Source organism: Dermacentor andersoni, chromosome 4 (assembly GCF_023375885.2).
Source record: "Dermacentor andersoni chromosome 4, qqDerAnde1_hic_scaffold, whole genome shotgun sequence".
Taxonomy (NCBI): domain Eukaryota; kingdom Metazoa; phylum Arthropoda; class Arachnida; order Ixodida; family Ixodidae; genus Dermacentor; species Dermacentor andersoni.
This window is the reverse complement of record NC_092817.1, coordinates 156,876,049-157,020,227: the sequence shown is the minus strand read 5'-3', so window position 1 is coordinate 157,020,227 and position 144,179 is coordinate 156,876,049. Positions and strand designations below refer to the sequence as shown.

The window sequence follows — 144,179 nt, the reverse complement described above, 5'->3', positions numbered from 1 at the left end:
TCCATCGGAGATTTTCGAAGTCCGCTTCCTGTTACTGCGCTTTCTGAAGGGTGTTGCGACTGGGGGTCCGAAGATGTGGAATGTACTTTGCTCGTGGAGGAGTAAGGGAACGTGGGGCTGGGCCCGATATTCAGGACGTTTTACAAACAAGTTTATATTTATATAATTACAAGCCAATTCAAAGTAATACAGAGACAGTTCATGAAGTCGTAGCAGCCGGTTGACTCCCGCGGTCCGTTGCTGTTTTTATGCCCTGCGTAGTCATTGTTCAGTCACCTCCCCCAATCCGGCGTCAGGAGACCAATGACATCAGGTCCCACCAATCCGGTGATTTGTTGTCCTTTCCCTCCGAAGGGAGCTTTCTCGGAAAACACGCATATCCCTGGGCCCAAACAGGGGAAGGGGGATCGTACACTGACTTTGGCGCGGACATGCCAATTTGTGCAGCTGACAGATGAAGGACCGTATCCTTGCTCATTGCAAAACCTCTCCTGACCGAGGTACTCCCGTGGTGGCCGTAAATCATCCGTTTTGAGAAGCATTTTGACGAGTTCGTGCGCCCCTTTCCCATAATCGCGCTAGCCATGACCGGAGGTTGTTGCGGGATGAACGGCCGATCACAACAAAGTCAACTAGTGTAGCAATGTGGGCTTGATATTATTGCATGACGAAGAAAGAGTAGCACTAAAAGTCACAAGGAGAGAATAACAAGGGAGACATACACGCAGGGACGCGTGTGTGTCTTGGCGGTGGATGTGGAACATCCTTTCTGCCGGAGGCGTCACGAGAAAGTGATCTTTTTGGGTGATATTTACCTGCGGCAAGTTGTTTCTTCATCAATTTATCATTAATTTATCTTTTCTTTATTTTAGCCATTAAGCACAAGTAATTTCCACTATGTCGTCCTTGGTGTCAGTGTTAGTTTCTTAGGATATGACTAATAAACACGGGCCCATCGGTTAACCCCCTTTCTTCTCGTTTATTACATAACCAGGGTCTCGAATCCGGCAACATGGTTGCCTTCAGGTATCATGTGTAGGTTTATTGACCGGTTGCCTTCACTCAAAAAGATCGTTTACGTGATGCTTGCGGCAGAAAGGATGTTCCACGTCCGCCACCAAGGTCTGTGAGTGGTGGCGCTGGCTAACACTGCCGGGGTTCTACTAGGAAAACATAAATACCCAAGAAAGTGGATGGGGAAACGGCACCATGGTAGCTCAATTGGTAGAGAATCGCACGTGAAATGCGAAGTTTGTGGGATCGTTCCCCCCCTGTGCGAGCTTGTTTTTTCATCCACTTTAATTTTCAGTAATTTTCATTTCATTATTTCATTTATTATTTATCATTCATTTATTAATTTCCCCTATGTTGTCCTTGGTGTCAGTGTTTGTTGGTTTCCTACGATTTGCCTTGGGCCTGTAACATAACCCTTAGTACCTTTGGAAACCTCTTTAAAGTGAAGTAATACACTGGGTGTTTGTCGAAATGGGTGTTTTGTCGAAATAGACACAACAGCTTAATTCTATAGCCATATAAGTTGTTCTATCACTACGCTAGTCTTCTGGATGTTCACAAAAGTGATCCCAGCGTGCTTTCCCATACGTTTCTCTCTAGAATTTATCTGTAATGTAGCACCAAGGTGAGAGAATTTAAACAAAGCTGGAAGTAAGATTTAACACGCAGGTGAAGAGAGAAGAGTTGCGACGGAGGTGCAGTAACTCCACAACAAATTCTGGGTCCTTATGTGTAGGAGGCGGCTCCGTACGTACATGAGAGTCTTTTCTGCAACCTATACTGCATGAAACTGTAGAAGGCTTACTGCACTATGCGCAGTAAGCGTTACGCCGCCGCCGAAGTTATACCAGAACGAACATGCGCTTGAAAAACTGATTCGCTGGCGCTTGGCCTCGTATCCGTAAAACAGCGTCATACTGCAAAAATTTAAGGGGGGACAGTGATAAAAAACGAAATGCAGAATAGGCAATAAAAGAAAAAAAGCTATGTCCTTGGGTCCTTCATCCCCACTTCACCACCGGGAATGCCAGCCACATGCAGTACCAGGGTGATATCCGCAGTCTCCTGTGACCATATGTCACGCTCGAACAATGACTTCTCGCTAATTACTGGAAAAGAAACCAATAGTGCTTTTCTTTTGTTTGAAATGTTGAAGTGCCAGAGTACCATTAAAGTTTGCAAGGTTCTTGTACCGCATTAACTCCATTTAAGCATCCTGAAAATAAAGTTAGTGTATTTGCTTACGAGTACATTCATCTCCAAATTTTAGGAAAGTTCAGCGTGGATAAAGGGTAATTAGATATCGAATCTGCCCTCAAGGGTGCTATTTTTCTGATTGTGATAGAATGTTCATAATTCGAATGCCTTAATATAAAGCAGAATGTCGTAAACATATTGGATCATTGGAAAAAGAGGTAATATGTCATTACCTAAACCTATCACGGGCAAGTTACAGAAGAGAGCTGCCTCAGGTACACTTGTGGTAGGGAATACGAATTGAGGAGATTAATTTTGAAAGGACTTGATAGGCATTTTGATTCATTTTGTTGCAAGTAACGCTATGTTTTCGCGAATTTTCGCATAAGCAAACGCGCTACCCTCTGAATTCTTTCTCTCAACGCCACTCCTTCGAGAGCACAGGACTATTGAACCGAGTAATGGTCACCTCACGAAGGGCTAGCCAACGAAGTTTTAAACCTGTCTGTTGCTAACTGGGGGCACTTTGAATGTCTTCGCCAACTGATCGCCCTACAACCACAGCTCGCCTGCTGCTGTAGGCTCGGATAGCTTGTGCAGCGGCCAGTCAATTTTCTTTAGGAGTTATACTTTTTGTATGATTGCCGGTGGTGTTCTTCAAGATCTAGTAGGGTTCACTACATACGTGTGCGACAGTCTGAAGCTGATAATTACTGTTTACACTAATTCAGTCAACAAAACCAGAGTGCCTAATGCCAGAGGCTTCCATATATACTGTGTGAAGCAGTATGCTGTTTAAACCTCTTATTGGCTAGCGTACAGGGTAAACGAATTTCGGCACGTTTCGTCCCTCAGACAGCTACTAGTAAATGAATTATAACTCGTACACCGTACGCGTAGTTTCGGCACTGGTTTTGCAAGCCGTTTCTAGTGCTAATACGGAAAGAGCTAGTGGCGATATTAACGTATAGCCATGGCATAGCACAAAGCGGGTATCGATATTTCAGCAATTATACCTGTTAAACAGACGCTGACGAAGTTGTAGACCAGATGCGTCAGAACACATGGGCGTGTTAGCAACACCAATATTTCGCCTGCATACCTTTTCCACATTATTACAGCTGCGTTGGGGGATTCTTCGAAAGCTAGGGTGTTTAATCGTTCCTTTCTCTCCTCTCTCAGTGAAGCCGCTCCCGTCTGGCTCGCTCCTCTGCACATTGAGCAGTGGTTTCAACAAAAGCACGTACGTGTTCCCACCGGACGGCCTCTGCGCCATCATCACGTTCAACTCGCTCATCACAGTTGAGAATGACACGTTGAAACCGCCCTACGATGAAGACTTCACCTACTTTCTGGAGACGGCAAAGAGTCATCAGACGACAGAGTATGGCATCGGCCTCGATCACAAGTGAGTCTACCGGTGGCGTTTGCCTTGTGTATACGTATAGCAAACATGGACCGCTGCTCACCTCGGGATCCACGGCTTACACACGTGAAATTCAGTTAAACTGAACTTCCTTCATGTAGGGGTGTGCGAATAATAGGTTTTGAGACCGAATCAAGTATGAATCGAATAGTGCCGGAAATGAATGGACTGGAATCGAATAACAAATATTTTTCTCGAATAATGTCTACCCTTTTAAACATTATATATCAAATTTTTCGCACCGTTGTATTCAAACCACTAAAGAGATGCTGTGATTACACGACACATTGACATAGGGCACATTTGACATATTCGTAAGCATTTTCTTCGGGTCACACAACATTTATAAGGGCAACCTTGCTTGCCATCTGGCGGTTGTCGACACGTTTTCCACCAAACCACGACTGTCTGTCGTCTTCGGTGATGGCGCAGCGTAAAAAAAAGCAACTTTTTCCTAGTTGGAAAAGTCGCGCCAGATCACCCCACTGTAGTATCAAGCATCTTGCAATAAATCGTGTTTAGATTTAATGCGACGAGAGGTCACAACAACTGCCTCTATAAATTATATCAAACTATATGTACTGCGGAGTGCTATGTTTACGAAAAGTTTTGTTACACTTGGTCGTGGTTTTGCAAGAAAAATGTGGTTCCGTTAGTGGCGCTGTTTGCAACAGTATGGTATGTTCACTAAGGATCGCATGAAAGTTACGATGTTTTCGCTTCTATTTATATTTTATCGTGAGCAGTCAAAGACTAGAAGTATTCGAAATCTATTCGACAAATTTACGGATTTTGAAATAATGACTATTCCATTGGAAGATCGAACCGACTACGACAATATTCGATTCCTGAATCGAAAGTTTAGAATATTCAAACACCCATACTTTGAAGTAAAGCCCTTGTTTATTTGTTGAAGAACTCCGTATGAAAACTAATTTTGCAACAAACGCACGGCACGGCATGGGCTCCTCTATACGTTTTTCTACAAGAAACGTAAGGAAACACATGGTATTTCTTCTTTAAACAATAACTCGCATAAAAGTGAAGAAATGCGGCGCATGCAGTCATAATAGCGTCGCTGCTAACTGTAAAATTACTTTTTCAAGCGCTAAAATTAGTAATAACCGTCATTTTCTTTCCTCAAGTTACGGTATGCTAAAGAGGTGCGCGCGAGATCAGCTGCTTAGGCGCATTAAGGGGCTAGCATGTCTCCCATGGGCACAGGGACCTTCGCCAAAAGGAGGACCGCCTTTGTTGCGTTTGACCCCAGATATGCGTCATGCGGCTAAAGAGGATGACATCACAGGTGAAAATGGGTCCCATGGGCATTCGCAGACGTCCGTTATCAAAAGGAAATGCTGCTGAGTGGATCTATAAGAATAATGTAATAATTTCGCTCTTTCGATTCTATTATTCTTTATCCACCACTCACGATTTACAGATTCCGGTGATTACGCAGGTGGTACGACCATCAGGACAGTGACGAAACGCAAATGGAAAGTACTTGGAATATATTAGCTATATTATCATAGTCCTACTGAGCACACATCAAAGATAAATATTCAAAAGAAAACCGCATGTAGCGCATGGAACATGGAGTATAAGAGATATCTATGAGGTCATGCACCATTGCTGGAGTGTAATTTCAGAAAGTGTGCTGTTATTTTTTGGCTGAGTTGTGCGTCAGAGAAGGCTTTCCCACTGACGCTTTTGTCATCCTGGCATGACTGACTAGCATATTTGATATGAGGCCATTTTTGTTAGGTTATAAATTGCCTGATTATTTCTTTAAACAACATCCTGTTAACTCACCTTGACCAACACCTCATGAAAGTCGAGCGGTCATAACTTTGACAGCTCGAGATGAAACGTTCCGTTAAAATATGTTTAGTTAAAGAAACTGCTTCAGGAAATAAAGGTTCCTACATGTTAGCAGATGTTGCCCATGACTAGGTACTTCATGGTAAATCGGCATATTCCTTAAATAACTTAGCAGTGCAGTGTTGATGAAACGCAAAAAAAAGCACAAGAATGCGGGTTCAATATTGAATCTGATAACGTAGTTCGTGAGCTTCTGCGCAGCAAGCAAAAGAACACCTAATTGAGAACAATTACGACTAGCGATGTCTGCGGTCATCGAATCTAATCTTGACCACTCATGTAGCTCTTTTACTTATAATATACTTGCGCGTCACCGTGCCTAGAAAGAGCAATGAATGGTGCAAATATCGATTCCAGAATCTATATACCACCAGTCATTAACGAGACGGGCAGTTTGATTGAAAGTGTCTTTTCGGCATCGGACAAAATAAACAAAGTCTAGGGTATTCAACGTGCCTCACATGAAAAGAATCAGGCGATAACAGGCGATAATATTGACAATGAAGAAGTAAAAGAAAGAGACGTCGTGCTCGGAATATAGGGGGTTGTTGCTGATTAGTAGCTGCGTTTGCTAAGTGGTAGGCTCTTACAGGCGGTATTTTTCTCTGAAACAATATAAAAGTGAGGTTTCGACAATAAAACGCACATAAGCGGTACTATAGATCAGCCTGAGCACAACAGTACCTCATATACGGTTATGACGGCTTTGGAAGAAGGTGAAGAAGGAGGAAAGACAGAGACAAGGTAGGCATGTTTACCAGAAATGCGTGTGCTTGTATACCCTACACTTCGAAGGAACAGCGAACAGGGGAAGAACAGCTTACAGAAAATTTTTTTCGGCAACAAAAAAAAAGAAATCTCATAGACTGTCGGTGTTAATGCGGTTAGCATTGAAATAATTTAGCGGCACAAGACATTCCCAATGCTGAAATGTGTGCCAGCCGCTTTGCTCTCTCACGCTTTCTACTCCACACGCTGCTCCATCTAGGGGAGGCACCATGAAGTCCACGCCTTGGCGCGGGTTTGATGCCTCCGAGCACCGGAGGATCTTTTTTTTTGTAGTTGAAGATCGGCACATACCGAGTTGCACAGATCAATTCGCAGATGCCCGTTGCTGCATATTAGCATGGAAGGGGGTACATTGAAAAGCGGCAAATACCCAGCGCCACATACCTTGTGACTGACATGATTCCAAGGTTGGCTTTGAACACTGTTTCATTAGTACAGCAGCCCGATGCGCTACTCATTAGACGAGTAGTCTCCAAACGCTTTGGCAAAAGGAGCGGACTGGCCACGAGTGGCGTTGTTGTTGGCGGGACAATAAAGAATAAATGAATATTAGTAAAAGGGAATTCCTAAATATGAAAAACGGTACAAGTGAGAAGCTTTCTTGCTGAGAAACCTTTGTAGCTGCGTGCTACATATGAGTGGATGCGAATTGTCCCTTTCACAAATGACATATATGCAATGACAACATGCGTGAGCGCTGAAACAGGGGAGGGAGCACAATGTGCATGAAATCGGAAAGAAAATTCAGCAGAAGCGCGGAGGATTGAAACTTTTGACTATGAACAATATCCCGGCCATCGCGACCGCATTTCAATCGCGGCGAAGTGCGAAAACAGCCATGTACATAGATTTATGTGCAAGTTAAAAAAACCTGGGTGATCAACATTTCCTGACATTCTGTAGAAAGTGTGCTTGAAAAGGCACGTAGTGCCCTAAATTGACCATTTCCATGGGATAAATCACTTTAGGTATGGAAAGTCTTCAGAGTCGGGTAACTTACAGAATTTGGTTACATCTTTCTGGGTACTTGTCTTTGAACATGTCTTTTGACTGCAGTTCAATTGTCTTGAATTAAAGGGCACTCTACAATGAATCATGCAGTGAAGAAAAAAAAAAACATTGGAATCCGTCAGCCTCATCGGCATTTCTTATTTGGCCTAGTAGTACTTTTTAACTCCGGACATGTCTTCCTCCCACCCCCTCTGCCCGCATTAACAGTGACATATCTTAGTTCCTACACTAGGTAGGTTATCTATTGTGTAATGGGTAGCGCATCGGTTTGCTGTGGCGAGTGATCAGGGTTTGAAAGCACACCTTGGACAAGGTCTAGGGTTTGTACTGCTGTTCAGGCAACATCTTTCACGCCAAACTCAGCCACTGGTTTCATTCCACTGTGGGCGGGACGCTCCTCCATGACGAAAAAAGATCCTTTAAAATTCATACAGTGCTCGGTGGAATCAAACTCGTGCTACGCGGTGCCGTCACTAGATGGCGCAGCGTTTGCAGTGGGTTGTGCGGGAGGAGAGGAGTTCGGCTGCAGGCACGCTCCGGCATTGGCAATGCGGTGTTTGGCTACATTGCTTCAGTGCTAATCACATTAATTTAGACATCCATCGTGAGATCAGCTCTGACATATTTTATTTTGCTGTGAGCTCTCTGTCACAAAAACCGAAAAAAAAGACGCCTAATAGCCAGTTTATTGGTTTTCGATCACGCGCTGTTATTGAATGAGGGAACATCGAAACTGGAACGAAAGACACACACCCTTTTCGCACTTTTCAGGCTGTGTTTCCATTTATTTTCAAAAGTTTCTGTTTACATAATAGTGTGTAATAAAAGAATGTGTAACAAACTAGCCTCATTTGCAGCCCAACAGCTTATTGCGGGGCACGCGAAAGACAGTAGTATCAGGTTGACCACTGAGCGGGCGCGTTTTATTTTTGCCTCTCCGCAGCCTTCATGTTGCTTTACTTTTTTAAATAACTAATCGCTAAGCGAGGTACAGCATGTACCGATCATCTTAAAGAGCTAGTTACTGTTGACACAAGGGAACTATGCACGCAAAGAATGTCCTTGCCTTAATGGGTACAGCATCGTATTTTTGTGCTTGGGTGAGTGGTTTTATCCATTCATCGTAAGCGTAATGTTATTTATTGAAGACGCCAGAAACGAGACGAAACAGGAACATCCCTGTTGAAAAGCACGTGATCTCATGTCTCGCTTCAAACATTTGCGCAGACTACACATCCCCTAATCCCCGCAAGTTTTGGAGCAATATGAATGGCAAAAAAAAAAAAAACGCATGTTCAGTTATTTCATCCTGCCATTAACAGCGCGAAATGTAGACAAGAGACGAGACAAGAAGACACCACAAGCGCTGTATTTCGCTAGAATAGAAGCTTGGGCTTGTTGGTTTTCCATGTGTGTTAATGGCAGGATGGAAAACCAACAAGCCCAAGCTGCTATTCTAGCGAAATACAGTTATTCAGTCCGGCACGCCGGTAGCTTTAAATAAGCGCTGCGCAGTGCTAAACTCTAAGTTTGCTATATATTCTCCGAATTATTCCCCCACTGTTATTCCGCTATATCCATGCTTTTCTTTCATACAAATGGACCCTATCGCGATCAACGCTGTTGGTGCTGACAGACTGATAGACAATTTGAAAGTTTTCTCATATGGAGGTCCTTATTACATTCAATAAAATGCTGAAGTACACAAAAATATATTTATCGCTGATTTTATTGATACATTTTCGACAGTCATTACAAATAGAAGTGCTGCCCACGGACTGGAAAGTAGGGAAGATGGTTGCCGTGCATAAGTCAGGTGATGCACATTCTCGAAAAAATTCTCTCCAATTTGGTTATGCCCATTATTAGAGCGGATAATAAACTGGCACCCTATAGATTTCCTTGACTATAATAGTTCTTTCAGTAATTCCCAACACGGGTACCCTCAAGACGTTTTCATGGGAAGCGCAATTGCTATTTTTCACTAACAGCCTCCTCATTACTGGAAACCTGAGATCTGAAATATATTGACACGTGTACTTATATTTAACGGGCGACCACGTTTCGCCACCTAAGAAATGTTATCGCACAGCGCGGGACGCGTCTGCATGTATCCGAAGTTTCTGGAAAGTTATAGATGCTTCTATCCGCTGTCTGTTGTCGCCGAACCTTGTGTTATCTGATTTCATCGCGTGACTCGAATGTTGTAGAACTTTGTGGAACGCATGCGGGTCCCAACGATTAGTCTGGAACTTTCGATGACTGCTGTATAAAAGCCGACGCACTTGACCCGCTGATCAGATTTTCGACGATCGCCGACCGTGTTAGCCGCTATCGTTGTGCTATAAGTGTAGCCTGTTTTTGTGGGCACAGGTTCGCCCAAGAAAAGTTAGTTTTGTTTTTCACAGTATTTGCTACTGTGTTCTTCAACATCACCACCACGTGACATCTGGTGGAGGTGCTTTTCGTTCATGTACCGGACGCCCCCGACAAGCCGTGATCCAAGCCCGGAGCGCAAAGAGAACACCAACGTAGTCCCGGAGCATCGAGCAAGCCGCCGTCTTCAACAGCTGCCCCCGGAGCACGGACTTCTACCTGAGAAGACCAAGAAGATTGTGGACAAGGCAACCCCAAAGGCAGCCCCAGTGTCCCTCATCGTGCTGCAGCAGCCCAGGGAACCTCCGACGTTCCGCGGATCAGCATTCGAGGACCCGGAAACCTGGCTCGAGACGTATGAGAGGGTCGCTACGTTTAACAGTTGGGACAGCGACGACAAGCTGCGGCATGTCTATTTCGCACTGGAAGACGCCGCCAGGGCCTGGTTCGAGAATCGAGAAGCCACCTTGACGACGTGGGACCTGTTCCGAAGCGGCTTCTTGCAAACGTTTACAAGCGTCGTGCGAAAAGAGCGAGCGCAAGCACTACTAGAAACCAGAGTACAGCTGCCAAACGAGACGATCGCGATCTTCACGGAGGAAATGGCCCGTCTTTTCCGGCACGCCGACGCGGAAATGTCAGAGGAGAAAAAAGTCCGCTTCCTGATGCGGGGCGTCAAGCAAGAACTTTTCGCAGGACTTATTCGTAACCCGCCGAAGACCGTAGCTGAGTTTTCTGCAGAGGCATCGATGATCGAGAAAACTCTGGAGATGCGCACCCGGCAATATAACCGCCAGGGGATCACGCAGCAGTACGCCATCCAAGGACTGGATTCCGGCGACCTTCACGAGACTATCAGGGCCATTGTGCGCGAAGAACTGCGCAAGGTCCTGCCTTCGTCGCAGCCCCAAGTGGCTTCGATCGCCGACATTGTGAGAGAAGAGGTGCACCGATCGCTTGGAGTTCCCGAGCTGCAACCACAATTACCGCAGCCCGAGCCAGAAGCGATGACATACGCCGCCGTCGCACGCCGTCAAGGTCCCCCTCCGCGACCACGCCAGGGCCCTGCAACGACGCAATTCCGTCGTCCGCCGCCGCCGCCGCCAGCACGCCCACCCGTCACCCAGCGCACCTACGCGAGGAAGACGGACATTTGGCGAGCCCCCGACCACCGCCTGCTCTGCTATCACTGCGGAGAAGCCGGCCATGTGTATCGCCGATGCCCATACCGGGAGATGGGACTGCGAGGTTTCGCCGTCAACGCTCCGCGCTCGCAGCAAGGTGAACGCCCTCGCGATATCGCCGACTACCTCGCCGCTACTCAGTGGAGCTCTCGACGACCGTCGCGATCGCCATCACCAGGCCGCTACCTCTCGCCACAGCGCCGACCATACACTGGCCCAGCCCGGGGCCGGTCAGCGAGCCCATATCCGGAAAACTAAAAGCAGCAACCGATGGAGGTGCGGTTGCTGTTCGTCGAACTGACGAAGATCCTCCGCCGCCGACGAAGACGACAAAGAAACCATCTCGACGACCTAATGACGGCACGCCGCCGTCGCGACGAAGTCAGGAAGCCAAGACTACACCGACGAAAGACTGCTTGACGACGCGACGTTCCAGCTTCAGTTCAATACGACGCAGTCGTGATCCGACGCCAAGACCCAACTACAACGCCAGACAAAGAACCACCGACCTAGACGTATTTTTCGATGGCCACGCAGTCACTGCCTTAGTCGACACAGGGGCCGATTACTCCGTAATGAGTGGGCAGATCGTCGCCCAGTTGAAGAAGGTTAAGACTGCATGGGAGGGCCCCCGAATTCGGACCGCTGGAGGACACCTCATTACGCCGACTGGAATCTGCACGGCAAGAATAACCGTTCATGACCGGACTTACCCTGCCACCTTCGTTATCCTCCAACAGTGTTCACGAGACGTCATTCTCGGCATGGACTTCCTGAACCATCACGGCGCAATCATAGACCGGAAGTCAAAATCGATAACGCTATCGGAAGATCAAGCGATACCGCCGGAGAGCTTTCGCAGTCACCACGCCTTGAGTGTTCTCGAAGATCAAGTGAGCATCCCGCCTCGCTCTAGCATTGTTGTTTCGGTCGGCACCGAAACACCTGCTTAGGTAGAAGGCGTCATCGAAGGCGACCAAGGTCTCCCGCTGGACGGTGAAATTTGCGTCGCAAGAAGGATCGCTGGACTGCATGGAGGGAAAACTGAAGTGTTGCTGACAAACTTCAGCCAAGAGTTCAAGCACATCAACAAGGGCACGACGATCGCGTACATCGAGGAAATTCTGGAAACCATTATAGCGTTTGTCCTCTCGGATTCCGCCGCATCTACCCGGACGACGATGGTTCCCGAACCAGACTACGACATTAATCCAAGTCTCCCCGTTATTAAGCAACAGCAGCTCAGAAGTCTGCTCCGATGATACAAAGGCTGCTTTTCGACGTCATCGAGGATTCGACAAACACCAGTTGCCAAGTATCGCATAATCACCGAGGAGTGCGCTCGACCACTACGCCAGAGCCCTTACCGAGTTTTGCCGCGAGAACGTGCAGCTATAAGAGAACAAGTCGTTGCGCAGCATTTCGTCGACATCATCCAGCCGTCGAAAAGCCCGTGGGCATCCCCTGTTGTCCTGGTAAAGAAAAAGACGGAACCCTACGTTTCTGCGTCGATTATCGTCGTCTGAACAAGATCACGAAGAAGGACGTATACCCCCTCTCACGAATAGACGACGCATTGGATCGGCTCTGCAACGCTAAATACTTCTCGTCGATGGACCTCAAGTCTGGCTATTGGCAAATAGAAGTCGACGAAAGAGATCGCGAAAAGACGGCCTTCATCACCCCAGACGGCCTCTACGAGTTCAAGGTTACGCCATTCGTACTGTGCTCGGCGCCTGCAACGTTCCAGCGCGTCATGGACACGGTGTTAGCAGGATTTAAGTGGCAGACCTGTCTCGTTTATTTGCATGACGTCGTCGTCTTCGCTGAAAATTTCGACGATCACCTCAGGTGGCTTGCGTTAGTACTAGAGGCCATCAAGTCATCAGGGCTTACTCTGAAGCCGGAAAAATGCCGCTTCGCTTACGATGAGCTTCTGTTCCTAGGCCACGTAATCAGCAAATCTGGTGTCCGTCTAGACCCGCAAAAGACAGCTGCCATCGCACAGTTCCCGCAACCCATCAACAAGAAGGCAGTGCGTAGATTCCTTGGCATGTGTGCCTACGACAGGCGCTTTGTCAAGAACTTTTCATGCATCGCCGAGCCTTTGACACGCCTAACTAAATGTGATGTTGACTTCAAGTGGGAAACGCCGCAGGCCGACGCATTTGAACAACTCAAACGACGCATGCAGTCGCCGCCGGTACTTGCGCACTTCGACGAGTACGCCGATACAGAAATCCATACTGACGCCAGTAGCCTAGGCCTCGGTGCCGTTCTAGTCCAGAGAAGAAATGGAGTCGAACAGGTGATAGCTTACGCTAGCCGGTCGCTGACAAAAGAGGAAGGCAACTATTCTACGACCGAAAAGGAATGCCTCGCCATCGTTTGGGCTACAGCTAAATTTCGCCCTTATCTTTATGGCAGGCCATTCAAAGTAGTCAGTGACCATCACGCGTTGTGTTGGCTAGCGAATATAAAGGATCCGTCAGGACGACTGGCGCGATGGTGCCTCAGACTACAAGAATACGACATCACTGTAACCTACAAGTCCGGACGAAAACACTCCGATGCCGATTGCCTATCACGCTCACCCATTGACGCGCCGCCGCAAGATGACGAGAATGACGACGCCTTCCTTCCAATTATAAGCGCGGAAGACTTCGCTGAACAGCAACGGGCAGACCCGGAGCTAAAAGGCCTCGTCGAATATTTGGAAGGGCACACCGACGTTGTCCCCAGAGCATTTAAGCGCGGATTAGCTTCCTTCACGCTTCAAAACAATCTACTCGTGAAGAAGAATTTCTCACCAGTCCGCGCCAATTACCTTCTTGTTGTCCCGTCAGGACTTCGTCCAGAAGTATTGCATGCCCTACATGACGATCCTACCGCTGGACACCTCGGATTTTCCCGGACACTATCGAGGATCCAAGAAAAGTATTATTGGCCGCGCCTGACCGCCGACGTCGCCCGTTATGTCAGAACATGCGGAGACTGTCATCGACGCAAGACACCGCCAAGGCCAGCCGGATTACTACAGCCAATCGAGCCTCCTTGCCGACCATTCCAGCAGATCGGGATGGACTTGCTGGGACCCTTTCCGACGTCAATAACCGGAAATAAGTGGATCGTCGGGGCGACGGACTACCTCACCCGCTTCGCTGAAACAAAAGCACTGCCGAAAGGTAGCGCAGCCGAAGTGGTGAAATTCTTTGTCGAAAACATCCTGCTGCGACATGGTGCCCCAGAAGTCCTCATCACCGACAGAGGAACGGCCTTTACAGCAGAGCTCACCCAAGCCATTCTGAAATACAGTCAGACAAGGCACAGGAGGACAACGGCCTACCACCCGCAGACGAATGGTCTTACGGAGTGGCTGAATAAGACCCTCGCCGACATGCTAGTGATGTACGTCGACGTCGAACACAAGACCTGGGATGCCGTCCTGCCGTACGTAACATTCGCTTACAACACGGCGGTGCAAGAAACAACACAGATCACGCCGTTCAAGCTGGTCTACGGCAGGAACCCGACGACGACGCTCGACGCCATGCTGCCGCACGTCACTGATGAGGAGAACCTCGACGTCGCTACCTACCTCCAGCGCGCCGAAGAAGCCCGACAGCTCGCCCGCCTGCGGATCAAGAACCAGCAGAGGACCGACAGCCGACACTACAACCTCCGACGACGCTTCGTTGAGTGCCAGCCCGGCGACCATGTTTTGGTGTGGACCCCGATACGCCGACGAGGACTCAGTGAAAAACTACTGCGACGATATTTCGGACCCTGCAAGGTCATCCGACGCATTGGCGCACTGGACTATGAGGTCGTGCCAGACGGCATTTCGCATTCACAGCGACGCCGCGCACGATCTGAAGTGGTCCACGTGGTGCGTCTTAAACCCTTTTACAGACGCTGACGAACTTCCTTATTTTGTTGTTTTCTTTGTTAGGAGTGCTTTTCTTTTATTACTTTCGTTTGTTTGCAGCATCGGGTCGATGCTTCTTAAGAGGGGGGTATTGACACGTGTACTTATATTTAACGGGCGACCACATTCGCCGGCTAACAAATGTTATCGCACAGCGCGGGACGCGTCTGCATGTATCCGAAGTTTCTGGAAAGTTATCGATGCTTCTATCCGCTGCCTGTTGTCGCCGAACCTTGTGTTATCTGATTTCATCGCGTGACTCGAATGTTGTAGAACTTTGTGGAAGGCATGCGGGTCCCAACGATTAGTCTGGAACCTTCGATGACTGCTGTATAAAAGCCGACGCACTTGACCCGCTGATCAGATTTTCGACGATCGCCGACCGTGTTAGCCGCTATCGTTGTGCTATAAGTGTAGCCTGTTTTTGTGGGCACAGGTTCGCCCAATAAAAGTTAGTGTTGTTTTTCACAGTATTTGCTACTGTGTTCTTCAACGTCACCACCACGTGACAATATTGTATATGCACTGATTTCACAAAGGCTTTTCATTCGGTTTCTCATGGTTTGCTCACCTTCAAACTTAGCTCAATATAGATCCCAATGTCTTAGCATCAATAAAATAATTTTTGTCTAGCCATACCCAGCATGTGACAGCTAACGTCTGCCTCTACTGCAGTAAAATTTGGCGTCCAGCAAGGTTCAGTTCTCGCTCCTTTGCTCTTTCAATTTACATTAGCTTCCTTCCTGTGTTTCAACTTCAACTACCAGCTTTTAGCAGATGGCTATGTAATCTTCCAAAAAATTACCAACGATGCAGATTCCCTTAAAATTCAATGTGGCCTCGACAGTGTTGTTGATTGGTGCACTAATTGCCTTATGACATTTTACACAACCAAATGTAAAAGAACGCGTATCTCTAGACGTTCTTCTACTCAAAGTATGCCTACTTACTTCCTTACCAATGTTTCTTTAACCCCCGCTGACTGTTACAAATATCTCGGCATTCGCATCCCGTCTCAAACCCGCGGTGTTGGTGTAGTGGCTATTGAGTGGCGCTGCTAAACCCGAAGTTGCAGGATTGAATCCCGGCAATGGTGGCCACATTTAGACGCAGGCTAAACGCAAAAACACTGGTGTACCGTGCACTGAGTGCACGTTTAAGAACACCAGGTGGTCAAAATCAACCCGGAGGTCTCCACTACGGCGTGCCTTATAACCATATATTGTGGTCTCGGCACGTAAAATCTCAGAATTTAATTTTACAGCGAAGCTGTATATGGCCACAGTCCCGAAAAGATTGCGCTCGTTGGTCGAGCCGGGTAGATAGAGAATTTCTCCTAATACGTGGGCAGATCCCGAAGGTAGTTCAATGACGGGCCCTCCCGTGGCGTAGGTGAAGCAAGCTTTAAAGGCTTCACCAACTTGTAGAAATGAGTTTATTATCTTGGGTCCAAATACAACCCGTATAAGATATAAAGCTGAGAAAAGGAGATCCTACACTTTGACTCATGTCGACCATCTCCACGTTCGCACCGCCCTCTCTTTGTCGGCATTCCAAGCACTTGCGTATCTCCTTTCCTTTCCTTCCTCTCTCTCGTGGTGGCGGTCACGTTAGTGTGCTGCCTGCCGGGACCCCGAGGTGGAAAGAAATGCAAACCGTTCATGTGGCCCCGATGCCGCAAACATGAAACACTTCATCGGAGCAATTGCCAGTCTTCAGAGGGAGTTTGTGGGGAACGAATTTTGGGTGACCTATGTTGTGTGTGACCGCTTGTTGTTTTCGTGTGACGTCACAACCATTACTGCACTGCGGGACGTGGACAAACGCACGATCGCCTTGTCTACGGTGAAGCAGTGTGTGCTCTCGGAGTGAGGTGAGGTGCATGTCTGTTCTTCGTCCACGGATTCGTTAGTAAAAGGCGTCGTGCTGCGTTTTGCAACAATACATGGGTATGTATACCCCCCCCCCCCCCCCCCCAGCGCCTTATCCTCCAAGGCTCACCGTCGTGGAGGAACTACTAGTCGCACCTCACCTTCCATTTATGGGCATGCGGCGTTTGATGCAGGGCAATGGGCAGTTCGCAATTAACGGGCCCACATACACAGCTTCGCTGGTCGTCTGCCTTCACAGACTGGAATGGCACTGAACATTTTTCTTCAGATCACGTCTAATCTCTATTCATAGCAATATTCATACTGAATATGTTGCTAGCAACGCGAAACGGATGCTTCGTTATTTGCGTCTAAAGTTTTCCACTGTACCATCTCCTTTAGTTGAATGCTTTAGAAAACCTTCGTTGGCTTAAAACGAGAGTACTGTGTGCATGAGCCATATGGGACCCCAGTCAAACCTCTCTTATCCTTGCCCTCGAAGCAGTTCACAATCGCGTGGCGCGTTTCATCTTGTCTAATTACTCCCGTCGTTCTAGCATCAGGTCCATGAAGAGAACATTAAACTCACTGGACCTTGCCTTCTGCCACAAATGCTTCAGCCTGAATTTTTTCATAAAATATACCCCGACAATCAAGTATTGAAAGACGATCTATTTTTCTACCCCCTTGCTACATTTCAGCTAGAACCGATCACTTTTCCAAAGGAAGCTTGCCATCGGGTTCCACAAACTTATGTCATTATTTTTTCGTCCCAAGAAAAAACACCGTATGAGACCAGCTTTCCACCTATATTGCTGTTATTACAGATGCAGAACGACTCATAATCGCCTTAGAAAATGCGTTGTAATGCTTTATCTGTTATTTCACTGCGTGCGTTTGTAACCAGCGGACTCCTTTCTATAGTGCCTTTGGGCCCTAAGATTATCTGTATTAAATAAATAAACAAGCAAATAAATAAATAAATAAACATGCATGTTAATAGCACAGCGTTACTCCATCTAAAACACAACCATTCTAATTTAAATGTTTAATCACTGTATCCTTTCTTGGTAAGAATTATTTTAGAGCGCAGCTCTTTGGCGTCCGTTCCTGGGTTTCGCGTCGTCGTCGGCGTTGTCGTCGGCCTCGTAACCAGCTCCGCCCCCCTTTCATCCCCCCAGCGCTAGCAGCGACCGACTGATACCGCTGGATGCCGCTGACGCCGCTAGAGAGTCAAGATAACGTGACTGCATAGAACACCGTCGCCGCCATGCAGAAAGAGGAGGAAAGGGTCCCCCCCCCCTGTTCTTGTGTGGCGGATAGGGTGCTCTTCAGTTGCCGACGCGCCGGTTATTTCACGTAGGCCCCGGCACGTCGACGAATACGTGACCACCTTCCCACGGCTAGACCTGGTTCTTAGCGCTGCGGAAGCGAGGGTATCTTATTGTTTGTGTCGGCATCGGCGGCGTTGTCCCTGAAACCAACTCCGCAGCTGGGGTTGACTCACTATCGGCGTCAGCGGCATCAGTCAGTCGCTGCTATCTCTTCCCTCCTCCCTTTATCGTGTTGTCCGCTTGCTGCGCGCGCTTCTGCCCCCATCGTTTGCCGCTGGGTGTACACGCCGCCCCCCTCCCCCCTCTTCCTGCGAGTCTCCGGTTGTCAAAGCGCCGGCTCGAACTTAATTCCTTTCTTCGCTCCTCCTCCAATGCAACCCCTGTGCGGTGGCAATCAGAGAGCCAGATCGGTGGCGGCGGATCTGTATATGTGCACCGCCCGAGCCGAAATTGCCGCTGCTGTTCGCCCTGTGCGGTGGCAATCAGAGAGCCAGATCGGTGGCGGCGGATCTGTATATGTGCACCGCCCGAGCCGAAATTGCCGCTGCCGTTCGCCACTGCGAAATTATCTGCCAGTTCTTTCTGAGCCATGAGCGAGACGACCGATGGGACTTTAATGTTGACATAAAGACAAACAGCAATTTCCTAACACTTATGCGGGAGAACATCCCGTTCCTCTCGCTCGTAACGCGTCCCACGGCTGTGACAACCTCGCGAGGCACTTGTATAGATCTCGTCTTTGAGAATCAAGCATTGGTGTACCAAGTCGAACATATATCAGTCTATTTCTCCGACCACAAAGCTTCCTTCATGACTGTCAAGAACTGTTAGTGGAGTCTTTGTTAAAGGAATACGTGTGAAAAATAAAAAAAAGATTCTGTGATAGCGCATACATGTGTTGCTCGATTTCTTTGCCTCAATCTCTCGAAAAGGTGAAACAGCTTATTTGCTGCGCTCAAATTTCGCATTAGGAAGTAACGTAATCGTCGGTAATTTTTTTGCAACAGTTTCTACAGAACAAGTGTGGGCAATTTTTAGCCACGTTAGTGTGGCTTAGTAATATAGACGCATGGCAGGTGGCACTGCACATCCTTAACGCAATAAACAGTTATCGTGGCGTTAGAGGCAGGTTCGTCCGAATGTTTTTGAATGTGCCCATTATCTTGGAGAAAGTTCTTTTGTGCATACTGGTGTACATGCATTCTCCACAAAAAATAGATGTACAATTACGCGTGTTACTATCTTTTACTAGTGTGTGCAGGAACTTGACAGCCATGGAAGCACTGGCAGCTGATAATAGCACCAAGACGGAATTGGACGCGCTGTGGGACCAGCGAATATATCACTATGGGCAAGTCAACACACCTCTGAGAGTCGCTGAAGGCGATGCGGAAACGTTTGCTAAAGATTCAGCTAGAGGCCTGCAGGTCTGTATCGCACAGTCCTCGTTATTCGCAGGCGTACTCTTGCATTTTACCTGCCGTCGTTGCCTGTGACTTAGGCGCTGCGCTGGTAAGCACGAGGTCGCGGGATGAAATCCGGGCCATGACCGCCGAATTTCAATCGAGGCGAAGTGAAAAAAACAACAACAACCGTGTACCGTCAATTTGGTGTATGCTTAAAAACCCCGGATGACTGAAATTAATTCGTTGACCCCGCTACGGCGTCCCTCAAAATTACATCTTGGGCTTGGCGCATGAAACCACAATAGTAATTAGGGAAATACTCTGGCATTTTGTGATTGCAAGACAAAAGTGCCCAAGAAAACTACAACCAGCACAGATGTGCTAAATAAGTGTGTGCTGCGTGATCATGATAACGTTAGCAAAAGGTGCACAGTGTCGCAGTTGGCTGAATCCATATGTGCAGTAAATGTGTCTGTGTTTGTGTGAAAAGAATTAAGTCTAGTTTTGTTAACCAAATGACTGAAACCTACACAAGATGAAATAGTTTCCAAGAACTTAGCCAACTGCATACCTAAAAAGGTGATACAAAAATTGAAAGCGATATTGACAAAGCGTGACCAATGCTTCAAAGTTGGAACATTCAAACATCCGGACTGGCAAGGAAACCTCAACCTACCTCAACGACTTTTGAACCTCACTAGAAAAGACAGTTTCCATCGTAGCAACGTGGTTCTGTGCTTGAATCTTTCCGTGATCTCGCTCTGATTACCCAGCACTGGGAGAAGACGCGTTAGACAGCTTTATCTGTGAAAGCATGAACGCAACAAAGCTAGGATGGCTATCAATCGTTATTTTGAGCATGCACTGGCGAGCGCGTTCAGGATGTGCCCTGCATTTTCACTCATTTAGTGATGCCCTAGTTATTATGTAAGAAAAACAAATTTAATATGCTCCAAAGTAAAGGCCAGCGGTTCTATGACCTTGTGCGTTTACGTGAAGTCAAGCTCTCTGCACAATTTCGAAATCGGAATTACCTCTCTTTGTTGATGCAGTGGCTTCAGAACCAGTTAGTGATAGTAAGGTGCATTGTGTAATGGCAGCATATTATCGCATACTGAAAGAATTAGTTACAGTCGAGAGCTAAGCCATGTACTCTTAGCAGTGACACGGAGAACACTGCAGTGAGAACTACCCGCATGGTGACTTAGTGACTGTGGGATTCTGTTGTTGAGCGTGATGTAGAAAGTTCTATTTCCGGATGCCAAATATGGAGTCACTTGCGCACCCAAAATACTACGGTAGAAGTTATACCAAAGACGCCTCTCCCCACTAACCCCACCACACACACGCACTTTAGCGTATATTTTTGTTAACAAATTTGCTCGCGAGGTAATTTTGTAGTGCTTTTAAACTTTGTGGGCTTTTTTCGTAGAATCACTGTCTGACACGTTTGTATTCATCTAATTGTATGTGGGACTAAATGCACCAGAACTTATATGTATTCTAGGCAATACTGAAAATGTGCATCAGATAACACTTTCGTCCAATCGAAGCATTTAATTCGTACAAAACTCAGTTCTTTTTATGACCCGGGGGACTTAGTTCATAAAACATTTGTTTCACGACTGCTGTGCTCTTGAAAGAAACAAAAATTAAAATTAGCTTTTAACATATGGTAGCGCACATTCGAAAGAGATTATTGTGTTTCCCGTTTTACGAAAAAGCGCAGGCTACATAAACAATGTACAGACTCAACTGACTTTCGCGTATAAGCTAATTTCTCGATGCCTTTCACATAAGCACTCGTTTCACAAATGTTGCCGTTTTGTTGATGTAACTTTTTCTTTTTACCCTAGGTATTTGCCAAACTGATGTACAACAAAAGAGATGAAGCAAATCGGCCTAGTTACCTAATACTTCACTTTCCAGTGTACTCCGGCCAATGGGCTGCAAGGATTGCTCATACGCTCACGTAAGACAACAGTTGACAAAATTATGCGCATGAGCGAACAAACGTCGTGGTAATGTTAGGCAAGAAATATTTTTCTTTTTATCTACAGCCTTATGGAGGATGTCGATGCGTGTGTTTTAAGATCGGCAGCGCCAAAGCATGTTTGGCGAGAAGCTAGAGAAGGCGCTGACGGCAAGCGTACGTGTGATAAGGAAACGAGATTCAAAGGCAAAGAGGTACACTATTTGCAAGAAAAACAACAGAGAATAGGCGCATACATAGGAAACAGACAACAGGAACTGAACGACATATAGACAAACACGAGAAAATGCAACAGGAGAACAAACGCATTCGGCCACATTGCCAAGTTGATATAACCAAGCGAAGGAGTTTATTTGTTCACTATGACAGCACCTGCAAAAAGTAAATTTTCCGGCAGTTTGTAGAACAGAGCATACGTCGGTAGTTGAGCGCTCGCGACTAACCCATGACCCAACTTATGTAATGTAATGTAATATGTAATACCTTAATTGGCATCCGAGATACACGATGCCGGAGGCCTACAGAAAAAGCTGTCGCACTGCAGCTTGACAAGGCCGCAGGTCCCCGCACTTATCCAGAAAAAGGCCCCAAATACTTTTAATATGATTCTAATTTTATCGAACTTCTCATAGTTCGCTGGGGCTGACTGCATATCCGTCTGTCCGTCCGTCCGTCCGTCCCATCCATCCATCCATCCATCCATCCATCCATCCATCCATCCATCCATCCATCCATCCATCCATCCATCCATCCATCCATCCGTCCGTCCGTCAGTCCGTCCGTCCGTCCGTCCGTCCGTCCGTCCGTCCGTCCGTCTGTCCGTCCGTCCGTCCGTCGAATGTCAAATAAGTTGGATCACTGGATAGTCCATGCCCGAATGGGCAACGCATGCGGCTGCTCTTAGTCAACTTGGTGCAAAACCAAATTCTGGGGAAACTTAGATCAATGGGTATGTGGCATTGTGTGCATATGGGCCGCTCTTCAACAAACCGCTTTGACGCGAACATGGGCCACTGGTGATACGGCATTGGGCACGTACCGCTCTTCAAATCTCTATTGCGTTCACTTGAACCACTGCGCAGGTGCTTCTCGGTTTGTGCCACTTTTCTAATGATTTCATTAGCTTTAACTAGAACCACTGCGTATGTACCGCTCGGTTTGTGCCGTTCTTCAAAAATTTCAGCCGTTGACTGGCGCCACTGCGCAGGTGCCGTTCTTCAATTAATCTCTGTGACATTGACTTGAACCACGGCCTAGGTATCCCATGGTCTGTGTGCTGCTCTTCAAATAATCTCTCTGTCGTTCACTTGGACCACTGCGTATGTGCCGCTCGGGTTGTGCCTCTCTTCAGGTAATCTTGTAGCACTCACCGACGCTGCAACGCGGGGATGGTAAGCGACTTGGGGCTGGCTCTGATAGACGAGGAACATAAAGATGGGCAGCGCGTGCTCGATGCGCCACACGGTACGGGCAGTTCTGTTCAAGACGCCTGCTGCTGGCACTCTTGATTTGCCTCTCTGCTGCGACCCTTCCGTTCCCGACAGTGGTGACTACCGGCTAAAAGATCGCCGACTCCAGCAACCCACCGCCCTCAGGCAACCTTGCGCCTGCCGCTACACCGCACTCACGGGACGTCGCAACTCTCAAGCTCCGCCTACCCACGTTCTGGCGCAAGAACCCAATAGTTCGGTTCACCCAGGTCGAAGCCATCTTAGATTTGCGCCACCTCCCTTCGGGGACTTTTCGGTTTCGCCACATAGTTTGCAACCTATATCCTGAGGTGGCTCAAGAGGTGGCGGACGTCATCGCTGCACCTTTGGGCGAGGCCGCGTATCAGCGTCTTAAGCACAGTATTTTAGATTGCACCCCAGCGGGTGTATGAGAGCACGCTTCTCCAGCGTCTGCTCAACTGCGAAGAGCTTGGAGAACGGCACAAGTACCAAATGCTAAACAACTTGTGGCAGCTCCTGGGCGCAAGCAATGTAGACTCGAATGACATGCTGTTGAGGGAGATCTTCCCGCAGGGCTTGCCACAAATCACCCTTCCTGTCTTAGCTGCTGCGGAGGACTTGATCCTCGACCGCCTCGCCCAGCTCGCTGATCGAGTTCACAACGCTACCTTTCCGTCGGTCGGCGCCCTCTCTGCAACACCAGAGTCCTCGTTAATATCCCGCTTAAGTCTGGGATCGACCAGCTCACCATTTGCATGGACGAACTACGGACGTCTTCTCTTAATCAGCGTGACTCCTCCGCATATTCGAGCCGCCATTTGTGTTCTCCTAGTGGTCCCCGCTCGCGCAGTCCACGAAGCTCACCTATTTCCTGGCATCGCATTCTTAAGCGCCCCACACTTCAGTGCAAGTCCCCATGCAACGGTGGCATGTGGCTTCGCCTTACAGCCCGGCCGCCTTTTCTTATTCATGGATCGTATTTTATGCCAGCGCTTTCTAGTAGACGCGTGTGCCGAGATCAGCGTACTGCCGTCCCCAAAGGGTGACCGTACTTCTGTATCACCTGGGCCTACACTACGCGCAGCGAATTCTACCTCCATCACCACCTGTGGTCTGCAGTCTGTCACTCTCGACCTTGGCCTGCGGCGCACGTTTTGCTGGGTCTTAATCGTCTTCAGTATAGCAGACGCCAATCACCCAATCCTCGGTTCCGACTTATTGAACCATGTCGACCTCGACGGCAGCGTGCGTCGCGATCGCCTGACCACCTCTCCATCCCTGGCGTTCTATCGGGCGTAGCTCGCACTGGCATCCGCAATCTGATTCCACCATGTCGGTATGCTGGAATCGTCGAAGGTATTTCTGAGATAAGGAGGCGCTGCCATTTAAATTCACAACCCAAGCACACCGTAACCCACCACATTGTCACGCTGGGTCCACCCATTGTAGCTCGCCTGCGCTACCCCTTTCATGAGCGTCTGGCTGTTGCTAAACGGGAATTCGATCACATGCTCCAGATGGACATTATTCGTCCTTCTACCAGCACTTGTGCCACACCATTCCATTTGGTGCCCAAGAAAGAACCGGGCGACTCGCACCCATGCGGTCACTGCCGGGCACTCAATGCTCACACGGTCTAAATTGCTATCCCTTTCACCACATCCAAGAAAGCACAGGCCACTTGGAAGAATGCAAGATTTTTAGTAAAGTGGTCCTTCTGGTGCCGTGTCACCATATCGCCCTTGAGCTTGCCGATATACCGAGGACGGTCATTGCTACACCGTTCGGTCTGTTTCAATATGCGCGCATGTCATTGGGCTAGGCAAAGCAGCTCAAACCTTCCAATGATTCATTGCCGATTGAGCGCATAGCCTGCCTGCTATATTTGCCTACATCGACGACATGGTTGTGGCGAGTTCCACTCCACAAGATCATGAGCGCCGCCTCTGGGAACTTCTTCAACGATTTGAACAATTTGTCATGGTTATCAAGCCCGGGAAATGGGTCTTCGGGTTTTGAGAGCTAAAGTTACTGGGCCGGCAAAATTCGGCCCTGGAAATTCGTCCGTTGCCGTGAGAAACATTGCAGCAGTCCCTAGCCTACGCCAGCTGCACGACGTCCCGGGCATAGTGAATTTCTCACGTCGCTTTATTGCGCCCTGCGCCGAGATTCTACAACAACTGACTCACCTTCTTCGCAAAATTATTAGCTCCTCAAACGCTATTTCCTGGTCTCTCATAGATCAAGCTACTTTCAGGGCCACGAAACAAGCCGTCGGTGATTTAATGTTTCTCATCCACCCGAGGACTAACGCGCCCTCTCGCGTAATGGTGGATGCTTGCAGCGTGGCAATCCACGCTGTTCTTCAACAGAAAATTGACTCTGACGGGCGCCCACTGGGTTTCTTCTCCCGGAATCTCCAGCCTGCCGAGACTCTCTACAGTGTTTTTGGGCGTTAGCTGCTCGCCATCTACTACACCATCCAGCACATCTGGCATTTCTTGGAGGGCCAGCCATTTGACGTTTTAACCCCCCCATCATAAGCCTCTCGTGTACGTCTTCCGTACGAACTCTTCCAAGTACGTCGCACGTGAACTTCGTCAAATGGTTTATATATTGGAGTTGACAACGGATATACGACACATCAAAGACACGGAAAACGAGACAGCTGACGCACTTTCACGCATCACCTCCCTCGGTACTTGTACACCTGCTGTGTATTGGGAACGTCTAACTCGGGCGCAGATGAAAAACCCTGAGTTGCAAGCGCTGCATGAACACCCCCGTTCCCTCCATCTGCAATCCGTTCTTCACCGATTTTTGCTTGGCTCGCTCTGGTGCGACATGTCAGCGGCTGCATTTCGCCCTTTTATTCCGGCCACATTTCGACCTTTCGTCATACGGTTTTCCAATACCTTAGTGACATCTCCCATCCCAGAATCGGAGCCCCGCCGCGCCTCGTTACAGAGTGGTACGTCTGGCCAAGCATTCACACCGCTGTTCGCCAGTGGGCCCGCTCGTGCCTCGCTTGCCTGACCGTCACAGTAACCGCCATACGTAGACGCACTGGGTAGACCCCATTCCTATGGTGCTTCTTGGCCTACGCGCCGCCCTTTGTCGCGGCCTTGGCTGTTCTGTGGCCAAGCTCGTCGACGGTGCACCATTGCTGCAAGCTGGTGACTTGTTGGCTCATTCGGTCCCATCGCCGGTTATTTTGTTTTGAACTCCTTCCACATGGAACGGTGCATCGCATGCCAAAGAAACGAGGGTGCATGACCCAGGTGAGCTGACAAGTTTGTCTTCATGGATGCGTAATGAGTTGTTTAGCCATTCCAAGCAATGATCTGGATCTTGGCTTTATTAATATAGAAACAAAGGATCTTTGATGTCGTTGACTGCCCCATATTCCGTCAAATATTTTATTGCGATAATCAAGTCGTCAGAGTGCGCTTGGAAGACGATGAAAGTAGCGAGGAAAGAAGAATCTTCTATGTTGACTGTTGCCGTATAGCATTCTGATCGCATCAGAAACTGGTCACCTGCACTCCGAAATTTAGACTTTATTATGGAAAAGTGTGCACCAGCGCCAACAAAAACTGACCCTTGCTGCCCTTTAATCAATCAAGTCCGCGCTCTCAATTTCATCGGGGATAAGGATTGTCGGCTTCATAGCGTCCTTCAGGGAGAGTAACGCGGGAATTTTATTATCCTGATGCTCGAAATCTTATTCAGAGAGATCGCCCCCTTTAGCCTCTGTGACGTGGACTAGGTGCGCTCCATCCTCTAAGGTAAGGGAAAGGGTGGTGTGTTAGTCGAGACGAAAGCGCAGTAGACGGAAAGTATGAGTGAAGGCCCAAGTCGGTCGGGTCATTTGGCAGGGTCTCTTCGTCATTGGCTCGGTGATTCTCTAACTGAGAGTGGGTTGCTGGAGCCGCTTGAAAAGCGTCGTGGCGTGCCAAGTAGTAGTCGTCGCGTCCGCTGTCAAACCATTGGCGAAGAGGGCGAAAGGGTGCATCGCAATATCCATAGCTGGAAATATAGCAGACACCAGCACAATTGAAGCAGAGGGACCGCCAATCTACAGTGCTCTACACGTCCGTTTTTTTTTAATTTGAACGCCTCAGGCTCTCTCTAGGGTGACCACAATGCCGCAGTGGAAGCTGGGGGTACGGTGTTATCGGAATAACTGGTGGTAGGCGACTGACAGTGGCGGTGTAGTTCTTGGGGCTCGTGCCCTTGGCTAAAGTTGGGATATGGAAAAGCTTCCCTAATTTCTTTACGTATGAATTCAGCGACAGATGTCACTGACGGTTCCACTGTGGGAGTCATGAGGTTTTTAATTTCATCGCGAACAAGCTTCCTAATAAGCTGACGCAGGAAGCTTATTAGGAAGTTCGGAAGCAGGACTGAAGCGTAAGCATGTGGAATTTCATGTGAAGGAAAGGTAGGCGTAACGGAAAAACGCCTTCTGCAAGTAATCAAGTGTATATCCGTCTGTGTGTTCGAATCTTCCCTAGTGTGAAGTATGAACCGGAGTCTACTACAGCTTCCGTCGTTGCAATATATATTGTCACGGGTATAAAACTATTTACAAGACGTATTTACAAGGCATATATAACAGCAGCCGAGAATCCCGAGAGGCTGTTGCCACTTCGTCATCTTTACCATCGACGACCTTGTCCTCTTTTCCACCGTAACACGACCCCAGCCGAAAAATCACCGTCCCGGTGCTTCAGACGGGACCGTCGGTAATGCACAGTACGGCTTAATTAAGCCGAGAGACGTGCACGACGTCAGGTGATGTGGAACCGCGTGGCCTGACGGGGTTCTCGAGGATTATCTCGTGACATTGGTCACTTGACGTAGGATACGGTAAGGGCCTTTATAGCACGGGAGGAGTTTCTCAGAGAGCCCCACTCGGCGGCAAGGGAACAAAAGTAGCACGAGAGAGCCTGGTGAAAAATATGTGTCACGATGGCGGCGATTGTAAGCGTGTCATTGAGATTCCTGCGATGCCAACAGACGAGTATGGGCAAGCTGGCGCGCATGGCCTGCGTGGGCGATGGCGTCGCGGGCATACTCGGCCCTCGGATCCTGTATCAAGGGGAGGAAAGCGTCCAATGGTAATACTGGGTCACGACCGAAGAGTAAGTAAAAGGGGGAATACCCAACAGTATTGTGGCGTGATGAATTATAGGCGAACGTGACGTAGGGCAGCGCCACATCGCAGTCCTTGTGGTCGGGTGAAACGTATTTCGATAGCATGTCAGTAATAGTCCGACTAAGTCGCTCAGTAAGACCGGTGGTCTGGGGATGATAGGAGGTGGTCAGTTCGCGCTTGGTAGAACATGAGCGTAGGATATCGGCGGTGACTTGGGAGAGGAAAGTGCGGCCGCGGTCACTAAGGAGCTGTCGCGGGGCGCCATGTACTAAAATGATATTCCGGAGTAGGAAATTTGTGACTTCGGTTGCGCAGCTCGTGGGAAGTGCCCGAGTGATGGCATAGCACGTCGCGTAATCAGTAGCGACAGCGACCCACCTGTTGCCGGAGCTGGACTCTGGGAAAAGGCCAAGGAATCCAAACCTACGCGAAAGAACAGCTCAGGTGGAATGTCGATCGGCTGTAAGTACCCGGCGGGAAGCGTTGGCTTTTGGCGATGTTGACAGGGCTTGCAAGCAGCTACATAGCGCCGTACGCAGCGTCCGAGGCCTGGCCAGTAGAAGCGGCGGCGCACGCGGTCATAAGTGCGAGCAAAGCCAAGGTGTCAGGCAGTTGGGGCGTCATGAAGCTCCTGAAGCATGGTTGAGCGGAGGTGTTAAGGAATGACAACGAGAAGGGGAGGACCGTCAGGATGAAAACTATGTCGATACAATATCCCGTCGTTGAGAACGAACCACCTTAACGATGGATAAGTAGGAGCAGATTCCATTTGGGCAATGAGGGTCCTCAATGTAGTGCCATGGCATTGCTCCTTGGCCATGTCCAAAAGCTGGGAAATGGAAAGAACACTTGCGGAAGCGTCCATGGCGGCGTCGGCGGGCGTGTGTACAGGGTAACGGGACAAACAGTTGACGTTTTTTTGTAGGCGACCAGACATATACAACACCAAATAGGAATACTCTTGAAGCCACAAAGCCGATCGGCCAAGCCTCCCTGTGGGATCTTTAAAGGACGAAAGCCAACAGAGGGCCTGGTGATCCGTTACAACAGAAAAGGGCCTGCCGTATAAATAGGGGCGAAATTTCGCCACTGCCCACACAACGGCCAAACATTCGCACTCGGTAATGGAGTAGTTCCGCTCACAGGAAGCGTCGACGGCAAACGTGCCAACGCAACTAACTTCTAAAGCACTGATTGTAGCCAGGGTGGTATCCTTATGCAGAATTTGCTTAGCGAGCCCGAAATTCACCACAGCGGGCGATCGTTTGTGACCCTCTGTATTGTATGTGGGACAGTAACGCTGTGGGTGAGAACGATGGCAGTTATGGGAGCCATCGGGAACTGGCACAGAAGGCGACATTTCGATGTATGTCAAGACCTGTGGTGGAACATGAACAAAATCACTCGGTCTTACGTGAATTTCGCGTAGTGTCGGAGGAACGTCCAGTAGAGGCCGGTCAAGACGCACAGTACTTGAGGAACAATCGATGAGCGCTGAATGGGCGGAGAGGAAGTCTAGGCCTAGAATGAGGTCATGGGGGCATTGCTCAAGCACAGTGAAAAGGACGACAATATGGCGGCCGGAAAGGCTCATACGGGCAGTACACATTCCGACAACGGTCACCGTGCTACCGTCGGCGATTCGTACGAACCGAGTTACGGCAGGCGTAACAATTTCCTTGAAATGGCGGCGTAGGCGGCTGTTCATAATCGATATGTGTGCTCTAGTATCTATGACGGCTGTGACAGGTGTGCCACCAACTTGGACGTCAAGGAGGTTATTTCTAATAAACAGCATCAAAGGAGGATTCTGCGGTGAATGCGACATTGTAGCACCACCTCGAGGTGCCGCATTGTCTAGTTTTCCTGCTGGGACGGTCCTGGGTAGGTCGGCGACAGCGAGCGGTGAAGCTGGAGCGGACGTGGCTGGCGACGTTGAGGCGAGCGCGAGCGAGCATAGCGGCGAGTCGAGGTAGTGGCGTCGGAATCGTCGTAGAAGCGACGGGGTGAGGAACTTCGGGGCGAACTTGAATTCCGGAAGGAGCTTTAGGAGGGGACCGCCAACGGCTCCGGCAGTGATGGGAAACGTGACCGATTTGACCGCAGCAGAAACAGATTGGCCTGTGGCCAGGTGTAAGCCAGTCCGACAGATTCCTGGTAGTGTAGGAATAACGGACGCTGGGAAGTGGACTGCGATAGGACCGAGCCATATGAACAGGGCGGGTGTCAGGCCGACTCAAGGAGCAGGCGCTGCGAAGACTCAGATTAGCGATTTCCTGGCGAAACATAGAATGGATGAGCGATATCGTCTCAGCAGTGTTGTTCCACGACGTCTGTTGAGGCGAGGCAAGAAACGCTGCTTCGAGTTCGCAGCGTATAATTCGGGTCACGTTTTTGCTTGGTGCTGGAGAGCTAGATTGATCGGTGGGGTCGGTACAGGAAGAGGTGGGTGCAGTATTTGGAAGCCGTGTAAACTGATTGTATATACGGCGACTGTTCGCCTGCTCGAAGCGGCGGCATTCCTTCATGATGACATCGACGGCCGACACGTTTCTAAAGACCAGAAGGTTAAATGTATCGTCCGTGATGCCTTTCAAAATGTGCCCAACCTTGTCCACCTCTGGTATGGACGTGTCGCTTTTATGACAGAGGGCTAGGACATCCTCAATGTAGGAGACATACGTCTCGGTAGCAGTTTGGGCACGCGTGGCGAGTTGTAGCTTGGCGGCTATTTGTCGACCGGTTAGATTGCTAAAAACGTCGGACAGCTTTTCTTTGAACAAGTTCCAGCTGGTTAGCTCTTCCTCGTGTGTGTAAAACCATGTTCGCGGTGTTCCGTCCAGGTAGAACACGACATTGGCCAGCATTATGGTCGGATCACACCTCCTCACCTTGCTGACGCACTCATACATCTTCAACAATTCTTCAACGTCAACAGCATCGAAGCCAATGAACTTGCCGGGGTCTTGCGGCTGAGGCTGAGCAACGTACTAGGTATGCGTAGTCGCCATTGTAACTGCAGATGCGTTGCCTTTCACTGGAAGCACAATCCAAGGCTGGATGAGACGTCCGCTGCGAAGCTCTGTGGCGAAGACGCGTACCTCGCACGTGCACCAAATGTCACGGGTATAAAACTATTTACAAGATGTATTTACAAGGCATATATAACAGCAGCCGAGAATCCTGAGAGGCTGTTGTTGTTGTTGTTGTCCTGGGTGTCCGTGACACATGCACGCCGTGGGGGATTGGCCAAGGATCGGGTGGTTCAATTAGGTGAATAATAATAATAATAATAATAATAATAATAATAATAATGATAATAATAATAATAATAATAATAATAGTAATAATAATGATGATAATAATACCACATAATAAATAAGAAATAAAAGAAAGCTATGGTTGGGAGAGAGAACGATCACTCTAACATGGAAATCGATTGGTTTCAATGAGGTAATTTCGGATTGCCAAGCAAACATTTCTGTGGCTGAACCCAATAATGGAGGCAAAAGTAATAAAGGTAGACCAATAGAGCGAAGCGGGATTTCGAGTATTCGTTTTCTCATTATAGAAAAACGTCTGCAAGACAACCAGAAATGGTCTATTGTCTCCGCTTCGCCACAGAATGAGCATAATGGTGAATGGACCAGACCAAACCTGTGAAGGTGAAGTTTATTGCAGGTTTACGGCAGCGCAGCCTCGTGATGGACACTTCAATTTTCCGTGTTCGGCAGAAATCTCTTTGCCAAAGGTGTAGGAGATGTGGCTGTTGCCACTTCGTCGTCTTTACCATCGACGACCTTGTCCTCTTTTCCACCGTAACAATATATATATATTGCAACGAAGAAGAGTAGCCGCCTGCGCCACAGCACCATCGCCACCGGCATGAGCTCGTGCTTGCTGTCTTTCGCCGAACGCTTGTGACAGCTACCCGTTCGCGCCCGTTGCTAATCTCTTAGCAAGTGGTGGACGTGCTGGGTTTCGACCACCCTGGAACTTCGGAGTCGAACTCTACCCCCCATCATGCCCGACGACGCACGCACTCCTCCAGCTCCTCCAACGGCGCCGGCCACCTTGGTTTGTGCCGGTGCCTTGCGTCAGCGAGATCCCCCTATCTTCTCCGGCACAGATGACAAAGACGTTGAAGATTGGATCTCGTTTTATGAGCAAGTGAGTGCCCATAACCAGTGGGACGACGTTACCAAGTTGAGAAACGTCGCATTTTATCTTACGGACGTTGCGAAACTATGGTTTCTTAACCATGAAGCCGACCTCACTTCGTGGTTGGTCTTCAAGACCAACTTTACCCAAGTTTTCAGTCGGCCTGCAGTAAGAAAGCTTCGTGCAGAACAACGTTTGCGCACACGATCCCAAGAGGCCGGAGAAAACTTCACAAGCTACATTGAGGACATTGTCGACCTTTGCAAACGGGTGAATGCGTCGATGTCAGAGGAGGAGAAGATCAAACATATAATGAAGGGTATTCAGGACGACGCATTTCAAATGTTATTATCGAAGAGTCCTCACACTGTCGCTGAAGTGATAGAATTGTGCCAGAGTTACGACGAGTTGAGCAGGCAACGGCTTCACACCCGACGTCCCACCCCACCCGCCGACTCTCTATCAAGCCTTGGAGTCGACGACAACCATGCTGCTCTCTTCGCAAAAATCCCGGAATTCGTTCGCGCAGAGGTCGCCTGCCAGCTATCTTTGATATCTTCTGTCCAGGAACCACCCCCTGCTTTGCATCCTACGATCCGCGACTTCATTCAAGAACAAATCTCTCAAGCCGTTCCTCCAGCCGTTGAGCAGACACCAGTCACGGCTCCTCTCACTTACGCTGAAGCAGTTTCCCGCTCTCGTCCACAAACGCCCCTGCCGCCCTCTATGCATCGACCACCGACATTTTTGCCGCCATCTATGCCGCTTCACGACCGCCGGCATTTTCCTCCTATCCCGCTGCCCGACCAACAGCATTTTCCGAATCCTCAACCGCGACTCGGACCTTACCCCCACCAGTGGCGCACCTTCGATGACCGCCCAATATGTTTTGCTTGCGGTGGTGCTGGTCACGTGGCGCGCCATTGTCGTCGTGGCATGCTTCCTCTTTAGAACATCCGGCGAGCGCCACCTTTCCCCGCTCCGTTTTCCTCTTCGCCTTCCAGCCTTCCTAACTCTTCCTTTTCCCCTGACCGTCCAACCGCCTCTACTCGCCGCTCACCCTCTCCCCGTCGTGGCTCGCTTTCTCCGATGCGGCGTCGTCCCGTGTCCACCGAGCAGGAAAACTGATGGCCGCAGTTCCCGAGGCACGAACTGCGTCCACGTCGCAATGCCCAAGTCCTCGTCCCTCTCCAGCCAACGTCATTGAAGTCTCTGTCGAAGGAATCGCCATCCTGGCACTTGTAGATACAGGAGCCGCCGTATCCGTAATTTCCGCCGAACTCTGCGGCACACTACGAAAGGTTTTGACGCCTCTCTCCGACTTCTCCCTTCGAACCGCGAACGCTCAAAATATAACGCCTCTCGCTGCCTGTACTGCTCGCGTCTTCATTCAAGGTCTACTGTATACCGTCGAATTCGCCGTGCTGCCCACTTGTTCCCATGACATCATATTAGGCTGGGACTTCCTTGCAAATAATAACGCCGTTATTGACTGTTGTCACGCCGAACTCGAACTTTCTGCACTTCCCGACGTCGAGCCTATCGAAAACGACCCTTCCAGTGTTAAACTGTTTGTTTCCGAAGACAATTCCGTCCCTCCACGCTCTTCCCTGCTTGTGCCTGTGTCGTGCGCCGCTATTTCTGATGCCACTGTTCTCTTTACGCCCTCTGAGCTGTTCATTCGCCGCCGATGTTCTCCGCTGCCCTTTGCTCTCCTTACTCTTCGCAATGGCGTCACGAAAATGGTCGATAATCCCACAGCCTGCCCTTTAGCTTTATCTCATGGTGAATGCCTAGGCCTTGTTCAACCGGTCGACACCTTTTGCATCTTTGACACTCCTGCCGTTTCTACTTCTGCGGGCCTTGGCGCACTTACTTGTGACTCTGCGATTGATCAGTCACTCCTTGACGCTTTTCACTGCTCCATCGACGATGGCACGTCATCTTCAGAACGAAGCCAGCTTATTGCTCTCCTGCAGAGGTTCAGCGCTTCTTTCGACAGCCATGCTTCCGGTTTGGGCCGCACATCGACCGTTTTTCACCAGATAGATACCGGCAGTCATGCACCTTTACGGCAGCGCCCTTACCGAGTTTCCGCCTCTGAGCGCCGTGTCATTGACCACCAGGTTGCTGACATGCTCAAGCGTGGCGTTGTGCAGCCTTCCAACAGTCCCTGGGCATCACTGGTCGTCCTCGTTAAGAAAAAGGATGGCTCTATTAGATTCTGCGTCGACTACCGACGTCTGAACAAGATAACGCGCAAGGACGTTTACCCGTTACCGCGCATCGACGACGCCCTCGACTGTTTGCAGGGAGCTGAGTTTTCTTCGCTGGATTTACGTTCCGGATACTGGCAAGTCCCCTTGGCACCATCTGATCGACCTAAAACAGCATTTGTAACACCTGATGGATTGTACGAATTCATCGTAATGCCTTTCGGCCTGTGCAACGCTCCAGCCACTTTTGAGAGAATGATGGATAATATTTTACGCGGCCTCAAATGGAACACATGTTTATGCTACCTGGATGACGTAGTTGTCTTTTCCGCTGATTTCCGAACCCATCTCAGCCGTCTCGAGCAAGTTCTCAAATGCCTTACTGACGCGGGACTTCAACTTAACTTAAAAAAATGTCGTTTCGGCGCCCGAAAGCTCACTATTCTTGTCCATGTTGTATCACGCGACGGCGTCCTTCCGGATCCAGCCAAGCTCCGCGCTGTCACCGACTTTCCACAACCAAAGAAGTTAAAGGAGCTTCAAAGTTTCCTTGGTTTATGCTCATACTTCCGACGTTTCATTCGAAATTTCGCTTCCATAAGTGCACCCCTGACAGCCCTTCTAAGTGGCGACAAAGAACTTTCCGCTTGGTCACCCGCCTGTGATGACGCCTTCACGAAATTACGCCGCCTGCTAACCTCGCCACCTATCCTCCGCCACTTCGATCCTGCAGCGCCCACAGAGGTCCACACCGATGCCAGCGGCGTCGGACTTGGCGCCGTACTCGCACAACGAAAAGCGGGGTTTGATGAATATGTCGTTGCCTACGCGAGCCGAACTCTGACAAAGGCCGAGGCTAATTACTCGGTTACAGAGAAAGAGTGTTTAGCCATTATTTGGGCCCTTGGAAAATTCCGTCCTTATTTGTATGGCCACGCTTTCGATGTCGTCACTGACCATCACGCCCTTTGTTGGCTGTCTACCCTTAAAGACCCATCTGGCCGACTTGCTCGCTGGGCCCTTAAGCTACACGAGTACGACATCCGCGCCCTCTACCGTTCCGGGCGCAAACACACGGACGCTGACGCCCTTTCTCGCTCACCGGTCTCCGCTGACTGCGCTTGCCTATCCGCCCTTGAGCCCACAGTTCCATCTCATGCACTGCGCAACATGCCGTCGGAGCAGCGCAAGGATCCCTGGATCAGTGCTCTCATCAGCATCCTTTCTGATCCATCCACCTCTTCACCATCTCGCGCTCTTCGCCGCCAGGCTACCCACTTCTGCATTCGCGATGGCCTTCTTTATCGTCGTAATTACCTCTCTGACGGTTGCAAGTGGCTTCTCGTGATACCCCGCCATCTCCGTGACCTTATCTGCGACGCTTTCCACGCAGACCCACAGTGCGCACATGCCGGACTCTTCAAGACTTATGCTCGACTACGCATCCGATTTTATTGGCGCGGCATGTATAACTACGTCAGAAAGTTCATTCGCTCCTGTGCTCAGTGCCAACGCCGAAAATTACCTCCCGGACAAGTCTACCCGTTACAACCCCTTCGCTGCCCTCGTCGGCCTTTTGATCGTGTTGGTATAGACATCTACGGACCGCTACGCTCCACTCCAGCAGGCAACCGCTGGATTATTGTTGCAGTGGATCACTTGACCCGCTATGCTGAAACAGCTGCTCTGCCGACTGCCACCGCCCGCGACGTTGCATCGTTTCTGTTACGACATTTAGTTCTTCGCCACGGTGCCCCTCGCGAACTTCTGAGCGATAGAGGCCGCGCCTTTCTTTCTGATGCTTTGAAGGCACTACTCGACGAATGCCGAATCGTTCACCGCACCAGTACAGCGTACCATCCGCAAACTAACGGCATGACCGAGGGCTTCAACCGTACTCTCGGTGATATGCTCTCCATGTACGTCGCCTCTGATCATTCAAACTGGGACCAAGTTCTCCCTTTCGTGACGTATGCGTACAATACTGCGACCCAAGCAACTACTGGTTTTTCCCCTTTCTTTCTCCTATACGGACGAGAACCTTCTACTACTCTCGATACCATTCTGTCATATACACCTGACGCGTCCGAAAGTACTCCGCTATCTGAAGCTGCTCGTCATGCCGAGGAATGCCGCCAGCTTGCCCGCTCTTTTTCCACAGAGGACCAGTGGCAGCAGCAATCCCGTCAACCTGCCGGCCGTTCTGCACCAATTTTTTTGCCTGGCTCTCTCGTATGGCTTCGGGTACCCGCTACTACACGCGGCCTCTCCTCAAAACTTGTCGCAAAGTACCTAGGACCCTACCGCGTTCTCGAGCAAACGTCCTCCGTCAATTACATCGTAGAGCCCCTCACGCCATCGACGGACCTACGCCATCGCGGCCGCGAGCTTGTCCACGTCTCTCGCATTAAGCCGTACTACGACCCAATAGTAGTCTCTTCGCCTTAAGCCGCCAGAATGGCGCCTTTTTCTGCGGAGGGCGGTTGTAACGAAGAAGAGTAGCCGCCTGCGCCACAGCACCATCGCCACCGGCATGAGCTCGTGGTTGCTGTCTTTCGCCGAACGCTTGTGACAGCTACCCGTTCGCACCCGTTGCTAATAAATCTCTTAGCAATATATATATATATATATATATATATATATATATATATATATATATGCTTATTTTGTTGATTTTGTAGGATCGCATCGCTTAAGTTCTACATATATATTATGTGACACGAAGGTGAGACCCCGGTCGAAACGTTGGAAATCATCGTTTCTTTCGGACGTGCGTCGTCAACCTACATGTGCCTGTTCTACTACTGAATCCCGGCAGACTCTCAGTTTATATATATTGTTGCGTCCAATTGCGTAAAAAAGACGCGGGGATCAACAAGAGAAGGAAAGAGGAGAACGAAGACTGTGCAGCGGCCTTTCCTGCTGTTCGTAACCTGCTGTTCCTGCTCTCGCACGCCTAAGTAAACCCCTTTAGCCGTGCTTGTAACGACTTGGTGGACGGTGCGGGGTACACCTCGTAACCACGGAGCCTACGCTGCTACAACTTCGCCGAAGCCGTCGTCTTGTCGGACTTCCGCCACCCTCACCTGACATGCCTGAATACGCGTGCCAGATTCTCGACGGATCTGACGCGGCTTGAAGGCCAGCACCTGGTGTTCCGTGGCAATACTACTGGGTGCCACTCACGTTCGGAGAAAAAGCCGGAGACTTTGACGAGTGGCTGACGAACTACCAAAAGGTGAGCCGGTCTAACAGTTGGAACTCGCCCGCACAGTTGTCCAATGTTGTGTTTTCCCTTACCGACACAGCGCTCGTCTGGTATGAGAACCATTAAGACACGCTCACTTCATGGGAGCTTTTCGTCGAGGAGCTCAGAGCGTGTTTTGGAGGCTTGAGTGCAAAAATGAAACACGCTGAACAGATGCTTTCGCAAAGAGCTCAGATTCCTGGCCAGAAATGCACGACTTATATTGAAGAAGCGCTGAAACTGTGTAAAATAGTGAACTCTCAAATGTCTGAAGATGGTAAAGTTGGACATTTGTTGAAAGGAGTAGCCGAAGACGTCTACAATTTTTTGATCGGAAATGAGAGCTTGGATTCCGTGTCTGACGTCATTTGCCACTCCACGACCTTTGAGACGCTGAAGAAGCGACGGATAATACCGAAGTTTGGTCGCCTGGATAATGTCACAGCGGTTCAAGTGTAGATCCGAGCTCGTGTCTTGACCTTCCATCAACAATATGGCAGATTGTTCGCGAAGAGTTGCTCCATCGGGACGAGATGTACCGTCGCACATCCGGCATCACTGGTGCGTACTCACCACACGAGATGAGAAACACCGCCGTGTCGACTGCATGGCAGCCGACGGTTCACTCAGCGACCGTTGAGTATAGGTCTGACCCACAAACGAGAGGGGACATCAGCTATCAAGATCATGACTACGACCAACGACCTCGCCGCACGGACGCCTCCCGGCGGCCGATGCCTAGGCATTATGAATGTGATCCACCTGCTGGCTATGCAGTCGACAGCAACATGCGCGACTACATTGAGGAACATCAAAATTTACGGCACCTGCCGGTGTGTTTCCAATGCGGTGTCGCGGGCCGCATAGCGAGATTTTGCAATCGGCGCCCAACAACGTGGAATGGTGGATCCGGGTCTTCAACAAGGACCACACTTCCTATGAGAACAACTCAATAGCCGTACACCACCTCTTGGTGAGCTGGCGTCCCTCCCGGCAACGCTTACTGGCAGAGTTTTCGAAGCCGCTCGCCGGCATCTGACAGGAGTTTGAGGCCACCGACATCTTCTCGTGCACCGTGTTTACGTCAATCTCCATCGCCAGTGCGCCGCTCCGCCTCGCCTTCCCAACCGGAAAACTAGCTAGCGCAGCCGATGGGGGTGAGGTCGCTTGAACCGTACTATCGACAGAAATGCCCCCTGCAGTTGCTATGATTAAGAACAAAGTGCATGTACTTGTTGATGGTGTTTCTACAATGGCTTTAGTGGATACCGGAGCGACTGTATACGTAATGAGTCTCGGTTTTAAAGGTCGGTTGGGGCGCACAGTTGTATTTCGGTGAGACCAGGCTGCAACATATTGTGGACTGAGCGGTGAGTCGTTGCGCCCTTTTGTGTGTGCATTGCAGAAGTATCCCTGGGTGGTGGAGTTTTCGCGCCGGAATTTGTAGTTATTCCCCGATCGACGCACGAAGTGGTTTAGGGCATCGACTTTTTGCGACAGTGTGGCGCGACCGTCGATTGTAGCATGGGGGAAGTTTGCGTCGATGGCCATGTTTCGTCCGGGCTCTTAGGCGAGACTTGTAGTCAAGGCGAACTTTGTGTGTCTGCAGATACTGTTGTGCCTGCGTCCACCTCTGTGTTCGTGCCGGTTGTATGTCGCGGTGAAGTTCCAGACAGTTTCGATGCCTCCGTAGAGCAAACGCATCCAAATTGTGTGAAGAAGAACGTTTTTTTCCCTCATTGTGTGGTATGCATCGGCAATGGGCATGCTAGCTTGTGGACGGCCAACTGCTCGGCAGAACCCGTCCTGCATCCAGGCGGCTTGAAACTCTAATACTTTACAGAATACACGTCTTCGTCGGTAGCCCTACTAACAGACCCGGCGTGTAAACCTGGTGACCTTCGCCACGTCTCAGACAAAAAGCTTCTGTCTATGATAAACAAGTCACTCAGCACAAGGGAAAGCCATACCTTGGTGGATACGCTTTCTAAGCATCTGTAAGTGTTTGACTTTGCGCAGCCGGACAAAGCGTTCTCGATTCCCGAGTCACAAACGAACCATACTATGGATACGGGATCTGCGCGCCCGATCAGGCAAAAGCCTTATCGCGTTTCGCCTAACGAGCGCAAGTTAATCGGGGAACAAGTGAGTGACATGATGAAAAATGGGATAATACAAGAGTTCTCGTGTCCTTGGGCAGCTCCGGTCATACTTGTCAGACAGAAAGACGGTAACTGGAGACCTTGCGTCGATTATCGAAGATTAAACGCCGTGACTAAGAAGGATGTCTATCCGCTGCCCCGGATTGATGATGCAATTGATTGCCTTCATTCGGCCTCTTATGTTTCTTCAGTGAACCTAGGCTCAGGATATTGGCAAATCCCGATACACGTGGCAGACAAAGAGAAAACAGCCTTCATAACCCCGGATGAATTATTCGAATTCAATGTGATGCCATTTGGGTTGTGCAACGCTCCAGCAACCTTTGAAAAGTTCATGGACACCATTCTGCGTGGGTTAAATTGGAACATCTGTATGTGCTACCTTGACGACGTTGTTATTTTCGGGCGCACATTCAATGAGCACAATACGCGCCTGGACATTGTCCTCGACTGCATCAAAAACGCTGGCCTGTTCTGGACTCCAAGAAATGTAACATTGGTGACCGTCAAACCCTTGTGCTGTGTTATCCTGTTGATAAAAGCGGTATCCGGCCTGATCGCCTCAAGACGGCAGCTGTTGAGGCATTCAGTGCGCCGCAGTCAGTGAAGCAACTTCGTAGTTTTCTGGGTCCTTGCACTTACTTTCGCCAATTTATTCCTGGTTTTGCTGGCGTAACTTATCCTCTGGCAAATCTACTACATAAAGACACACGGTCTGAGTGGACACCCGAGTGTGATTCTGCATTTTGTCAGTCGAAGTTCCTGCTGACTTCCCGACCTACCCTTCGGCACTTCAATCCTACTGCGCCGACAGAAATCCACACAGATGCCAGTGGCATTGGTGTGGGTGCCACCTTGGTCCAACGCTATGACGACCGTCAGCACGTGATTGCTTATGCAAGCCGCTCATTAAGCAAACCTGAACGCAATTGCACGCTGACAGAGCAAGAATTCCTCGCTGTAATCTTTGTGGGTAAGCGATTTCGCTCGTACTTGTACGGACGCCCAATCCTAGTCGTCACCTGGCTCGTGAACCTTCGCGACCCTTGTGGTCGCCTTGCGCCCTGAGCTTTGAGGCTGCAGGAATATAACTTCACTGTTTCCTTCAAGAGTGGCTGAAAACATGCTTACGCCGACTGCCTTTTCCGTATGCCGCTTATCACGTCGAACTGCGACGCAGGCGATTTTGACAATCTCGGCGCTTCTCTGACATCCGTTTTTACAGATATCAATGCGTTCAAAGCAGAACAACGGATAGACACCAAATTGGAGTCACTCTTCACTTCTGCCCATTCAAGTGCAACAAGGAGCTACTGTGTACATTACGGGCTCCAGTACAACAGGAACTACTCAAGCACGGGTGCACGCTTTCTTCTAGTGGTGCCGGAGCGTCTCCGGCCAACAATTCCTCAGGCTATGCACGATGACCCCACCTCTGGTCACTTAGGCACTGTGCGCATCCTTTATCGCATTTAAGAACGCTTTTAGTTCCCGGATGCGACATTCGGTTGAGTTGTTTTTCTCCAGCTGCATACAGTGCCGACGTCGGAAACACCCAACCACTGCCCCATCTGGTCTCCTTCAACCTGGGCCGCCTCCCAGCTCACCCTTTCGGCAAGTTGGAATTGATCTGTTAGGCCCTTTTCCTCAGCCACCTAAGGGGAACCGCTGGATAATTGCCTGCGCCGACGATTTCACACGATATTGCGAGACGGCGGCTATACCATCAGTCACTGCCACCGAAGTGTCCCTCTTCTTACTTCACGTTATTGTTCTGCGACATGGACCGCCTCGTGTTATTATAAGCGACCGCGGACGTCAATTCAAGGCGGATATCGTGGAAGAGCTTGTGCATTTATGTAACTCGCACCTCAGGCACTGACGCCGTATCATCCGCAAACGAACGGCCTCCCTGAGCGCACTAATCGAACAATCACCAATATGCTTTGCATGTACGTCGCGTCCGATCATAAGAATTAGGATGAAGTTGTACCCTTCATTATTTACGCCTACAGCCTCGCCAAGCACGAGACAACCTGCTACAGCCCTTCTTCCTTCTATATGCTCGGCTTTCCCGGTATACGCTCGACACTGTCCTCCCTTTTTACCACCACGACAATCCTACGGTCGCCGATTCGCTATGCCTCGCTGAGGAGGCTCGGAGACTTGCGCGTCTGCGGACTTTGGCATCGCAAAAAAAAACTCCAAAGCCCGCTACGACGCACGACATCGGCTGGTTACATATCACCCTGGTGATCTCGTTTGGCTTCGGCCTCCTACAAGGAAACGTGGTTTGTGCCAAAGATACTGGCAAACTACGATGGACCGTATGTTATCATCGACAAAGTTAGCGAAGGGAAGTATACTCTGGCACACCTCACGAATACTGGTAGACGTACTGCTATCATCCACGCCACGACAAGCTGGTTGACTCGCCCAGCGGGCTTTGTCTGCTAGGAGAGATATGTTGCGTCCGAGCGCGTAAAAGGGACGCGGGGATTAAGAAGAGAAGGGAAGAGGAGAAGGAAGACTGTGCAGCGGCTATTCCTGCTGTTCGTAGCCTGCTGTTCCTGCTCTCGCACTCCTAAATAAACCCCTTTTCCCCGTGCTTGTCACAATATATAGAAAGATAAGAAGCACAATTTCGCGGTTATCTTTTTCTCTTTACCCAACAGTTTCGGTTGGTGGACCGATCTGCTTTTTCAAAAAAGGTCAGTCCACTGGTCGAAACTGTCTGTTGGCTAAATAAACCAAAGATAAGCGCCAATTGGGCTTGTCATCTTTCTAAATATGTTTATCCCCAATACAGGTCTAGTTTATTCATATATATAATAGCCTTAAGGAGGGAGGCGTGTAATGATACATATAGTAAATTCGGACAACGTATTAAAAACTTGAACCTGTCGCCTGATGCAGCAGTTCCCTAGTGCGGCTTTCTCTTTCACGGTGCAGGGACTATTCGATAGATGTGTTTGTGGCAATTGGGCACCACGCTGACACCGACAGCTTATATACACGGTGCACTATGGTGCCCCCAACGATACTGCAAGAAGGATTACTCAAGCATAATCTCCTTCTATCGGAATACCCGGTGCGCCTGGTAAGTAGCTTCACCAACACTAGTACATTGCTTTGTAACTGGACCTTTAATATCTTCGAATATAAGAAGGTTACGAATAAAAATAATAAGTTTTTATAATATACAGTTTTTATAATGTGATTATCGAATATATTTTAGCTGTGAAATACAGAGCCTTAAAAAGAAACTGGCTGTTCACTTTTGTAACAGAAAATACTCGAATGATCCACCATCCTGCTTTTTTAACGAAGGAAGAATAGTGGAGGATGAATTCCTGAAGTCTGCCAAAGTTCAGCGTATTTTGCATCGCAGTACATTTTCCAAATGTGGAAAAAATTATAATTATATTGAGCACCATATTTCGTCGCCACAGAAATATATGGTAGAACTAGTTTATAATCTCGCGTATATTCATGTAAGCTCCTAAGCGTACATGTTCCTCCATTCATCTAGTTTTGACGTTTGCGCTTGAAAGGATGTTTCACATCTGCCACCATGGCCTTGAATGGCGCTGTTCATGAGAGACCTTGTACACACTCACAAACCTCCGAGAAACTTGACGAGCAGAGAGTCGGTGTTCTAGGTCGGTGTAGCTCAATGCGACAGATGCGATTTAAGCTCGTTTTTTAATGTCTTAGCTGTTTACACGATTTACAATTGTCTTTTTATTTAAACGTTGAGTCTTCTACTTAGTACTTTCACTTGTTCAAGGTTAAAGTCGACATCAAGCCTCCATGCTTTCTTGGTAATATGAAGTCGCCTAGCAGGCACTTATCGTTTGGTTCAGGAAGTAGTTTATAATATCTCACGAGAACCATTACAAAACCCTTCGGGAACGTTCATCAAGCCTTTTAGTATAACACGTTGTCCTATTCTACCAACGTGCTTTTCCAATAAAATATTACAAAGCTTCGTCTTCAACTGAAAGCGAGTGCACCACAAAAAATATGCTTTATTGAATTTTAGCTGCGAAAATTCGAATGGGGCAAAAAGCTCCTTCTGCGTGAGGACACTTACCATGATTGAATTCTTTCTTTCTACAATGAGACAAGTAAAAAAAAAAGCACTTTCGCCATATAAAATTTTGTATGACCCCAGCATTTCTGACAAGAAGCTTGAAGTGGCCATTCTACATGGTTATCAGCAAACGGTCTATTTCATACCCCCTTTCCTGCACCTTAATTTTTCATTTCCAGGCGACGACGTTAGAGAGCCTGGCATTAAAAGCCAGTCTATGGCCTTCGACGAGTTCGTTCGCCGTGACTTTGGGTATGGAGGGTCGATGGTACAGGCCAGAGTTTCCGGATACTATAACCCATATGCCAGGCAACTACTCTCTGGGCAAGCATTGCGCTAAGACAACTCCACCGTCAGGGCAACTGGGTAGTATTTCCGAGGTAAGATTGCAAGTGATGACATACTTGTGTCAGTTTTAAAACACTACGGTGTAAGAAATGTTGATTGTGCAGTTTTGCATTGCCACTGCTAAATTCTCAGTGCTCATAGGTACCGTTAGTTTTTCTGAAAAAAAGATATCCTTAAGTACTTCACTATGGAGTCGATACATTTGCCGAACTTGTAATGCGTCCTTACGCCTAAATTTAGTTGCCAGGAAAGCTGTTATTACCGCCACCGGTCTCACCAATTCCTCATGGCTTCGTGAAACCATTCGTTCTCCTTCATGAGGTAGTCAAAGAAGGAAGATACAGGACCACTTGCAAAATTGCACGATCCTTTGTCTGAGCTGTTGATATTTTGCCTTTTCATGCCGGAGAGGCAAGGAATTCATCTACGCCAGCATGTGTTGCAACGAAGGCATCCTGCTTCAGAATCTAAGGCATGAACTGAAGTCAGCTGAGATTGCTTAGCTGCATATTTTTAGTAGACGCCAACAATAGGACTGTAGCATCACTATGAGGACCGTGCAATACATAAGCATCAATAATCCTGTGAACTTTCTTCGGGATTCGGCTCCAGATCTCGTGGCTTCTTTGAATTCATAGGTCACTTGATACAGCTAGAAAGGAAGATGAATAAATTCTGGCGTTTGCCTTGCCAAAACCACGTTTTGATTCCGAGGCGCGCCGCAGAGGGGGACTCCGAACTAATTTTTAGCCTAAAGAGGAAAGGAATTTCGCACGACAAATCATAGAGAAAGACTACAAAAGAAAAAAGAAAGGTTGACTATTTACTGACTCTCCAGCAGGAACCTTCTTCTCTCACAAATATGAACATGTAATAAGATGCACTCCGTCTATGGCCATCAGTGCGGCTTATGCTACGGGTATTCCAGTGGATACTGTCTGCCATGCAAGCTACCCGAGAAAGCGTTTGTTGCTATTAACAAAAACGCGTCACGTGTTTTAGGAAGAACAGCCGTATATCATATTCATCTTGAGGTTAGTACAGAGCTGTGTGCTCAAGACCGAAGAGATCAAAATGATCGATGGCCGATGATTGCTACCTCTATTGGTCATGCATTGGAAGTAAAACTCACGAAGCGCTACCCGCTGGTAGCGCTTCGTGAGTTCTTGCCTCATTCTGTAAAAGGTTTAGACGCTGCTATCGTGTTACCAGCTACGATGAGAAGGATGCGCTTCAAACCTAGTGTGCATTTGCGAAAGCTTTCGTTACCTAGGTAATGATTTCCTAAATGGACGCGTACTGAGCCAGCTGTAACTGAACGGAGACAAGGCAAGCCATTTTCAAGGTGATACCTATGTAACAGGCATAAATGATACCTCACTTTGACTGGTTTTTATATTATGATGAAGCAGTGCTGAAAACATTAGTGCTACAACCCTCAATCGCTGGCACGGACATCCGACGAGTGCGCGTTTGTCTTACAAAGAGTTGCTTTCAAACAGGAGAGAAGTTTACAGAAACACAGAGGCTTGCGTAATAAGCAATAGTCAAAGAAGGCATGCCGATGGAGGAAAAAAGTTTTATGAAGGGATTTATTTTACACACAGGTCTAAAGGAGCGACATGATCACGTAGGCGTCACTGATAGAGCGCGACCTTTACGATGAGCTGCTTGTGAAAATGAAAAGTGCGTGGCCAATGCCGAATGAGCCTGTGCATGATGTTCTAAACACTGAGCACAATCACAAAAGTGGCGATAGCGCCATGCAACTGTAGGCTGTCCCGCGGCTAGATGCGCAACGAAGGCTCGCCCACGTATAATAATCATACTATCTGCCGTAAGAACACCACTGAAATGACAGGTATTGTGGCAACTGCATTTTTAATTCACAAAAAAATAATTGCTAAGCATTATAATGAAGGCTAAAGAATGTAACACACAATAGCGTCACATATAGAATGCTATTGCGCTGATATCAACAAGCCGTTGTAGAAATTGAGATTGTAAGATTGTGGCGCTGCGTCTTCACCAGCTTGCGTACCACTTGCGACCAATGCTTTCTTTTTTTATATGATTCTCCTGCTTAACTTCACTGGAGCGCTCTCAGTTCGGCGAAGCCCGCTATTCTGTTAAGCTGCGCTGTGATGTGCCTGTCAGAAGCTTACCACATTGTGCTCAAGTCCTACTTTAAGAACTTCATTTGCAGGATGAAATCTAAAGCGCGAAGCTTTTCTGACGCGATCAGTTGAGAGTAGTGTGCGTGTTTCTTCAAGGGCGACCACTCAAGTCACAAGGAAAAAAACAGTGATAGACCTTTCTTCGGCACCGGTTTCTTTCATTGCTTTAAATTTCAGCCGCCGCCAGTCACTGGTGTACAACACGGATATCGTGTGTTACGTGTCCACGTGCTCACTTTTATAGGGTGGGTGTTAGCGCCGACATGTTCGATATTTTTATTCACGAAAGCCAGCGTGATCAGTCATAAAGAGGTGCGAGGGCGCGTATGCACCTGCGTGTCTGAGCCCTTTGTCTCGAACCCAGCAGTCAGTGTCATGGGGGTACTTCGCGTTAGCCCGAGCTGGCTGTTCATGTGTTCTATACAGCGACGAACATAGCTTTGGAAAATAGATACACCACTTGAAAACTTACACGCATTAGGACTTTATAAAAAAGGAGTGGCATATAATTTGAGCGCCGGGCCTTAGTTTATGAACAATAATGCGGGTGAAGTATTGTTGTGGGCTGAGGGTTAATGGGCTATTAAGCGCCATGCTGACATATTGGCTATGGCGGGGCGCTGCTAAGCACGAGGGTGCGAGTTCTCTTCCTCACCGTGGCAGGCGCGTTTTATTGGTTAGCGAAATACAAAAAACTCTCCTGTACAGTGTGCTGGGTGCACTTTAAAGAAAGCCAGCTGGTCAAAGTGAATCCACAGTCCCCTACCACGGTGTGCTTCATAACCATATCGTTTTATTAGCTAGGGGCGCCTCCCGTACAAGCAGAAAGAGGCCTGCTTGGCCTTTATTTTTTTAGAAACGTTTTTCTTCCTCCTCCTCCTCCTAGTAAAAGCGCATAATTTGTTTTTATCATTTCGAATCAAATATGCTTCGGTCTTCTTAACGCAAACAAGGACTTGTGCGTGGGCTTATATATCTTTAGAGCTTGGAATTTCAATTATTTTCTCAACAGGTATGCAAGAACCCAAAGTACAACAGCACTTTTTATTTCGACAAGAAATTCAAAGCACTGGTCACGTACGATAAGACGGAACGTTGGCTCTTCACTTACGACAATGCCTACGCACTTCGGCTGAAGGTGAGAGCGTCGGGCGACAAACTCCCGCGTCGATGTCTCTTTTTTGATAGTACTCATGCTGCATTCCTGGGTGGCTTGCACGTGCTACTACGGCCACTCGAACACACAGCCGAAACTAATTCAGCATTATAGTCGTTTTCACCCACGTTGCTAACAATCACTGTTTAAACGTCATCCTCAGACAAAGGAAATCCTGTCTCTGCAGAGCATATGCCAGGAGAGAAATTTAGCAGGTCTACCGTGAATTACATTGGGATTGCTGTAGCTAGGATGGACAGCGATATCACGTGTCTTTCTTATGTGTGACAATGTACTTCTATAGTGTAAAAATAAGCTAAAGTGGAAATTAGAGTGGCCAAAATTGGTAATTTTCAAAATTTGCGTAATATACGTAATGACACCTAGTGAATCTGGAACAAGGTTAGCAGTCTATCCGGTCCGAGAATACAAAAAAATGCATCCCTAGAAGACTGACAAGCTCTGGTGGCCTTGACGTTTGAGAGGTAGCAACTTTAATGAGTGATTTTTGCGTCACGATTTCTAATTAGGATGACGTATGAGATTAGCAATCAAAATTAGCGTTAAATGGCTATGATGTACGCAGCTGTGATGTATTGGCATGATGTTTTATCCGTTAAACTAAATAATGGTTCTATAAGATTTTGTTTTCTAGTAACAGTTGTTGAAGGTGGACCTGTGGTGTGGAGCATGCGAAATTGAAGCTAACGTTCGAGAACCCTTCCTAAGAATCACACGTAAAGTACAGCTTACTAGTTAAGCCTGTGCACTTTACAATCAATAGTACACGTAAATAAACACAACTATTTATATATTTGAAACTTTATGTATCGTGTGTGCCGTGTACAGTATAAAAACAACCCCTTAGCAAGTTCTCAGTATCAGAATTCAAGCACACATTTTTGCCGAACAATAACAGTCCAGCACCGCAAAGTGTATGACCGGCAGTTGAATTATGTGCGCCGATAAGTGCCTCTGAGGTAGTGGCTCAGTATACGCTTGTATGTACGAGGCAGTGATGAAATAGAAAAAAATAATATTTGAGGCCAAAGTGACATCAGTGGCAGAAAAATGAAATACAAAACAAGTATGATTGCATTGTTGGAGAGGTAGAGATAATTTAGTATGGTCCTGGTTTGAGTGAGTTTGTAGAGTTGCCTGACGGGAGTCTTCTGCGTACAAAGAGGCACTTGCGTTTCTGCAATCTTAATTGTCTAGATTGTGTGCGAAAGCCTACCATCCCGGTGCTGGTAACAGATTCGGTGTAGGACCAGCGCTAAAGATTGTGGATTGTGTGGGTAAAATGCACAAAGTGCTCAGTTTTGACGCCTGTGAAACTAATCGGTTAAGGGTACGCGATTATTACTCGCTCAAGGCACATATGCGTGCATGATCCGCCACAGTAATCATGACATAGGACTCGCCTGGTTTCCGCTGTGAAAATATGGTCCCACTGCAGGTAACCCGACAGGCAGCTGAACTCGGCCTCTTATCTAATTGGTATTTCTGCCAGTGCGATTTCACGTATTGCGTATTTAATAGGATCTGAATAAACTTGCCCTTCCACACATGATTACACGCTTTCTGCGAGCCTGATGATAAGAGTCATGTTGGTAATTCAGTGCTACGGAAAAATGGAATTGCTAATGTAGACTTCGGAAGCCGAGCTTGACTTGCGCTCGGCATAGTTAATGCATATACACGGCTCGGTCAGGTACCTGATTGATTTGCGGAAATACGTCTAAGGTACAGGGGCTCAGGGGCGAGAATGAACTCCTCCATGAAGCAATATTTTGCTCCACAAACTTGCTACCTAATGTCGTTTCAGGGGTTCACTGTGCTGATGCATTCATGTAGGGACATTTATATTTCATCCTGCGTTGAAGAATATTGCCTGAATATTGCCTAATTTTATTGCCAGTGTGATGTTTGAATAGAACATCAATATAAAATAAAAAATATAGGACAGCAATTTAGGAAAGCTTTCTTTCTTGCAGTTGTGCGAGGCCAATGTGAATGCGCTGTCGTTGAAGTATTCCCTCGCCGCGGTCAACATCGAGTTTGAAGACGGGAAGGGCGACTGCGGTTTCGAACCCTACCATCGGCTCCACCAACTCAAGGCGCTGGCTGCTTTCTTATCAACCAATTACACATCACCTGCCGATGAAAGTGCATGCACGTCCTTCACCTGAGAATAAATTATTCCGTAATAAGGAATGTTTTATTGTTTCCTGTGCTATTGCTATCATTTCAAAGCGCGACCGTGTTACGGATTGGAAATTATTTACTCTCGTGCACGACGCAATTCCTTAACTATACTGCTTTGTGTCACCTCATTTGGCGGCAATGCTATGAGATAAAAAAATCTCTATCCTTATGTTTAAATGTTGTGTAAAATATAATGTGCAGAAAATTGTCCAGGAATACAGCTTTGATGCTTCTTAAACCATACGATTACGTAGTAGCGCTGTTTATAGCACACGTCAGTTTACCGTGACATCACATGACCACAAGTTTGGCATGGCTGTGCCACTGCTCGGACATTATTGCGGAAAATGGGGAGAACTGGATGCTATCCTTCTACAAAGTGGCCACTTTCATTCAAAGTTTACCGGGTGCGTTCTGCACGCATTTAGTGAAGTGAATTCGTCGACACCCTAAAACCTCATTTTTTTTGTTTGGTTCATCTCGCAGGACACGCGCTTGTGCACAGGCTTTGAGATTTTTATGTATGAAAACTTGCTCTTTTTATAGGGTATTCCATGTACCGCCTTACAGGTTTAAAAAAAGTGCTTCAAAGTACGGTATGGGGCCAACAGTGTTCGATCACCAGTTTTCTTGCGCCACCAGGGAAACCATTGAGTAATAATTATAAGGTTATTTATTTGTGTATTTAATAACGCGATAACCTTAAGGACCCTGTGTTGCAGAAAATCCAGCGTAGGCAAAAAGAATTTCGAACCAGGCATACACACCCAGGCAGGCCCTCCATGTGGCACAAAGAAATTACTGATATAATTGAATTTCGCAAGGTAAAATACGCAAAAAAATCGTAAAGTACGATTTACACGCAACCTAGAGACATGATAGTGTCGAATTCTAATTTGAATATACGAGAAAACATAATTCTGTAGCGCGGAAACTCAAACACAAACCCGTTTTAACTCTTTTTAACTGCCGTTTGAGGCCTGTCTTAGTAAAAGCGGCGCGACCTCCTCGGTTCAATGCACATCATAAAAAAAAAAAAAAAAAACGAACCGCAAAGCTCGCTTTCGTGGATAGCGTTGGCCGCCACCGTCTCCCGTTAAACATTACGGTTGCATAAGCTGCAGTTGTCGGGAAGTGTGAGAAGCCCTCTCGACATCTTTGACTGCTATTGCGTTCCACTTTTAAGGCGAAGCTTAAGCCTTCTCCCAATTTTAAAAATACTTTTCAAGCCCAAAGGCACTACAGAAAGGAGTGGTATACATGAACAACAAGTACACACATGCTCAGCAATAAAGTTTTAACTCAGTAAACATCACAGATGACTTTGCCTAGTTTCCGTAGCCATAATTAGGTAAAAAACAATGTTTAACTACGGTCCTATTCTCTTAAGTAAGAGCGCGATTTGCGCTGGGAAAGCTAGTATTGCGATTTAAAACATCTCAATAGGTTGTTCTCAGCGAATTCTCTCCCATATTATTTCCGTGGTTGACTCGTAGCGCTGAAAATACGAAACCGTACATTCGTAAACTCTCGCTGGCACAACACCGATAAGAGCAGGAGGGACAGCACGCATTCATTTTAAGCCTTGCCCTGATCGCGTGCTTTTCCAATGAATAGGAAATCCCTTTAATAGCAACAAACAGCATGTAGTGACAAGCAACACATTGTTATATCACAAGGACTTCTACAGGGATTGCTTGGGGAACTTGTCTGCACAAAATCATTAATAGCGCGTGTCCCGCCGGCGTTCTTCAACCATCGGAAGACTTCCAAGAGAAACTTCAGAAATTATGAACGAAAGGTTTTCGTAAAAATAGCTTCGGTTTGTTTAATGTTGGGGTAGTGCTCGTAAAATCGTAAAATGGACCCAAGCGTACGTTAACTTTACGAAAAATTGCAGAGAGTTGGCAGGCATGGGAAACGTACCGCCTCATTACCATCTGTCGCGACGCGAGCAGCGCGAGAGAGTCAACTCCGCTCATTGCCTTGTAAGGCAGCGGCCTGGATGTGAAAATTGAGCGCTCAGTGTCGGCTTTAGCATACACTGCTTAGTGTGACGATCGCATCCTGCGCAACGATTAGGTGGTCGCCGAGTACGGCCACGAGCGAAGTTAGGGGTTGCTCGCGTCCCGGCGCGCTGTTATGTAATCACGGGGGCCCCGCTTTTGTATTTCGCGCGCTAAACGTGTAGCGAGGAATTAGGCAGACTAGAGCAGACTAGAAACAATCGAGTGCAATGTTTGAAAATGCTAGAACAAATTTACACTGTGATTTGACGCCGTAGAGAAAATTGCCAAAATAATATTTTGTAATTATCCAGGTAGTAAGTCCAGTTGACAGTTTACAAGAACTTTATTGAAGTATTCTGAGAAACTCGATTGCTCCTCTGGTGGGAGAACAAAACAGTTGGCGGAACACCGTATGTTTCCTAATTGTATATTGCACCATTTGTTTCTTAAACAGCTTCGGTAATGTTAGCTGGCCTATCTTATATACATGAGACTACTTAGTTCGGTGCCTTCATCAGCGATGTCCAAAGTACAGTCCACGAGAAACTTCTTTACAATTTAGGTTGTATTCTATTGATGGCCGTGGCAGAAATGCTAGCACACCGCTCGCTTCCTGGATAATAAAGAAATGAGCACAATCCAGTAGAACTTAGAGTGCACACCAGATTTCGTTCCGTGTCGTGTTTCGTCACAAAGCAGCTTTCTCGTACAGCATACAGGTTCACCTGAAGCAGCGCAATTTTCACACTAATGTCATCTCGGTATAGGAAAAAGACATCATAACGAGAGGCAAACATGACATGAACGCCCAAAGTTTCAAACGTTATACGGTCTGGGAAGAACATCATGTGTCAAAGATGTCACACCAGTGGCACGACGTCGAGCCAGAGATAGCGAAACTCGTCTACTCGTTTAGCAAAATCTCATTCCAGTGCAACTTTGTGAAGGGAACTAGCGCTGAAAACAGTTCAGCAGGTCATTTTTCTGGTCTTCCTTGTGATGATTTTATGCTCAGTTAGACATGATGAATAGATCGGCTTCCTGTTTGTTTCTATGTAAGATAATCCATTGCGATGATTCAAGCTCTATCTTTTGGTCCTGGAGCACTGGATCTGGGTGTGTGAAAAGCAGTAGCAGTGGGCGCACATGAGGTCGGCGACCAAAGTTGGCGACCAGATGTGGCACGACATCTGTTGCGGGGCCATAGTACAACCTTGCAAGGCTTGAGAAGTGCGCCTATTGTCGGGCATCATAAAAGCAATATAGATAGAGCCAGAAAAACATTTTTAAAATTGAAATCCATTGATTAAAGTCCATAACAGAACTTCATATACAGCAGTTTTTCCCAAGGTTTATTCACCATGGGTATATGACGCCGTATGCAAGAAAATCGCTAAAATGCACACGATAAACGGTGATTAGATGGAAAAGAATGCATAAATAGCAGAACCAAAACACAACAGTTGACAACGAGATGTTGCGAAGTAGAGTAGCTATTATACACGACTCTCTCTAAAGCATTAACAAGAAAGTTGCAGATTTCATATGCGTGTTTGAACTACTCGGAAAATGAAGTTTGGAGCACATCGATGTGAATGCGCCTAAATTATGGGAATAGGCAAGACCAAGTTAGGTCTCGAAAAGCAAGTAGATATAGTATAAAGGACTAGATGTGGTAAAATGTCGCAAGTAAGAACACAATCTTAAATTGCGATGAACATAACGCTTATATTATAAAAATAGACTATAGATTGATGTTAAAATTAAGAATGGGTAAGACGATGACATCCCTTGGGAGAAACACAAATTAATTTATGTTCGCTGGCCGCAATATAGGCAACATATAATGTAAAAAAAATGTTGGCGTGTTGACGGCTTCATATGTGCATGTTTATATGCGGGGAAACGTTAAAAGAAAACACTGAACACGTTTATTCACAGCAGGCAGTAACAGTGTAAATAAATGTGCTAATAGGAATAAACGCACTGCGCCTACAGCTAAATGAGATGCTCATACCTACATTCCGACCAACAAACTGGAGGTAAAACGAATTTTTTTTATACCAATATATTTTTGACTGCAGCGATGCATGACAGAGACTACACTAAGGCCAGTGTTTTCATTCTTTAATGTGTAAATGGGCTCCCATAGATTCCATCGCAGTCGTGGCTCCTCTTTTCACTAGGAAGCGTAAGCTGTAAATGGTAGGGCAAACAATGCAGTGATTCAAAACATGAAACTCATGTGTATGTGCAATCCATCATTAAGGCTGTTTGGCTGATAAGTAAGGTCTCCTGCGCGTCAGCGGAATATCACAAGTACGGCAACGCCGTCCTTGTAATAAGGGCCGCAAGCTGTGGAAATGTAGGGTTAAGAGACGAAATAAAACAAGCACTTGCCCAAGGTCTCCTTTAATTCTTACGCGAGTGCTTGTTTTTATTGGGCCAAGCATCACCCTCACTTGACGTGTCAACGTCAAACTTCGAACTTGAGTTAGAGCATACTGGCTCTCCCTAAATACATTGCTGCGACAATATATAGTGAGCCGCAGAACTTATCAAAAAAGCTGTCAACTACGCTTGGAACCCTAGCTCTACATAAATCAAACCAAAATATTTATTACAGATATGTAGCGCAAAGTTTCTATAAGAATAATTTTTACCACAAGCTTTTATTCGTTACATTAACCAAGAGTGAAATTTGGGGTGCAACCACTGCTTTCTTGTCAATGGAAACTAAAAGTAAACACAAATTACATTTGAAATATGGCGGAAGCCACGAATGGCTCTGACGGTAGCATTTAAAAGCAGGTTCTCCCCTTCTTTGCCTTGTCGTCACTCCTCGCGTCTTGTGTGCCAATTGTAAGAAGCCAACCGGTCTATTTCATGCCGCTATGGCCAGGAATGGACTACACTGAACGCGGGAGACAACAATCAGTGTCGTATCGGCAAAGCGTGGTCAGGCGTTTAGTTCAGACCTGTAAGTAGGTATACGTGCACAAACCCGATGGTTTCAGGTAGGCTCCCACTCTACAACTGCGGCTGGCAAGTATTGAAGATCATGTATATCAACTTCGCAAATATATCTATTCATTTTGAGCCTGAATAAATACATATAAAATCGCTTGCTGTGGCAATCGCGTTGCTGGTGCGGTGTTATCGCTATGCGAACAATTTCACGGGAACTGGCCGAGCGACTGTCCGCACACTGGGTTTCTCGGCGTCAGCGTTACCAAAGCCTGTCAGGCTGCGACAATTCGCTGTTGTTATTCACGTCGGTCATGTAGTCCGTTTGATGTACAGAGCGCCTCTCAGCGACACAGTCTAGTGGCTAGTCAGCCTAATATCGTCGTCATCATCCCGTCGTCCTCTTGTCGTCGTCAGTGTACGATCGGCCTCGTGTGACCGGGCTTTAACGGATCTGCGCCTATCATGTTCGAAGACAGTAAGGTTAAGGTGTTTGGGAAGTAGTGTGCCTATAGCATAACAGTTTAATTCTCACAACGACGTGGTTTTATTGCTCACAGACACAGTGCTACTAGGCACCAATATGTCGTTCCTTGCACCGAAGCCGAAGAGTGGTTGACCGCCCGCGCCATGTATATGAGCTGCCAGTGTCAACAGAAGCGGCGGTTGGAATGGAAACTAGCGACCAAGGAGGCAGCGTCAACTAATCAGCAGCAGTCTATGTTTTTTGTTCACGCAGCCGTTCATCAGCAATTTTTGAGATACGCTGCCAGAAAGCTCACCTGTGCCACAGTAGACAGATGCCCCTATGTTCTTGCAAAAAACCAATTCTCAAGATAACATCCTAAATGCATCGTTCAATAACCAATAATTCAGTAGGGAACTACTATTTAGCTAATAAATCATCAGGAGCACTAACAGCAAAGGGATGAACCACTTCGCTGCTTACAACACAATTTTGGTATGCTAAAACGTTGTCGTGAATGCTATGCAAAGCTGATGTTGAGCCCGAGTGGGAAAGCTCACTTCATTGCAATACAAGCACCGTTAATGGCTGAGTCAGCCAGATGAGATAACCTATCCAGTCGCATGTTAGGGACAAAGGAGAAAACAGTGCGAACGGAAGGCAGCAGGCGCTCAAGGAATAGCTGTGTAAAGAACGTCCCGGTTGAAATATGTCGCTCTGTCTCCAAGTGAGCAGCTAGTGCGATAGCTTGCGGTCGCTAAGCTCTTTGGTAGTGACGGCTTGCAGCAGGTAGACGTTGCAGTGTCCCTGGCTCTAGCTTATCGTGCGCATGCTTTGTTGGAAGGTGCCAAAGCTAGTTAGCAAACCTGGGTCGCTACTTCGGCAGCAGGGCAGACAAAGTAGAGCATAATGGAACTCTTATATCTGCGAATATCTCCTGCCGACTGCAAATTCTGTGTTGGACGCAGCAAGGCAGAGATAGAAGTTCATGGTTCAAAATTTCCTAAGCGCGAAGAAAGATGGCTTGAACTGCTTTCGAACCCCAGGAGGCTCCATCCCGGTGCATTGTAGTTGCGTCTTCTGTTCCTCGTCGCTGTTTATGCTTAGATATTGTCCACGAAAGAAAAGATGGAGCACTTTACAAAACTTCTTATATACAGCTCAGACGGCTGAAAAGAGGGCCAGAAACCGGTGATCTCCAGTAAGAGTCAATTGGCTTGCATTCTGTAATGAAACTGACAAAACCAGTTTCGGGGGGTGTGGACATCAACCTATTTACCTGAAGTTCCCCTCCCAGTGACCTTTGTGACTCACCCTCGCTGGTGCTATGCATGTGCTACAATTGAGTGCCTGCGAATAGCACTGAAATCGATAAACTGGCGAGAGGCGTCTCACGAAGAATGGAATAAGAAATTACCCAAACTTTGAAACTACCTCGCGTTTATTGCACAGAACTACCCCCATTTTTTCTCCCCTTTCTAATTTATTAAGATTGTGCATTCGACTTCCTTTAGTTTGACTTTACCATGACAAATGAAAGTGACTTAAGTTTCTCGATCGTCGAATAACAGGCGTCAGAAAAAAACGTACCGACGCAGCGTTGTTTTATTTCGCAATAGTTACCTGATTCTGACACTGAGCCTACCCCAAAGCGTTTCCAAGGTGTTAGGGTGAACAAAATTCGCACCAAATGATTAATTGCACCACATTTTGAAACAAAGTGCCGCGCCTCTATTTTTTGACATCGCGAAATGTGATTCAGCTGCAGGCTTCCTTTACAGAATGTATCAGAAAATTATGTACTCTGAAATTCTTTTGCCGTCGCTCTCAGACAACTCTTTATTTTGATGTGTCACGTCAAGACGTTCTTCGCTCACTTGAGGGCGTTTAATACTGAATGACTCTGCAACCACAGCAAACGTGATGGCGGCAAAAAAAATGGTGTTTTAGTCGGAGGTAACGTGTGTTTCACGTAACCACTTGCCCCTAGTGCCTCACAGAAGCGCTATAGCCGTGCTATCATCATTGTAGTGAGGCGTGTGCGTGTGAGTAATCTGACTAATCGATTCAGGTGACATTGCCGGGATAAAAATAACTAGCTTATTCGCCAACTAAACGTATGGGTGCTGCCGGGGATGTTCTATATATAAAAAAAATATTACCGAATAATTGCAATTTTAGAGGCGGAGTCAAAATAACGGGCACTTAGTTTAATTTGCTCGCTTTGCGCACAAAGCTAGTTGTAGGTAAGCACGTTGCCCTTCGTTTCCTTTGCTCACTCTTGTTTGTTCGGCAGCTGTGCACATTTAGGAGCTTTATAGTGTTTGGAATTATGGTATCAGCCTTGTTCTGACAAATAGTATATTGCTCCCTGCCCTCTCCCCCTCGCAGTGGTTCAACGGTTATGGCGTTGCTCGGCTAGGCACCAGGTCGCGAGATCTAATTCCTGCCGCTTCAGACGCATTTCAATGGGGGTGAGACACAGAAACTTCCACGTGCCGTGCTCCACAATGAGATCGTGGTTTTGGCACATCATATCCCAGAAGGCACATTTTAATGATGAAAGCTTTGCTTAAAGGAGGGGACATATTTGAAGAACAATTGGAATACATTTTCTGGGTGTAATTATAGTGTGTAAGAACGAAACGTTCGTAACGTAAATACAAGAGTGCATCTCAGGGTGCCTGACGCTGGTATTGTGAGATAATGCCGTCTCCTTTCTCGCGTGACATTGTAGTGGTCCGGGAAAGATATTGAAAAAAATGGAGGCGCACTGTCGCGAGATGTTGACTAAGACGGGTTTGCTTTTCTTCTTTTCAATAGCCATGCGCGACGCCTGAGGTCAACCGGACTTTGTACGTAGACACAGTCTTCCAAGCGGTGGTTGGAATTGACACAGATTTGAACAAGCTCCTGACATTTGACTCTGCTAGCACCCTTCGCTACAAGTTAAGGATTCTCACGAAGAGTTACTGAAGCAGTGGCTGTGAGCTTTAAAGGTTCACCTTCGTTTTTTTAAGGTGGGTTAGTGAGGGATTTCTACGTAGATTATGCACGAGTGCTTGTATCCAGAATAACCTGGACATGTGAAAAAAATGTGACACGTGGTGACCGATTTGTGATGTTTTTAGCGCTTTTTTCTTTAGTTTATCATATGTATTTTACAATGTTACCATGGGATTAAAGAGAGACACACTTCGTTTGACTCGCCACTAAAGATCTGTGTTATATGTTATAAAAATGAAGTACGTACAAACATGTAAGGCCACGTCATACATGATGAGGCGTTCAGAAATAAATCAGGATCAGACCCGAGCTGCAAAATACTGGGCCACAATCAGCGAATATATTGCACAACCATAAGCGCGAGTCAATAGTAGATCTTATCGAGGTATAAATATTCGCTTTAACAAGCATTTCATGAGGGCTTGCTGGTGTATTTGTCTGCAATTACGTTGAAAAGCCTCTACGCACATTTGACTACTTTTCGATTGGGTGAACGTATCCACAAAGCGAGCTTCACATTCATAATTACCACAATGGTGAGCCAAATTTGATTACTTGCTTTTTTTTTTCACTTCCTGCGCATGCTCCCTTACACTTCGTTATTACGGCACCCGCTTTACCCTGCATTTACGCGTACAGGTCCGCACCTCAAGAGAAATAGCTAAACCACGTGACTATCGCAAGAAACAAGCAGAGACTTGTTGTTCTTGCATGATTCTTTCAGCTCACCGCTGCTTCAAGTTGTGTTTTCTTGAAGCAGACTACACATATTATACCTATTTTTTTTTCCCAGCTTGCATCAAGCTGAATATGCAAGTGCAAATTTGAGCCTTTCGTGGTGTCTGCCATAGTTATGTTTAAATATTTTTTTGCAGTATTCAGTGACACACAGGTATATTGAGGTGAAGGTTTGATTGCTCGCCGAAGCCTACCTACTAAGTAAGACAGGTAACAGTGCTGAATAGCGTGATAAAGCGGGCCACCTAGTCCCATACCAGATAATATTTCAGGTATGCATACCAAGATGGCGTTCAAGTTTCATGCTCGCACTGTCGTCGATCGCGCAGTACTCCATATATCTACGCAACGACAACAGTATAACAATTTCACATGCTGCAAGGAGCCTATCACGTTCTTTGGCAGGTGGAAGGTATGGGCAGACACATTTCTGTAACGCGCGTGTTTTCTGGAGGCTGCACTGATCGACCGGCCGGTAACGAATGTTCGCTGTGATTTAATATAGATTCAAGATAGTGGCAACAGGCACGGCATGTGGCCAGCGCGCGCGTTCAGTGAACACTATATTCTGGGAAGAAACAGAGCAGAAAAGGCATGTAACGTGTGCAAAAGAGAGGAGCTGAACGGTGATAAGTAGAAGGAGATGCCTAGTAGCGGTGCTTCGCCGGGTCCCTTATTTTATGTGTATTACTCAGTGAGGGATAGCCAAGGCGGCGCAGCTGTCTGTCTTACTGTATGGTAAGAGCGACTTCTTTATTTTCATTTAGTTGTCATTTCTGTCTCATGCAGCAATGCGAGGCCAAGGCGAACGCGTCGAATGTACCATACTTCATGGCAGCCAGCAACATCCAGTTCGAGGACGTCAAAGGTGTCTGCGGCTACGGAACTTTCCCCCGTCTCCAGGTGCTCAAAAAACTGTCGCAATGAATCGCTCACAACTATGCTTCGCCTGACCAGTTGGGAGCATGCAAGTCCGTACAATATTGACAGGGACCTGTCCGAACTTTTATTTGATTCTTACAGCCCTTACATTGATATTTGATGCTTAAAATAAATATATATTTTGATGCTAACTGACTTAACACTTTGCTCTGCTGGCTCGCTATTGGTTACGATTTGCAACACATCTTTGAGATTAAACATAACGTGTGGTTTGATGGTGAGCATGCGCTCAGTAGAGTACCTGGTATATTTCTGACATAATACGAGCGTGTCAGGTCCTATGGATATTAGAGATAGTCGCCTCACTAACTCTTCTGCCGGCAAACATACAGAAACATACATAGACTATTTATGGGTGAGACAAACCTCACCCATAAATAGTCGCGCCCCCACGCTTATATCTTCATTGTGATCCAGGGGCCCGTACGGCGCCTGAAATATCATCCTCTATATTTTTCTTTCATTCTTCGCGAGTGTACGTTTTTTTGCCACCAGAGTTGTTGCCGTCCACAGAGTTGTTATACTTTGTTAGCTGCTTAGCGCGTTGTGACAACGCCGTTGCATGCCCGCGATGTTCTGTTAATGGGGAGTATTCTCCAAATCCAGCCGGATTTCTCCAGGTGGTTGCCTACGTTCAACAGCAGGGCCTCCATGCGTTCTGCCTCGGCTCGAAGTAGAGTGCATTGCGTTGGCCAAGTCTGGCTTAACGCGGACGCGATCCACGCGTGGCGCAGTTACACTACATCAGCGAAAATTAGACGTTCTACAGTATGGTGTGACTGGCGCGTGAATAGAACATGTCTTATCGCACGCCGCGTCAGCCGGAAATGAGTGCTTGGCGCGCTAGCTTGGCTGACCAGCAGCATGCCATTCGGGTTGAATGAAGCGAGCGCTTTACGTTTGCGCCTTCGACAAACAAGCGCTCGCTCGCTGCGCATTTATCTGCTAGCGCGGAGGCAACAACTGATCACCGCGCTGCTGCGGGTCACGTTTAAAGCGCAGGGTGAAATTTAGCGGTCTTAGCGTCTCCGACATGACGTATCCGACTTCACGGGTGGCTGCATGACATGCTGGAAGCGCCTGACTCGTCGACCAATCAGATCGTTCAGACAATTAACTACCGCCATCTGTAGTAAAGCTGAGGCTTGGCACAGCCGGGATAGAGGGGATCGGTGCTAAGTGTGCTTGAACTCGTGGTCAGACAGGCGTGACTGTGGCCATGATAAAGCTTCGCCGAGTTGGCTTTGGCGACATTGCATTCCTGGAAGGCTTGCCGCCGCATCTACACCATCGCCGGCGCGTCGCGTTATACTTCGTAACAAATGCAGCATGCGGTTCCTGTTGGTTTCCGGTGCTGTGTCAGAAATGATTTCGTTCCTCTACTTCGACGCATACGATGTGGAGACGCACGAAATATCTTGTTGATGAAGTACTACTGGAAATGACTACTCGAGAATATCGCCCTTGAATACAACTTACCTTTGAACGTTACACTTTGTTTTCATACTCGATCGCGGCATATAGTACTTATAGTCACCCCTAGAAAGCGTTTGATAAGCATATCTTGATGGGTAAGTGACTGCTGTTGAAATACGCTTTGTGCACCTTCGTCAACCGCAGTTTACATGCTTTGTGGGCGTTGGCTGGTGCTCGTCGCACTTGCCTACTGCGCGGCGGTGCACCGTTTCGCGGCAGCAAAAAGATGTGTTCGGCCTTCCTCTACTTAGCGTTTGTGTCACACAGCCATCGCTCGTGTTCGTGTACGTATTGGAACACCTGACGTCTACACAACGCGTTGGCATTCTTGCAACAGCTCAAATCACGAACGCCACAGCAAGAACGCACGCCTAGAGAGACGCCCTTCAACTCGGAATGGATGAGCGAGCAATGCGCCTGGCTGCCTAAGCGCGAAATGGTGCCACTCAGACATCAGCATCAAGGTACGGTTTTTCAATATTCGCCATATCCGCATTGCTACCGCTTTGCCACAAGGTGCACGCGTCGTCTGCTTAGGCGTTATTTATTAGCTGCTAATAACAAAATTAGGCAATTACCAGCCCTGCGGCTTTGCCAGGATTGCTTTGAGAGTATACGCTAAGCATTTGTAGTCATTTAGCCCAAGTAAAATTTCGTTACAGTAGGTCTTTAAGCATTTCTTGTGAGTTGTGAATGTGAAAGAATTAATGTCCATTTGAACGCCGCTGAGCGGTCCTTCGAGTTTTGCATTGCAAGTAGTATACGATAGCTCTATGGTGCTGCCTCGGCATCAAGCAGCAGGAGACTGCGGTGCCAATGCCGCATGCCACCGATGCGCCGACGACAATCGGGTGACGCCCTCCCACTTCACGCAACACCTGGCGCGCTACTACGGCTGCAGGTGTTCCCTCTCGACCGCTCTGCTCCGTCCAGGCATGCCCGCAGCGTCGCAGCCTGTGGCAATCTAGGTGCCATTTGGCTGCCGCTAAAGACGCCGCCAGCTTCTTGGCTCGATGGGCCATTTGACGCTTTCACATCAATACACTTCATAGTCATTGTCAACATTGTCACGCCAGTCTGCTGTAAAACAAATAGAAGCAAGAAGTGCCGTACCACGGTGCGCAATACGCATAAGAATTTAGAATTTATTTTCGTACATGTAAAGGGCAATGTGATTACACTGAGTATCGTAAATGTCCAAGGTTTCTTAATTGCTGTCAAAAATGAGCTAATCGACTCTTCCAGAACGTGTCGTAATCAACGTACATGCCTTAGTATGTAACCATGTCAACTTGCTACACTGGAGACCAATTACAGTTGTAACAACGAGGAGAAGGTGTAAACCAGGAGATATGAAAACAAATAACTTTACGAGTGTTGCAAAAGTGCAGGAGCCATATTTTTGATAGTAATTGATATTCGCTTTCAGTAGTTCTATGCTGTGATTTGCCAATGAGAACTTTGTAAATTTCTAAATACTTTTGAACAGCCTGCATGACATATTTAAAAATAAGTCATCTGCACACTGAAGTATTCAGCAATATTGAACTGAACTGCCAGCGCCATTGTGTGGAAATTGAATAATAATTGTACAATTGCTATGCCTTCTGGCACACCACTGCGCAGTAATTGTTATTGCAGCGCAGCTCCTAGCCGCGCGCTCCTACGTCGAGCGTCGGCGTGCCTCGGTGTCCCTCTGCGGCCCTCGTTACCGAACGAATGAGTGCAGCGAAAGCTAAGAGTGAACACGGAGTGTAGCGGGGAATGAAAGGCGGCCATAGCAAAGAGAGCGTGAGGAGGAAAGCTCAGGAGGAGACTACCGCGAAAGCATAACATGAAAAGCGGAGGGGGCGAGTATAGCGAAATGGTGAGAATAAAAGCGTCGTGCCACGCAAGACGGGCTCTGCGGCGATGGCCGCTATGAGATCACCGATGAGTTCACCGATAGCATGCGGTCAGCGCGTCGACCGATACCGTATATAGAAACAAAGCGCTGCATTAGCTGAGGTTCGTCTGCGGCGGCTGCTGAGAATCGTACCCACGCGTCATCCACGCGCTGCCTCTCGCGTTGTCCCAATTAGTGAGGCCGTCGCGCCACTCTTCTTACCGCTTACAGTGCACCACCCCTGCCATCAAATCTATCTAAAAACGAAAAGACGTGTAGAGCTGCGCTCAAATTTTGCATTAGGGAGTATCCCAATCACTGGTGAATTTTAAAGCGAAGCGTTCTATGTCTGACTGGTTCATCTGTGAGCGCCGAAAACGCACTGCAGGGAAGCTGACTTACACTTAGGCGTAGAAAACTACAGTTTTCATTCGCAATGCCGCGCCTGCGTTGATGGCCGGTCAGTGCCTAATACCGGCGCGAAGCGACGAGCTCAAGAGTAGCGCATGCGCACAAAGTTTACTAGGCGCGCAAGTTGTGTCTGCTAGGCAGAACACCACCCCCGTCGCAATTAACTGAGCTTCTCTGCTTATCGGAAACAGCAAGTGCGCGTGCACACGGGCTCGTCTTAGGATCAAGGAACAAGATCAAAGCTTCTTTCTTAAAGAAAGATGGCTGAACGCCGCGCTACCCAGATGAACTGTGTATATCTGAATTGCATTACGTGCATAACGCAATGCATTGCCGGCCGTCACCATGGGTAGGCCGCGGATGCAGCGCGAGACAGAAGAACAGGCTGCCGCACGCGAGCGTAAGCGCGAGAGCGATCGTGTCCGTAAGGCCAATCCCGTGTATCGGCAACTGCATGCAGAAGGCATTTGGGAGATGCTTGTGCAGTCGAGATCCCTACTGGTGTTCCTGGCAGAAAAGATGAAGACCTTAAAGCCACACAGTGTTCTGATCCTCATGTGCGGTGACATTACACCGATGTGGCGGAAAAGCACGGCAAATGGAACGAAAGTTTCATGCTAGATTGATATTTGTTGAAACTGTAGATGTTACCGAGACCCACTGACGCAACACCGTCCTTGCATTGATCTAACGTTTGCAAGCAGGCTGTGCTACGATGGCAGAGCCTCTGACCGTTTATAACAGCGAACACAAGGCAATATTGTGCAAGTGTAGAGACGTTCTCGAAATTGTCACTGTGTGGGTGAAATCAACGGCTACGTTATCTAAAATCAAGGCCGCGCAAATTAACGAAATGTGCCTTCATTCATCTTCAACGTTCAAAAAATACAATCCTTAACAGGCAATGAAATCACATATGCATAGCATCGGATCGCTCAGAGTTTCTTGGGCTCATTGCGTGGTCTTTGGCTTCGGACTTTCACTTAGAGTCAGTTTGCATTGGGGCAAAGCTTCGCTTTCAACCATCTTTCTATAAAAAAGGGGCTTTTTTTTTGTTTCTGATTCAGCCCAATACGACGGACTGTATGGGGTTCCATCGCAATCAGATAGCAAGGATAGGGGCAACTGGAACACATATTATTGGCGAACGCAATTAAAATAATTCTCCAAGCGCGCTTTCGCCGTCGTCGTCGACGCCGTCGCCGTGATCTTTCCTATGTGCGACAAGAGCCCGGCTGCGCTCCGTATGATAGAAGTGCCAGTGAAAGCGGGCGACGGTGAGCCGAGGATGGTTGGCTCACCTGCGCTGTCGTCCATCGCATGCAGGGCCACGGGGCGGGTGGATAGACCACCCGATGTATATATTGAAAACCATCGTGAAAGCGGAACACAGTCTAGGCAGACCGAGGTCTGATGACTTTTCGTTCGCTGTGTTCTCGCCGCTTAGTTCGCGTTCAAGTGAGCGGCAGCTCTGAGGTCAATTCGCTCGCTCTTGCTGACGTCTTCCTCGCTCCAGCGTTTGGACAGTGCATATCCGCTGTCATTGAGCGATATGTTTTTATGTTTGTTAGTGCGTGCGTGATACCATGTTTGTCAATTTATTTACTATCCGAATGTTTACACGTTTGTAAGGCCGATAATACTACCACATTTTTCTTGGTATACCTGTCTGAAAATTTGTAATCGCAATAGATGCTGGGCCTTTCGGCCTAACTGTGACTTTTGGTACAAATGTTTAATCTGAGCAGCATGATCTCCTGAGCAGAGGGGTTTCGAGTTGTATAATTGACATAGAAGAAGTAGTCAGCAGTTCTTTGTTGGGCGTATGACAAAGCATAAAACTAGTTTTGAATGAAATAATCAATAGCCTTTTAGACGTGCACCACGCTTCCAGAGAGTTTAAGTCAGCTTGAAGGTTAGGTACCAGAGCCGCAGAATCATAATGGTGCAAAAAGATAATAGTGTCTTCAGCGTAAACAGGGAGAATAGCTAAGACAAAGGGGTAAGTGATTAATATATCTAAAAAATAACAGGAATCATTTTCTGAATATCCAGAGACCACCCAGTTCCGAAAGAAATAGAAGGTGGCCGACGCCGATCGCTCACGCCATGGTTATTCGCACCTGCCGGAGAGCATGAGTTTATTTGCATATACCAAAACTTCCTGCGTGGCCTTATAACGTTATCGAGCCCTTTCGGCACGTATACAACATCACTCGGCCAACTCTCATTTGTTGGGGATCCGTATTAGTGGAATACTCAACAGTGCGTCGCAAGCCACCTACATTTCACACAAGCTACCACAAGCTAAGTAAGGGAAAACGGACAATTTGCAGACGCCGCCACCTCCCTCTTCATTCGGTCACCTATTTTCACTGCACTAGCTCATCCCCACGAAACCCTCTCCACTTGAGGGTGCTTCTCGCCTCTTGCCATCCAATTATATATAAAAAAACGCTCAAGGTAGGCAATGTTCTTCGTTTTGAAAGCAAACAAAAGTTAGCTCCTATAAACGAGGAGAGCGTTTGATTGGGGCTGTTCAGGCAACACTGCGGCTCACCGCCTGATGCTTGGATCGGCGGTTACGTAAATTAGACGTTAGAAGATTGGAATAAAAATATGATGGATTAGTTTTACGTTGTAGGGGCCCTGTTCACATTTAGATATTTCTTTATTTTCTTCCGATGCTTAAACTATATGCCTGATGTTTAACATACATTGGCCAGTTGCAGTAAATATGAATAAAAAGTATGTTGTGGCTGACAGCTAACCTATTTATATACAGTATTAGATTATCTGTTCTCTGAAAACACTAAGGAATAACCGCAAATATAAAATGTACCAGGTGTCTTGCGTTACTTGTGTTTTACCTCTGCAACAGCATAACAACGCGTCATTATTCATTAGTCTGCGGCCGCTACAGCGGCATCTTCCTAAGGGCCGCAACCCCTTCCCCCTGGGCTGCGCAAAGGGCCCCTTCGCTCCTCTTAAGAGTCCTTCAATAATAGTTTGGCCGTCAGGGTGGCAGTCCTAGTCGTCGACTAGTTTTTTTTCCTATATTAACCTCTCGCTAGCTAACCTAGTGTAATGCCCACAAGGCTACTGAGAACAATTTCATTTGCACTCTATTCAGAAAACCGGTTCCAATGAATGAATCAACAGCAGATTTAGGTGCATATAATCTAAATAAGGCAGTAACATATGGCCACAGCAAAAAGCTCCTAACTCCTCCTGCTCATTAGTGGCACCGTGACATGCGTGTGCCACTCGCAAAACCACTGACTTTGTAAGAAGGAACACCTAAGGAATGGAAAATTGCGGGGATTATTTTCCAAACTTAAAGCTTAAGAACAATTGCGCATTTTTCTAGAACAACGATGCCCGAAATGGAAGGTTTCCTTACCTATGATGGTTTAACTGATGGGTTGCTTTAACTACGAGCGTGTAATTTTCAAGGCATGGTTACATGATCGTATGTAGCCAGCATATGCCGGTATTGGGCGTCTATTTAGTCCAGCTTTTGTGTAAGGAAAAACATACGATTTATAGACGTGCAACATAAATAACTTGATATTCGCATTTGCACTTATTTATTTTTAAAGAGCCACCCTAAGGAAACATCAAATTATATGCAACGGTTTCAAGTATATTATTTGTAAAAGATTGCGAAGTGGATTTAACAGTGTCTTACTCACAAATACAGCTTCCACGTTGGTTGAGCGCAACACTGATTTGGCGGTGACATCAAAGCCATGAGGGAACATGTATGAACATGTATGAGGGAACATGTATGAGGGAACAAGCCAATGATTACTTAATGGGGCGTTCATTAGTATCAAAGTTTTGGAAAGATCTTCTGGTAAATACATCTTTGAAAAAGAAACCGAATGCGATTAGCAAATTTAGAGCCCACCTAAATGTTCAGAATGAATACATTCCATAATCAGGTGACTATTTAACTTTCTCGCCGGACAATAGCGAAGAAAAAAAGCGTCAATGAGGACCTTGTGGTGATCGCCTACGACGTGATGGTGCCGATAGTCCGTATACTGTTTAACAGCCCGAGGGATGAAGAATACTTTGTGAAAACAATCACCTACACCACCCTCCTTCCCACGAGCGTTTTGTTTGTGTGGCTTGCTAGATGCGCGAATTGTTTCCTAAATGGAAGGACCGCAAATGCGTAAATGCTCATCAGCGTGAGAGTTTATACCTTCAGTCGTGCTCTAGGTTTCGCAGTGTAGCAGCAAAACGCACAAGTCGAAGTTAGAACCCTGAATAAATATTTATAACGTTATTGAGCCCTATTTGCGCTGTTCAATGTCAGTTGTCACTTGTGTAATGCTCATCATCCTTCCCTGCCTTCTTCTGGACGGTATCTCGCTGCATCTTCGGAATAGGAAGATTGAGGCCGTCGAGTACAAGGTTTCTTATAAAGGTGACGGCATATAAAAATGGCCTAGCGATGGTTCTCCTACATTGGCACCGATGGACAGTGCATCGATTTGCATTATATTAATGCTTGTGCCCCAAAGCGTTCCTGGGGCACTATTTTATAGGCTTTACCTGCATTTACAAGTATTCCCATCTTTTGTAACCACGCTAAGCATGAGTACACACATATGACTATTGCGACACATTGAATTAAATGCGTAATATTTAGCTGAAAGTATCGGTTTGCAAAGTTAGCCTGAAGAGCGAAGTTTAGGTGAATCTACGTACTGCCCATAAGTACCATGCTGACTAAACCGCTTTGCTTGCACCTGCCAGCGATACCAGCGCCAGGGTTCCCTCTAGTAGCAGCTATACTGTGTGCAGCCAAATACTACACGCAAACGGCAGAAGTGCCACTCCGACGCCTACGTCGTCCTGGTTTCCTGCAGCTCCCATTGCTTGCGAAGCAAGCTCCCGGAAGCATGTATCCTGGAACCCAATCAATTGTGACACTCACCTTAAACGACCGCCAAATATGGACTGAGTGGAAGAAATTTCAATCTGTGCACTCGTTACGTTAATTTTATCTAAAGTGTGTTTAGGCTGATTCCCTAGTTATTGGCAGGACTGGCAGGCTGTACAACGATTATAAACACTTTATGCATGTTGAGGGTAAAAGAGGCGCTCGTATTTACTACATGTTTTTACTTTTACACGACGTACTATGCTTGAGTATTTGGCAAGGATCTCATATATTAGACGTTGAAATTATTTGCACATAATGCTCTTGAGCTAGTCTTGCAATGCTGCCGACAAAAAAAAATGTATTTGTGGATCTGTGTGAACTGGCGAACATTTTTGCGTACATTCCTTGTACCAATAGAGACAACGGCGACATTGTAGTGAAGACGTAGTCATGGCTCTATTAGTGATAATGGGAGTGTGTGAAAGGCACATCTAGAACATCTGTACAAACACTACTATAGATGCAGTGGACTCCGGGAAATTGAAAGTGGCTTAAATAGAAATGCGTGATTAAAAAAAAAAAAGAAACTAATCGTTTTGTGAACTGCGGTGGAACGGAACCGTTACGGAAGCTACCACCCACATTAATGACACATGCAACAGGATAAGTCTAACAAACATGTAAAATAACAGCATTATATAAAAAGACGAAAATCCGTTCAATGGGGCAGTCGCGAAAATGTTAAGACAAATTAATGATGTACAGAATGAAATGCTGTTTAATCACATGGAATTCGCTACGCAAGCAATAATCGACGAAAAAAGAGTAACGGAGACTATATGACCCAGCTAGAAATATGGCTGCAAATATTGCTTCGTTCACCATGTCAAGAATAAGAGAGGCCTGACCATTACCTCGTTACCTGCCCTGAAGTTACTCGTTACCTGCCCTGAAGAGACAGTTGAAAATATTGTCGGGGTTCCTCGTGCTGAAAGTCATGATTCCGATAAGAAATAAATAGATATTTATGTTATTGTGCACGTTACTGCTGCAGTCCAGATGGCAAAGATGCCTTTCAATATCTGGCGCGTTATATTGAGCACGAGGACTACGTAGTGATATTGGGTATCCATACATGCATGTTCCTAAAATCTTGCTTGAAGGAAGCTACAATATTAGACGCAGAGCCTCCTTGTTTAATCAAGATAATATAAAATGTTTGGGCACATTGTGAATAAAAGTATTTTTGGAGATATTTTTGCCCTCCGCCTAAAGAAAACTTTGAATAAATGAAAAATTTTTTCGGACTGTGGGAGTTCCGTTTAAGCGGAGTATACAATGTAAACAAAAGGAACCAACAACAGCAGCACCAAAAAAAGAAAACCTCTTGCGTGGACATTATGTCCACGGCCGTGCAGAGGGCCCGTGAAAGAGCGGAGAGGCTCCGCCTCCCATTAGCGACATGGGAGCAGCCAGCGGCTAGCCGGAAACCCCAACGGGTCTCTGCCGGCAAGCCCCTCAGGACCTCAATAAAGTTCTCTGTCTGTCTGTCTTTCCCATGCCCTCTTCGGCAATTTCACATGCAGCTTCCCAGTGAACCTATTAGGTAAGGACGCACTCAAGTTGCAAAAAGAACACACTTTTCAAAGCGTTAAGTCCTATAACGCCCAAAAACTAGGCTGCCAACGCACTTGTAGCTCGTCTACTGTTAGGTAGGTACCCGGCAGCAGCACTAGGCTCCTTCCCACAGATAAGGCGGTAGCTTTTTAACAAGACCGCCCCTGGTTAAGCAAGGGGAAGGCAAATATCATGCTAAAATAAATAATTATAGCGTCTCCTTTTGGGAATCCGAACTGCCACAAGTAGTCGTGTGCAAGGTCGCCAAACATCCCTGCCCATTAGAAAGACAGGTGGATTTTTGGTACGCACCATAATGCTAAACCACCATATCCCGCATACGCGGTAGATTGTCTGTCACAACAACAGATAAGACAGAAAAGATCTATAATTTCTCTTTATTTATTTACGCAGAATGTTTTTTTTTATTAGCATGAGCAGATAGCAACAATTGAGCGTATATTATTATGTGACCGCCCTGCACTGTCGCTCTCTACCGGCAGACGTGTAATTAAAAGCAAAGAACGCCGCCAGCTTCTTGAGCATGTAGAGCCGAGGGTATGGCCCGTAGCCGCAGGTGCCTTTGGCGTCCTCCAGCTGGATGTCTGCAGCGACAAAGGTGTATTCCACGTCCGTCGCATTCGTCTTGGCTTTGCAGAGCTGCATTGAACAACCCCGAGACAACAACTCGTAAGAGGTCGCTGTGTGTGTCAAGTCGAGTGCCTTACAGATGGACATGATAATAATTTACGTTAGGCATTTCCGAAAAAAATGCTTCGCTTCTAACCCTGAGAAGTGCGTGCACGACAGGAGGAAGTGCGTAATTGCACGCTTTGCGATGGCAAGCATATGATATGATACACGTTAATAGCCGTAAGTTCATAAAACTGCGCCGTAAGTATCCTTTTCATGCTATCGCCCAAGGAGCCTTAACGGATGCTCAACAGCATAGCAATGGCCGCCAAAGTGTGCAGTTACATAGAAAAATATTCAGAGTAACCGCGAAGTTCACAGCACAGAACATTGTTTCAGTTGCACCAGCCAAGGGCGAGTATTGACAGCACTATACTGACAGCTAACTTTGTCGAAACATTTCCATTCAATGCTGCACATGCACAGACGGATGATGACTCCAGTGTTAGTTCTGACTGCTGAAAAACAAATGTGAACATTCTTTTCTGATCGCAGAACGCCTTGGGTTATTTGGCATCGCCGTAACACACACATACATCTGCACCGCGGTTTCAAGCTTAGCGAACATGTGCCTGACCGGCAACGTGGCGAGAGGCGAAACCCCTCACCACGTGACATATGTGACCGACGCCACATCGGAGGACACTGCCTCAGGGATGGGTTCAGTTCCTATGGCACCATGTCTGGCATTGTCCCAACTTTCATTATTTCATTTGCGCGACGGGCCCACTTTGCCCATCGAGAAAGCGACCGTTGAGATGAACATAACTCCTGAGAAGTAAACAATGAAATCTTCGCATGCATAATAGAATATATCCTTGCAGGCGTATATTTCTTCTAGTGAACGCACATTTGGAGGCCGTTTGTGGACGCATCGCGCAATCATGTAGAAAATTGAATTGCGCAGATTAAACGCACGTGCCGGAATCTTTGCGAAATGAAGCCTGAGTGAAGCGGTTACCTAAATTCTTGACAAGTAACGATGATGCAAACAATTTCATACTGACAGATGTAAGCCCAGAAAAATACGCGGCTCATCTATCAACACTGAGGGATTCCCTATCTACCGTGTCACGGTCCAAACCGCCCATAAAGGAAGATTCATCAAGAACGAGGTCACACCGCCAATGCCACATGCAAAACGTTGAATCAAGGAAGGAAAATTAAATCTAATAACTTGTCAAATAGAAAAAAACATATACTTAACTGATCGGTGAGCTTTAGCGATATACGTGAACAGAAATTGTTGTACGTGGTTGTAAGAAAAATGCTTGTTGTATGTAGGCAACATACTCATTAGAACATGCCAATTCTGGTGGATTAACCAAGAACCTTTAGGCGCAAGCATTGTGGGTAAACTAGAAAAAATATAAATCAGCGAATCCAATAAACACATATCGCAATTTCAATAACAGATACGGGCGTTTTAAGGATGCGTGTGAGCCCACACATGTTCGCGTTTAATCCCGGAACTAATATTGTGTTACTCAAACAGAGCTGGATATACGCCAGCAGCTTACAACTGCTTATAATCCCCTTCGTGCCTGCCATCGTGTCATCTTTGTATATATATATATATATATATATATATATATATATTTGTGCGAGAAGTATGTGGGTTAACTGCGGGGCCCATTTTTTGTTTATCATATCATAAGAAGCCCACAAACGACGACACCAAAGACAGCATAGGGGAAATTACTTGTACCTAATAATTGAAGTAAACAAATCTAAATTTAATGACAATTATGGTGCATGAAAGGGCCACATGCTGCAGGTGGGGAGCGACCTTGTGTCTTCCACTACGCGCACCATGCTCTAACCAATTTAGCTGCAGCGGCGCCATTTTCCCATCCACTTTCTTGGGTATTTAAGTTTTACCACTAGAACTAACGTCGGCAGAGTTAGCCAGCTCCGTCACTCGTAAAGCGAAGACGTGGAAGTGTTCGCCACCTGCGGTGAGTTATTTTTTCATCCACTTTAATCGTCCTAAATTATTGTTTACTTAATGCAAATATTGATTAGTACACGTTTCTTGCCCTATGTTGTCGTTGGCACCTTTCTTTGTTGGCTTATGATATGATGAATAAAAGTCGGGCCCCTCGGTTAACCCCCTTTCTTCTCGTTTATCACATAACGAGGGTCTAGAAGCCAGAAAACTGATGCCTTCAGCTAGCATGCGTGGGTTTATTGACCAGTTGCCTTCACCCAAAAAGATCACGTACTCGCGACGCCAGCGGCAGATAGGATGTTCCACATCCGCCGCCAAGGTTTGTGAGTGGCGGCTCTGGCTAACACTCCCAAGCTTAGTTCTGGTAGTAAAACGTAAATACCCAAGAAAGTGGAAGGAAAGACGGCGCCGCGGTAGCTTAGTTGGTCAGATCATCGCATATGGGAGCGAAGGCATGGGATCGTTCCCCGCCTGCGGCAAGTTGTTTTTGCATCCACTTTAATTATCATTACATTTATCACATATTTAATTACGAAGTACAAGGAATTTCCCATACGGTGCCCTTGCTGTGATTGTCGGCTTCTTATGATATATATATGTATATATATATATATATGGCAAGACCACAGCTATGATCTGGAAAGTCTGCGAGAGTTTCCGAAGAAAGGATCGTAATAATTGCAGAGGTCACCAGCGTAAAACTTTTTTTGCTACATGGAGGTGTAGTATAGAACCACACGTACTTATGCAATAGATAAGTCCTTTCCGAGCTATCTAACAAATTCGCCTCGTTTCAATTTAGCACTACCATTCTCCAACTCTTCCTCCCCAATTATATAATGAGAATCTTTGTATCAAATCCTAACAAGAAACAAGTGCACAGTGAAGGAGCAATGTTCATTTAGACTGTCGCGTGATTGCCAGCATATCTATAATTTTCACACAATAATGTGAAGAGACACGATCTTAAAAGTTCAACTCAGTGTTAGCATGCCTGGGGTTTGGGCATGATTGGCTTCTCTCACCTTGGCACGAAGGTTACGAGGGCTGTCATAGGTGAAGACCAATTCTGCTGTTACGTCGTACGTAACGAGGGCGTGGAACACCCTGTCTTGGTAGAACGTATTGTTGAAGGCAGGGCGCGAGCAGGCCTATTGGAAGCACACAAAACATTGTGGAACTTGTGAGCACAGATCCGACAGCCCTACCACAAAATCTGTCATGCCCTGTCTCATACTTGTTTTTGTTTCAATACAAATCACATAAAAACAAACAGGATTATGAAACAGGGGACAGGATTTTCTGATAGAGATTGTACAATAAAATTCACACTAGCCACTGAAAAGCACGAATCTACCCTTTTAGTTGAGTTCCGCTTTGCTCACGCTCCGCTCCACTTAGATTTTCACGCGCTGAGGGAACACTGCAGGGAACAGCATAGATTTTGCATTTGACAACCGCGTCTCGTCGAGACGCAGGCGGCGCTATATCAATCCTGCCGCAAAACCTCCATGAATCCAAGAAGATGCTCTCACACGCTCACGCGCTCGCGCTCACACTGGAGCGCGAAGCGATCTGTGTTTCGCATGCCGGGCATGAGCGTTGTGCGAAAGCGCACTAGGGTTTCCGCGAAGCGGTGTTGCGCCACTTGCGAGCGTATGCCGGTCCGAGCGGAATGAAGCGTAAATGCTCAACTGAAACATTCTAATATATCCGCGGAAATGCGCAATTCTGGGACTTGTCCCGTTCTAGCACGCTGTGGAAAGCCGCTGCCTGAGTTCTAACAGCGTTCGAAAATATATTCGCTACTATTCATGTTTTGTTTTCCCAAAAAATAAAAAAGAAAGATTACAACAAAACGTAGTCCAAGGTAATGGATAAAGGGCCCAGATGTCCGGCGGTAAGCAGCACCCTAATAATTCCAATTGTTGAACAAAATTGCAAGTAACACAGCACTAATCGGAACATAAAGTTCGCAGCATGTGTCCGTAAAAGCGTTGTCGACAAACTAAAAAAAAAAAAAGAAAATATCGTTCTCGGCAAATTAGCACAAACTTTCAGTGCCGCGTGTTGCTCTTTCTTAGCAGTTTCTGCACCTTCCGCGGGCCGAATCTGAAGTTAGCGCAGTGTAGATATAAGTGTGACGTTGAAATCTGGGTTTACCGGGTATGGATCGCAGGATATGAGTCCCTAGGGTAAATATTCATGCGCAGCTGGAACCACTTGGTGACTGTGACGATTACTGTCATGATGATGATTACGTATGACAAAACTAAGCGATTGACCATGTAGTTGACGTCGGCCAAATGTGTATCTAGGCGCAGATCTCTCAATAAATCATCTGGTTCACACACCCCGACCTGACCCCATCAGGTCGTACAAGAAGACGTTGTCTTTCATTGACTTCAACTAGACGGTCAATTGCCGTCCAACTTGAGTTTCCTTAAATGAAAATAAGTTTTGGGGTTTTAGGTGCATGGAAAAATCGCGATCTCATTAATAAACTTCCCATAGTGGGGAAAACAGAATAATTTACGCACATAAGTTCCTTCATTGTGCAATTAAATTACAAAACAAGTGCGTTATTGCGCTTCTCCCTCACCAAAATATGTGACCGCCCCGGTTAAGATAAAACAGGTGACAGCCCAGCAGTGCAGAGACGTAGGCACTATGAAACTGCGGTTGGTCCTGATGAAGCCATACCTATGCAAATTACTTGCGCATAAATGTTTTGCGCATCGTAACAGTATACTAGACCTCAAAAAGGATCGCAATGTCCATGACGAAAAATGAACACGAGCTTTACATATGACTGACACTTCTTTTTCTGCGCAATGAAATAAACAAAAGCGCACTCTTCGGAACAGAGAACGGAAATGCATTCAGACACAAGGAAGTTAGTGCTGGAAAAAATGTGCGCACAGTGGCCTGCCCAATAATTCGTAGTTTTATGGATGTAACAGGTAGTCCCCCTTTTTTGGTGCGAGCCAGATTCAAAGCAAGGTGAGGTTCATGCTAGAGTAAAAAGGGTGAGGCTGCCGATTATAGAATAATAGGCAATCCGTCTTTAATTTTTTCACGAATGGCCGCCATGCTGTGACGCGCCTCGTAACTTCGTGTACGGAATGAAGGTCCCCTGAAACACTGTCTATCTGAAGCTCAGCGCAGGTATCACAAACATAGCTGTTATGGTTTTACACCCATGGTTGCTTTGGTGTCCGCCCCTGTGTCCATCAGAATCTGTAGTTGGAATCCCGAAATCCATAGTTAGCAAGTTACAAAGAAATACGTTTCAGGCCGTGAGGACTGGAAGGCAACACTAACAAATTAATATTCCAGGGTACAACCTCTCGTCCACTCTGCCGATGCTACAGCCGTAAATGTTGCCGATTTTAGAAAGTACAATCGTGAGAACAGCGATCATAATTGTTGACTGCCGCTCAGAATCTCCATGCTGGATCGATCTTATGGCTATGTATTTGTGGTCTTGCACATGGCCTTTATCACAGTGGCGTAGGCGGCCCTCAAATTATTTTTTTTTTCTTTTTCAAAGCGCAATGAAAATGACTGAGCGCGAGGGCTCTGTCTTTGTTCTAAAGTTCGGCTTCTTTCGCTCTGCTACTTGTCATGATTACTGGTTGGGATTACAGGGAGACTCAGTATTGGAGCATGTATATTTGATAAATGCCAAAGAAGTAGAGCTGTAAGAAACTAAAGTTGTCTGTCTGTGCATTTATTTGTAATAGAGATTTATGGCGAAATGCGAATGACCAGATGATAAAGAAAGAGCCGAGTATGTAGATTAAGCCGCTGCGAAGCGCCACATCTGCAAACACGGCTTACGCTTCGTTCTTTTCGTCGGAGAGACTCCTGGCTATCATCCGGGAATGTTCAATCCAACAAACACCACAAATTAGTCTGCTGAGCCTTACTGCACACTAAAAAAAAAAAAAAAAAACAGGGTGATCGTACAAGTCAGGATAATTTCTAGAGTGTATATATATATATATATATATATATATATATATAAATTGTTCTGAGTCTTCTACGATCCCACGAGCCATAGTTAGCAAGCTACAAAGAAAGATGACTCAGGCCGTGAGGTATGGAACGCGGCACATACATATATATATATACATACATATATATATCCATAGTAAACGAGAAGAAAGGAATATCATAGGAAGCTAAGAATCAAGTGCACCAAGGACAGCATAAAGCAAATTACTTGTCCTTGATAATCGAAAATAAGAAATCGCGAATTAATGGGAAAGAAACAGGACGAAATAACATATTGGCGGCAGTTGGCCTACGAACGCGCGTCTTCGCATTACATGTGCCATGCTCTTACCAACTGAGCTACCGCGGCGCTGTTTTCCAATCCACTTTCTGGGGTATTTAGGTTTATCTACTATAGCTAACCCTTACACTGTTAGCCAGCCCCACCACTCAGAAGCCTTGATGGCGGATGAGGAGCATCCTTTCTGCCGTAGGCGTTACGTGCACATGAATTTTAGGTTAAAACTACTGGTCAATAAAACCGCACATGCTACGTGAAGGCGTCAGTGGTGCCGGATTCGATTGTCGCTACGTCGCGAACGACATGAAAGGAAATCGAGGGGCCCGGTTTTTATTAGTCATGTCATGAGAAACGTAGCTGTAGTTCTAGTAGATAGACGTAAATACCCCAGAAAGTTGATGGGGAAACGGCGCTACGGTATTTCAAGCGGTAAGAGCATCGCATGCGTAATGCGAATACTTGTGTGGCTATCCCGCCTGTGGCCAGATGTTTTTTAAACCGCTTTCATTTATGATGTCTTTCATTTCATTAATGAATACATATGCTCTCCTTGGTATATGTTGGTTTCAAGTGATATGGCTCTCTCTCTCTCTCTCTCTCTCTATATATATATATATATATATATATATATATATATATATATATATATATATATAAATAGTGTTATGAACAGCAGTTCTTGCGCACCCGGGCAATATCGGTGATCTGATGCTCTCGCTGGAGCTTCACTTGATTGCACGCGCTCCCGCATTTCTTGCCGAGCGAATAGCCAACGGGCCCCTTAATCGATGTGGAACCTTTCTCACATGGTGTGTACCACCGACCACCCATGCCCAGGGACATAGCATAGATCATGTGCGGAGGCCAGTGGTGGCGGTTGGCTGCAAGATGGCTTATGCTGCTGCCCTGCAATGTAAAAAAAAAAAAAATTCTGCAACGATTACGATACTCCCGAATGCGAAATTTGAGCACAGCTCTATAAGTGTTTTCACTTGGCGATATGTTGCCCGGCGCGGAAAATATGTGTCGTGCGGCACGTTGCGAATGGAGCTGTCTGTGGGGTGACTGCCTCGCTAAGCTGGAGAACGTGAGAGCCGACGCGGGGGTGACACCTGGCCGCGATTCCCAGCCGCTGCCGTCGCCGATAAACCTCTAAAACGACGCGCGCTACTTTGGCACCATCTCATAGCCGTTGTCGTCGCACTACGCTGTTCTTCTCACGCTTTCACCATACCCTTCTCCGCTTTCGGCCTCATGCTTCTGCTGCACCCTCCTTTCCGCTTTTCTCCCGCCTTTCATATCCGCGGAGCTCCGTGTTCGCTCTTTCATCCATCGCTGCGCTCCTTCGCTCGATTACGCCGCCGACACTCGCCGCAGGAACGCAGGCCTAGGCGCTGCGCTCTGAAAAAGCGAGGAATACGTTTTAACAGAACTGTTTTCTGGCCCAGTTGGTGCTTGCTGAAGGACATAGTTTTGTCGCAAAGACGGATAGAAAAGCATGGACGGCATTACAAACTGATTTATTTTGGGTGCTGATCCAGCAATAAATAGAGAGATACACGCATGTGTGGGCCGTTCACAAACCGTAAATTCGCAGCTGTCAAACAATCTCCTCTCATACTGATAAACCTAGGTGTTTTATCGCTGTTGCGGTTTGAGTTTTTCTTTATTTAATATTAGGCTTCTATAAGCTCCCGTGATATCTTATTGTTATTTATGCCAAGAATCTAAATGTCCCGGAAATATGGCTGACACATTGTGCAGGCAAACGTGCCACACCCTCTCTCATTACATTTTGGACGTATTCCCTGGCTCATTCATTTATACAGCGCCCCGTTTGCCCTACATTCAAGATTGACTTAGTATGTGCAAAATATTACGTGTGATTCACACACGGCTACACATTCGTTTCTTTTTTTACACTCGTAGACTGCACCGTCGTAATTTTTAAGCCGTGTCTCTCGCCTAACATATGGCAAGCGACAGCAGCTACATGCATTCATGAACCATGAGTTGCTGGATTAAATTTGCTGCTGCAAGTTGAGCTATTCATATAGCGGAGAACTCTAGCACTTGCTCCGCCCCATTTCGGCCATGCGGAATCCCTACACAGGTACACGAGATGTAGCGTGCCTCATTTCTTCTCTATTTGTTCTTTTTTCTTTAGCTTGCTCTGATGAAATCCGAAATGACGTAAGACACGACAATAGTTAGCTGCCGGTTCCTACGGGTTCTCCTCATCCTGGAATTCACTTCATACGGAATGGACCAGGACGCGTTGGCGAGACCGACGCGGAAATATTTATCAAGATATTACGCGTATTTCATTGCGGAAAACCAAGCTTGTTTTTTATGGCCATCTTAAGCAACCTACGCACTACGTAAAAGCACCACAGAAAAACCTGTGAAGTTTACCGCATATCACAAGTGGCCCACAAGGTGTTTAAGTGAGGCCTGAGCTCACTCGCCCGTCTATTTCTCAGGACAGTGGTGAGAACTCAATCCGCACGCATGGCTGCCGGCATTAGCCGAAAGGCATTTCTATATTTAATATCACTGCTATCTCTGCCCATCTTATTGAACTTTAGTTTTTTCTAATATTTTTACAGCAAAAGGCTTGAAAAACTCCGCCTCTAATAATAATAATAATAATAATAATAATAATAATAATAATAATAATAATAATAATAATAATAATAATAAATGAAACGAATAATTCAAGATGCATTGTTGCAAGTAGACTGGTATGCTGTAATCGTTTGTGAACAGCAGATCGGCTCTGAACAGGCGGCATTGCCATATACGCAAAGGACAAAATATATGTACAACTATCCACCCTGACTCGCAAGAGGACAATGCAATCGACTGTGGGGATGTCTGTGCCGTACAAATGAAAGTCGGAATTGTGATATCCGCTGGGAATATATCTCCAGGCACAACCAAGTGTGATATCGAGAAGTTCATGACCACCCACTTTGCATGACTTAGCCATGATGAAACAATCGACGTGATCATCGTATGAGACTTCAATGCGCAATTTTCAAAAGCATGCAAGAAACGTTTCACTCAGTTTATGCTAGAAGCGCCTGATTTGAAGTGCCACATCATTCGAAGTAGCTCAACTACTCAAGAACGGTCGTCTACACATCTACGTTTGGTCAATGTTCTGTCTTACGTTATAACCAAACGAACCAGTGTATATCAATGCAACGGCAAAGCTATCGCCACTACCACTACAAATAATTAATATATATTCATGTACCCCTGTATAAGCGCGTGTGATGTGCTACAGCTTCGCTGGTCATCCACTTTTACAGAGTGGAATGGCTCCCAATTTTTTTGGGCAGTCGACATATTGCGTATCAATCCAATTTTTTTCCCAGCTATTATTATAGCCTTCGTTCATTTCATATCGCGTTGCGTGGTAGGTATATCTAAGGTAACGGATTCAGAAGCAAAATTTTTATATTGATATCATATATGAGGTTCTGTAGGTGCCACTAGAATTTGCCGCTTTCACCCATGTACTTGTATTCGTAGTACGCGCAGGGCCTGTTCTATGCCACGCATGGCAACTTTCCTTTCTCATTTCTTCCTGGTCACTGCCCCGCTGGTGGCGTAACATATGGGAATGAAGGTGGACCACTTGCACATTGTAGCGGCGCAGGTCACGGGTAAAATGTTCTTGTAGTGCTATGGAGCGACGTGCCGCTGCATTCGGGCGGTATCACGTAGTTCGGTGGACGTGAAACAGGATGCTGGAATACGAGCCGAAGTACGCCATATTCGACAGCACTGTTCGACAGGCGTTTTGTGTCGCGTTTTTATACGAAAACACGTCTTTCGTGAATTATATGAGTAAGACTTCGCCACTGTGATGTTTCAGTCGCACATCCGACATAGCAGAAAATGAAGTAGACGGGTGCGCGTGACTAACAGAAGCTCTCGAGAAGAAAAAAAGCCAGGCGGCTCGGTTGGATGTCTTGTTCAGGGGCCACTTCTCAAGGAATATTTAGGTGTTCGATTGGTCCATGCGGCATGGTCTTCTGTGCTGGCTTGTCCTGTCGCTGGTGGCGGCTCGCGAATGCGCCACTGATGCTCTCAAGCCAACTGTCGACCTGCCTGGGCCTGATCCTTTAAGCTGCCCCGATGATATCGTGTGAGTGAGCTTCTTTGTGTTATTATTCGGTGTTGCCTTCTAGGACTATCTAGGAAATGGTCCTAGTAGGTGACGTTGTCTTGCTACGTGCCCAGAAAGGCGGTAAAGAATGCAAATCGAGCGTTTGAAAGTCGCACTTTGAGGACTTCGGGGACGTGCATACTTTCTCACTGGCCAAATAGGGGCAGCGACATGCAAAATGCTGCGAAAATTGGCAGTCACGGATTATAAACATAAAGGAGGAAGCCAGGTCAGCAACCACATGAACCTCGTAAAAAGAAGGCGGAACGCAGTCGGTGACTGACTCCATGGTTCCGTAACAGATCAGGTGCCAATCAAGATATCAACGAGTGGAGTAACAATAGCCGACGTTAGCTGGCAACTTGATTGCGAACAAAATGCCTAAACTGGTGCTGCAGTACAGTGTCATGAGTGCAAACGGCTCAGCCAGACAGCGAAACGGCCTGTGGAGATGTGGCCGACAACAGCGAAGTGTTGCTTGCATAAGTCAGCGATGCTTCGGCAGACACTTATCCCTACAAATAATGTTGCGGCATTTTACGGAACGCCGATTATGAAATAGAATAAATATAACCAGTCTCATTGTAAGTTTTGCTTTCACAGGTCAACATTTGTCCACCAACTAAATGGAACTCTCTGAGACTCACTCAAAAAATTACATTTCTGCTTATGTCTCACTCGCACTCAGACTCATCCCAATTCTGCTCAACCACGCTCGCTCGGTTTAAAACGGACCAAAATTATTTTTAAGCAGGCTGTCCATATTTGACCATATTATGGCTGACCATAATTTTACTCGACCGGGCTCCCTCTAAGGCTCATCAACAATCGACACGGACTGACCCGGACTCAGACTCATGCGTCGGTATATGTGTGAGCGAGACGACTCATCAGTCCGTTTGTCAAGGTATGCAGGTAATTATCATACATTCTACAGTTTGTGAAACCACTATTCTACAATCCGCCATTGTGCAATGTTCTACGCAAAGCTTGTGATTCGTGATGCGCTCCACCCCTTTCGCGGAGCTAGTCTTCAACGTCATCCACGTCGGAAGACTATGATCGTTGTTGAGGTATGAAGTCACTGACTTCAGCCGTTTCCTTGTGCGATTTCAATGTGTCGTCACGTTGATCGCAGTCACTCACTCGTTAGGAGGAGTCAGGCCAGCCATAGATGTCATGGTCTTCTATGCCAATGAAAGTGTCGATACTGTAGTGGCATAATAAGCCATGACAGAGCACAAAAAGCACCGTGGTAGCAAGTTGCGAAGAGTCTTCAGGCATGGAAAAGACGGTCTAGAATGTGCAGTACCAAAAGGTATTGTTGTTTTCGGCCCATTACGCATCTTCAGGCAGCAAGAAGGCTAAGTTACAAAGTACAAATGACCTCAAGCAACGCGGTCGTGATTTCATTAGCTAGTGGAAGGACGCTCCTTTGCAGCAGTGCTTTTATAATATTTTCCATATATTTTTATTTTTTAATCTTAAGCTTTTAGTCGCCGTTTTTCCTTACACTGCCACCGATGCTTCCTTGCAGCATCTTGACGCTGGTGCTCTGTACCGTGATTTGTTTTCGGTGCGTACTTGTCTTTGTCGCCAACGTGTTTGCGAATGCTTATCTCCTGCCTGCAACAGGTCCTTGCGCTGCTGCGGCCGTCTATTAAAATGCATTGAATGTGAGTGCCTTTACAATTTGTGAAGCTTTTTACGCTGTCCTGAGAGCACATTTAAAAACAAAGGACATGCTCGCTGTAATACGTGGTGCTAATAGTGTTGCTGGGATACTCGCTTCATACTATATTATGGACCTTAAAAACTATAGCATCTTAGCGCAAATCGACATAGGAAACGGGCAGGCAGCGTACAGCCTTCTGTTGTGAGCATGGCACAGTGGCAGGGGGAGTTGTACTTCGGCAGCAACTGGGTATGGGACGGCCGCGCGGCCTTCTTCTTGAAAGCGATCTACTTTGGAGGTGCAGTCTAGGTGGGCTGATGGCTCGTAGTTTTGCGTGCGCTATGTTTTCCCCGCTCAAGTTACATTCAAGTGATAGACAGCCCGATAGACCCTCGCTGCTGCTGCCACGTTGTCTCACGTCCGCGTTTTGACAGTGAGGGCGAGCGGTCATCAAGTGTGATGTGTTCCTGCAGGGCGCTGACATCATGCTTGTTAATTCAGCCAGTAAGCGAGCATTCACAACTTTATACGTACTATAATATTGCTACCCTTACTTCGCGGATCTGTCTACCAATTTTCTATTGGAATCGGTGCTTCGTCTTTCGGGCTAAACTGCGACGTTTTACAGCGAAGTTGTATACCTCTACTGTCCAAGCAAATTTTTGTGTCGTTGGCGTGGTAAGCAAAAAACTCCCCATAAGTTGGCCGATTCCGGATATAGTGCAATGCGGGGCCAACCCGCCGCGGAGGTGAAGCAGGCGTTAAGCACTTCCCATACGTGGGCCGATCACGAAGATAGTGCAATGCCGGGCCGACCCGCGGCGGAGGTGAAGTAGTGAAAAAACACTCCCTATACGTGGCCCGATGTCGTCGAAGATATTGCAATGCCGATCCGACCCGCAGCGGAGGTGAAGCAGGTGTTAAGCACTCCCCATACGTGCCCGGATCCCGAAGTTAGTGCAATGGCGGGCCGAACCGCGGCGGAGGGGAAGCTGGCGTTAAGCACTCCCAACATTTGGGCCGATCCCGAAAATGCCTGACCTGCCTGTGGCGGAGGTGAAGCAGGCGTTAAGCAGTCACTATACCCGGGCGAATCCTGAAATTAGTGCAATACCGGCCCTACCAGAGGCGGAGGTGAAGCAGGCGTTAAGCATTCCCCATAGGTGGGCCGACCCCGAATATAGTGCAATACCGGCCCGACCCGCGGCGGGAGTTCAGCAGGCGTTAAGCACTCCCCATACGAAGGCCGGTCCCGAAGATGGTGCAATGACGGGCCTACTTGCGGCGGAGTTGAAGCAGTCGTTATGTGCTCCCCATACGTGGCCCGATACCGAAAATAGTGCAATACCGGTCGTACCCGCGGCCGAGGAAAAGCAGGCGTTACGCACTCCCTATACGTGGGCCGTTGTTGAAGATAGTGCAATGCGGGGCAGACCCGTGGCGGAGGTGAATCATTCATTAAGCACTCCCAATACGTGGACCGATCCCGAAGGTAGTGCAATGCCGATCCGACCCGCGGTGGAGGGGAAGCAGGCGTTAAGCACTGCCAACACGTGGGCCGATCCCGAAGATAGTGAAATGCCTGACCTGCCTGTGGCGTAGGTGAATCCGGTGTTAAGCACTACCCATACGTGGGCCGACCCCGAAGATAGTGCAATACCGGGCCGAGCCGCGGCGGAGCTGATACAGGCGTTAAGCACTTCCCATACATGGGCTAATCCTGAAGTTAGTGCGATACCGGCCCTACCCGAGACGGACGTGAAGCAGGTGTTGAGCATTCCCCATACGTGGGGCGATCCTGAAGATAGTGCAATACCTGACCTGCCCGCGGCGGAGGTGAGGCTGGCGTTAAGCACTCCCCATACGTGGGCCGATCCCGAAGATATTGTAATACCGGCCCGACCCTCAGCGGAGGTGAAGCAGTCGTTAAGCACTCCTCATACGTGGGCTGATCCTGAAGATAGTGCAATACCAGCCCGACCCGCGTCAGAGGTGAAGCAGGCGTTAATTACTGCCCAAAAGTGGGCTGATCCCGAAGATTGTGCAATGCCGGGGCGACCCGCGGCGGAGGTGTAGTTCGTCTTTAAGGGGCCCACATACACAGCTTCGCCTGGTGATCCTTCTTCACAGAGTGGAAGGGAACTTTGTTTTTTTTTACTTATACACGTTTACCTTTGCATATGTTATCTTGTTTATGGAAACTTGGTTTGGTAGTTAAGATGATGTCTTTATTCTCCAGCGTATGCTAGCTTTTGCCACCGTCTGTGCATACGCAGCTATGGTAGATGAGGATGTGGTATGTGCGTTTTAACACTTTGAATTAAAATTAGCAATTTGTGATATACGTGAACTCACATAATGTAAAAGTGCGGGCGGAGCTATAAACTTTTGAACATTGTTAGTATTCATTAATCTATTTTCTTTCAGTAGTAATATATACCACGAAGAAAATGTCATAATGAGCACACAATTTTTTCGACCTTGTTAGTAAAATTTTAGTAGTTCCGTGGCTTGTCGCTCTAAATAATAGAAATTAAATTGATGCGTGAGGCATTAACACAATGCCAGTTAAATATATGATGCACTTGATCACCCACTCCCTACCTCATATTTTTATTATTTATCACAATAGGAAAATTTCCATGTATAGTATGCCAAAATCGCTGTATTATTCAAGACAGGCAACAGAAACATTATTTCCAACTACCAGCGTATTTTTATCTTGTCTCCATATTTTTTAGAAAGCCTACATAAAGCTTTACTTGAACGTTTTACATCCCTGGTTCACCTTCGTAAGATTGTAAATCTAGTGCAATATGGTTTTGAAAAAGACGTCAGGCTATAGAGTTTGCGCTTCTTTCAACGAACGGATATAAAGTAAATTGAAGGGTCACAGAACACATCATGGATGGATGGATGGATGGATGCATACAACACATCATAGGCGTGAATAAACACAAGCTGGGCGATGCGACAGTCCAGGCTGAGTGGAAAAGAGTATCCCGCTCATCCCCCTTGCGTTGCGTTGGCGAAGCGGTTTAGCACGGTGCGACACCATCGCTAAGCGTGCGTCTTCTCTGCTACATCTCTTTTCCCCTCTCCTAAGATGGAGCCACACAGGCATTTCAAGGTGTTGTCAGGACAAGCAGTTAACAGTTAGGCTTGAGATGCCTGACCTGCCTGTGGCGTAGGTGAATCAGGTGTTAAGCACTACCCATACGTGGGGCGACCCCGAAGATAGTGCAATACCGGGCCGAGCCGCGGCGGAGGTGATGCAGGCGTTAAGCACTCCCCATACCTGACCTGCCCGCGGCAGGTCAGGTATGGCGAGTGCTTACATCAATGTGCACAGTTTCACTGCCTGGGCTGCAAACGTACTGGAAGATGTGAGATGTTCGATTATATAATTCAGCGGAGGAATTCACTTTCCGATGCGGTACGGGCCATGGTATTTGGGAACAAGCTTCGAGGAGAGACCTGGCGTGGGTATTGCAGGAACCCTCAACTAAACGAGAGAGTCGGCGAAGACTTGTGGTATGGCGCCCGCAACCACGACGAAGTTTCTCCTGCGCCTGGCCTCGTTCCGCGAGGGTGCGAGTAAGTTGCCGTCCTTCTCGTGCATATCAGGCGGCTTCCGAATGCGGTGTGATTTCCAATGAGTCGGGAGTGCAAGGAAAGATGGTGTCAATAGGAGCTGAAGTCCACCGGCCAGTGAGTAAAAAGAAAGTGAAAAAACCTGTCGGTGTTTGTGGGGCGATGTTGTAGGCGTACGTGGCGTAGGGAAGGACAAGATCGCAGTTGGTCTGTGCAGACGCGAGATACATCGAACGCATGCCGCTGAGAGTTGAATTGAAGCGCTCTGTTAGGGAAACGCCGCAAAAAAGCCCCAGTCGATGTAGGTGAGTAGGCAAATCTGGGGCAAAGACGATGACATCACTGAGATCACATGGAGACGTATCCCATTTGAGGCCACGTGCAATAGTGTCCATTATGCGCTGAAAGGTAGCGGGCGGGTTTCAGAGGTCAAAATGCATCATAGTAAATTCACATTGGTCATCTGGTGCAATAAAAGCAGTTTTCGGGAGATGAGCTGCACCATAGACACTTGCCAATAACCGGAACGTAGATTGAGAGAGGAAATGAACTCTGCAACTTGCAGACAATCTACGAAGGCATCGTCGATCCGCGGAGCAGGGTAACCATCCTTTTTGTTATCGTGTTTCACTAGCAATAACTCCCATAGAAGCGTATCCTTAACTGAAACCAGTGCGGATGATCAAAGACTGCTTGGCGGCTGAATAATGCTACACTTCAGCATGTCACCTGCTTGATCATCAATGACGCCGCGTTCTGTTGCCCATACGCGGTATGATCGTTGCCGCAGCGGGGAGTGAGCGCTCGTGTTGATTTGGAGGCACACAGTCGACTTTAAGCCAAGAGACATACTGTAACAGTCAAAATCAGAAAGAAACTTATCAAGGAAAAACAGAAAGTCACGGCGTTACATCGGGTGCAAGCCGTTGTCGAACGCATGGCGGGAAAGGTCTTATGATGGTGCAGCACTTAGAGGTCTAGTGTTTATTTCCGATAAACCATCAGAAGCTGGAAAAGTGGCAAGGATTTGAAGGGCTCCACTTGGCCGAGGGATTCATTCCGAAGCAATGGAAGCGGGAACGGAAATTGTGAATGCGCAAGTAATTCCGTGGCGGTAGCATCAAGGGATAGCACGGCGGCTGGATGTGGGTGCCAGTGTCGATGAAGAAAAGCACTGCAAGGCGCGAAATGAGCACCACGATTGAAATTGTTGGTACAGAACACACGTGCCAGGACAGATGCACGTGGAGAAATCACAACGTAGAGAGCGATAACCAATTTCGCGCAGGAAAGCGGAGCGTCGTCGTATATGAGATTGCAAAGTGGAAAGAAGGTGAGTTCAGCATGGAAGCTTCAATTACTGCTTGAAAGCAGTAAATAAGATCCCACCCTAAAATACTACCGTTTGTCTTCTTGAATGACAAGTATGGCGGAGCACGCAGCCACATGCTCGAAATGCTGTGCGGAGGTCATGTGCAGTAATGGGCGAAGGAAAGCCGTCGCGACTTTTGGAACGGTACAGCAGAGCTTTTTGTGAATTACAGAGACGGCTGCCTCTGCGTGCATGAGAGCAAGCGTAGGGATACGTTCGACAGCGACTTCAATAAGTTGGGCGGCGAATGACGAGGGCTCGGGCTTTGTATCAACAATGGACTTTTTTGCCTGGGGCACTGCGCTATTAATGTTCGTGTCAGTGGTACAGGCAAGTCGATGTATAGAGGAGAGTGAGCGACGATGGGGAGAAGGAATCGGTGGTCGAGAGCTCGTCGAAGGTGAGGGTGGTTGGGTAAGTTGCTGTCTGAAGCGTAGGGCAGCGGATGGTTGTAGACAGGCGCAAGTGCGTCGTCACGTGAAGGCAGTACAGACGTGCGACATTTTCAGGTAGACAACACAAATAGCAGATGGGCCGCTTCTCCTAGATGCGCCAGTGAATGACGACTTGGGATCATCGTCGCATGCATGCAAAAGTACGTCGGAGGTCGTGTGTGGCCGTGATCGCACTACGGCTTCGGGATAGGTAAGCGGAGGCGGAGACGGGGACATCCGCGGTTATGGTCACAGCACGGCTTCGGCGTATGCTGGCGGAGCCGTGAGTGGAAGCGTCTAGTCGGCTGGAAGCCCTTCCGACACCTGCTCTTGTATTATGTCCCTACCGTGACTGAGGGAAGAGCTAGGCTCCGGCGTACAGAATATCAGGGAGAGCTGGCGAGCAATTTGCTCCCGTACGAAAACTTTGAACTGGGAGATCAGAAAGGTGGTGTGCAGAGTAAAAGTCAAATTGGACAGCAACTCTTCTGGCACGGAAGGGAGACGGGTGGCCAAGCCTTGTTGGAAGAGCCCGTCATAGCTATGAAGCATGTCAATAACTTCTGAGAACGCTTCGGAGGCTTTTCGAAAGCACAATTAGGAAGGTGCCCTTTTCAATGTCCTTGCCTATATGCTTGATCGTGTCCGCATCAGTCACCGGGGCATCGATGTGCTTGCTCAGGTCTACGTTATACTTCTGATAACTAGTGAAGGTCACCCCGGGCTACTGTGCTCAAGACAGGGGACGTTGCTCCGCACTAAGCTCGCGTACCGCAGGCCGGCCGATGACATCGGTGAAATTGGTCTTGAATGCAGTCCGGTGTGGATGGTAATTCATGGTTTTAAAATAAGTCAGCGACTCTTTTCTAGCAAAAAAATACTATTTGTCAATTTGGTGTTGCCATCAAGCTTCTCGTGGAGACTTACTTTGTCGTCCTAGGATGACTGCCTGTCTGCTACATCGCAGAAATCAGAGCCCCTAAATAAGGCGGAGTCGCTCTGACGAGCGTGCAATAAAATACGATGGGGCGGGGTGAAGGTAATGTCATATTTGTTTTCGTACTCGTCATGTTGATATGTAGCGTCGGGCTGCGTAACTCCCGTTTTAGGTAAAGCCATGCATTCTCCAGTAAATATATGGAAGTTTCACAGGACACGTCGTCGGCGCGAACAATCAACCGGGGCAACACGACAGCCTAGGTTTAGTCGAAAACAGTCACCAGTTCGGGGCTCTTGCGGTCAGAGGCTGCTTGCGGGCCGCTGATGCGGCTTCAGAGCATGCCTCTTTTTCTCTGGGTGGGCATCTGACCCGCTAGGGCTCGAAAATCTTCAAAATCAAAACTTACGTGGGAGAAGGCACGAAAAGGTACCGCCATGGCTAAGGTTGATTTTAGGCTCGCGAGCCATGGCGCCGTGGTGTCCCTGGAGTGGCAGACACCGCGACGGCTCGCGTCCAGCATGCTAGCGTGCTCCATTCTCGCGCTAGTTGCACGTGAGCCGTCTTCTTCTTCACCACTCCAAAGGAAATAATCACGCCCCTACAGCACCCTCCTCCCTCCTAGTGCGAAACACGATAGAAATGTGTGCAAAAAGGCGCGCGTATGCAAAGAAGAGAGGCTACAGCACCATGCACTTGAATGGCAATGCCTACACTCCGTTCCAGACATAGCAGTCAACACTCTGGATGCTAGAGAGACTTCATGCAGCGGCTTCATTCGCATTTGGATATAGTTCGATGCTTTTTGACCACAAATTCGTGCAACTGTTTCTTAATATAGGTTACGCAAGAAGCGCAAGTATTAAATGACACAAGTTCTAATTCTTAGAAGCAAACAGACTAGTATACCGATGCTAAAGCATTGTTTTAAATCATTTTTATTTGCCTTGTTGTTTTTTTGCGTGCGAGAGGGAGTTATTTGCAACCCGTCTCGTGGAGATTGACGTGCATGCTCGCGCGAGCGAACGCTGTTGGCACGCAGCGATGCATGAACGGAACGTGCGAAGTCATAATGTTTCTTGGCCGAACTTACGTAGCTTCCACAGCGTTGACTGCTATGTATGGAGCGGAGTATAGCGTCCGTTAACAAGTCCAAGTAAAGCCTGTTTCGAGCAACGGCACACATAACAATGGTGGTCGCTACTGGTAGTATCTAGACACAGGGCGCATTGTGGGCGTCCATTGAGGGCGTCGCCTTGCGGTGTCGAAGTCTTAGCGCCGAGTCGAATGCAGCTCGACAAGCAGAGTTGATAGGTATCCGGTGGTTCTCGGCGCGTGCTGAGCGTTCATGCCGTTGAGGGGAATAACGCTGAATACGGTGTCGTCGAACAGCATGCAACGGTTCCTTTGGCGGGGAACTGCGAATGTCGCTGCGTGCCTTATTGCCCTTGCTTATTCATGCTGCGTCACCTTTACAGGTATGGGCACAGTTCAGCAGGGCGGTGAATTATGAGGACCACCAAGGCCTTGGTCTCGAGATGGCGTCGCAGTGAGTGCGGCCGCTCTTCGCCCGCTACATATTTTGCCAGGGCTTTGGTCAGAGTTGCAACGGAAAGCATATGATGTCGCCGTTGGTGTTAGCGGGTTCACACAATCCGAAAGTAATGTACCAGGCAGCGCTGGCAGCGTAGGTTGTGAGCGAGGCGAAGCAACAGTGATGCCGTAGTGCGAAACCACGGCCTGCCACGGGTTCTCGTAGATTACCGAGCCTGGCATTGTATTAAGCTCCGACAGAAGACCGTCTGGCAGGTCACGACTTGCGTGTAGATATTGCAAATATTGGCCACTCACGTTGACGTAGAAGTCATTCTCGAGCTGAAGACCCCGATTGACAGATCTCCTCCTGCAAAGTCACGGAAGGAATCCGCGGAAGGTGCGATCACAGAACATCCCAAGGCTCACCTGCTGCTGCATTCGGTGAAATCTTGAATGCGGATAGCGTCAGTGTTGCGATGGCCGCTGAAGGCATTGCCAAGCTTTTGCTTATGGAATCGCCGTGCCTGCGCGAGTCACATTTGCGCCTAGTGGAGCTGGTGGGCCAGCCTCTAACTAGGTGATGAGTGAGGTGCCCCCAAACGGAAAGCTAATGGTCTGCAGGAACGTCCAAGGAAGGAGAGTGGCGGGCCTTAGAGTAGCCGAAAGCGCTCGCGTTTGTCCAAGTGAATACTTTGGAAAGTGTCGTCGCGAAGCTGCCTTTGTGAATGGGGAGGAGGCTAACGGACGGAGTAGATGTTTGATGCTGGGGCCGGTAAGTGCTGACAAACGGTATGGGTGGATACAGGCCATGTAGGACGACAAAACGCGGAATGGCGCGACGGTTCAGATGATGTTACGGCTGAACGCTCGAGGTGGTGTATTGAGCAAGGATGGCTGCACGCAAGTCCTCGTAGAAGTCAGGACCGCGGAGTGGTAGGCGGAACTTGGAACACAGCTGGAGCCTGCAACTTGTTGATGCGGAAGTGGCTGTCCAGCTGTGTGAACCAGGTGTCCGACATGTCGATGTAGAATTTCTGGACACTCTAAAAACGCTGGAAACCTGCCAGACTCCGTGAGGCGACGTCACTCCTGCCTTTAGAGAGAGTGTGCATTGGCGGTGACATGGCTGGTAACTATCGTCCGGGTCACCAGGGTGTGGGAGGAGGAGCGAAGGGGTAACTGCTGTGCGCACGGCTTGTTCAGGCCGGCCAGCCATGGTGCCGCCAGGCCTAGGGAGTGGCCGACACCATGGCCGCTCAGGTGAAGCGCGCTAGTTTGTTCTCGTTTTTGCGCTACGTGCACGTGAACTGTCTTCTTGTCTAGTGGGTTTAGAGACGATAGTTGTGCCGATACAATTTGTTCGAGGTGTTTCTTGCGACCACTCGAAAGCTTTCGATAGCATTAGTCATCAGGCTCTTCTCCAGAAACTTCATCACTGTCGTATAACACGTAATGCCCACTCTTTATGTAATCGTATCTACATTGGCGAATACGGTATGTAGAAAGTAACAGGCTCACAACTCCTCTGAAGCTGGTTAATGTACGAGTGTCTGAGGGAAGTATGTTAGGCCCATTTTGTTTATCTTATATGTCAATAAACATGTTACCACTGATGAGTCGGTGAAGTACGTCATTTACGCTGACCGTACAAATCCTTCTTCTCTCGTCGCTCGACTGTGGAGTTCGCAAATCATATCAACATCATTTACATTGAATTTATCTCTCGTCTATGCAAAATTATGTACTACAGAATGACAGTAATGCAAATGCAGTAATATACAATCCACGTCACAAAGACTTTCAGGGCTTGAAAACTAGCGGTATCCTCTTTTCTACAGTTATGTCATGGGACACACATGTTGATTCTTTGGCAAGCTTCTACGCACTATGAGTTGGTTGCAACGAAATGGCACAGGACCTCGATATCTCTTGTTCTATTGCTATGTAACTCGCTATGTTTTTCTATTTTTATCCTAAGCGTTCTTGTTTGGCCTACACCTACAAATGAAAGATATCTTATTACAAAATTGAATGATAGATTAGCCTGCACGGTAGCTTATTTGTCTGATAGAGCCGAATTAATAACTGAAGTACACATTTTTAATGTTACGTCACTTGATGAATTTATGCTTTCTCGTTATAATATTTTTTGTTTAAAAAGGAAACACGCCCTATTGCAAAACACTCCAAACTTAACTGAACAACAGTCGCATGTGACACTTGTAATTTAGAACTATGGAATGCAGGAGGCTGTCCCTACAGCAATCGAGAACAAATGAATCACTAACGGCTATTTTCCTTGTAAAATAATTAGCAACAAGAAAGCGGCATCGACGTTGCAGTCATCTCACTGCTAGAAGTGTGGGACATGTTCGTGTAAAAAGTTTGTTCTTCTTCGGCATTGCTGAGAGGTGGAATTAGATGTTCTACCGTTTCTTGCCATTGCTATGCTCTGTATCATGTGTTAAAGTATTACGTTGTCACTTCATTTGTTTGGAGAAGGATTATTACTTTGCTGTAAGTGTTTGTTGGGCATAAAGGTTGCCGTCTAGTGCTGTGTTCCAGAAATTTCAAATTATGTATGTATGAAGGATCGGCTGGCCAGGAAATGGCAAGGCGGAACGAAAAGCGGACACTGCTCGAGACACTGCGTGGTCGGAAGGAAACTTGTATGGAGTAGCCACTGGATTTCATTCTCACCGTAGTAAGCAAACAGTCGCAAAGTTTCGATAGTTCATGGTCACTAACATTGTACATGTAGCGTGCATGTGTTTATGTGATGCATTTGCGCAAACACAAGTAAAGACATACCTATAAGAGGAACTTGTATCTGAAACGTTGCGAAGCGAGAAGAGGCAGGGACTTCCTACGCTACACGAAGAGTGAGTCCAACTCTTCTTCCAAGGTCGAAACTTGCCGAGCTGCTGTCAGATACGCTGGCTGTAGTCACAGACACTGCGCACTTTCGGCGCGACCGCGGGGAAACGCAGACGGCGTCAGTGGTAGCTCCGTCTCAACTTTTGATGCGTTGCGTCGCTGGTGCTACTACGCATGCAATATATTTACAGTGTATTCAACATTTTTCTTGCTACTTTGGTTTTCTTTTGCGGTCATTTGGCGGAGGAACCACCTCGTCAAGCTAGGCAACGATCATTCGTTCCAACAAGATGTGCTTAAGCTCACAGAGAAGATGAAAGAGGCAGAGAGGAATGAGAGACCTTAACAAGGACAGATAGAGATTTGAGGCCATATTTTGGTGATATGAAATGCCTACATATTTCAGCAATGAACAATATTAAAAGAACGCATATTTTTTTTCTCGTTTTGTGGAGCGTGGTGGTAGCATGGGGCCTGGTAGTCTACAGCTTGACCATCATTGAGGGGACAAGCCAGAGACGAAAGGCGATCCATGTAACGAGCAAAATTGAAGGTTTAATACGTCGTTACAGAAAGGGCACATCTAAAAGCCTCCTCACGGAGTGCGACAGAAAGGGAAACATGCTCAAATCTTAAGGCTGAAGTCGGTTGGCGGGCCCGTTTTACAGCTCAACGGTTCCTCTAAACGCCACTGGCCCAGCAGAGGGAAAGGCATTGACGCACGCACACGCACCTTAAGGTACTGTCAGCCTCTTCCTTGCGGAGGGGGACAAGGAACGAATGCACGCGCGAAGCTTAATCATGCCGTTCGCCTAACGGAGACAGTACTGTAGAGCCTAGGCAGACATCAGGGCTCCGCGCACGCCACGGGGGAAGGATACCAGAAGGATACCAGAAGGCGCGCACGAATGCTAACGTGTTCCCACCGTTACTGCTTTCTAGGTGATTCTTTAACGGTTGCAGGTGCTCAGCCTCCCTGAAACGTCCAGGCTTTCATCGATGCTTTCGTGGGATAACAAATTGTTCAACACACGGCTCAGTCGTAAAAGAATGCACCGACGCGGGAGGAAGATGCCGATGGGAAGGGAACTACATCTGCAGCCGCAGGGACTGCACGGGTAGTCGTAGCCTCAGGTGGGTGTCCAACAGCTCGCGTCCGGTAGAAGGTCGGTGAATCTCTCCCTACCGGTGTTTCATTCCACAATGAGAACACCGCTAATGCCTTGTGAGGTGAAGCGGCTATCTCTGGCTCACAGTTGGCGTCAGTCGGAACCACATAGAAAACGCAACCACTTAGCGGGCAAGCAGGAAACATTCTCAACAAGCTCCACAAGGCTTATGGTCCCGTTTCTATGCCACGCTAGTATATGAAAATAACACAGCAGCACAAAAATCTCACGCATGAATTAATCTACTGCAGAACACACTCAAAAGAGAAGCATAACTGAGAAAAAAAACTCAGGCAGGAATAAAAACGCCCTGATTTGATATCATCAGGGCTCATCTCTATTTTAGAGGGTTCGACTTGAGCCATCAGCGTTACTGTTTTAATTCCACTCGTTTTAACGTACCTGCAAAGAATGCTGCTGCAAAGCAAGGATTCAGTGTAGCAGAAGGCCATCTTTTGATGACAGTGTTTGTAGCCATTTGAGAGAGCAGTGCTTCGTCTCAATGGGGAACTTTGAGCCAGCAAGGTAGGAAGACAGTTTGTTAGAGCCCTTACAATACACGCGAATTTTCTCTCGGTGGCGCTGTACGCCTTTTCGCAACTGGTCCACTTGCATAGAGAACCAGGTGCTCTTCCTAACCCTCACCCTTTTCTCCAAATACAACACCCATGCCACCATCGTGGCATGGGTGTTTAGTGTGATGGTACGCTACCATCACACTAAACTTCGAACTACTTAGTGCAGTCCAGCGATATGAATACCGGTTGACTTGTTAATGCGGCCTTCAGGGAGCCGAAAGCACTTTCCTTTTTTTGCCCATGATGACCTCTTGGGGCTCTGTTTTTCTGAGGGTAGCGGTTAGACTACTTGCCAATTCCGAGTATTTTGCAATGTATCTCCGATAGTTGCCTGGGACACCTCAGAACGAGCCAATGTCGGTCTTCATGCACGGCTACGGAAAATCCTGTCTTACGACCCCCTTCACGCCAGCGGTGACGGCTCCGACCGATCACACGTTCAAGGTGGATTGCTTCGGCCTGCGCCGGCCAGGTGACATTTTGGAGTCTTGGCTCCTGAGCCTGCTTCGCGTAGGCGCATCAGTACAGCCTGCTCAGGCCAGGACGCGGAAAATGGCACTACGTCGTCTAGACATGGCAAAGCGAACCCGTCCTGCCCCCGCAGCACTTTGTCCATAAGGCTCGCAAGAGAGTATGGCGCGTTCTTTAAGCCAAAGCTCAATCCTTTGGAGCGAAAAGTACCCAATGGTGAAATGAATGCAGCGTATATGTTAGCCTGCTCTGTGAAGGGAGCATGCCACTAACCTGTGGCCATATTGACACGTGTACTTATCTTTGTCGGGCGACCACGTTTCGCCGCCTAACAAATGTTATAGCACAGCGCGGGACGCGCCTGCATGTATCCGAAGTTTCTGGAAAGTTATCGATGCTTCTATCCGCTGTCTGTTGTCGCCGAACCTTGTGTTATATGATTTCATCACCTGACGCGAATGGTGTAGAGCTCTGTGAAAGGCACGCGGGTCCCAACGATTAGTCTGGAACATTTGACGACTGCTGTATAAAGGTGACGCGCTTGACACGCTGATCAGATTTTCGACGATCGCCGACTGTGTTCCCCGCTATCGTTGTGCTAAAAGTGTAGCCTGTTTTGTGGGCATAGGTTCGCCCAATAAAAGTTAGTTTTGTCGTTCACAGTATTGCTAATGATTTATTCAATGTCACCACCACGTGACATCTGGTGGAGGTGCTTTACGTTCATGTAACGGACGCCCCCGACAAGGCGTAATCCAAGCCCGGACCGCAAGGGCAACACCAACGCGTCCCGGAACATCGAGCAAGCCGCCGGCTACAGCAGCTGCCCCTCGGAACACGGAATTCTACCAGAGACGACCAAGAAGATCGCCAGAGAAGTTCGTCAAGAGATGACCAAGAAGACAGCCCCAATGGCAGCCGGAGCGGCACCAATAGTTCTGCAGCAGCCCAGGGAGTCACCGACGTTTCGCGGTTCCACATTTGAGGACACGGAAAGCTGGCTGGAGACGTATGAGAGCGTCGCTACGTTTAACAGTTGGGACAGCGACGACAAGCTGCAGCATGTCTATTTCGCATTGGAAGACGCCGCCAGGATCTGGTTCGAGAATCGAGAAGCCACCGAAGTGGCTTCTTGCAAACGTTTACAAGCGTCGTGCGAAAAGAGCGAGCCCAAGCACTACTAGAAACCAGAGTGCAGCTGCCAACGAGACGATCGCGATCTTCACGGAGGGATGGCCCGTCTTTTCAGGCACGCCAACCCGGAAATGTCGGAGGAGAAAAAATTCCGCTTCGTGATGCGGGGCGTCAAGCAAGAACTTTTCGCCGGACTTATTCGTAACCCGCCAAAGACCATAGCTGAGTTTTCTGCAGAGGCATCGACGATCGAGAAAACTCTGGAGATGCGCGCCCGGCAATATACCCGCGAGGGGCTCACGCCGCAGTACGCCATCCAAGGACTGGGTTCCGACGACCTGCAAGAGACCATAAGGACCATTGTGCTCGAAGAACTGCGCAAGGTCCTGCCTTCGTCGCAGCCTCAAGTGGCATCGATCGCCGACATCGTGAAAGATGAGGTTCAGTGATCGCTTAGAGTTCCTGAGGTGCAGCCTCAGTTACCGCAGCCCCAGCCAGGAGCAATGACCTACGCCGCCGTCGCACGCCGTCAAGGCCCCCCTCCTAGACCGCGCCAGGGCCCTGTAACGCCGCAATTCCATCGTGCGCCACCGCCGCCAGCACGCCCACCCGTCGCCCAGCGCACCTACGCCAGGAAGACGGACATTTGGCGAGCCCCCGACCACCGCCCGCTCTGCTATCACTGTGGAGAAGCCGGCCAGTGTATCGCCGATGCCCATACCGCGACTTGGGACTGAGAGGGTTCGCCGTCAACGCGCCGCGTCCACAGCTTAGAGAGCGCCCGCGTGACATTGCCGACTACCTCGCCGCTACTTAATGGAGCTCTCGACGACCGTCGCGTTCGCCATCACCAGGCCGCTACCTGTCGCCGCAGCGCCGACCATACACCGGCATAGCGCGGGGCCGCTCTGCGAGCCCATATCCGGAAAACTAAAAGCAGCAAGCGGTGAAGGTGCGGTTGCTGTTCGTCGAACTGACGAAGATTCTCCGCCGCCGACGAAGACGACGAAGAAACCATCTCGACGACCTAATGACGACACGCCGCCGTCCAGACGAAGTCAGGAAGCCGACTACACCGACGAAAGACGACTTGACGACGCGAGGTACCAGCTTCAGTTCAACACGATGCAGCCGTGATCTGACGCCAAGACCCAACTGCAACGCCACACAAAGAACCACCGGCCTCGACGTGCTTCTCGACGGCCACGCCGTCCCTGACTTAGTCGACACAGGGGTCGATTACTCCGTAATGAGTGGACACATCGCCGTCCAGTTGAAGAAGGTTAAGACTGCATGGCAGGGCCCCCAAATTCGTACCGCTGGAGGACATCTCATTACGCCGACTGGAATCTGCACGGCAAGAATTACCATTCATGACCGGACTTACCCTGCCACCTTGGTTATCCTCCAACAGTGTTCACGAGACGTCATTCTTGACATGGACTTCCTGAACCAACACGGCGCAATCATCGACCTGAAGTCGAAATCGATAACGCTTTTGTAAGATCGAGCGATACCATCGGAGAGCTTTCGTGGTCACCGCGCCTTGAGTATGCTCGAAGATCAGGTGAGCATCCCGCCGCACTCCAGCATTGTTATTTCCGTCGGCACCGAAACACGCGCTGACGTAGAGGGTGTCATCGAGGGCGACAAGCATCTACTAGTCGACCATAAAATTTGCGTCAGAAGAGGGATCGCTCGACTCCACGGAGGGAAAGCGGAAGTGATGCTAGCCAACTTCAGCCAAGAGTTCAAGCACATCAACAAGGGCACGACAATTGCGTACATCGAGGCAACTCTGGAAACGCGCAATACCTTTGTCCTCTCAGATTCTGCCGCATCTACCCCGCCTACCATAGTTCCCGAAGCAGACTTGGACGTATATCCTAGTCTCCCCATGAGCAAGCAGCAACAGCTCAGAAGTCTTCTCCGTCGATACAAAGGCTGCTTTTCGACGTCATCGAGGATTCCATAAACACCAGTTGCAAAGCATCGCATCATAACCGAAGAGTGCGCTCGACCACTCCGCCACAGCCCTTACCGAGTTTCGACGCGAGAACGTGAAGCTATTAGGCAAGAAGTCGACGAAATGCTGCGCGACGACATCATCCAGCCGTCGAAAAGCCCGTGGCCATCTCCTGTTGTCCTGGTGAAGAAAAAGGACGGAACCCTACGTTTCTGCGTCGATTATCATTCACTGAACAAGATCACGAAGGATGTATACCCCCTTCCGCGGATAGACGACGCATTGGATCGGCTCTGCAACGCTAAATACTTCTCCTCGATGGACCTCAAGTCTGGCTACTGGCAAATAGAAGTCGATGAGAGAGATCGCGAAAAGACCGCCTTCATCACGCCAGACGGCCTCTACGAGTTCAAGGTCATGCAATTCGGAGTGTGCTCGGCGCCTGCAACGTTTCAGCGCGTCATGGACATGGTGCTAGCAGGATTGAAGTGGCAGACGTGTCTTGTTTACTTGGATGACGTCGTTGTCTTCGCCGAAAATTTCGACAACCACCTTAGACGGCTTGCGACAGTATTAGAGGCCATCAAATCATCAAGGCTCACTCTGAAGCCGGAAAAGTGCCGCTTCGCTTACGATGAGCTTCTGTTCCTAGGCCACGTCATCAGCAAATCTGGAGTACGCGCCGACCCGCAGAAAACAGCTGCCATCGCAAAGTTCCCGCAGCCCACCGACAAGAAGGCAGTGCGTAGATTCCTTGACATGTGTGCCTACTACAGGCGCTTTGTCAAGGACATTTCACGCATCACTGAGCCGCTAACGCATCTAACCAAATCTCATGTCGAGTTCAAGTGACAAACACCGCAGGCCGACGCATTTCAAGAACTAAAACGACGCATGCAGTCACCGCCAGTATTTGCACATTTCGACGAAGACGCCGATACCGAAATCCACACTGACGCCAGTAGCCTAGGTCTCGGTGCCGTCCTAGTCCAGAAGAAAGACAGCCATTAACGGGTCATATATTATGCTAGCCGGTTGCTGTCAATAGCGGAAGGCAATTATTGTTTGACTGAAAGGGAATGCCTCGCCATCATTCGGGCAACACCAAAATTCCGCCCTTACATATATGGCAGGCCATTCAAAGTCGTCAGCGACCATCACGCGTTGTGCAGGCTAACTTAAAGAACCCTTCAGGACGGCTGGCGCGGTGGAGCCTCAGGCTACAAGAATACGATATCACTGTAACCTACAAGTCCGGACGAAAACACTCAGATGCCGATTGCCAGCACGCGCCCCCATTTACCCGCGCCGCAAGATGACGAGGATGACGGCGCCTTCCTTCGAATAATAAGCGCGGAAGACTTCGCTGAACAGCAACGAGCAGACCCGGAGCTAAAAGGCCTCGTTGAGTATTTGGAAGGGCACACTGACGTTGTCCCTAGGGCATTTAAGCGCGCATTATCTTCGTTCACGCTTCAAACCAACCTACTCGTGAAGAAGAACTTCTCACCAGTCCGCGCCAACTACCTTCTTGTTGTTCCGTCGGCGCTGCGTCCAGAAGTACTGCACGCCCTACATGACGATCTCACCGCTGGGCACCTCGGTTTCTCCCGGACGCTATCTAGGATACAAGAAAGGTATTACTGGCCGCGCCTAACCACCGATGTCGCCCGTTACGTCAAGACATGCCGCGACTGCCAGCGACGCAAGACACCACCGACAAGGCCAGCGGGATTACTAGAGCCGATCAAGCCTCCTTACCGACCAGATCGGGATGGACTTGTTGGAACCGTTTCCGACATCACCTTCCTGAAATAAGTGGACCGTCGTGGCGACGGACTATCTCACCCGCTTCGCAGACACTAAAGCTCTACCGAAAGGGAGCGCAGCAGAAGTGGCGAAATTTTTCGTCGAGAACATCCTGCTGCGACATGGTGCTCCAGAAGTCCTCATCACCGACAGAGGAACGGCTTTTACAGCATAGCTCACCCAAGCTATTCTGCAATACAGCCAGACAAGCCACAGGCGGACAACTACCTACCACCCGCAGACGAATGGTCTCACGGAGTTCCTCAACAAGACCCTCGCCGACATGCTAGCAATGTACGTCGACGTCGAGCACAAGACGTGGGACGCGGTCCTGCCGTACGTAACCTTTCCTTACAACACGGCGGTGCAAGAAACAACACAGATCTCGCTGTTTAAGCTGGTTTACGGTAGGAAGCCGACGACGATGCTCGACGCCATCCTGCCGCACGTCACTGACGACGAGAATGTTGACGTCGCTGCGCACCGAAGAAGCCCGACAGCTCGCCCGCCTAAGGATCGAGAACAAGCAGCGTACCGCCAGCCGACACTACAACCTCCGACGACGCATCGTCGAGTACTAGCCCCGTGACCATGTTTGGGTTTGGACACCGATACGCCGACGAGGACTCAGTGAGAAACTACTTCGACGCTATTTCGGACCCTACAAGGTCATTCGACGTATTGCCGCACTGGACTATGAGGTCGTGCCAGACGGCATTTCGCATTCACAGCGGCGCCGCGCCCCATCTGAAGTGGTCCACGTGGTGCGTCTTAAACCCTTTTTCGGACGCTGGCGAACTTTCCTTATGTTGTTTTCTTTGCTACAAGCGCTTCTTTATTACGTTCGTTTGTTTGAAGCATCGCGTCGATGCTTTCTTTAAGAAGGGGGTATTGACACGTGTACTTATCTTTATCGGGTGACCACGTTTCGCCACCTAACAAATGTTATCGCACAGCGCGGGACGCGCCTGCACGTATCCGAAATTCCTGGAAAGTTATTGATGCTTCTATCCGCTGTCTGTTGTCGCCGAACCTTGGGTTATCTGATTTCATCGCCTTACGCGAATGGTGTAGAACTCTGTGGAAGGCACGCGGGTGCCAACGATTAGTCTGGAACATTCGACGACTGCTCTATAAAAGCCGACGCGCTTGACCCGCTGATCAGATTTTCGGCGATCACCGACCGTGTTCTCGGCTATCGTAGTGCTATAAGTGTAGCCTGTTTTGTGGGCACAGGTTCGCCCAATAAAATTTAGTTTTGTCGTTCACAGCATTGCTACTCTGTTATTCAACGCCACCACCACGTAACAATATCTAGGGTGGAAATGAGTAGAGCGCTGCTAGCTCTCTCGAGGCTCTCTTAAATGTTGGAAATCGGGCAGATTACATCCTCTGTGGTCGAATTTAGCTTGCGGTAACCGACGCAAGGACGCTGTTCTTTTCCAGGTACTTTAACTAAGATCAAAGGCAAGGTGTAGTCGTCTCACGAGCCTCTATCACTCCCAGTACCAACATTTTCTTCACTTTGGCCTCCATAATGTCGTACTGACGCGATGATACGGGGTATGCCTTAGACCACGCTGGCGGTGAGGGCGGTATTTCGACGTCATGCGTAAGCACAGATGCCCTGCCTGCATTGTCCACAAAAATATTCTGGTACTCATGCAGGAGGTTATGCCCCTCGTTTTTCTGGTCAGGTGCCAGCTGCGCCTTAGAAACCAGATTGATAATTACTTCATCAATGCCTTCTCCGTTCGTCGCTGAAATTAACTCTGGAAACTGCACTGGAATCTCCTCAGATAAGTTTAGAAAAACGCCCACTACTGCTTCCCATTATCTGTACGGCTGGAGCATATTACGAAGGTAAATTTGCTGTACAGTCCGCTACTCATGTAGACTCAATACGTAGGTGTTGCCTGATAGTTGTTGAACAATCTAGGCTGGGCCTTCCCATTGTACATAAATTTAGGTTTTCTGTGATGTTCATAGAATCATGACTTTATCGCTCACCACAAACTGAAGAGACCTGGCTGTGCGATCATAACAGATCTTCGCTCACTGCTGGGCCTTAGATTTTGCGTCGCTTGATACTTGTCGAGTTCTTTTCATAGCTTCAAGTAGCTTAAGGGCGTATTTCAGCCTTCCCACAATTGTCGAATCGTGCAGAGCGCAGACCACAGGGCGAATGTCAAGAACGTAAAATGTTGAAATGCCTCACTTCACCTTTCAAGCCATTCTAATAGGTATCTGGCTGGCACTGTTCAAATCACCAAACACAAGCCCGACCAATCTAATGCCACGTCCCAGTACCAGTACTGTTCGTTCTTGCAACACCATTGCTGATACCGGGGCACCATTTTGGGTGCTACGCTGTCTTTACTGCCGGATAAGTTATCCGGAGAAATTTACTTCAGTCTCTGCATTATATTACATGCTGCGTGTTAAACAACATTCCGATTACGCATATGTGAAAGTGCACACGGCCACTGCTTACCATGCGGATGCCGTAAAACCCATCCAGTAAAAGATCCTCCAAGACGTCCGCGGTTAGTACGGTTGGTGGCACCATGCGACAGGAAACGAAGTTGATATCGGGTTCGCCATGGTGAACAACAATAACAAAAATATCCACCGGCACTTCCCTGCACAAAGACATAGGTGATCAGTATGCGGCCAGCTTCATTAGGTGCATTAGGTTAATAATCCGTCTTTACACTTTAGTTTTTTTTTCCTTCCATGATGGCTCAGTGATAAAGCGCGCTGCTTCTTTTGCACAAAGTCTCGTCGGACACATTCCAGTGGGTCGTGCAATGCTAGGCTAGTTCTGAGGGAGCCGCGCAGAATAACGAGCGGAAGGATTTCTTAATTCCCACTCTTACATACTTTAAGCCAATTCATCACTATGAGACGCAATATCCCCCGACGTATCACTCTCGCTACATTTCAATTCATGCATTAACCATGGAAGCGAAAGAATGTACAAGGCTAGCATAAGCAACGTCAATAACTTTATATTATTATGACACTCAGAATTATATAGAAGCCATTGCGACGACTACCAAGGCAACTTCATTCAAGCTGCAGTACTCAGGGTAACTTTCTTGGTACACCAAGCACGAGCTCATAGATACTACACGCACTGGAGCATGTTACATTATTCGAGGCGGCACCCATGGCGTGAGTATGATTTTTTTTTCAGGCAGAAATAATGCTTAGGATAGATTCCGATAAATAATATTTGAGTGCAGTATGACTAAATTGAAATCCAATGATAATAAATTTAGTATACGCGGGAGGACGTGAAAACGCATATAACTACCGTCACAGCCCGTCATCATGTCAGAAACTTACCAGCATTAGCTGGTGGCTAAAAACCATTAAGGACGCTGATCCCCTTATGAACGCAATGAACTCGGAATTGTAAAGATACGCGAAATATCTTCCATGAAGTATAGTTTTCAGCTAAGCATGGCGTTAGCAATAAACCGAGTCAAATTCGTTATGTCATCTTGACATCTGCGTCAGCCATTCAGCCATAGGCACCATTTAAAATGGGCCCTAAACCATCCCTCGTGCCATGTGAGAAAAGGATGAGGCAGAACTAATCTCAAAATGACGTAACTTTCGACTTTAATGCGTTTAGCATTGAATCAATACAGGGATAAGACGTATTGCCACCATCGAAAAGAATTGTGCATGAGGCGCGAACTGCAGCGAAATTTATCTTTCAGCGCGCCTTTATCATGTGGCGCAGCCTGCCAATGCGTCGGATTGCTCTCCTTGAGGTCCCTGTTTGACGTTGGTTCAGTACCGCCCACCATCCGGGAAATTTAGATAAATATTTTTCGTTATTGTAGAGCACTACATTCCCAGTCACGCATGTCTAGTTACCCTAGCTGGCGTCAGAGACGTTTATAGAAGAGCGTCACACACCTACTGGAACATACCCAGTGATCCAACTTGGCGTCAACGGGGTTCGTTAAAGACCAGCAGAGACCGAGCAGCACATATCCAGTGCACCAAGTCAGCGCAAGAGATTTTCTTCGAACCGTGCCGCCAACATAATTCCCGCATCTACCGTGACCCATGCTGGCGTGAAAGATTCGTTTAGGAGCCGCATGCATATGCACATTGCCATATACTCTGTGACCCTAGTTGGTCCGATAGTTGGCTTCGTACCCTGTTACCTCAGCACAGCTGCCCAATGCGCTACCCTTTCAGCCACTGACAACCCTGTAACCCAGTTAAGCGGCAGAACGGTACAAGCATATACAGTAAAAACAAATAAAAAGACATAGTCACCGAAATGTGCATGACTATCCTAAGAATGCCAGTGTATGAAGACACATTCGGAGAGTAGCATAGGATACCGAAACATCTCAGCAAACTTTTACAGCGAAGCTGTGATGGCTAGCGTTCCGTGCATTTTTGTTCTGCATCAGCAAACTGTGGGCCAATCCTGGTGATAGTGCACAAAGGGTCCAAGCGCAAGTGCACATACCCCTGCGGACTCCGTGTAGTGGGCTGCGGAACTTGTAACGGGGCTTTCGATTGCACTCTTAGTAAAGTCCTGCTTAGCGTCCCCCGTATAAGGGGTACGTTCTCGCTTTACCCTATACTACCTCATATAAGCGTTCTTTCAAGCGAGATCATGCGTGACAAAACGCGGCCGACCTGCCGCTCACGGCGGTATGCGGCCAATGAGCAAACAGAGTTCGTACACAGCCCTGGAAATCTGGCACCCAAAAAGCGTGCGGATACGTTGAGAGAACGTAACAAAGCGAAATGTGCAAGGAGGTATGAGAGAGAAGCTGTGAGGAAGAAAGAAAGGCAAAAGGAGCGAGCGAATAGACATAGAAAGAAGTCGTCACCCCTGCGCGTCACTTTCATGGTGGAGGAGGAGGAGGAAAGACTGCGCCGGCAGGGAATAAGCAAAACAGCGTGAGCCGCCGAACAAGGCAATTATTTTCGGTGGCAATTATCCTCGTAATTTTACCAGCGACGTTATGCAACTGTGTGCGCGTTGTGTACGCATCTGGACGCGTCGATGAACGCTCTCGGTGATCTAAGTTATGTTCAATTCCGCCGATGTTTCCGGGAATTGTAAGGAACCAGTGACGACATTTCGTGGGAGTGCGACCACAGGCCGACAACCAGCAGAGGTGAGCCTCCATGTGCGCCGGACCGTCGGACTCTGGAGTGCGTGCTGTAAAGCTGCGAGCCAGTGTTGACTCGGTAGGTTGATGTTTTCTTACCATACTACTAAATGCTTAATTTCTTCCATTGCATTATTATAAGTCAGCAGATAACAAATCTCGGTGATTAAATATCTGAATGTGTAGTACTAATGCGGATACGCGCATTGAAGTTTTGGCGTATGAACTAGCTATCACTGCAGGCGTAGTTCCGTTTCGGTTTCCACAGATTGCATTATTCCTGGCGTTATTTTTGCTTGCGTAGCCAGGTGTACCTTAGTTTAAATTTCAGGCGCGGATTTTTACAAGGACTTGCGCTTTATCGCGCTCCTAGCAAGCGTGTATATCCTTGTAACCATAAAATTTTCCGTTGTTCTTATCCCCTTCGTGGACTTTACAATAGGAATTCATTGTATTTCCTAGTTCAAGTTTGTCGAATGACTGCTTTATTCTTAAAAGTTTCCCGGTTTGTTACGTACTTTCCTCGTTGTAGTCTGTAGACTTGCGTGGGTTTCTCGTTTTTCTGTTCAATGCGTCCAGTTGACTGAAATTCAAAACCTAGTTTAGCTCGAAGCTCGTTTGACGCGAAAATAATGATTTAACCGTGATGACTCGCAGCAGAGAAAAAGCGTCGGTTTGCGCCAGCAGCAGGATTGCCACAATATATCGGGGAGAGGAGCAGTACAATCGTTAGTTGTAGAAGGGGCGAAGTTCTATGCCACTGGTAAAATTTCAATGGCGCGATATCTCACCTCGACCTAGGAGTTTAAAGTTTTATTACAGACTGAGAAATGTGGATGCCTGTACTTTTGTCGTTTCCTAATGTCAGAAAGCAGCGTTGCATTGCTAAAAAAATATGAAACAATAAAAAGAAAACATAACAAGTTGGACATTTCGCTTATTTCTATTGATTGCTGTGTAGTCTTGATTTACGACTATGAGGTACCCACTGGCTCAAAATAGGCCTCAATAAGACATTTCTTGGGAGATATTGTTTCTCATATTATAAAATTTCGCCATTTTTTTTTTATTTCGCCTGACCGTTTTTTTCTACACAGGATTAAAGCACCAGAGTTCGACAGTAATAAACCCAACACCAAAGAAAGCAGTATACCCGGATCTCCATTGCAACTATAGAGTGGACCATAGCACCGATAACTGAAAATTAGGCCCAGAATGGCTGTTCATTGCAGTGCGCAAAGATCGTGTGCTTATCATGAAGCAGACAAAAGAAACGCTAATATTTGGCGGTCACAAAAAGTGGGGTGGGGTGCAGAAATAAACAAGTGTTTGAAATGTTGCTCGCATGTGAATGACATTCCAGCACTTGCACGCGCTGTACTATCATACAAGAGCTCTCTCACTCGTTTCTGATGACTTCACACGAGAGGGAAGTCACTGAGTTTAGGCGAATGCAAATGAACCCAAATGCGGCTGAACGCCAGTAAGTGTAAGGGGTATGAATGAGTGCCCTTGAGCGCCACCTGAGGATGTGGGCCAATTAGTTACTATCTGCGAATGGGAAGAAATATGACTCAAATAAACTATAAGCCCAAGCACAATGCGTTCATTTCGAAGAGGACAAGTATTGCTGGTGCAGAATGTGAAGAGTGCAACTGAGCACATTTTGCTAGCTGTAGTTGCTTCGTTACGCGTGTTTGTCTATTGAGATGGCTTGAATGCTTTGTTTACACTGGGCATGTTCTCATTGTATTGCCATTAAGTAGGGATGGACTCCAATGCTAATATTGAGAGTGAAATTTCAAATACAGCGCTGTAACTTGAAAGGTCGGGCACATTCACATGTTGTTCACAATCTCTTACGAGTTATGCACATGTGAAGTGTGTGATACAAAATACTCTGCTTTCTGTATCAGATCATCGCCACCTGGTTTCATAATGTTAAGATGGAAAACTGGAGGTGTTGTTGGGCCTGATGTGATGTGAAACGCGCAAAGATTACAAACAAGAAGATAAACACACACACTGAGTGCCTTATTTACTTCCGACAATGTTCTATCAGGAGAAAAGAACGCCACAATTTTATACAAGCTGCACTAGCACGGTTGATCTGTGCACATTCGCGTTCAGGTAGAGCAGGTATGTTTGCGATAATAAGATTCAAGCAACATTCATGCGCCTATGACCTGCCTCAATGATCGTTTTGGTCTCAAATACTAATCTAACCCATTTTTTCACAGCTCCTGGCAGACGTGGAAATTTGGCTTACATTTGAAATCTGTACAATGAATTGCCAGGTGGCCCTCTCTACCATTTATAATGTTGTTTTGATGTTGCCTCGGCCTTTCATTCACGCATTGTTCGGTTTGTCCCACATACCTTCTACCACATGACAAAGGAATTTCATAAACGACTTCTGCCTGACAATCTATGTATTTATTTTCGTGATTTGTGACATAGGTCAGTGCCTTGCGAAAAAGGGATGCTTGAAGGCTTGCACGGGACAGAAAACACCACCTTTACATTAGCTTGCTCGGCAGTCTTCTTCAAATTAGGCGCCATGCGGTGTATGTAAAATATGACGGCTACGTTTTTCGCGAAGTGGCTACTGGGCCAGTTGGCGAGTTAGCAACTTCTTGAGGATTTTTTTTCTGCTACGGAGAGTGGCACAAGTTCTGGGTAGCTGCCTCTATTGATCATTCAATCGGCTTAAGACAACTCTCTGCAGCTTGAGGTGGGCAGGACATGAAAACGTTCAGTAGGCCCATGTTAGCCATGTTGCGTTTGACGAGATTGATTAGACCGCCTCAACTACATTGTCCGTCGGCGTCCTCGCGCCTTTCGAATAAGATCAGTTTTATGATGCCGACGCATTCTCTTGGAGAAAGGAGGAAGAAAGACAGGAAGATAGACAGGTTAGCGAACGTAAATACAAGCTAACTACTCTGTGCTGGGGAAAGGAAATAAGGAAATTAAAGGAAACAGGAGAGCCTATATTTAAAATAAAAAGAAATGGAATGTGTGTACATTAATGCAATGCAGCGGACTCCAGCAACAGCCTGCATGTCAAAGAGCAGGACAATGCAGATATGTTGAGCACAGTCTCGACAATGGTTATATCCCTGAACAAGGTGCAAATAAATGCAGTCGAGTTTGGTTTTCTAGCCACACCACAATGATGGCAGTCACATAAGAGACCTCGAATCGTTGTCTCACAGCCTTATATGCTTACGGTTAACATGGAGACCTTTTTAGTTGAAGATCACTACTATATTGGCCTTGAAAAACTATTGAACAAAGCATAGCTCCAACCGGGCCAAGCTGAAAGAGTTTCCGGAATTGTCTCACATTGAGTGGAATGTCTTTTTCCTGCCAGGTATGACGAGTGACTACAGGTACAGGATTCATCAGCACAAATCATTCTGAGCATACACGAAGGATATATGACGTGTTTGTGTTGAATAAGCATTTATCTAAACATTATATACGTATTTAAAAAGGCTTCTTTTCCTCTTATTGGCAATGTGTACATAAAGAACATCACTTGCATCACTCTGCATTCACCTAAACACTGCGACTTGTAAAGGAGTATGCTCCGCAGCTCAAGAAAAAAAAAGGAACTGTGCTGCTTGGCTCCGACAGTACTTCTTCAATTCAAATACGTAGATTTTCGTGTGGCAGCTTCATTCTTTCATTTCTCATGCTAGTCATGGATAGGTATTTTTTTTCATTAGCTGCGAGCACTTCGCTAAGTTCCTGATACAGATAACCTAACTAAAAAAAATGTGACCTTACACTAAGTTTCAGACGTATGCGTGTTGTGTTCCTCATATTCTATTTCGCTGCTATTTTACATACCTGTGGTTCTAAACAAATCTGTTTTGATGAACGAGAAAGCAATGAATTCAGAGGCGCAACTTTTCTTTGTCGCAACCGCGTGAAGTTCATGTAAGTTTATGCGTCATGCTTGTTTCACATTTTGACAGCTGCAAGCACGTGAGCACTGCCTCTCGGCTTTGGTATTTTCTGTTTTAGTTTGTCTTTTGCTTTTTAATGTCAGAGCTTTATATAAGTCTTCATTCTGTGTTAAGAACCTACAGTGAAACTATGCTGCGCAATTTGTTGTATTGTCAATAAATCATTCCCTTTTGAAAAATACGTTCTGTGTATAACTATGCATGAACATGTTTGCATACATGTACAGCATGCTTTCTGAATGTGTACATAGCTGAAGAGGACATTCCGCTAAAGTATACTTCATGTGGTAAGAGAACAACTTATGCTTTTAATAATTTTGTATACGGGTTAAGTTTATATAACAAATGTAATGAAGGCAGTGACATTCAACTATTGTGCGCGATACCTAAATCGTGACTCAATCTTTCCTTCGATATAATTGGGTATGCAAGCGCGCAGTCCGTCTCACCTGCTTGCAACCACTGCCTGGCATACCTTACCTTGCATGACACAGCACAATAGCGTCGTGCCCACTTATAGGGCCCCTCACCAGGCCCCATACCAAATTTTGGTTATAAGCTGAAAGTTCTTACGTGTCCTCTAGGAAGCGTTCTGCCGCAAAGATTTTTCAAATCGGCTCATTATTGGCCGAGGTAGAAATATTTCAGTACCGCGAACCCATATTTCAGGAGGCGAGCTCCACTGCATCGCGGAACTCTCTCCACTCTCCCCGTCTAGCCTCCGCAACCGAAATTCCTTCCCTGCGTTCTCCCATACCGGACCTCGAGGATCGCGTGACGCATACATGATGGGCCCCAGATTCATATTTTTTGTCCTTGCTTTTGTTTTTGTTTTTTGTTTTTTTGTGCAGCGCTGCGCATGGGCTGTTTGACTATCTTGTTTCGCGCAGCGCGCGGTTTTGAGCGCTGTGCAAAATGACACATACCTAACAGCATAATTCAACGCTGCACGAATACTGAGGCAGAACAAGCGGATCGCAGAGCATGATCACGCGCTGGAACATGGTAGAAAATGGCATAGTTTCGGTACCTGCGCCCGTGACTGCACGGGCGTGCGAACAAGCAGACGAAGCGGATGTACATCTCTCTTGCTTCGGTGCGAAGCAAAACAAAAAGCACGCAGCTATTCCATTCGTTTTATTATTTCTCTAAACTTCAATCCGTCATTTTAAGCACCAGATCACACAAATAACAGATGCTGCATTGAACAATTCTCAAAGACACGTGCCACCACGAGCGACGTCACACTGTGAACCCGACAACGTAAGCCTAGGGACGCGACTACGTCACCGTCCGCTTTGCAGTGCGGCCACCGCGAGAGAGAGGGATAATGGCGTTCCGATTGAAATTACAGACCTTTCCGTGGTGCCTAGAAATGTAATTATTTGCAAACGCGATTGTTTCAACGCATTGTATGCTCTGCGCTTGTCAGCTCAAGGTGGGCAGACCTAGTGAGGGGCCCTTTAATACAGCGCGTCCACTTTAACTTTACTACAGTGGGCATGAGGCACACACACACACACACGCACACACACACACACACACACACACACACGCACACGCACACGCACGCGCACACACGCACACGCACACGCACACATCCATATATAGTTAACTCGGCTTCCTAAATCTAAGCGCAGGGGCGCACTTTCTTTGCGAATCCCACGCATATATTCTTTTTGTTGGAACTATATATTTTTTTCGCATCGAGCTGCACCACAGAGTTGCCGGAACGGGCCGTGCCTTGTATATGTGTACTGTGACACTGTTTTGTTTCTTTCCACATGTTGCCGCTCTTCTGTCTTCCTTCTGGGCCCCTTCTCTATTGTGCCCCCCGCCGCCCCATTGAACTTGCCCTCTTTCCCGCTACAACGGCAGCACGCGCACTGGTGCTGCGCAGCGACCGTTTTCTGCCTCCTTGCCTCGGGTGAACGGGAACCTAGCTGCCGCTACTTCCCGCCCCCCTCACTCTCCGATTTACGTCTACCTCCTCCTGTAGGCTTTTTTTCTTCTTTTTTTTCACGGACCTCCTTGCTCTACATACATGGGACTCCGCCTTCCTCTTGCCCTGCATAGCTGCCAAAGGCAGCTGTAAATCTGCCAAAGCGCCGAAAATCAATCACTGTCACAATTGTCCCTCTCGGTTTGATGAACTTGAGAACGACCAGGCACCCGGTCTGGTGTCTTCACTACCAGGGCCGAACTGCCATTTTTTTGTAAACCTTGATGAAGATGGGTGCACCGTTCGAAACTGTTGAAATTAAATATATAATAAATAGCAAATATATATATATATATATATATATATATATATATATATATATATATATATATATATATATATATAGATATCTATATACAAATGTTTGTGCATGACTACGGCTGTCTTCCACTCGGAGAATTACTTGTATTCCAGAGAGCAGAAGGTGCGCATTGCGGTGGTGCTGATATACAAATGTAGCACACGACTTTTGGCAAGTCACGTTTAATTGAGGTTCATTCTGCTTCGGAGCCATCGACTTGAAAGGCTAAGAGTGGCTACGTTGCTAGCCTAGATATGCTGGAAGAATAGAGCTTCGTTATACATTTTCAAACAGCTCAATCATTATTTTGATGACAGTTTCCGCGGTAACTTGGTGGCTCTCGCACTTCGGCGCCACCTGTCGCATTCAGAAGAAAATGCCAAAACGCTTTTGTCCCCTTTTGAGCGCGCGAAAATTGAACCCAGCTGTTCACAATTAATCCGGAACTCTCTAACTTTTAGGAAACTGTTGTTACCTAAATTTGCAGGTGTTACCTGTATTCGTGGGTCATCCTGGCTGCACGCCAGGATGATCCGCGTACAGCAAGTGCAGGACTCTGGACCAGAGACTTTGTAGGATCACCACCCTGGAACCCCGCTGCCTTGCTGCAAGGTAAGCTCGGCGGCCTTGTCGCTATAGGCCTGCTTAACCAATCCCTCCTGATGGGACACCACCTTGACCACCTGAGACAGGACTAGGTCCCAGCTGGTCGCTTGTGATACCGCTGATCTGGAGAGTACTTCCGGGAGCGTGTGCTCCAGCATGAACACTTCAGCAGGTTCTGGTACAGCATCAGGCACCTCAGACAGGGGCAAGCGGCTCAGGGCATCAGCAGGTCCCAAGTCCTTTCCCGGACGATAAACCAGCTGGTAACTGCAAGCTGCCAGCCTCAAGGCCCAGCGTACCACTGGAGGTGGTGCCTGCACGGCAAGTGGCTTGTCAGGCCCCAGCAGCCCCAACAGCGGCTTGTGGTCCGTGCTCGCCTCGAACTTCCGGCCCCACAGATACTGGTGGAAGCGTGCGACACCAAACATAAGGGCCTGGCCTTCCTTGTCCAGCTGGCAGTAGTGCTGCTTTGCAGCATGAAGCCGAGGAGAAGCAAACGACACAGGGCATTCCTGGCCATCCTTGTGCCGGTGCGCCAAACTTGCTCCGACGCCGTACGGCGACGCATCTACGGTCAGGACGACAGGCTTGGCAGGATCGAAGTGACCCTGCCTATCACTGGAGCCTTGGTGATTAGCTCCTTGCTGCGCTGGAAGGCCCGGTCCTGCTCCTTCTTTAAGACCTATTGCTGACCATCTCGAAGCAGAAGATGGAGCGGCGGTAGATGCTCCGACAGGTTCGGCAGAAAACTCCTGTAGAAGTTGATGAGGCCGAGGTAGCTGTGAAGCTCCTGCGTGTTCTGGGGCTTGGCGCCTCGAGCACAGCATCAACTTTGCGCGGAGACGCGGCCAGGTCAGCCTGGGAAATGACATGTCCCAATTACTCAACACTGGGGGCCTCCAAAATGCGCTTTTTCTGCTTGAGCTTTTGGCCGGCGTGCTGCATTCGTGCCAGGGCGTTGTCCAGGTTTTGAAGATGGTCCCCGTCGTCGCTGCCAGTAACCAGGATGTCGTCTGAGTATATCGACACGTGCCTCATGCCCCTGAAGAGGTTGTCCATCTCCCTCTGAAATATGGCTGGGGCTGAGGCCACGCCAAACGGTAAGCGCATGTACTGGAATAGCCCCGAAGTTGTCGATACTGTGACATACTTCGGGGAAGCACCCTGGAGCGCCAGCTGCTAGTAAGTATCTCTCAGGTCGAGCTTGGTCAACTTCTGTCCACCGGACAACGCTGACCAGAGATGTTCAATGCGGTCCTCGTAAATGGACCTGGCGGACCCATCTCCCTCCAACGGCTCGAGCCTTTCGTACAGTGGCATGGTGACAACAACGGGGGGCGGCGTGGGACGATGCGTGGGTACTCGTCGTGAGTACCCACGGATCACGATCGTACCTCAGCGTCACGATTAGTAGCCCAGCGTCCCGATCCGCCTGAGTTCATGAACGAGGGAGGGCTCGGGGAACCCCCAGTTAGACGAACGCTGCGCAGCGTGGTGGTGCTGAACGATGACTGACCGCCGAGGAGCTGCACTCGCCGGTGTTAATTGGTGCGGTGACCAATGTTGTTTACCGAGCCTGGCAGGCCACCGAGCCTGGCGGGCCAATGACGACCATGCCCAAGGGGGCGTCGCATGCTTGTTACAACAGGGTTTGAAACACACCGTCGAACAGCTTGAGTTACTGAGTGCAGGCTGAGTTCTTCCCGAAGTATTTGTCTGATCATTGATGCAAGATCAAGGGGCTGGTTGCTGTCCACGCTTGCAACTGTCGTCACTTTGGCTAGCCTGCCGAACTTCGACGTTATGCGCCTCGTCTTTAGTTGCTCGAAAGTGCGACAGTGCCGAATGATGTCAGCGACGGAAGCCAGGTTGTCTTTTGCAATGAGGAAATTGTAAACATCCTCCGCGATTCCTTTTAGGATGTGCCCGACTTTGTCCTCCTCGGACATTCCAGAGTCCACCATCCTACACAGTTTTATTACTGCCTCAATGTAGGTCGTGCAGCTTTCGCCTGGCACTTGCGCACGTTGCAGTAGCGTCTGTTCTGCCCTTTTCTTTTTCGTCGCGGAGTCGCCGAATCGCTTTTTGATTTCCGAAACAAATCTTCCCCATGTTGTGAACGTTTCCTCGTGGTTGTCGAACTACAACAACGCAGTATCCGTCAGAAAGAACACGACGTTCGATAGCTGAGAAGCGCTGTTCCTCCTGTTGGTAGCACTCACCCGGTGATAATGGATGAGCCATTCCTCGACGTCTTCGTCCGATCTTCCGGCTAAGGGACGCGCATCTCTCAGTTGCAGAACAGAACTTGTCGGGGCAGCAGGTGGAATGGGCCGTTGTTTGTCTGCGTCGTGGGACATATTCAGCTCCGGTGGATTAGGAGGGAGTCCAGCAAGGCGACGGCTCCGTCGAAGAACTTGTGGTTCAGCCTCCGTCTTCAAGTGTCGATTACCCAGCACCTTCCACCACAACTGTTACGAAGAGTTCCAAAGAAATGGCTGTATTTACAGGAGATGGTCGATGATCGTAGCGTGATGGTAGCACAGCCCGGCCTCTCAAACTACTCGTTCTCTTCGGCTTCCCTTCTCTCTTCTCGTCCGCGCCTTTCGTATCCGTTACTATATATATATATATATATATATATATATATATATATTAGTCCTGGCGCAACCAAGAGTGCCGGCAGTCAGAAGACGACGATTTGACATGCAGAGGGGGACTTGGTCTCGACAGCCACCTTGGTTATGCATCGAGTTAAGGCTGTTTCACATGCTGCGACTGCAACGACGAAAATCGGTGCTGTCGCACGCGTCGCAATGCGATTTTTAGAGGGCTCATTTCACATGATTGCGATTTCAACAACGCGGCTGGTGCGACGCCCAGGGTTGCTTACTGCCAGGTTATGTGGCACACGCTGCATAATTCTTTTATTGTAGAGAATAAAACGTTTACACTATAATATTATTGACTTCTCTTGATTAGAAGCTAATAATATGTACGTTTACTAATTTAAAAACGTTAGTTAAGATTTGTCTTGGAGTGTGCGACGGCGGTTTCTGTAGTTCAGTGCGACATCGCGCACGTAAACAGCTGCTCGCAGGTGGTTCAGCAGTTCTTTATTCTATGGTTCAGCGCTGCGTGTTCTCTTATCTACCTTCTATGACCATTTCGTTCAGCCTGCGCTACAACAATCTACAAGATGACCTATCGACAAGTTCATATAGCTACCCTCACCGCATATGCAGTATTCGAAATTCGCCTGCCACGAAGTTGTCGTGTCAGCCCAACAAGATCCCCGCGCTACCCGTGCTCAGCGTCAGCTTCTAGGGAAATGATGCGTGTATATTTCCCGTCATTGCACATATGTGGTGCCTGTTCCTAGCCACATTCCTACGCCAAACGCAACAAGAAGCACCAACCCGAACGCCCGCATGTGCCCCTGAAAGAAGCCTCAAACGATCTGTGTGATTACAACGTGGAATGAAAATTGTGTTGTGAAATTCAACCTTAGCGCTAGCCTGGTTCTTCCATCGCCGTGCTTGCGCTGCAAATATATATATATGGGAGCCCTCTCTAAATATTTCTAAAGGCGCAAAAGCCGACGCATCAAATGTTTCGAGCAGTTACCGTCACTTTTGTAGAAACCTGTACATTGTAACATAGCATTCTAAAAGACACGCTTCTCGTCCACTTTGTTGTCCCGTGTCTCGCGCTGGTAGTATACTCGGAACTTCTAACAAGACCATATCAATACGCGTTATTCATAATGCAGGATCGTAGGCCCACGGCAGGTGCACTTGCCGTAGAATTTTTCAGCATTCTGCTCAGCCTCGCACGCCTCTCACGGTTAGCCTGCTTTGTGGAAATAAATATTATTATATTATTAATGTTATTAGATATTATAGTTTCTTCACTGTAATTTATAGCAGTCATCCAGATTTCTTAAGCTAGTCATGCATTTAACCTGTATTAGATCAACATTGTTATGACATGCTTATGTGAGTTATTTCAAACTAGATTGCTCAGCCAGAGAAAGTGCAAATGCAAGTCTCAATGTTTATTCCAATTTGGTATTCCTAAACAGATTACATTGGCAGAATTTTATGCCTGCTTGCATTTTCTGCAATTCAATGTTCAGAGCTGGAAAAACTAATTCCTTTTCTTGCTGTCGAAAGGCTGCTTCAATGTCGATAGCACGCTATAATTATTCATTTCGAAAGTGTTAAGCAATGACTATATGTCTAAGCTTATCAATGCGTTTTTGTTCCACGAAAACAATTAAGTTTTCTCTCTCCCTCTCATTGACAGCCATGGAATGAAACCGTTCACTTTCATAAGTATCGGGATGCAAACATTCTGAAATTTGACCTGAGCATTTGTCTGCATCCTATAGTGTGCATGTTTGTATCAAGTTCTGAGGTTACAATCGCAGTGATCTACACATATTGTTATATTGCAACAAACAAATTTATTTAACTTTGTTTTCAAATCTACAATGTGGCCTTGCAGTAACGACCACATTAATAAGCAAAAAAAAAAAAAAAAAAAACTGCAGATTCAGTGTACGTGTTGGAATCTATGCGAAGTGAAGTTTTTGTCAAGTGGTCAATTAAATGCTGTTAAAGAAACTGCGATATATACAATTTGTCCTAATTTCAACAATCGAACATGTCATCATTTACAAGGTTTGCTTATGCACCGCATAGGTCACCACCCTAATGTCATGTAATCTTTATGCATTACACTGTTCACAAACCATACCGAAATGCAAATGGCAGTTAATGTAGATGCACGCTGCGAGACATCAACACAATGACGTTTGTTGAGCAAGGAATGGTGCGAGGTGTGTGCAGAAGAATGAATGACGTGCTTATGTACTTATTTATATACCTCACAGGCTGCAAGGTTGGAGTATTATGCGAGGGGGAATAAAAAAGTTGTTACAAAAGGAAGAAGGGCACAACATTAAGAAAAAAACCAGCAAAAAAAGCAGTACCAATACATTGCACCAACTAGCCCAACGTATTTTACTGGCACAACATTATACAATACTTAACAAACAATAACAGAAAAAGTTACTGCCCATGCACCCTGTACAGACGGTAAACCAGCGAAGCCGAAATGTCCGAACCCGGTGTTTATCACTGGGTTAATTCCAATGGTTTATTCAAGTCTTTCTATATTATTGGTTATGTCTGTGTTTCTTAATGAGGTTATGCACATGTTTGGCTTGGGTTTATCCCATTGTTCATTTGTAATGCCACGCATCACACTTTACAAGATCACCATCATGGAAAGTGCAATGAGTGGTTCATTGTGTTAATCCAGCGGGTTCATCAAAGTCTTTCTGAATTATGTTACGCACTTGTGTTTTGTAATGCGTTAATCATAATGTTTATGACTCAGTTATGCACTGTAGTTACCAAGTGACACACCGGGGCTGCACATTTCATTTAATTACATACAGGGACACATTTTTGAACCTATTGGGAAGCCGGAGAGAGACTGCTGCACGCGCGCTCTGCTGCTAGAGAGAAACGACGTCACTATCGCTGTGCCCAATGGCCCACCACACCTTTGCTGCGAGATAATAATGACATCATGATCTTGTCTTAACCCCATCCCCCTCTGTGTCCCTTCCCTGCAATAATACGTAGACAAATGTATGTTCGAAATGCATAAGCATTCCTATGTCTACTCAACAAGAAATTTCTCCGTCCATCATGCAAGACAAACGCAATGGGTCACACCCCCTTAAACAATGGCTCACACCCCCACACTAAGGTTTTTGTGATCGGACCACGAGTGTTTCACCTAGGCATATACAGCTTCACTGTAAAAAGAATGAACACCTTTCTGCTAGAGACCAAGACAATCATGAGGTGTATTAACAAGTGAAAGTTTATTGAACATGACGAGTAAATGCTGGTTGACAAGCAATAAATCGAAATTACACAAAAAGCCGAAGCAAGATCTGATGTGTGTCCATACAGATCCCAGCAAGAAACGCATTTATCTCTGAAAGTGTAACAGAGGCCATGCTGACACAAGATTCTCCCAGTGTCTTTGCATCTATAGCTTCCATAATTTCTCTAGGCAGCCGATCTGCACAGAATGCTAGTTTCCTCTACAATGCATTCTCCACATCTGAGCGTGCATTGTAGTGAAAGAAGCTAGCATTCTGTGCAGATCGGCTGCCTAGAGAAATTACGGAAGCTGTAGACCTAAAAATGCTTTGAGAATCTTGTCAGCACGGCCTCCGTTTGAAATGGATTCATTTTCTGTCAGGAAATGCACATGAATTTTCGCTTCTCCTTTTTGTGTATGTTCAGTCTATTGCTTGTCAGCGAGCATTTACTCGGTGTGTACATTAAACTTTTGGTTGTTAGATCATCTCGGTTTTCTTGTTTGTCCTATGTGTTCTCTGGTGCCATTTGCAGCCGGGCTATTCATTTTTTTAGACTGCAACAAGTCACTTTAATAGCCCTTATGATGCTTCTGCGTACTTTATAAAATCCTTTATTTCGCCAATGTAGCAAGAATGTATAGTGTGCAGCAGTAAGAACAGGGTACGCTAACTTCTAATTAAAAGGGTTATTGTGAAAATGCAGTGATCTATAAAGGTTACCAGAAAGTAGTACAGCAATAAAACCTGATAAAGACTAGTGCTTGATGAAACCAAACATAAAAGAAGGAAAGGGAGAAAATACATATAGATATACAAGTCCAGGGAAAAAAACATTGTGATCACCAAGTGTGCATGTGGAAACTTCCAGGAAACTCATTTTTTTCCCAATGGTATGGAACTGGAAGAATGTGCTTGCATAATCAAGCTGTCAGTCTGTCTATTGGAATAACAACAGTGTTTCTTCAAAGGTGCTGGCATGCAGGATTGGCAATTGTAATGATTTTTTCCTGCACTTGGAATTTTTCTGTATTTTCTTTCTGTAGCATTTTTAGTTATGTTTGGCTGCATCAAGCACCAATTTTTATCTATCCTTCAAAGATGTCTTTCTTTTTCTGAGGAAAACTCGGGGAAGGCGGGAGATGGAAATTCAAGACGATGAGCAACACGAGAACAAGGTGAAAGTAGGAGCCAACGTTTCCACAAGTGGACCTTGAAGAAGACCAGTCCACTTGTCAAAACGTTGGCTCCTGCTTTCACCTTGTTCTCGTTTTGCTCATCGTCCTTTTTTTTTCTGGTAATTTGTATAACTCGCTACATTTTTACAAATGAACCTCAGTTGAAAGTTAGTCCTCATCCATATCTAGTGTCATCCTGTTGATACTGCTTCATGCTATGCACTCTTGCAACATTTGTGTGTGTGTGTGTGTGTTTGTGTGTGTGTGTGTGTGTGTGTGCGTGTGCGTGTGTGTGTGTGTGTGTGTGTGTGTGTGTGTGCGCGTGCGTGCGCGTGTGTGCGCGTGCGTGCGCGTGTGTGCGTGTGCGTGCGCGTGTGTGCGTGTGTGCATGCGCGCGGATTTGGATGTGAAATCGGGCCCTTCGGCAGAGGTATCATGCTTCTCCTGTGCAGCCTCGTGGATTCATTAACTATATTGCAACAGAAATACGATGGACAAGAACGAAGTGAACACACAGAGCGCTTCGTTCTTGTCTGTTGTCTATCTGTTGCACTTTAGTTAATAATGAATACACACAAACTCATCTTACACACAATACAGAGAACTCGTTGGGCTTATAAGCCCTCTTGTGTCCTGGAATATCTGCATGGCTATGTATCCTGTAATCTAATTTCTGGTCGTGTGCTTACTAGTCGCGTGTCAATCTCCTGATTTTTCCTGACAATCTTGTGGGATGTGCAGGCCCAGACAGTTTCTGGTGAATCCATGCAGGGTGTTGTGCAGGGTGTAATCTGCACTACAAGTGCTGCTTTGATTGCTTTCAGTTCAGCTTTTCTAGGTGTAGGATGACCTGGAATGGTACTCACTTATATGGGGTTTAGTTTTATGTAGTGTCATACTACTGTTACCCTGCTATTGCCAGATCAGTGTACATATTATATGTGCCTTATGTTTGCTTGCATCTTCATGATTAGCAACCTCCTCTGTGTGTTTGGTAGTTGCATATAGTCTCCTGGCCTAATTGTTTGCCCCATATTTCACGGTATGGGCCTGTTGTGTTTCAAGTTCAGGTACTCCCGAGGTTGTATTTCTGAAGGGAGGCGTAGTCGTCTTTGCATCTCACATGCTAGCTGGCATAGTATCTTGGGACGAGGTTCTGAGCTCTTGAGACAAAGAATTTGTTCTGCAGGCTGCAACTGTACTCTGTCTAGGTGCTTGTTCGTTAGCTCCTTCTCATAGAGGTCTTCAACCATGGTAAAGTTCGAAAGACCTGTTATTACTACCCGATGCCTGTATTCGATGAGTTGTCTTTTTTGTGTGCTGCTGGTAATTCATACTGTACCATACCTTGAACGCAAGCACAGCATCTGCGATTTTCCATAGTATCCACTCGTCCACCCCCATGATTTCGAAATTATTCTTTTCACCAGGTGTGGAAGTTGCGTCCAGGCATTGCATAATTGTTTCGCCCACGTGCCGTCATGGGCTTACACTAGCTGAGGATTTGTGGATGTTGACTTGCGGGCATATTTGTCCAGCTATGTGGATCACAATGTGCAATCTGGGGTAGTTCTTGATTCTAGTCTTTCTTTTTTTTCCGACGTCAATATGAGCTGACTTATCAGAAAGTGAGAGGCCAGACTGGCTAAGAAAGTCTGCAGTGTTGTCGAGGGCTTGTTGCATCATTCTTGATTTCTATAGAAGATAGCTTTCCCATAGGCTGTAATACACCATAGGCTGTAGTGTTTCTTGTAGTATGCCCGTGTTGTTGGTGTGTGTGGGCCAAATGTACCTCCCACTCTCACCTGGAATTTTCCGTCTTTCAGAAAGTTACTGTTTAAGTGCTCTACCAGAAATTTTTTTGCTCATCGTTCATCTTATTAGAGTAGCATGAGGCAGTACTGCTGTTAAAAGCCTCTTCACTCTCTTCATTCTTTCATAAGCGGTATTACACAATGTCCTGCAATAAGGTTTCTGCTGCTTATGGCCCACTCATATCTGCCAGAAAGGACAACTCTTGAAAAAGGTTTTCTTTGTGCTATGTGTGCGACGTAGTATGAGCATTTATGTCTCGACATTTATACATCTGTAAAACCAGCTTCCTGACGGAGTACTTGCTATGCCTGATCGTGCTTATTTGTGCAGCGCTGTTGAACAATACATGTTGATGCAATGAATGTTTACACACTCGAAGTACCAGAAAAGATGCTTGTTTTACAATTGTGCCCATTGCTTTCGATTAGTGTTAGATTTTGCATAAGCACGCCCCCTATGCAATAGTTTGTTGGAAGTTTAAGGCTTCAATAAATGATGATGAACTAAATATAAGTGCAAGAGCGTTTTGTTACTTATGACTCCCATTGAAATGCGACTGCAATGGCTGGCAATTCAACCTCTCGCCTTGTGTTAGCAGCATAATGCTATAGCCACAGTGGCAGGAGAATAAATTGAGGAACAATCTTGTTGTCTACAGATTGGTTATTTTTTTCTTGCCTGTTTATGCAGGTAAAACTTGGAATAAGTTTGTCATTGCAAAAAAATCCCAGTTTGTGGTCCTGTATTGAATAAACCACCTATTGTGTATAGTTGAAATGCAGAAATTTGTTCTAAAATGCTCGGGTGATATATGTTCTTGCAAGTAGCATGGTATTTCATTACTTATAAAGATAGTAATCGCAGCGGATATCGTTATATGGGTTTACACACTAATATATGTGATCACAAACTTATTAGAAACTTACTAGAAACATGTAAGGCATGAATGTTTCTGCACACTTGATCAGCTGTGAACGTGCAAGAACTGCTTGTACTGGCTGACTTCACTGCACAGTTTTGATTTACTTTTCTTCAGCGTGTCGTTTTATACTGTTTTATCTCCACAAGAACAGGCCGTTTACCTGCTTTTCGCATTGTTGCACGAGTTCTACATGATTGTGCAGGAGGGTACGTTGTCACTGTGCCACTATAGCAAGCAATTTACTTAATCTACTAGCTCCAGAGTTAATTACCTGCCAAATCAAGTGTTAATACAGATGCAGTAAGGATACAAAGTCCGCAACATAGTCAATGTTTATTGGTTTCTGTGCAAGAAAAAAAAATTCTCCAGAGAAGAGGTGCAATTTACCGTGCATGTAATATTTTATTCAAGGCACAGATTTAATGCTATCGTAGCAAATTCATTACGATAGCCTACACTTTTGCTCTGTCAAATTTAATAAGAGGTAAGATAAGGTTTCAATATGCACCGGGAAATTCAAGCTTGAAAACCGACAAGAAAATGCAACTGAACGGTACCGCGTTCAGCGCAACGTTGAAACTTCGGGCACTTTGCTGTCTTGTCATTTGCCTTTGCCGAGGGTGAAATAATTCAAGCTGCTCCGTAAGCGCGATTTTCGCATGCTACTCAACAAAAGAAAATTGTTACGACCTCGTCGTCTGCTGGGGATCGAACACCTCACAGCACTGACAACTCGCAAAGGCGTACGAAGCAAACGTGAAAATGCACTTTATTTTGTAGCGTGTAAACAAACGTACATAAATGGGAGAATCGAATATGCGGTACAAGTTATTTATTTTCCCTTCGCGTACGTACCGAATTTGACGATCCACGTCTCCGCGCATTGCACTTGTCGTGCGAGACGCCATTTTCCAAAACAAACCGGCGGAATAGCTCCGTTGACAGCTCTCCGCGCAATTCCGACGGAAAATCGCAGCGATCGGTGCGACGGTGCGACTATGCAATCAACCGGTTGGTCGCAGCCGAAAATAGGGGGGTCGGCACTGCGACTGCGATTTTCATCGCAAACGACGGAAATCGCAATTCCGGTGCGACGGAAATCGCATCATGTGAAACAGGCTTTACACATCTTTATGGGTAACTTCTGCAACGTACATAATTGGTGAGAGGTGCGGATTAGCCACAAGAAACAACGTAGCTCCACCATGGTCGCCACCTCGGAATGAAGAACATGAAAGACGAATCAGGACACGACATGGTTGGGCCCACATCAACGCCAACAACCCCGACGGCTCTGCTGGTTCAGCCGCGGAATCCAGGAAGGTTCTGCGGCACTGACCGCCTCAACGTGTAGGACTGGATCGCCACGTACGAGCGTATGAGCCCACAGCTAATGATATTCGATGAGTATGTTGGCTAACTTGGTCTTCTAGATAAAAGGCACGGCGCAGGCGTGGTATGACAACCACGATAAAGAGCTTAAAGACTATGACACGTGCAAACAGAAGCTGAGGGACCTGATCGGCAGACCCGCCGTGCGGAAGAGCACCGCTAAGGAAGAATTAGCGAACCGCGCTCAGACATCCACAGAATCATACGTCTGTCACGTTCAGTATGTGCTGAATCTGTGCCTTAAGTCCGACAGTGATATGGCAGCGTCAGACAAGCTTGGGCATGTAGCGACGGGGATCGCTGATGACGCTTTCGTCCGGCTCATGTGTCAAAATTGCGAGACAGTTCAGGACATAAAAGGGTGTCAACGCTTTGCGTACGCCAAGAGTGCGTCTGCCGAACACAGCTGCGACATCATCTTGCGACGACAGTCTAGGAGTGCCGCGACCGTCATGATCAGATGACCTGATGCGTATAGTGCGGCGAGGACTTGAAGTCATGGCTCCTGCAGCCCTTCTTTCCCGTCCCAGGTAGCCCAATAACTGTACTACCACACCCTTTGTGCACGCAATAGTCCGCGAAGAACTCAATAATCTTGGAGTTTATTATATATGAGCTGTTGCCGCTTGCCAGCTGTCTCATGCTGCAGGTGCATCGACTGGTCCGCGGTATCTCACAAGCTGCCGAAATCCAGCTGAGTGGCGAGCCGTAAACGCACGGCCAATCTGTTTTGCCTTTGGGCGTCTCGCTCACACTCTAAAAACAGTTGCACCCTTTGGGCGTATATTTGCCACACACCAATAATCGCCTCCTTTTTTGCCCGCATTTTCCATTCTTTAACGCTGCGGCCTCGGTACTTCCAAGTTTCGAATGACATGCGCGTGATCACCATGACAGGGTATTCTCGACAGGAAAGTAACGAGTGCGGCGTTTTGGAGAACCTCAAGCAAGGCAGATGACGATTATTGTAGCGCGGCAAATATACACCCCGAAGGGTGTAACTAATTTTAGAGTGCACGTTGCTCGCCATTGTACCAACCTTACGGTCTCATCCCCTCTGGGACCACCGTTCAACAGTTATTTTCGTCCCGAACAGAGTTAGCGTCGTTGCCAGCCTCCATTGGCACCGCAACAGCCAAACAATGACGCTCCTGCTCCTTAGAACAGCTCCTCGTCGTCATCCCCACATCACCCGTCCTGCTCACCACCAGTTCAGTGACCATCGTCCCTATCGCCGCAGGCTTGTCATCCGCCGTCCCCGATGCAGGCCATACGCCCGTCTCTAGAAAATTAAGCGATGGAGCTTCCGCAGGTAATGCGGCATGAGGACTCGACGGCAAAACCATCTGATCACTTTGCCGACCAAACAGAACTCGATGGACGTTTTAGTCAATGGCGGCAGCGTCCCAACACTCGTTGACAATGGCCCACCACGTATCTTCGATGAGTACCCAATTGCGCCGACGCATTAACAAAGTTCTCGCACCCGCTGGATCACGCACCCCCCCCCCCCCCCCCCCCCTTCGCCGACGGAGGAATGCCTACCATGCCTGGTATGTGAACCCCTCGCATTATCATCGCTGGCCGCCTAACGACTGTTTCGTTTGCGGTTTTGCAACGCCCTACCGAAGTTCTCGGCTTATACTTTTATCGTCCAAATTCAGCCCTCTTTGATTGCGCTTCTAGCGTCATACCGCTCGAACTGCCTCACAGCTGCTATAGTTTACCAGTCGCACAACGACGGTTGAGCCCGTCGCCTCAAACCACTACGTACGTCACTGTACTGTCGTATCCATCTGTGCTTGACGGCGTCTATGTACTTCGTCCCTTCACTGACATACGGCTTTAAGGAATTTTAACCGTTCACCATACCGTGCTCACTCTTAAAGGCAATCAGGCTTCACTCCCGCTCCTTAATTTTAACTGCTCGACATAAATTCTTCCCAGAGGCAGGTTCTTGGGCGACACCTCGCCCGTGAAATATGGCGACATATTGGCTCTTGACGGCAAAATTCTGTCGCCCTCTATACGAACCTCAGGTTGATCGACTCTGACAGACAAACTTAGTAAAGTCATTACACCTCATCTTTCGGCACAAGCGCTGACCTCCGCCGTGACTTCCACCGCCTTTTAGAAACTTACCGCGACATTTTTTTACCTTTACTGATGGCTTTAAGCCCTCACATCGCTGCTCAACCAACGGGCTTACACTGGAGACACCAATGCGATACGCCGCCGGCCTTACCGTGTTTCCCATGCTGAACGTTAATTGATACGGCGATAAGGCAATAAGATGTTGACTAAAGAGGTTATCGAGCCATCGTGCTGTCCGTGGACGTCTCCTGTTGTCGTTGTGGCGAAGAAGGACGACATTTGGCGATCTTGTGTGGATTACAAACACCTCAACAATATCACACGCAAGGATTTGTACCCCTTGCCGCGTATTGATGACGCCTTGAACTGCTTGCACGGAGCCAAGTACTTTTTATCGATAGACCTCCGATGAGGCTATTAGCAAATTTCAATAGATGACATGGACCACGAGAAAACTACCTTCGTAATATCTGACTGCCTCTAGCAATTCAAGACATGCCATCCAGCCTCTGTAATGCCCCGGCAACCTTGGAAAGAATAATGGACTCCTTACTTCGCGGCTATAAATGGTCCACATGTTCGTGTTATTTAGCGATGTCATAGTTTTTTCACGAACTTTCACGAGCCACCTAACGCGTCTATCAGCTGTTCTTGCTGTTTTCTGACGCCCCAGTCTGCAATTTACGTCACCCAAACGGTACTTTGGACGTCGTCAAATTACCGTTCTTGGCCTTCTCGTCAGCGCCGCTGGTGTACAACGCAACCTTGACAAGATTCGCGCTGTCCAGAACTTTCCTGTTCCGTCTTATGCTGCAGACGTAAGAAGCTTTGTTTGGCTCTGCTCTTATTTCCGTCGTTTTATCAGCAGTTTGGCCGAAACCGCTCACCCACTCACCGACTTGCTTAAGAAGGATGTTGCTTTTGCATGGGGCTTTGCTCAAAGCAAAAGCCTTCTCCACCCTCGGATGCTTGCTTACAGCTCCCCCAATACTGGCTCATTATGATGCATCCACCGCAACTGACCTTCACACTGAATTCTGTGGCCAGTGGCCACAGGATTGTGGCTGTACTTGTTCAATGGCAGCGTAACGCAGAACGCGTAATTGCGTACACCAGCCACCTCGCGTCACCCGCCGAGAATTTTTTAATTACCAAACGGGAGTGCGTGGCGTTAGTTGCCACATTGCCCCACTACTTGTACGGCCGCACATTTTCCCTGCTTACCGATCACCTCGCCTTGTGCTGGTTCTCCTTACATAAAGCCCTCTGGATGACTGGTTAGATGTGCGCTACGGCTCCAAAAATATCCATTTGCTGTTTTATACAGGACACCGACTGCCTCTCTCGGCATCCTGTCGACCGCTCTGAGCATGATGCGCATGACACCGACTCCTGCGTCATGGTCATTTATGATCTACACTACATCCCCCCTGAACAAAGGCGTGATGATTGCTTACATGTTATCATCGGTCGTCTAAAATTTGGACATGTGAAGGTCACGTTGCGCGTGTTCATGCTCCGCGATGACGTTCTCTACCACCGTAGGTTATGCTCTGAACAACCAGAGTTTGTACCCGTTGTACGACGCCGTCTCCGGACATCAGTTCTTGAGGAGTTGCATGACGCGCCTACAGCAAGCCACCTCGGCGATTCGCGTGCCTACGACCGCATATGACGCCGCTTCTACTCGCCAGACCTGTACCGTTCTGTGCACCGCTACGTTGCAGCCTGTGCGCTCTGTCTGCGCCGCAAAAAAGCCAGCTCTGCTGCGCGCTGGACGCATTCACCGCATTGATGTGCCCTCAGAACCACTCTTTTGCGTCAGTCTCAATCTTCTCAGCTCTTTTTCGACGTCGACATCGAAGAATAAGCGGGTTATTTGCCTTATTAAGCGACTCGGTACGCGATCACGTGAGATTCAGCACACAAGCTGTGCAACTGAGGTGGCAGATTTCCTTTTACATGATGTTATCCTCCCTCATGGCGCACCTGCCGTGGTTGCTCTGTGGCTATAGTGTTGGGCTGCTGAGCACGAAGTCGCGGGATCGAATCCCGGCCATGGCGGCCGCATTTCGATGGGGGCGAAATGCGAAAACACCCGTGTACTTAGATTTAGGTGCACGTTAAAGATCCCCAGGTGGTCGAAATTTCCGGAGTCCTCCACTACGGCGTGCCTCATAATCAGAAAGTGGTGTTGGCACGTAAAACCCCATAATTAGTTCCCTCATGGCGCACCACGTCAGCTCCTCACTGATCGCGGCCGCACCTTCTTGTCCTGAGTAGTTGAAGACACACTTCGCTCCTGTTCTGCCACGCACAAGCCGAGCACAAGGCTGAGCCACCGCCTACCATCCGCAGACAAACGGAATGACTGAGCTGGTTAATCGCATGTTGACAGAAATGTCTATGTACGTTTCTGACGACCACAGTGATTGGGACAGCACGATACCCCTCGTGACCCTCGCCTATAATTCGTGTCGTCACGAGGACGCTGGCTTTTCACTTCTTTACCTTCTGTTCGGTCGCCACCCTTCTTTGCCCTTTCACACACTGCTTCCTTTCTCGATGAAGACTCCCACGAAATATGCTCAAGACATCTTCGCCCGGGCTCACACGGCACTCTAGATTGCTGACTCCTGGCTCACTGACTCCCATGCGGCGCAGAAGATCCGGTACGACAGCCCACATCGGGACGTTCGATTTGCGCCTGGATACGTTGTCTTCCTATGGACGCTATGTCGTCGCGTCTACTTGTCTGAAAAGTTGCTCCCGCGCTACAGAGAGCACTTTATAATATTGCGTCTGCTTGGCGATGTAAACTACGATATCGCCTCGGTGGACTCGCGTGTGCCCACGGATGTTGTGTATGTGTCCCTGCTGCAGCCTTACTTTGCCGCGAGTTCATTTCCCGCATAGTTGGCGCCAAGACGGCAATTTTACAGGTGGGGCCATGTTACGGTGCAACCAAGAGTGGCGCCAGTCAGAAGACGACAATTTGACGTGTAGAGGTGGAACCGGGCTCGACAGCCATCTTGTGCATGTCTCTTTTGCACATAATGTAAACCTACATAATGTAAACCTACAAATGTACCTACATATATATATGTATATTGTGAGCATCGTATTACCTCTTCACCTCCTTCATCTGTATATATTCATAAACATGACCAGCGTCATCGCTTTCAGCGCTCGAACTGCGGAATAAACCGCTGAGGCTTAACAGACTGTCTCGCAAGTGGTGGAGGCTGCTCTCAATCCCTTGGTCCTCTACGCCTTGGAGTTTCCCTGGAGCTTTGTTCAGGTCGCCTTTCCGCCAGGATGTCCCAAGAAGATCCTTCAGGAGCCCCCGGCGTCACCGTTTCTGCCCCACCGGCCGCTCCTTCATGGACCGTCAGTACGCGGCAGCGCCATCCCACCATATCCGCTGGCCTTCGTAGTGACGATGTTGACGACTGGCTAGACAATTATGACCGCGTGAGTGAGTCTAACCGGTGGGATGATATGCACAAGCTTCGCAACGTCGCATTCTACCTCACTGACGTTGTCAGGACTTGGTTTCTCAAATACGAGAGCACTTTGCCTGACTGGGCCGCATTCAAACACCAGCTCCGGCAGACTTTTGGCGCTCCCAACGTCCGCTCTGAGGCCGCCAAGAAAAAAGCTTAATGGACGCACGCAACTTCCCAGGGAAACATACACCCCTTATATCGAGGACGTCCTCGCCATTTGTCGCCGTGTTGACGCCACCACGACGGAATCTGATCTTGTTCGTCATATCCTAAAGGGCATTGCCGACGTCGCGTTCAACGCAGTGGCAATCAAGAATCCCAATACAGTTAACGATGTAGTTGCGACTTGCCAACCCCTGGACGCACTGTAGGCCATCCGTTTACAACTTGTCGCCGGTGACGCGCCTCCTTCCTCGGATACGGACCTGCGTATGTTGATTCGGGCTCTCATACGCGAACAGCTCCAAGCGTGGGGCCTGCTCTGTCCTCCCGTTCTCCAGCCTCAACCTTCGGTTCCCTGCCTGCGCGACATCATGAAAGAAGAGCTGTCCTCCATGACCTTCGCTGCGAGCTGTGGCCTTCCTTCGCCATCCACCTCGTATGCTCAGGTTGCGGCTATGCAACCGGCGTTCGTTCGGACAGCGCCTCCTGCTCCTGCTACTGCCCCCAACCATCTACAACTCTACCACCCCGTTCACCTGCCACAGCATTTTACACTACCCGGCCTACGCCCCACCCCATTTGTTAATACTGCAGTATTCGCGGGCACGTATCGCGTTTTTGCCGAAGACGATAACAGGACGAATGCCGTGGCTGCAATATTTATGAGACAGACCTTTTGCCTCCTCTTAGTCCTTACCAGCGCCGGCTCTCCCCACGCTCGATTTCTCCACCTCCCGAAGCGCCTCGCAACTACCGTCCAGGGCGCCGCCGCTCGCTCTCGCCTCTCCGACGCTCGACATCACCCTTGCAACGGACCACCCGCACTCCTGACTACCGATCGGAAAACTAGGTGGTGTAGTTTTTGGAGGGAAAGATGCATGGCTCACACAGACTACAATTCCTCCAGCGTGCCTGGCCAATACTTTATTCGCGTGTGTAGAAGGTGTACCAGTTCTAGCATTGATTGATACGGGAGCAGCTATTTCTATTATTCACGCTGGCTTGTGCTCTCATCTACGCAAATTTACTACACCTTACAGTGAAGCTCTTCTTCGTGGTGCAAATAATGTTGTGATTCGGCCATCGGCTCAATGCACCGTTAGAGTTTCGATCAACGGGATGCGCCACCATATCCAGTTCGCAGTGTTGACTTCCTGTGCTCACATGCTTATACGAGGGTGGGACTTTCTTTCTTCGGCGTCTGCTTTCATCTCGTGCCATCAACGCCTCGGTAACGTGATAGAGACCGACAATTCCGACGACGTGCATGAACCGCGCCTTCGCTTACGAACTGCTGACGATTGTATGGTGCCGCCTGGCCGCGAACAACTCCTGGTAGTTGTACCGTCAGCCTCTTGCTTGTTCTGGCACCCAGCCTTGTTCCCTTCACCAAAGGCGCGGCCACTTTGGCTGTACTCAACACAACCACTGAGCCAGTCCTGCTTTCTAAAGGCGCCGTTCTCATGTGGGTTTTGGACACTCAGACTGTCTCCCTGCTTACCTCGACTACTGCTGTTCCACAACCACCCACAGCTTGGAACAGACTTCTGCGACTGCTCATCGCATACACACAGATGGAACATCCATGGTGCGCGAGCGGCCATATCGTGTTTCTTCCGCTGAACGCCAAATCGTCGATACCCACGTTGCCGACATGCTGAAACGTAGCATAATCCGCCCATTCTCAAGCCCTTGGTCGTCACCTGCCGTTTTGGTGCGCAAGAAAGACGGCTCAGTGCGATTTTGTGTAGACTACCGTGCCTTGTACAAAATAACCCGCAAATACGTATATCCACTGTCACGAATCAACGATGCGTTAGATTCATTACAAGGCGCGGAGTATTTCTCCAGCCTTGATCTACGCCCCGGATACTGGCAGATCCACATGTACGAAGCAGACAAGGAGAAAAACGCGTTTGCCACGCCCGATGGACTTTACGAATTTAAACTAATGCCTTTCGGCCTGTGTAATGCTCCCGCCATGATTTGCAGCGAATTCGCAGCAGCTTCCCTTGGCCTGGACTAGCAACCAGCGTAGCGTAATACGTGGCTTCCTGTTCGCTCTGCCAGCACCGCAAACGACTGACCTCACCTCCGGTTGGACTGTTGCAACCTGTCCCGCGTCCTGACGCTCCTTTCACAGTCCTTGGTATCGACCTCTATGGACCGCTACCCTTAACCACTGACGGTAAACGATGGATCGTCACAGCTGTAGACCACTTGACACAGTACGCTGAAACAGCCGCACTATCTTCGGGATCCGCAGAGGAGGTTGCAGCCTTTTTCTTGAAGGCAATCTTTTTACGCCACGGAGCCCCACGTGTCCTTTTGAGTGACCGCGGCAGGACCTTTCTCTCTAAACTTCTCGACGATGTTCTCCGTGCGTCCATAACCATCCATAAAACGATTTCTAGCTACCACCCTCAAATTAGTGGTCTCACAGAGCGATTTCATCGCACGCTGTCCGACATGATATCAATGTACATCAACCCTGACCACACCAATTGGGATGTCATTCTTCCATTCGTCTCTTTCGCATACAACACGGCCGTCCAACGCACTACAGGGTACTCGCCCTTTTTCCTTATGTATGGTCGCCAACCGATCACTATCCTCGACGTTTCTTTTTCGGTGTCCCTGTGGCCTCGTCCACGTCAGTGTATGAGCAGTTAGTTTCGCGCATTGCCCGGTGTCGCCAACGTGCGCGCCTCAACACCGACGTCAGTCAACAAGAGCGCAAAATTCGCTATGATGCATCTCACCGTGTCGTTTCCTTCCACCATGGATACGAAGTTTTACTGCGGACGCCAGTTCGCGCTCCCGGATTGTGCGAGAAATTTCAGTCCCGTTTTATCGGGCCCTGCATTGTCCGGGAACTGACTTCGCCCGTTAACTGTCGTGTCACTCCAGCTGTTCCGCCTTTGGTCGGCCGCTGCCGTGCCACAGAAATTGTGCATGTTTCGCTTTTAAAGCCTTTCGTACGGCGTTTCCCGCCATAACCAGCGCCCAGGTTGGCCACTTCCGCGCGCGGAGGAAATTGTGTGAGCATTATAGTACCCCTTCATCTTGTTCATCTGTATATATTTATGATCATAGCCAGCGTCATTGCGTTCCGCGCGCGACCTGCGGAATATACCGTTGAGGCGTAACAGCTGTCTCTCGATATATATATATATATATATATATATATATATATATATATATATATATATATATATATATATATATATAGTCATATCATGAGAAGCCAACAAACACTGACACCAAGGACAACATAGGGGAAATTACTTGTGTTTAATAAATGAAATAAGGAAACGATAAATTAATGGAAATTAAAGTGGATCAAAAAACAGCTTGCCGCAGGTGGGAACCGAACCCGCGAAATGCGAAGGTTGTGGGTTCGGTTCCCACCTGCGGCAAGCTGTTTTTTCATCCACTTCAATTTCCATTAATTTATCGTTTCCTTATTTCATTTATTAAACACAAGTAATTTCCCCTATGTTGTCCTTGGTGTCAGTGTTTGTTGGCTTCTCATGATATGACTAATAAAAATCGGGACCCTCGGTTAACCCCCTCTCTTCTCGTTTATTACATAACGAGGGTGTCGAATCCGGCAACATTGATGCCTTCAGGTAGCATGTGTGGGTTTATTGACCAGTTGCCTTCACCCAAAAAGATCACGTTCTCGTGACGCCTGCGGCAAGAAGGACGTTCCACGTCCGCCGCCAAGGTATGCGAGTGATGGCGCTGGCTAACACTCCCAGGGTTCTACTAGGACACATAAATACACAAGAAAGTTGATGGGGAAACAGCGCCGCGGTAGCTCAATTGGTAGAGCATCGCACGCGAAATGTGAAGGTTGTGGGTTCGGTTCCCACCTGCGGCAAGCTGTTTTTTCATCCACTTTAATTTCCATTAATTTATCGTTTCCTTATTTCATTTATTAAACACAAGTAATTTCCCCTATGTTGTCCTTGGTGTCAGTGTTTGTTGGCTTCTCATGATATGACTAATAAGAATCGGGACCCTCGGTTAACCCCCTCTCTTCTCGTTTATATATATATATATATATATATATACAATACGTTCATTCAGTCAAATAAATGCTGTGCGGGCGCTTTTACAAAATTATGCGGCCTGAAAATGGTCGCCTGGATGAAAGTTCCAGTCGGAAGTGGCCCGCGGAAAAGACTGTTTCTATGCTTGAGTACTTGAAAAAATTGGTTCGATCAAATGGCGTCCTGTGTGACATGCTCGTCTAGACAATCTCTGTTTCAGCATCTTTGGCTGCTCCGGGAAAGCTGATATGTAGAGGGATTTATCCTTATTAGATTTCTTGATTATGGGCGCAGAGGGTTGCATAACCTTCGGTAGAAGGGAACAGTCTCGGCGCGGGTACCTGGTGAATACTAGAAGTTATGTACTTAAGCATCACAACCCACCTACTATTATTTATTAGTTGACTAGGGAAAGTGGAAGCACACGAATCGCCTTTGTAATCGGTAAGCGCCAGTCTTTCTGCATTCCGTTCCAACGCGTCTGCACGACTTCTGTGTTTCGCGTCGACTCCGCAATACTGCTACAAATGCGAGAACTCGCAGTCATTGGTCGCATACAAACTGCTAAAAAATGAGGCTCTGTTTGCGTTTGCGCAATTTCGTTCAAGACTATAGCTATCCGCACAGCCAAAAGAAAAACGGAAAAAAGTGATCTTCAGTGTCACATTGCATTCATAAACGAAGCAGCTCATGCGCCTTTATTCTATGCGGCGACACAAAACATACATTTAAGACTCCCAAATTTAGTGTTATTTAGGGCAGGAGGCTAGTATTTGCCGATGGTGTTGTATCTAGTATTTAATATTGAACAGTGCCCATGGCCGTGGCGCATTGGAACCAATGCGGCACAAACGCAACCAGCGCAGTTTTGAGTACGAGCCAGCGAAATCCAGCGAGAACCAGTGCGCCTACAGCAAACACTAGTGCGCCCCAGCGTCATAGCAGTGAAACAAGCGTCTCGTCCAGTGTGACCCAGCTCTTATCCAGCCATCTCGCCGGTCTCCCAGTCACTCCCAGCGAGCGCCAGCGTCCTCTGTGCGGTCCAGTGTAAAAAATAAAAAAAAAAAGCTTTGGTTTCACGTTCAAGGACACTGGAAGATGCTGGGTTTTTCAATAGGGATATTATCACGTAGTTCTTTACAACCGTGCTGCTTACGCGCCTTACATTGCAATGGTTGTTTAGAGAAAAGAAGCCATTAGGTGAACATGCATGTGCCGCATGTGCAGCTGACCCCGTTGTTGCGCCACGCACACGCATTCGCAACAAAGATCAGCCGCTCAGAGCCTGTAAGATATGTATAGCTCGGCAGTACGTCGATTGTTGCGAGCAGGGATGATGACACGGCTGAGAGCTCACTTGGTCACAGTAGGCGTAATAAGTTAAACTCAAACATGGCATCATTACATGGCCTTCAAGTGCGAGAAGTTGCGCAGAAATTTGCGCACACCTTCGCAGATATGTGTGCGCGCGTTGCTGGACTATGGCGCTCCCAGATATTCCAGGATATTGGAATAGGTCGAGGATATTCAGGCAGCAAGAGAGAGGTTTACCCAATCCCTTTTACCACGGTGGAATAGGTCCGCATTGATAGGGAAAGCAAGCGCATGCGCCCAAGCATCTGCGAGTGCTGCCTGCTCGAACGGCGCAGGAAATTCTCGGGCGCCACAAGTATAGGGGTCATTTTTCTACACGAGTGCAAAATGGCCTATGTAAACAAACGGGTCCACTACGAATAGAGAGTGGGCATGACTGAAAAATTAGGCCGTAAGACGTAAGACCTCCCCTTACTTGTAACATAGGCTAAGCATGCAGACTTCCAAATTTGTAAAATATAACATTTTATTACGAAAGCAATTATACGAACACTCCTGGCGCAATAATGTCGTCGGCGTCACTGTTATGTTCTGTATAAACTGCAAGAGCGGTAACATCGTCGCTGCGTTCCGTATGCGGTATGTGCCCGTGAAAGCCCGCGGGGAGTCGCCTATAGCGCCTCCATCTCGCACGCGCAAGGAAGGAAAGCGGGGATGAAGCGCGCCGTCTTCTGTCTCACGCAAGGCAGCGGGCTGAGGAAGTGTAGAGGCGTTTTACTACGGGGGCTAATGGCTAACGCATTAGCTACGGGCCGCGCCATACGCATTAACTACCGCGGGGGCCGCGCCATACACCATTTGCCACCGCAGTAAAACGCCCCTACATCTTCTAAGCGCTCTGCCTTGCGTGAGACAGAAGACGGCGCGCCACGCGTGCTTGCGCGTACAGCCCTGGCCCTACCTTGAAAGCGATACGCGACGGTGACAGAGTTTACGCATCTGCATGCACCGAGGGTCAATAGATTCGTGTGCACTATGTTCTTGCCGTTTAGTTCAAGTTGAAGGTCAGTTGGAAGGTCGAAGCACGAAGGTCAGTTCACTCACTTCTGCCACGCTAGCTCACTCCAGCGTTCTGATATCGAGTTTGAGCGGTCAGCCAATGATATGGGTTTATGTCTGATTGTGCTCCCGTGAGCTCATGCTTGTTAATTTACTAAGTAAACGAATGTTTAAAGTTTACGTGGTTGACAGAACTACTATCCTTATTTGGTATAGCTCTCTTATAATTTCCTATCGCAGTTGATGTTTCGTCTTTCGGGCAAAACTGCGCCTTTTCTTTCAATTATACGGACACTCCAAACGGATTTCCGCGGTCAGCGTCGCCATGAGGTTCCGTATAAAGTCCAAGGGCGATAACACCATCCCTGGGCGTCGTATGTTTTATATGCGGGTGAAAGCATGCGAGGTTGAGCCAACGATGGTGAAACAATCTCGCCCGCGCAAGGGGAGAAAGTGGGGAAGAAGCGCGCCGTCTTCGGTCGCGCGCAAGGCACCGTGGGCACGGGAAGGACTGGGGGGAGGGTGTTCTTTACCGGCGACTGCTGCGTATGGCACAGTCGCGCGGGTGCTATCTTGAAAGCTACCTGCGACGGGGTCAGGCTGCTGATAGATTCATATGCCCTGTGTTTTCGCCGCTTAGTTTGCGTTGAAGCGGGCCAGCGGGAAGGTCAGTTTTCTCGCTGCTGCTGCCGTGATTCCTCACTCCAGCGTTTTGACAGCCAATACACATCTCATTGGGTGAGATGTGTTCATCTTTGCCTACACGGCCGATAAAGCTACTCTCCTTAGCTCGTAAAGCATTCTACTAACTTGATATCACAATTGATGGTTAGTATTTCGGTCGAAACTACGACTATTTTTTATTCGGTTACGTAATTTCTGTGCCCTAGTTCTTACGCGCCCTCTAAAGCACTCCCATTATGTTTCACGCGCTACACCCTGGATGTGTCCCCGATACAGCCTAACCCTTTCTTTGTTATGCACTATTGATTGCGTCGCTCACGCAATCTTAATTTATCTAAACTTCAATGTTGTTTTATATTAATTTTATTGTTGCAGATGTACAGTAATGAAATTTAGGTTTCTTGTTACCGGCAGTAAGGAGGAAATCCAAGTCCCATAGGTGTTCAAGTTCCCCCAGATAACATTTACAGCTTTGCATTACGTGGCCAGTTAAGGTGCCTCGGATGTGTCGTACCCACCACGCCACTAGTTGAAGGCAATAATATTCATTTTTGGATATCTAAAAATGCCTTTCTGATCCGTTTACACATTATAGAACAGCCGGCTGCGTGATTTAGCCGACAGTGTCACGATAATTCAATCTAAATGCGCCGCACGACTTAGCAGGAGCGAGAGCGTTTCGGTTGTGGCGAAAATTATAAATGCGACACTTTTTTTGAGATGCTGTACTCACGACAGTGCCTTTCCAATGTAAATAGCGTTTCCTGCATTCAACAGCCAATTTTGGAGAATGGTATAGCTCGGCCGTAGTTTAACGTCTTTTTTATCATTCATTAGCCCGGCGATCATCTGCAAGGAAAAAAAGATCGCAGCTATAACTTAAAGCGACAAATGTACCCATAATGCTGTTCTTCCCTTGTCAGCCAGTCTGCAAGAAAAACCGCTCAATGTAGGCAGTGCTAGTCGCTTTACAAGCAAACATAAGTGACATGATATAAATGAGAAGAGCTATTGGTAAACTAAGCACGAGATCCAGCGATCGAAACCCGGCCACGGCGACCGCATTCCGATGGGTGCGAAATGCGGAAACACCCGTGGCACTTAGGATTTAGGTGCACTTTGAGGAGCCCCAGGTGGTCAACATATCCGAAGTCTCTCACTACGGCGTGCCTCATAATCATATCGTAGTCTCGGCACCTAAAACGCCATAATTAAATTTTTAATTTAAGCGTTTCATTTGGCTTTTCGAAAAACGCTGCTGGTTACCCCCTAATGCTCCGACGTTGATTGCGTCCATTTGACGCCAGAAGATTGGAATAAAAATAGATTGGCATACTTTTACGTTATCGGACTCTTGGTGACCGTTTTCGTCTGCATTTGTAAAATATATTCTATATGTCTATACTGTAAATGGAAGAGAACAAAGCGTGCTAACGGAGAGACCCGATTTTCATTAGTCATAGCATAAGAAGCCAACAAACAAAAAAACCAAGGACGATCTTGTGGAAATCACTCGCACTTACTAATTAAATTACAGAAATGATAAAGTAACGAAAACAAGTCCATGAGAAACAAGATGCCGCAGGTGGGGTACGATACCATGTCTTCGCATTACGCGCGAGATGCCCTTACCAACTCAGCTACCGCGGTGCCGTTTCCGCATGCACATTTGGGGTTATTTGTATTTTACTATTAGAATTAACCCTGGGAGTTATAAATAAAGGGAAAATGAGACGTCCACCCAAACGTAGCTATGAGCTACAAAGGTTTTTGTATTAGTTAGCTACGTTGGCGTGGATGTCTCAATTTCCCTTTACTAATTACTTATATCCACCTTCCGGGTTTGCACAGAACTATTGCGTCTATCCCTGGGAGTGTTAGCCACTGACACCATTCACAAGCCGTGGCGGCCGATGTGGAACGTTCATTCTGCTGCAGAGGTCATTAGTAAGCGATCTTTTTGGGTGCGGGCAATTAGCCAATAAAGCCACATATGCTACCTGAAGGCATCAAGATCGCCGGATGGGATACCCTCGTTATGAGCCTTATTGATGCCTTCAGGGAGCATGAGTGGATTTATTGACGAGTGGCCTTCATTCGAAAAGATCAGGTACCCGTGACGCCTGCGGCAGAAAGTGTGTTCCGCATCTACCGCCAAGGTTTGCCTATGGTGGTGCTGGCTAACACTCGCAGGGTTAGTTCTAGTAGTAAAACGTAAATACGCTAGAAAGTCGGGGGGGAAACGGCGCGGGGTAGCTCAGTTGGTAAGAGTACCACCCGCGTAATGCGAAGACGTGGGATTGTTCCCCGCATGGGTCAACTTGTCTTTTCAAGCACTTCTTTTTCTCATTAGTATATCATTTTTATAATTCAATTAGTGTGTACAATTAATTTTCCCTATGCTCTACTCGGCGTCTTTGTTGGCATCTTATGATGTACTATAAAAGGTTGTGTTATAATACCACTATAATCAATGCAGAAACCACAAATATAGAAACTGTCACGTCGAAATTTTAATTTCTATCAGGTGCCAATTTCTTCTTAACTTTGCCACTGTAGCTGGCTACACAAACTATTAAAATTTCTAGAATTGATGCAAGAAAGCATGTATTGACTTCAAACATGATTGCTGTGCGGCGGATCTCCACTCTCCTAATTCGTTAAATTCTTAACGATGCACCCCTCTCCCAATTTTCTTTTTTTCGTGAAGACTTACGTAGGAGGTGTTTTTACTATTACCTATGAAGCTGCGTGACCACAAAGGGAATTCGACACTAGCCGGATAATGTGCTCATCGAATGGACAATTACGGTATGCACTCAGCATGTACACCACGGCTTACTGTCGTGATATTACGTAAAGGTCACTCTAAACGTGTGCAGATCCGGTGTTAGTGCGCTCGGTAACTCAGCTTCTTAGGTCGAATGGCCGCCGTAAGGAAGGATACGTTCGCTCAAACCCGAATGCACATTACTGAGAACCTACCCACCCTTTATAAATAACAGCGTGTCCAGAATTACGCGCGATAAAGGAGCCTGCGTGGCTGCGTGCACTCAATGTACGTGACGCGTTTCGGCGTTGACAAAACGTTGAGTCACTACATTGGTTGGATGCAATCGCATTAACGCCATCATTCATCTTGAGATGGTTTCGGCCAGAATAATGTAAGTCCTATAAAAATCGGCTGCGCCAACCAACAACCAACACAACCAACAATCCACAACCGAAACCACAAACAAAGTTGTGGGTTCGGTTCCCACCTGCGGCAAGTTATTTCTTCATCCACTTTACTTTCCATTAATTTATCGTTTCTTTATTTCATTAATTAAAGCACAAGTAATTTTCCCTATGTTGTCCTTGGTGTCAGTGTTTGTTGGCTTCTGATGATATGACTATATATATATATATATATATATCCTTGAAATCTATTCGCTGTTTCCGAACTGTACAAGAGAGACATAATAGAGCGTCATATTTGAGGTAATCACATTCATACATTCTGTTTTCGCAGCATCTAAGGGCTAGTTTGCTGTGATCAATTTATGTAATGTTTGTGCATGCGTTTTACCATCGACACTTTAGAACAGACAATGTTTAGAAACACATAGCTTGCATTTTCTTTTTTTAAGCGGATGCCTACCTACACCTTCTTTCTTATCGTGGGAAAAAAAATACGTTGCATTTTGCACAGGTTGTGTAGTGAAAGAGGGAGTTCCGTTACCGTCTAGCGTGCAATCCATGAACGCCTTTGACGAGGGCTTCTAAGCAACTTTGTGCGACTCAAAGTATAGCCGGATTTGTAGGAGATTACGACACTCACCTGCAATCCCATCGCTGCTAACCTCGCAGAAATGGAAGGAACTAAATTTCTGTATGAGATACTTCCGCTCACTTGACCATAGTGGTATATCCGGTAGCGGTCCCACAGCTGATCTAAATAGATCTTCGTGGAAACGTTGCTGGTAATTTTCGTCATGGTGGCTTTGTTGATGCATGTTCTTATAAAAGAGAGCGTATGAAAGAAACTGATCAGAATCATCTGCGATGATTACAAGGCTGAGATGCTTGCAATGGCAATATCATTTTGTTCTTTGCGTGAAGTTGGTGTCTTGTTCTTGATTTTGTTCTTGATGAAGAGTTGAATAGCTTATGGGAGTTGGGCTGCTGCCGTGCTTTTCCTCGATCCAGCGCTCTGACAGCGAGCTTTCGCAGTTATCGGCTGAGGTAGGTTCACGTTTGCTTGCGCGCTCTTGACACCATGCTTGTTAATTTTATTTAGGAGCTTATGCGGCCGCTAAAACTACTGCCCACTAATTTGCTATCACAATCGATGCTTCACCTTCGGGAGAAACTGTGAGTTGTTATTAGGGATGCGAGGCTGGTGAACTGAATGCAAACTTTCGAAGCTTAATTTTTTTTTTATATTGCGGACATTGTGTGTTTGCCACGCGGTGAATCACATCACCCGCAATAGTAAACACTAGGTCGAACATGTGGGCGCATTTAGACATATAGAACTGCGGGAAACGAGCTGTCATAAGTATTATAGATGCCTGTATTGTGACCTGCTTTAAACCAGTTAAGAATAATAAATGTATCCGTTCAAAACTGTTATCAATGATTCTGCTAAAAGTTATGAATAATTGGGGAAATGCTGACTAAAAATGTCTTTCGTTCCAAAATTATTAGCCGGACACTCAGTGATGCTGACATAAGTGCAGCGCCAAGAATTTAATTTTTTGCTCTTGTATTTGGGCATTTTCGGCACAAGATAAGTTCTTAAACTTTCTGAGTAAAGCATTTCGTTCATTCACAAGGCAATGTAGCCCTTCAAGTAAAATATTTTACGTTGGCCCGTACTAATGGTTGTCGAAATTCATGACGTCTGCTTAAGCCACTGCCGGCAGCGTTCCCCCCCGATCTCGTTATAGCAACGTTTATGCCTTTCCAAGCTCCCTACTCACGCAAGCGAGAGTTTTGTGCCATTGTTACCAAGCGTCACTACAGGCTCTGTATTTCGTTCCACTTCCTTCTGTAACGCCTTAGGGCTTTGAAAGTACAAAAAGTAAAGAAACAAATAATATTGCCTAATTTACCTTTATCTTTAGTGCGCCTCGTAATATAAAAATTCTACTCCTCACATCAAATTTTCTGAATTAAATTGTCACATGTAGAGCGTTTAAAACCTTGCGCCACATGCACATCAGCGCAGGTAGTGCAGCCAGACAGGCCAGCACAGCGGACGATGAAAGCATAAGCTCCATAAAGAAGCAATCGAAAGAAAAATATCTGTGAAGGCTTTCGCTGTTAGCATAAAACCCAAAGCCAAACTAAGGTTTTCTTTTGCAATGAACCGCTACTCCTCGAACAATTTTTAAAGTTACAACAGACAGGGGCGGGGGTGGGGGGTGGAGTGCTCAGAAATGCTGCCCGAAACTGCCAACCGCTTGTTTCACGTGAACTTTAGACTCGGGTAAAGCAGCGCTGAAATTGTACCATGAAACATTTGTGCGCCCATTCTTGTGCTTTTTAGCGAATTGCCGAATTAAAGTACCAAGCTTAAATTAGTCTAAAGCCCAACACATTGCAGCACATTTTATATGTCCCAGTTTGAAGACGTGGACGAAGTGTAGCATGGTATTAGACGATAAAACGGAGACTATTCTTGTCACCGAAAGAGGCGTGTCGGTCACATGGTGTCACTATAAACCTAAATGGCGCACCAGTCTTCCCGGTGCGATGGTTCAACACTATGCAATGACCATTACACCAAAATCTTCCATATTTCCAATTTTTTTACTTCGCCTTCTTTTGTAATCCACTTTTCCACTCTTCTCCCGTCGAGTGCTGATGGACTCGGCTTGCCGCAGCACGGTCACAGTGTGTACGTAAGCTTCAATGGTCCCTAGCACCATAAGGTCGCCCTATCATGTTACTGTGAACAGTTGGTTTTTCGACGTCCGAGACCGCCCTAATGGACTTGCTGTGCACTATCACCATCAAAAAGTTTACACAAGCTTGATGAAATGTGTTTTCGCCTAGATTTTTGCACTAACAAATTGACACTAATGCTACTTTCACATAACTTACATCAATGCATTTTACTGGCTAAATTTGGGCCCTTTGTTCTTTTTTGGGTGATGTGTCCTGGGAAAAAAAAACGGCAAAATGCAGTTTTTTCCCAAAATTGACTTTTCATTTCTCATACCCTCACATCTCTATCGACTTACAGTGAATGTTGAACGGGCAACACAGTCGTCGAGGTTTTCTCTGAGTATTATTTTAATGGATAGGGAAGCAGCAAATGTGGTTAAACACGTGCTAAATAAGTGATCCTGCAGCGACATCTCACCTTAACATGTCAATGTGAAACAACTTGAAGAGGAGTTCGTGTTCGTGCGAACCCTTCTTCCTTCTTTCAATAACGCCCCGCGTTTTATTCTTTGGAACTGCAAGCGTGGTGCGAGCGTATCTTAAATGAAATTGAATCTGGGTCTTCAACCACTAGCAACACGTCGAAAAATTTCCCGCCTTTCATTTTTGATAAGCTATATCAACACCCTACACTTCATACAAAATTCATGTCATGATCATATTACATATCTCACCGTACTGATCATCAGCATTAAGTTAGAATTGGTGCATGTAACACGACATATTTCCTACACTCAATTTTGCCACGTACGTCGAAAGATTGGAATGAACTTCCTTCTGACTTTGTTTCCATTAATAACAATGGTAATTTTTGAAAATCACAAGCTAACACTGCATAATAGCAAACATTTGCACGAACTGCTGGTGGTCCTTTCCTTTTTTCTTGTTTATTGTTACTTTTATATATCATGTTCTATTACTGCATTTATCATACTTTCAGCTAACATTGTATAATAAGCAAATATTGTGCATAAGCTCGTAATTTATTTCCTTCTTACTTGTTCTATAACCCATTCCCCATCTAATGCCGAATGGCCCTGTGGGTAAATAAATAAATTATTGCAATAGTAGTGATAGCAGACTACAGCTATTCTGCTCGAGTCAACAAGCTCCAAACCCCTCCTGATGACAGCAAGCGCCATCTTAGGATATATTGTGTAAAGCAGGCAATTCGGGGTCACCGTTATGCAATTTGCTCCAAAAAAGTCTTAACCAGAGCGCATGT

The 144,179-nt window shown here is 47.4% G+C and overlaps 1 protein-coding gene, 1 long non-coding RNA gene and 1 pseudogene across 2 annotated transcripts; 1 reads left to right on the top strand and 2 right to left on the bottom strand.

Moving 5' to 3' along the window:
* Positions 1–16,144: 16,144 nt before the first annotated feature.
* Positions 16,145–16,324, bottom strand: LOC140217870 (U2 spliceosomal RNA; annotated as a pseudogene).
* A 27,773-nt stretch (positions 16,325–44,097) lies between these two features.
* LOC140217160 (uncharacterized) lies at positions 44,098–49,792 on the top strand. The gene is made up of 3 exons (XR_011893668.1): positions 44,098–44,284; positions 47,442–47,567; positions 49,583–49,792. It is a non-coding gene; the product is annotated as an uncharacterized lncRNA (long non-coding RNA).
* Positions 49,793–70,589: 20,797 nt separating this feature from the next.
* Positions 70,590–137,864, bottom strand: LOC129386510 (uncharacterized). The gene is made up of 5 exons (XM_055074578.2): positions 137,754–137,864; positions 103,381–103,528; positions 77,842–78,060; positions 73,880–74,005; positions 70,590–70,870 (listed from the first exon to the last, which is right to left on the bottom strand). Exons 1-5 carry the CDS (start codon positions 137,852–137,854, stop codon positions 70,676–70,678), a joined length of 789 nt encoding a protein of 262 aa, XP_054930553.2. The 5' UTR covers positions 137,855–137,864; the 3' UTR covers positions 70,590–70,675.
* Positions 137,865–144,179: the final 6,315 nt, after the last annotated feature.

Bases quoted from the DNA above. Each gene is read 5' to 3' on its own strand.
- LOC129386510 (XM_055074578.2), bottom strand. From the start codon at position 137,854: ATGAATGATAAAAAAGACGTTAAACTACGGCCGAGCTATACCATTCTC. The intron at 78,061-103,380 runs GTAAGCAGTGGC...TTTACATTGCAG, and splicing joins GGTTTTACGGCATCCGCATG to GGCAGCAGCATAAGCCATCT. The intron at 70,871-73,879 runs GTGAGAGAAGCC...TGTTCAATGCAG, and splicing joins CTCGTAACCTTCGTGCCAAG to CTCTGCAAAGCCAAGACGAA.